The following is a 140,492-nucleotide window of genomic DNA, read 5'->3' as shown; positions in this document are numbered from 1 at the left end:
GGAGGCTCCACGCACACCGGGCTACCGTCTCAACCCCGTCCCCTCCCAACCGACCTCGAAAACAACTTTGACAGCAGCAATAAAAGAAATAATTACAGCCCCCCCGACCCCCCACCCCACCCCCCGGTTCCTACCTGCCGAAGACGCCCCCGCCGCCCAGAAAGCCTCGGAAAGCCCGAAAGGGGCGGGGCGGGAGCGGGGAAAAAAAAAAAGAGCCGTTCCTATGGCAACCGGAGAAGCTGCACGACAGGAAGGAGTGGGGAGGGGGGAAAAAAAGAGACGCTCGCGCCGGAAGTGACGTCAAAAACGCTCGACCGCGCTTCGGAGCCATTTGGGAGGGGCGGGGCTGGGAGGGAGGAGGAGAAGGAAGTTTAGGAGGATAATTTGGAAATATTTTTATCATTCCCCCCCCTCTTTCCGTGAATTTGTTTTATATTAAAAAAAGGGGGGGGGGGTTGGTCAGAAGGCAATTTGGGAAGGGGGAAGATTAGCTGCCGTTATTGCTCCTGCTGGGTGTGGGCGCTGTTGTAGCCTTGCCGTACCCATCATCCCCAGCCAAGCATCAACCTGTCCTTTTCTTTCCTCTCCCAAATAATCCAGAATATAATAATGATAAGAATATTAATGTAATATATATTACAATAATATAATATACTAATATAATATAACAATATATTACAATAATATATAATCTATAACATAATATACTACTATACAATATACTACTATAATATATTACAATAATATACCACCTCCAGGGTGTGATTTGAAAGAAAGCAGTGGAATGAAATGGTAGGTTGATGGGGCTGGAACGAACCTTGGAGGTCATCTAGCCCCCCCCCCATTTTCCCTCTTCTCCCACCTCGTATCCTGGATAAATAATTGTCCAGTTTTTTTCTCTTGAAAACCTCCAGCGATGGAGCAACCACAACTCTGGGAGGCAAGCTGTTCCCTTGATGAATTGTTCTTGCTCTCAGGAAATCCCTGCTTAATTCCAGGTTGGCTTTCCCTTTGATTGGCTGCCACCTATTGCTTCTTGTGCAAAAGCAGCCTAGACTGGGACAGTTTACCTCCTTGGTTTCACTCCTGCACCATCCTTGGAGGTCGTCTCGGCAGAGAACCAGGATCTTTCTCTAATCCAGCAGGAGCCCTGAAGTGCTTCCTGCAAGTTTTGGGGCACGGCTCCCCAGTTTGCTTGCTGTGAGCCATACTGGCTGGCGCTGAGCGATGCTTGGTTGCTTCTCTGCTATAGAACAAAGTCTCTGGTGAATTTGGGAGCTTGCATCTCCTCATTTTATATTCCAAAAATGATCCAGCCGATTGCCTCAGGAGCAAGAGACTAAAGGAGCAGAATCCCCCGAAGTCTTCTACAACCCAAACTCTGGCTTTTGACAGTGACCGTTTTCCTCCATGCAGCATCAACAAGCACGTTTCCTCCTGGTTGGGGAAGGAAACTTTTCCTTCTCGGTCCATCTGTACAAAGAAAGAGGCTGTGACACTCATATTATTGCTACCTGCTACGATAGTGAAGAGTCTATATCTGAACAAGCTTTCACCAAATCCAATGTACAGTTTCTGAGAGACAAAGGTAAGTGAGGTGTGAGGGAAGTGGTATTGTTGTAGTTGCGTTTTTGTTGTCCTTATATTTTGTTTACCTGGGGGGGAAAATCAACTGTTAAACTGTGCATTGTTATTCTTTTAATAATCCAGGTGCTGAAGTCTACTTTTCTGTCAACTGCACAAAACTGAAGGAATACTTCTTGCCAACTATGAGGAATTTTGACCGTATTTATTTCAATTTCCCTCACTGTGGAAAAAAGGCTGGAATAAAAAAGAACAGGGAGCTTCTTGCCAAGTTTTTCTGCAGGTGAGACAAAGCAAGGCTGCGTACTGTTTCCAGACCATTATGTTTTGCATTACAAGCCTCAAAATATAAATGCCAAGAAGATAGAGCTACCTTTTGAACTTATCAATCGAGCAGGAATATCTTTGTTACTCTTAAGAGCTTTGGGCAAAGAGCTGCTGGATAGAACATGGTATGGGCAGAGGAAATATAATTGAGGATTTCTATGGCTTTGGTTCTTGGTCTTGCTATCCCTGTATGCTCCTCCAACAACAAAGATTTTTATGCAAAACAATGTTTCAGAAGTCTGCTGAAAAGACTCCTTTGGAGGTTGTCAGATCCATGTATCTGTCATTCTTCAATGGAAGAACAAGGGGAGGGAGGGTTGATACAAGTAGTTCTTTTTGATGTAATATGAATATCCTAACTCTTGTACTGAATCTGTATGACCTTTAGACAAGGTCAACCATTGCCTGGCGTCCCAGATGGCTGGAAACTTCTCACCCCTCAGAGAGATGGCAAGAGGAGAAGGGACCAGATAAATTCCAATTCCAAAAGAAACTTCCTAGGAATCTCTTCTTAGCTACGTTCTCAGAGGCGAGGGGAAAATAACGTGTTTGCTTCTGCGTATTGGCGAAATCCACATCGGACTAAGGGGAGGGGTTCTAACTCCCTTTGTCTGAGCTGCTTGCCCGGAAGGATATCAGACCCTGCTTTGAATGTCGACTTGCTTTCTTCCATCTTCAATAAAGAATTCCTTTTGAAATACCCAGTTTTCAAAAGTTCGTTCTTACCGTCTGAAGTGGGGGAGAGTCTGGACCTTACAGAGCTGTTTTTCCTTTTTCTTAAAACAAAGAAAAGAAAACTGAGAAAGACAGCTTGCTACATCGGCTGTGTGGCAAAATGGTACCCCTCTTTTTTCTTTGTTCCAGCTGTGCAGATGTTCTGGCAGAGAAAGGAGACGTCCACGTGGCACTTTGCAAAGGACAAGGGGGCACCCCTGCAGACCAGCCGGTGCGTGAGTGGCACAACAGCTGGCAAGTGGTGGAGATGGCCGCAGAAGCAGGATTTCTCTTGAGCGGCATCGAGCCATTTGATGTCAGAGACGTCGGTGGATATAAATGTACAGGCTACAGGTAAGCTGCGGCTGATCGTATGCCAGGTGCCATCTTGGATGTTGCCCCAAGAAAGGGCCTTCTTACCAAATGCTCCTGTCTCTTTTGGGAAACGTCATGCAAATTCTGTGGGTGAGAACTGCACATACACGATTTATTTCTTATAAAACTAATATGTCCCATATTGAAATTTCTATTACCTCTAGCAAAAAAAAAATTATGACTGTTGGTTCTCAGGCCTTTGTGAGGGCAAATTTATTGAAGGAACAGATTAAGTTTCTAATAAAACCCTGTATAAATTTTGGGAATAATCAGACCTATACAACCTTTGCTAACTGACTTCTTTCTGTTTATGTTGGACTACAGCTCCTTTGTCTCACAAAGATTGTTCTTCTGTTGACACCTTTCAACATGAATCTCGCCTGGTGTTTCAGTCAGCCTAATATTTACCTTCCGAATGTTGGATTCCATTGTTCTGCTTTCGGTTGGTTCAGCCAACTGTACAAATGAAAAGCCCTGATTCATTTGCTTTCTTGCTAGGAATCAGGATAAATCTTTCTGCATCGAAGGCGCGTTGAATCACATATTCACCAGGAGTGTGCCATTTCTGTATTCTCAACCTTTGATTTGCAAAGTGAAGTTGGAAGGCGAATTCGTGTCCTGCCAAATTCCACAGATGTTCCTAGATAAGATAAACAGGTATGCAGCAGAATTTCCAGATCCTTTGAGTCTGATCTCTGCATAATGTAATCAACTTGGCTGATGAGTGTGCTCTTAAATGGAACATTTAAGGGGGTCTACATTTCCTCTGGTATCCAGATGCCTTTTGGACTGAGAAACTCGAATCATGCTAAGTAATAGGCTAAAAAATCGTAACACCCTTTTACATTTACTGCTCCATCAATAATTTGCTGTTTTTGAAAGCACAACATCTTGAGATTAGTGGCTTGCCTTGTTTAACACTTCTTTTTTCCAAATATTTCCATGATCCGAACTAGGAACTTCTTAGGTATTAATTCGAAGCATCCTGTCAGAACCATAAATGAAAAACTAATCGATGGCCTCAGCAGATCATTCGCAGTTCAGAAGGCGAATTCTTCATTTCCCTTGGTGTTCAAAGACCCTTCTGCTTCTCCTTCCTCAGACGCCTTTTGGGTGATTCCTGTTGCCAAAAGTCACCCTGAAATTAAGTCTGCGGCTTCTAAAAATGACCCTGGAACTGATCAAGATTTGAGTTGGACCTTAGGACAATATTACCTTCGGCCTTCCCTGTTGGTTTTTCTTCATTCTATTGTAAAACAGAGGGACTTTTCTCCTCGGAGTCTGTTGGCCCTCAGCGGACTGGCTTTTAAAAAATGTAAAATTTCTGTTCAGGTGCCTCCTATTTTTCACGAGGCCCTCTTTATCTGTGCCCTTAAGGAAGGTGGAGAAGATGCGCAGCTCCTGATGGAGATCCTCGTGGGCACATTAAACTCTTTACTCCCGTCATCTGACGTTAAGTTGACCTTTCTGAACCAGGAGCCAGAAAGCAGTGAGCAGGAGGCCTTTCTATCTTCTCCAGAACTGTTTCTGCTCAACCCAAAACACGCCGTGACGGTGAGCTGCCAGGGCTTTGATTCTGGCCCCAAGGAATTTCGTGTCGGGACAATAAGCATCGTTCGCTGGCAACCTCCGAGCGTTCACCAAAACATGGCTTGCATCTCCTTGAACCTCGATCTTCTGGCCATGTGCGCGTGTGGCATTTCTGACTGGCGGATGCTCTGGACTCCGGACGAGCGTTTTGGCAGCCAGTTTTCAGGGGGCCGCTTAGGCCTTTTCCAGAGCTTTTCCCTCCATCCACCGACCTACGTCCACGACATCAGCTTCTGGCTCCCAGAGGCAGAAATGTTCTGTGAAGTCCAGTTTCACTCCATTGCCAGGCATGTGTCTTTGGACACGGTTGCGTCTGTCCGGCTGCTTGACCGTTTTCAGCGGCTGGGCACAGCGCCCGCCACCAGCCTGTGCTACAGGCTCACTTACCAGTCGTGTGACAAAGCGCTCGGTCGCCCCCAGGTGGCAGCCATGCAGAAGGAGCTCAGGGAAGAACTGCAGCGTTGCCTCCGGGTGATGGTTAGGTAGGGGGACCAGGAGGAGGACTTGGCGGGGCCGGTGGTGCGGGCAAAGTAGCAGCGGGAGGGAGGGAGGTGTGTGGAATATATAGAATAGTTTATTGGCCAAGTGTGGTTGGACACACAAGGAGTTTGTCTTGGTGCAAATGCTCTCAGTGTACATCAAAGAAAAGATATTTGCCACCTTGAGTTATTTACACAAAATAATAAAAGCTGGAATTTAAATAAAATAAAGGCATCAGTTTTCCCCCGACGGGCAGATTTATTTATTGACTTATTAAAATAAAGGCAATAACCTTTTTGCAGCCATAACAGCAGCAATAGCAATAACTTGCAGAAACAACATTATTGTTGTCCTTTGCCATTGCAACGGGGGGTGGGGTTGGGTGCCCATGCAGAAAACCAATCCCGGAGAAGGCAATTTAGGGACGGAGGGACATGCAAATGACATTGGAGCTCTTCCCACTAGGCCCTGCTGCCCGGCCTATGAGATTTGGTGCCTTTTACACGTCGCCCGTCGCTGCACCAAAGCGCAGCGCGAGCAAAAATATAGGAAGAGAGGGGGGGGAAAGCGATTGCGCCTGCGCCGTGCCCACACCGAGGATGGCGGCGGCCGGCGTCGCGTCCCCGCACTGAGCGCCACGAGCCCGGCCGCCTGCCCACACTCGGCATGGCAGCCAAGGGGGGCCGGCAGCGGCCTCGATGGGGCGGTGGGGATTCGGCGGCGCCTGCCCGGCAGCGAGACGAGGGTCCTGCGCCGCAGCCGGCCGCCGAGGAGAACAAAGCCGAGTAGGGGCCGAGAGCCGGGGAGGGACGGCCTGGTTTCTGCCCCAGCGGGCGCTCCGGGAGGGCTGGACTACAACTCCCATCACCCCTCAGTGTCTTCAGCCTTCCATTACAAGGGTGAAGGTACTGAGGGTTGATGGGAGTTGTAGTTTACTGCCCCCCCACCCGCTTCTGAGAACCCAGGCTATGAAAGGGGAGGGGGTTGTCTTTTCGTGTGCTGTTAATGGGGCGAGGGTATTATGGGCTGGCCGGGGGGTAAATGGGGAGGGGAGATACTGGCAGAAAGGAGGACCCCCATATTTGGGTGGGGGTGGGGAGAAGGAATGGGAATGAAATTAAAAGGAATTGCACCTCCTTTTAATTCAAATCTAATCCATTCAATGGCAAGCCTTAAGGTGCCCAGCCTCTGACATCAACAAGAGGAAAGGTACCTTAAAAATTCTCCCATCCATAAATCATACTTTTGATCTATCTATCTATCTATCTATCTATCTATCTATCTATCTATCTATCTATCTATCTATCTATCTATCTCACACACACACGCACATATACATACATACATATACACACACACACATATATACATACATACATATATACATACACACACATATACACACGTGTATATTTATATGTATGTGTATATATATGTATACATACATACACATATACATACACCCCCCCCCCCTTTAACCAGGTTCTCCTACACGGGGAGGGTTTGGTCTTTTTTAGAACAGGCCAGTTTTAAACCTTGATGCAGGTAGTATTGGATTGATTTGAAACAGGGGATCTCCAAACTCAGCACCTTTTAAGACTTTGTGGACTTCAACTCCCAGGATTCCCCAGCCAGAAATCCCAAGTTTCATAGACTACCTGACATGCTGGCTGGGGGATTCTGGGAGTTGAAGTCCACAAATTGCCAAGTTTGAAGAGCCGTGATTTAAAATAAGCTCTCAGTAGCATTGAAGCAAAGAATGAGTGAGGTTCGGGTCCAAGGGAGCATTTTCATCCCATGATTGGCCTTATACGCCTTTAATGCCCCAATTTGGCCCTCTAGATTCTCTCCCATCAGCCTTTCTGGATACTCCGTTGTGTCCGAAAGCCAGGATAGCTGTCCAAGCAGCACCGTTTTCTTCCTCTCCATCATTTCTCCCCTTGCTTTCCGTCTTCCTTAATTTACAGGGTTAATAACAGCCACTTTGCTTTTCTGTCAGGTCCTCAGGAACCAAAGCAGGCCACGTCTGGGCTCCTGAAGGATCAACGGCTTTCAAGTGTCTAATCTCAGCCAGGTTCTGTGCAGCTTTGCTGAGTAACATCTCTGACTGCGATGAAACCTTCAACTACTGGGAGCCTGTGAGTAAATCGTCCTTGCCTGCGGTAATAACACCTCTTATTAGCTTGCAGGAGAGCGAAGGTTTCATCAGCCTCTTTTAATCACTTGCTGGATTTAAAGGTCTTGACTCGCTCTCAGCCGAACCCTTTGAAACCAGGTCGCAGATCCTGTCGAGATTAGCTTCTTAGGGCAATCATCAGGGCACCAAATGCCTCCCATAAGTCAAGTTTTTTATTCATATACTAGCCGATAACCTGGCGTAGCCCCGGTATTTATTTAATCCTAATCCTGTATTAGACAGGAAAAGCCCTGATTTCGGCAACCCGGAACAAACGTAGTTTCTAATGTTGGATTTTCCTCTTTATCAGAGAGAGCCTCCTTGTGAAGCCATTACCATTATGACAACATCATGCTGTACATTAGAAGCCATTTGAAGGCAGTACAGTAGAAACCACCTGAAGACACAACAGAACACCCCCCCCCCCCCCAAGGGCTAGCATAGCTGACTGGAGAATTCTGGGAGTTGAAGTCAACAAGTCTTAAAGTTGCCAAGTTTGGGGATCCCTGACCGGGATGATTGAGACTCTCTATAGACATATTTTCCTTGTATGCCTATACATTGTAGAAAGCAAAACATTGGACATCTTTGTTGTTGTGAGTTGCTTTTATAGATGCACTACCTCGTTTATGGCAAAGGATTCCAGACGTGGGAATATTCTCCTGTTTATGCCATTCGCTCCTATGCGTACCTGTGGCTCCATGCTCTGCCGGCCCTCTTCCATGCTAGAGTTCTCCAAACAAACAAGGTAACACGAATTGGAGTCACGTGTCAGTTGCCCCAAATGCAGGTCATAAATCCCTTTTCAATGTCCATCGTAATTTTGAACGGTTGCTAAGTGACTGGTCGTAAGTCAAGCACTACCTCTGTGCCTTAATTTTTCTTTCTTAAGCCCGCTGTGTCTTCAGTCTCCTCTCTCTGAGATTGCTCCTTCCTTTCTTTTGTGTTCCTGGACAGCAGGTAGAGCTGTTGCCCCCTTTTTTTAACACTGTGTGTTGTCGTGCTGGGCTCTGTGCTTCTTGGGGGGAAGTTGTGGCTTTGTTGGCAACTCCCCCATGCTCAGGCTGGCGGGAGAGTTCTCATAATGGGAGGGAGGCAGCTCCCAAGGCCTGCAGTTCTGCACCCTGACCTACTCAACCCAGGTCTAATCAAAATATAATGTAGTCAATCTAACGGACATACCGAATGGCAAACTGGATCGCATTGAAAAACAACAACAACAACAACAACCTGGTAGCTTTATCATTCTGCACTTTCTGTGAACACAACCACTGTCTGTAGAAATTTTGTAACGGGAGCTGTTCTTCCTAGGTCCTCATCTTCTACTTCCTGCGCTGCCTTTTGGCCTTCCTGAGTTGCGTTTGCGAGCTTTATTTTTATAAGTGAGTATCAGCCAGGACCCTCTTGTTTGTTTGTTTATTTTGTTTATTTATTTAGTTTGTCAAGCATGTATGAGAAAACATGAACATAACATATAAACATGTAAGTATAAACAGAGATAAGTATAGCATCAGGGATTCTATTGGGAGTGGAGGAGTGGAGGACTCTTCTCGTGAAATACCTTTAGACTTGCTCAATTATCTTTGCGCACTGTATTGTCGAAGATCTCCATCTGCTGTGTAATGGTTACAGCAGCCAAAAAAATGTTGGTTCCTAATATTCCACAATCTTGAAGGGCTTCCTGCAGATGTTTCATTACCAGACTAGGTCACATCATCTGTGTCTGAAGGAGCAGAATTGGTGTGTTGGCAACCAACTCTATTTAAACAGCCAGCAAACATCACTCCCCCATACACTGATGATATGATCTGGCCTGATCATGAGTTGTCTGCTGGAAAAATAAATCCCAAGTTTCAAAGAATATCTGATAGTTAAACTTTAGCTATATATACTTTTGGTTGTGGTGGCAAAACTCTTTGGGGTGTTTCAGGATATTCACATTTTGTCAGCCACACCGAAGGCTTGAATCAGTTAAAAATCCTAAAAGCTGCTGTAGATTTCTGGATCGTTTTATCCAGGTTATTGAGCAAAAAAAAAGGATACCTTTTAAAAAAAGGCATTATAATATTAGATTAATTGTGCACAGCCATAACCGCTATCCCATAATACTGTGTCTATGCTGCTTTGAGGCTGATGAAGGGCTGATGCCCAGATGGAATCTTAGGAAAGGTGTGAAAGGCTCAAGATAGTAAGTTCTGGTTGAGGTTAGTTAGTTTTGAGTAGTTCTGAAATCCAGTAACTTCAGAAGCAGATTTCATTTAACAGAATAGCAGAGTTGGAAGGGACCTTGGAGGTCTTCTAGTCCAGCCCCCTGCTTAGGCAGGAAACCCTATATCATTTCAGACAAATCATTATCCAATCTCTTCTTAAAAACTTCCAGTGTTGGAGTATTCACCGCTTTTGGAGGCAAATCGTCCCATTGATGAATTGTTGTATGTCAAGAAATTTCTCCTTAGTTCTAGGTTGCTTCTCTCCTTGGTTAGTTTGCGCCCATTTCTTCTTGTCCTGCCTTCAGGTGCTTTGGAAAATAGATCGACCCCCCTCCTCTCTGTGGCAGCCCCTTAGTTTTAGCTTAGCATAGTTTTAGATCACTGGGGTACTTTGATCACTTCCACTCCGTTTTCACTTCCGCTCCGTTTTCACTTCCCCAAGCACCACACCTGTTGTTCTGTCCCTGAGCTACAACCGGAAGCTGCTGGTGCAGAATACCTGGCCTGCCTTTTCCAAGGCTGGGAGATCTCAGCTAGGTGAGCCATCCTGAAATGCTTGGCGCCCCCCGAAACAGGCTCCCTTTTCTCTCCTCTGTTTCCCAGGGCAGTGTGCAAGAAGTTTGGGCTTCATGTGAGCAGGCTTATGCTGGCTTTCTTGATTCTTAGCACCGGGATGTTCTGCTCGGCCTCAGGTAAGTTAAGAAAGGAGCCGGGCAGGGACCAATTTTGCGGTTCGATTAAGTACATCCGGTTTTCAACTGACAATCACCTAACTGGAAAAATTCATCGTTAGGCAGCGCCATTCTTAAGCAAGGCATCACAAGACCGCACCCAATTCTACAGCTTGTTTGCCACCGTCATTAAGTAAACCACTGTAGTCTCTAAGTGATTTAAGAGCTGACCGGCTGTTGTAAGGCTGATGCAATGAGGATCAATCATCATGGTTATTGCCGCTTTAAGACTGAGGATGGGTCCCACAAGGTTTTACCACTTTAAGAAGCTGTCTATAGATGTTAGGTCATGAGAGGGTGTATCTGTCTCCCCTTGTGTTCTGTCTCCATTGTGGTTCTTCATGCAGAGTAAAGAAGATTGATTGATTGCCAGGTATTTGCCTATCGTGTATATGAATATATATATATAGCTGTCTTGTATATAAACTACTGTTAAAAGGACAGAGCCTCTGTGTGAGCTGGGTTTTGCTCCTGGGTGGTCTCACAATAGTAGTCACGCTGCAGACACTCTTAACATCCTGCCTCTTCTTCTTTGCAGCCTTCCTTCCCAGCAGCTTCTGCATGTATTGTACCATTGTAGCCATGACAGGCTGGTACATGGACCGAACATCCTTGGCAGTCCTGGGTGTGGCCGCCGGAGCCATTGTGGGTTGGCCGTTCAGCGCAGCGTTGGGGTAAGAGGGAGTCAGAAAGAGGGATGTTCGGGAAGTGTTCAGGATGGTAGGATGTGAACAGTAGCATCCAGAGGCGTGTTTCTCAACTGTGGCGACTTTAAGGTGGGTGCACTTCAGCTGTGCTGGCGGGGGAATTCTGGGAAATGAAAGTCCACCCATCTGAAAGTTGCCAGGGTTGAAAAACTCGGCTCCAGAGGGTCATTCGGGAACTGGGATTGGAGGATGCTTCCCAAACGCCACCTTTCTAACTAGGTGATATCAGCAGTGCTAGAAAAGAAGAGGGTGTGCAGAGTGGAGGAGGAGGAGAAGAAAGAGTGGAGGAGGAGGAGGAGAATTGTGGGCTCCTTGGTGTTCTCTGAGTTTGGTTTTTTTGCAGACGTTTCATGACCCAACTAGATAACATCATCAGTGGTAGAAGGGAGGAGGCTTTGTGGAGAGGAGGAGAAAGAAGTTGGAGGATTGTGGAGTTCTTGGTGTTCTCTGAACTTGGTGGGTTTCTTGCAGACATTTCATGGCCCAACTAGGTAACTTCATCAGTACTAGAAGTGAGTGGGATTTGTGGAGAGGAGGAGGAGGAGGAGGAGGAGGAGGAGGAGGAGGAGAATAAGTTGGGGGATTGTGGAGTTCTTGCTGTTCTCTGAGCTTGGTTGTTTTCTTGCAGACGTTTCACGACCCAACTAGGTAACATCATCAGTGCTAGAAGGCAGTGGGGTTTGCTCTATTGATGTACTAGTAGCTGGCTCTGTCAGTGTTGGTGGGAATCACCTTGGTGCTTCCTTGATTAGGCTGTTGGTTACTATTTGACTGAGCTGGTAATTCCTTGATTGGAGTATTAGGTATTACGTTGAGCTAAAATACTTTCCCACACCTTCACTAATAACATCCCTCGGTCTTCCATTGGGCAGCCTCCCAATTGCCTTCGACTTGCTGGTCCTGAAGAGGCGGTGGAAGAGTTTCCTGCAGTGGTCCTTGGTGTCCCTACTGGTGTTTCTGGTGAGTCTTCCAAGGTCAGCGCGGCAACCCTTGCTTCTGGCGGGCTTCTACATCACCCTTCGCCCTTGAGGACGACAGCCCTTCCCCCACTAAGCAGAGTAGCCGTTCCATCCTGCATTTTCCAAACTGGGGAAATCCAAACGCTGGCATGATGTGGTCCAGAGTGCAGGACCAAGCTCTGAAGGGTGGCTTGTTTCTCCACGAAGGTGCCCATGGTGGCCATCGATAGCTACCACTATGGGAAGCTGGTGGTAGCCCCTCTGAACATCATCTTGTATAACGTCTTCACCCCACACGGGCCAGACCTTTACGGTGAGTCTACCTGCGGGCAGGAGGAAGCGTTTTGGGACGGTGGTGGGGTGGTCACACGGTCTTCCTTTCTCCCTCCCCGGATTTTATGTCCCCATAGAAATAAAACTTTGCATGTTGGAAGTCAGCTGTGGTTACAAAAGGCGATCATATCACACACATGCAGACTCCTGGCTGTTCTGACTCGGGCTTCCCCAAATCACAAAGCAGACTTATCATCCCGTCGAAATCCCTTTTATTTAGGCTAATGTGAATTCCTCTCATTCACATCCAGCAAAGTCCCGGCAAACAATCTTTCAAGGGTGATTGACAACCACAGACCTTATCAGGCTTGGAGAGCTGCCAGGCCGATAGCTTCCAAGCGCAACGCTGTACAAGAAGATACTTGGCAAGGAGTCTCTGAGGGGCACAAACAAATCTTCACACTAATTAAACGAACTAATTGTCTCCTGCAAACCCCATTCCCCTTTCGTTCCTCTTTATTCCCTATGGGAAGGGCCATTCACCGTCCACCTGTGCCTTTACTCCCAAGTCGACCCTTATTCCTTAAGCGTTCTCTTCTCCTGACAGCTCTGCGCATGTGCACATCAGGAATAGGCTCCAGCTGTTCTACTTCCCCACTGATCTCTGACTCTGAAGGCAGCTGATAACTGTCGGATGGTCCTGGTCCCATCTCTGCCTCTGACGAGCCCTCATCAGAGCCTTCCCCAGACTCCAGGACTGGCCTATGTTCCTCCTCATTGTCCGAATCTACCGCCAGCTCCACCGGCCACTGGCGGCCACAACACTGGCTGGGCTAGAGTCTCCAGGGAGCTCCTGACTTCTTTCTCCTTTCCTTCCTTGCAGGCACGGAGCCCTGGTCCTTCTACTTCATCAACGGCTTCCTGAACTTCAACGTGGCCTTCATCCTGGCCTTGCTGGCTTTGCCCTTGACCTGCCTGATGGAGACCCTCCTGCAGAAGTTTCGTGGTAAGCCCCTTAGACCTCAACACCTGGGTTATGGGGAAGAGTCCCTGGGCAGACTCGGCCAGCCCCTCTGCCCCTGCCTCCAAAGAGCGGAGCCTCCCAAGCGCAGAAGACCCTTCGCCAACGTCCTGGTTCAGGAAAAAGGCTGTCCCATCCACCCCAAGAACCCTCCTGCTCCATTTATTTCTTCTTCTTATTTATTTCGTCCAATTTTTATAAGGCAACCCCGGCCGGCTTACAGCTTATAAAAAGACAAATTAAAATAACAACCAAAGCGTTAAGACGACACACACTGACGTTTTACAACTCTGCCCAAAACAAGAACAACCACCCAGGTTTCTCTTTCCTTCCGCTACTGATCTGCCACTGTCCCTTCTTCCAGTCCAAAACCTGGGCCGCCCGTACTGGCTGACACTTTCTCCCATGTACATCTGGTTCCTGATCTTCTTCATCCAGCCGCACAAAGAGGAGAGGTTTCTGTACCCCATCTACCCCCTGATTTGTCTCTGCGGAGCAGTGGGGCTCTCGGCCCTCCAGGTGCGTTTTGGGGGGCAGGAGCAATGTGGGGCAGGGGGCAAGAGAGGAGGGATGGGCAAGGGGGGGTTTTTTCTCCCGGTGGACCTTACTCAGGGGTGGACTGCTATACCGGTTTGCACCGGTTCACGCGAACCGGTTGTTAATTTTATGGCCAGTTTGGCGAACAGGGTGATGCAGGAGGCCGACTAGGCCACGCCCGCTCAGCAATTGGGCAAAGAACCGGTTGTTAAATTATTTGAAGCCCAACCCCGGCCTTCCTTTTGAGCAAGGGTCTCCTAACTTGGCAGCTTTAAGACTTATGGACTTCAGCTCCCAGAATTCCCCAGCGCTCATGTTTTTCTCTTCCCCCCACCCCACTCCAGAAATGTTATCACTTTGTCTTCCAACGGTACCGTCTGGAGCATTACACCGTCTCTTCCAACTGGCTGGCGCTGGGCACCGTCCTGGTCTTCGGCCTGCTCTCCTTCTCCCGCTCGGTGGCTTTATTCAGAGGTGGGTCTGGGCAAGGCAAGGAGGCATCCTGGGGTCTACGACCATTTGCCACGGCCAGCTCGCCATGGGACAAGAGTTACACTAATATCAAAGAGATTGGCGGAATAGACTCATTAAAGAAAGGATGCAAAAGGAGGGGCAGAATGAAATGGGAACGGCAAAAAATTAAAATAATTTTTATTTATTGCAAATCATGAAATAGAATAGTTAAAATTGTCCTGCAGTGAGTTTTCCCATAGCGAGTTGCCTATGGTGAGTTGGCCATGGTGAGTTGGCCTTGTTGAGTTGGTCTTGTTGAGTTGGCCATGTCCATGCCGAGTTGGCCATGTTGAGTTGGCCATGTCGAGTTGGCCATGTTGAGTTGGCCATGGCGAGTTGGTCATGTTGAGTTGGCCATGGCGAGTTGGCCATGGCGAGTTGGCCATGGTGAATTATCCCCAGCAAGTTGGCTGAAGCAAGTTGTCCCATTCCTGGGTTTCCATTCTTTGACCATGCAGAGCAATTAACCAGTAGCTCTTCTGCAGGGGTCAGTTCCTCTTCCCCATCCCCCACCCTTACTCCTGCAGCGATCCACTAGGTTACAATCAAGCTTCTTGGGGGAGGGGTTAGGAATCATCATTCAGCAATGATGATTGACTAGGACTTTGTCTAAGATGGCTTTCTAAGTCTTGATTCCCTATAGGTTTTGGGGGGCAGGGAGAGAGGCCTATCCTGACTCCCTGAAAAGTTCTAAGCTACGTTGAGTCCATAATTTGGAGGGGTGTGTGTGTGTGTCTTATCATCGATAAGTGTCTTTCAGCCTTGGTCACCTGAAGTTTGTGGACTTCAACTCCCAGAATCCCCTAAGCAACAAGCTTGAGCAATGGCTTCAGCCTTCTGGCTGGGGAATTCTGGGAGTTGAAGTCTCGCCTGTCTTAAAAGGTGAAAAAAGAGTTTGGACACACAGCCTGATCTTCCCCAGATGTTGCGACGGTATCTTCCCTGGAGACCTCAGCCAACCTTGAGCCTTTGGGGAATTCTGGGACTTTTTGCCTCAACATATCTGGTTGGAGAAGCATTTGAAGGGGACACTGGCTAATTTTTAAGTGGGTTTTCAGTAGCTGTGGCCAACTTTTCTCCTCTTTTCCCCCCAAATGCTACTTTTGCTGGCCAGGTTACCACGGGCCTCTGGACCTGTACCCAGAGTTCCACAGAATTGCCACTGACCCCACAATCCACACCTTGCCCGAAGGCAGGACGGTCCACATCTGTGTCGGGAAGGAGTGGTATCGGTTTCCCAGCAGTTTCGTCCTCCCGGAGAAGTAAGTTCTCGGTCCAAAGTGAAGTTTGATGACTGCCTGGGGGGCACCCCTCATGCCAGCACAAAGGGGACCCTGCCTGGGCCACGAAGCCAAGGGAGGTAGGAAGCCGTAGACAGACAGAGCTGCATTTCTGAGAAAGAAGAAAAGGGCAGAGAATCCGGACTGGCATTTTACGCAGGGGTGCCCATCTTCGCTGCCTTCTCACAGCTTCATTGCCCGTTTGCCCCACATGGCAAATAGGGTCCCCCCTGCCACCAGCCAGCCGGCCCTTCCCCACCCTCCACCCCTCTGCCTGCCTCCATCTTGTGCTTGCCCACTTCAAAGCCCAGGAACACCCTTAATAAAACCGTCTATGCCCCCTTTTCTTCCCGCAGCTGGCAACTTGAGTTCATTGCCTCCGAATTCCGGGGCCAGTTGCCCAAACAGTTTGCCAAAGGTCCGGGGGCCACCCGCCTTGTGCCCACCAACATGAATGATCAGAACCAAGAAGAACCTTCCAGATATGTAAGTGGAGCCGTCTTCTATTCGTCTAGGCCGGTCTCTCGCGTAGCACATTGCCCACCCCTCTGCAAAAGTGGGCCCAAATCTTGCCAGTTTGACTGCTGGGCTCTGTCCCTCTCGGTAGGCTTAGGGCGGGGGTATCCAACTCAATTTCAATGAGGGCCGCATTGGCGTTGTGTTTGACCTCGGTGGGCCGGGATGGATGTGGCCCGGGTGGGCGTGGCTAGCTCGACGTCACTCATGTCGGGGGCGCTTTGTGATGGCTTGAGCGTCCTGCCAGCGAAAAGGGGCTCCCCCTTTTCTTTGGTCTTTTTAGTTGCCAGCAGAAAGGGAGTGGGGAAAGCAGTGCATTCCTTAAATGCTTCAGATAATTGCTAGGCAGCCGAAGCTGTTGGCACGCAAGATTATTACTGGGGAGCTATGGATGTGTCCCATTGGAGAATATACATCCAGGGGGTGGGGGAAAGACCAGGGTCAAGGGAGAAATGAAGGATGTGTCTTAGTGTCAGCTGCACCCAGGTAACGCTGACACGGTCACTCCTAATAAATCTTTTTTTTTTGTTACTCTGAGAAATGCAGCTAGAGACTTACGATTTGAATGGAGGTGGATTTGTCGGAGTCCTGACACAAGGAATTGGTCTTGGTGAGAGCATTTGCACCAAGACAAACTCCTTGTGTGTCCAGTCACACTTGGCCAATAAAGGATTTAGTTCAGTTCAGTCAGTTCAAGAAGCTTCTTCAGTTTAATTCATTCCAGCGCGGATGAAGTTACCTAGTTGGGTCATGAAACGTCTGCAAGAAAACCAGTCTTGCCGGAAGGAGTTCCTCTGGCAGGGCTGGGACCAGCTGCCCTCTTCCTGCTGCTCGGGCAGCTTTGCTCAGAGCAGCAGCCCCTCCCCCCCAGCAGCCTGCCTGAAGCCAGAGAGACCCCTCCCTCACCGAGGCTCTTTCCTCCCGCAGTTCGACCTCTCCAAATGCCACTACCTGGTGGATCTGGACAGCCCCGACGAAGCTCCCCGGGAGCCCAGGTACGCGGCTAACAAGGAGGAGTGGATCACGATCGCTTACAAGCCTTTCCTGGATAGCTTAAGGTGAGAGGGCACGAGGGCCAGGCTGGCCCGGGAAAACCCTCGGGCTCCTGGTGGGTGGAAACGCGCCTCGGACGCCAGCTTGGGCGATGGGGCGGGTGTCACGTCAGGCCAGCCGCCATCTTGCAGCCAAGAAGGGTTGGGTCTCCCAGCAAGAGATCCGGCCCTGTGGGTCATCAGCACGCCAGCCTTTCTCCGCACCCCACCCCCTTGCCAAATGAGATTCGGGGTGGGGGAGGGGGGTGCTGGAGTTCGCCCAGGGGTTGGGCTACAAAAATTTCAGCAACCGGTTCTCTGGTGGGCGTGGCCTAGTTGGCCTCCTGCACCACAGCCCTCCCCAGACTCCGGAGGCCTTTCTCGAGACTCCGAGAGGGGGAAAACAGCCTTCCCTGGGCTCCGGAGGCCTCACAACACGGCCTATTTCCTGCCTCCATGTGGGCGCTGCACTTACCTGGCATCTAAAATGGGGTGCGTGGGGACCTCAGGGAGGGGAGGGGTGGACAGGGCCAGCCAGGGGTGGGATTTACGGCAGAGGTCTCCAAACCCCGCAACTTTTAAGACCTGTGGACTTCAACTCCCAGAATTCCTCAGCCAGAATTCCAGATCAGTTTATATTTAGAGTTGGGTCTGCTGAAATCAATTGACCAAAGGGCTGTAAAAATTCCACTGAAATGGGGTTTTAAGGATGTTTACCTCGTATCCCGAAACCCAATTGCCCAACTTGCAATATTGGTCTCTTCAGAAACGAGACTTAAAACAGTAGAAACAATCTAAAATGGACAAAGTTCAGAATTTGATTGGGTGGATGAAATAATCCACGCAGTGGAATTTGACGCCACGGTGATGAACCTGGTTTAGATTGTGAAGGTCCACTAATGCAGAGGTCTCCAAACTTGGCCCCTTGGAAGACTTGTGGACTTCGGAGCTGGCTGGAGAATTCTGGGACTTGAAGTCCACACGTCTTAAGGTTGCCAAGTTTGGGGACCCCGGATTTACGGGTTCGCCGAACTGCACAGATTCTTAGCTGGAGAATCAAACCGAAACCCGTGTGAACCCGTAACCACCCAGTCACCCCTGAGTTCGCCCCATCCCATCCCTTCTCATCTAGGTCAGGGGTTGGACTAGAAGACCTCCAAGGTCCCTCCTAACCCAGTGAATCTATGGATTTACATCCATCTTTGGTCACCTTTTCCCCCTTGCTGGGGGTGGGTGGGGAGGGAATAGAGGGAGTGCTGTCACGGCTTCTCTCTAATTGCTGGATGAGGGGGTGGAGAAGGGAAGAGGCAGGGTGAGAATTCCCCTGGGGAGAGAGACCAGCGGGAGGGAGGTTGGGAACAGCCGGTCAAATATCTCCCACCCACCCCCCCCGCCTTCCCCAGGGAAATCCATCGTAAGGCAGTTGCCTCTTCTGTCCTTGGTTCACAGGGGCCGGTGGCATTTCTCAGCTGGTGCTTTGCAGCCCCGTTGAAAGGAAGGAAAGAAGGAAAAAGAGAGGGGAGGGAGGATGGGAAGAAAGGAGAGGAGAGGAGAAGGAATGGAGAAGGGAGGGAAGGAAAGGAGGAGGAGGGGGGAGGGGAGGAAGGAGGGACATGCAAGGAGGGAAGGAAGAAAGGAGGAGGAAAAAGGAAAGGAAAGGATGGGAGAGAGGAAGGAAGGAAGGAAAGGAAGAGGGAAGGAAGAAAGGAGAGAAGGAAATGAGGGGGAGAGGCAGGAAGAAGAGAAAAGAACGGAAGGAAGGAAGAAAGGAGGAGGAGGAAAAAGGAGGAAAGGAAAGGAGGGAGGAGAGGAAGGAAAAGGGAAGGAAGAAAGGAGAGAAGGAAAGGAGGGGAGAGGCAGGAAGAAGAGAAAAGAATGGAGGGAAGGAAGAAAGGAGGAGGAGGAAAAAGGAGGAAAGGAAAGGAGGGAGGAGAGGGAAGGAAGAAGGGGAAGAGGAAGGAAAGAAAGGAGGAGGAAGGAGAGGGAGGAAAGGAAGAGAGAAAGAGAGATGAGAGAAAGAAGGAAGAAGAATGAGATGAAGGAAGGGGAGGAGAGGAAAGGGAAAGAGAGAAATACACACGGAGGGAGGGAGGGAGGGGGTCGGAGGAGTATGCAGAAAGAGGGAATGCCCTCCCCCTCCCCTGCAGCTCCTCAGGGGGGGCCTTGATCCTCCTTGCAAGGGCTGCTCAGCTCCTGGGGGGGCGGGGGAGACCGGATCCCTCCACCTGTGCCAGATTCCTGCTTCTGGGACAGCCGAGAGTCTCCGGCTGGCGTCACAAAGAGAGCCACAAAGGCAGCTCTCGCTGGGCTCCGAGAAATGCAGCAGGAAGGCCTGGGAGGGGTCCAGCTGCCCTCCCCCACCCTCCACCCACGTCCAATTCCCCACTCCCCAGTGCTTCCAAGGCAGCAGGTCAGCAGCCCTCCTCCACCTCAAGCCCACGGCCAGCTTTCCCTCCATCCGCTTGGCAACCACCCCCCAAAAGCCCCCTTTCTCTCCCCTTCGGGCCAAAGTGGAGCCCCAGGCATGAGCAAGAATGGGGGGGGGCTTTGCCTTTGGGGGGGGGGGAGGACGGAGGAAGGCCTTCCCAAGCGAGGTGGGCATGGAGGGCAGAGCCAGACGCTTTGAGGGAGTGAAAGGTCGGTTCCGTTGAAATTCGGCTTCCTTGTCAACATTAAACTATCCTTGCATCAACTGTCCCTGTCCCTTTAAGGCTTGCGGGCTTCAACTCCCAGAATTCCCCAGGAGCGGGGAATTCTGGGAGTTGAAGTCCACAAGTCTTCAAGCTGCCAAAGATGGAGACCCTCCCGGCTGCCTGAAGGAAGGGACCCCCACCCCATCCAAACCTTCTCCTCCTCGTCTTCTTAGATCCTCAAGGTTGTTCCGGGCTTTCTACGTTCCTTTCCTCTCCGACCAACACACAAACTACATGAACTACACCATCTTGAAGCCTCGGCGGGCGAAACTCGGCCGGAAGAAATCGGGAGCCTAGAAAGGATTGAAGAAGAGACACTCCCAGCTTCCTCTTTGGATTTTGGGATCCTCTCCCCAATTTTGTGAGTTCCGGCCTAGGAGAGAAAGAAAAGAAAAGAAAAGAAAAGAAAAGAAAAGAAAAGAAAAGAAAAGAAAAGAAAAGAAAAGAAAAGAAAAGAAAAGAAAGAAAGAAAGAAAGAAAGAAAGAAAGAAAGAAAGAAAGAAAGAAAGAAAGAAGAAAAACTTGTTCTGTTGGTGACGGTTTCCCGTTTTGTCGGCAAGATCTAATGGTTCCTTTTCACACACAAACACACACACACACACACACACACACACAGGGGAAAACATTTTACCAGGTATTTTTAATGCTGGTTAAGGAAGCCAAAAGAGCAGAACTGATTCCTGGCTGCAGAGCAGAGCAGAGTGGGCTGGGCAGGGCTGCTGTGGGGCCTGGGGTCATTTCCAAACACCCCACAACCCTCCCCACCCCTGCCTATCTATTTGCCCCCCCGAGCAAACGCCTCCATCGGACGCCTCGCCAGGTCACCGCTAAATGTCTGCAAGAGAAAGAACAAAGCTCCGGATGCACCTTCCATTTTGTGTGTGTGTGTGAGAGAGAGACACACACGGTCTTCGGTCTCAGCCTAAGCCAAAATAATTTGCACTTTCCAAAAATTGTGCATTTTGGTTTTCAAAAGCACCGCCGTCTTTCTTCCCTGCTCTCCCCCCAAAAAACAACACCTTTTTAAAAAGGATTTTCCTTTGGACTCTTCGCCAGGTTGGTCAAGAAAACATCTGGCCGGATTGTGTCTGTGGATCTGGGGAGTGGGCATCCAATGCTGGTTGTTCCCCTTTCTTCACCACCACTGTTGGCTGTGAAATACCGTTTCATTCCATCCCACCCGCACGGGCTCTGTAAACTTCAGTGTTGATTAAAAAGAAAATTGGCTTTTCCGCCCCCTGTGTTGCCCTCCACCACCACTCCCTTCCCCCAGGAGGAGGAAAGCAAGACTGGAGTGCCTTTGTCCCTCCCCCCCCATTTAACACATCCATCCTGGTGGAGTTTTGTGCAGATCCTACAGCAGGCAAAAAAAAAAAAAGAACCAGTTGGCATTGTGCAAGAAATGGAACAGGTTGTGTCACCGTGGGAAAACAAAAGGGCTGTTTGCAGGATGGAAACTTGGAGGTCTAAGCAATAGAAATAAAAAGAAGTAGGAGTGAATGGCCCCCCTCCCCCCCCCAAGAACGGAGGGGAAAGAGTTACACATCTGCCAAAAAAGATTTAAGACTTGCAAATAAGTTCCTCTGGGTGCAGAGATAAGCAGCCTGAAGGGTCAGGATGCCATCCTCCCCCCAAGGAACACCTGGAGACCTGAGTCCTTGTTATCACATTGCAATTATGAACATGGCCAAGGATGAGATTATTCAGTGCAAGGGGACCTTGACGTTCTCTGAGCTTGGTGGTTTTCTTGCAGACGTTTCATGACCCAGCTAGGGAACGTGATCAGTGCTAGGAGAGGGGGGAGGGTTTGCAGAAGAGGAGAAGGGCCGTGGGGTGCTTGGGGCTCTCCTTCTGGTTTTCTTGCAGACTTTTCATGACCCAACTGAGGAATGTTATCAGTGCTGATCCGGCTGATCAACATGGATTCATTCAATGCACATTGGGAAAGAGCCATAAATATGGTCTCGTATCATACCGTATCAATTGAGCTTTTGTCTAACTCCGTTCTAATTCTGGCTTCAGAAAGGACATTGCTTTTGTGTGTGTGTGTGTGTGTGTGTGTGTGTGTGTGTGTTTTGGGGGTGTTAGGTACAACGACCACCTCACTGTTTTGTGGTCCCCTGAAATTCCTAAAGGCGACCTCTTCATCTCCCCTTGCAAGGATGTGACCATTTTGTAACCCTAAAGGCCTCTTTTCCAACTTCGCTCCCTGTGTTTGCAGGTCCAGCATAAAAAAAACACCTTAAAATGGCAGGACGTTTTTGTGTGTTTGGCCCTTCGGGGCGACCTCACCTGCTTGATCTCACCTGGCCTCAAAAGTGAATTTTGCTCAAGTCTGTCCGGGATAGAAAGACATTGTTCTGGGAAACCCAGCTGGGGCAAAGAGAGAATTTGCACGTATTTTTGTTGAGTGGAAAGTTAACAATTGCAGTCCGATGAGTTGTCTGTTTCGCCTGGATGGCAAGGAAGTTGGCTTCTCATTTTTGTCTGCTGCCAGTCACAAGGTCTCATTCTCACGTGCAGAAGACGAAGCCTTCTAACTGGCAAGGCTGGTTTTGCCAGCAAGAGGTTGGCACCTGCCAATGGACTTGCTCTTGGATCTAATGTGGTGCCAGGTGGCAGAAGACAAAAAACTACCTGGGCCGAGGTAGAACAGAGAGGATTTCAGGCAGAAAGCGGGGAAGAAAAGGTGGTGTAGCAAGAGAATTTGGCAGCTTCTTTGCCTTAGGTTTGGCTCCTAAACAGTCCTCAGAGGCAGAGATTCCCAACCGTGGCAACTTGAAGCTGTGTAGGCTTCAACTCCCAGAATTAGCTCGTTTATAGCTGGCTGGGGGATCCTGGGAGTTGAAGTCTGCATCTTTTCAAGTTGCTCATTTCCTCGCTGCTCTTCTGCTCTCTGCACCTTACCCCATTCTCTGGGCATGAAATATTTTCTCGCTGCAAAAAAAAAAAAAAAATTGTTTGCAACTTTTGTGGCTGCAAAAAAAAATTCTTTGCAACTTTTGTGGCTGCAAACAAAAATTCTCTGCAACTTTTCTGGCTGCAAACAAAAATTCTTTGCAACTTTTCTGGCTGCAAACAAAAATTCTTTGCAACTTTTCTGGGTGCAAACAAAAATTCTTTGCAACTTTTGTGGCTGCAAACAAAAATTCTCTGCAACTTTTCTGGCTGCAAACAAAAATTCTTTGCAACTTTTGTGGCTGCAAAAAAAAAAATTCTTTGCAACTTTTGTGGCTGCAAACAAATTCTTTGCAACTTTTGTGGCTGCAAACAAAAATTCTTTGCAACTTTTCTGGTTGCAGAAAAAAAACTCTTTGCAAGTCTTCTTGCTGTAAAAAATGCTTTGCCTAAGAGAGATTGGGCATCAGGTTCACCCCAAAAGCTTGGGCTAAATTCTGGGACCCCTTCCTCGCTTCTCCCCCCTCCCCCTCCCCCCAATGGCTTTTGGGACCTACCAGGCAATCAGTGGTGAGCAGAAGAGGGTGAGGAGGGGGCTGTGGGGAGAAGCTGAAAATCACCACAGCTCGGGGAGCCGATTTTCAAGTGACTTAAAGTGACCCAACTGGCTTATACAAGGGGTGTGTGTGTGTGTGTGTGTGAATCAACATCTTCCCGAAGCCCCAAACTATTATTAGATTAAGAAATTGCTGCTAAGATCCAGAATTCCCTCCCCCCGTTTCCTCCCTTTTTGGCTCTCGCTCTGGACTGCGAATGGTTGGGTCTCTGCATCTTCTGAAAATAGACAGATAATTGTCTGCCGCAGCTGCTCGAACGGTTCCGCCAATGCGCTTGGCACGCAGGCCCCCTCCGTCGCTGCCAAGATGGGCACCAGCTGATTTGGTGGGTTTCCCATTCGAAATGTGACCATGCGCTGGTCAAAAGCAGGCTTAACCGCTTGCCAAGACACCCCAGCTCCCCAACAGTTCCCGTCCAGGATCAAAGCACACACACACCCCTCCTCTTTGCCAGCAGCTTTTTCCAGGGGCTTTAAGGATGGCGCTGATTCCGTCAAGAAGACAAGCTCAAGATGCTTCGAAAAGCTTCATGGAGGATTTTGGCGAGAGGCGTCCAATTTAAACAGTGGGCAATATTTATGAAGTGTGGCAGGCCACAGCCAAGTGCGTTAACCACCTAGCAATCCACCACCGAGGAACTAAATATGAGGGGGGCAACGTCTTTCAGTGCTCCATTACTGGAAGTTTTTAAGAAGAGACTGGACAGCCATTTGCCAAGGAACAGTCTGCTTGAGCAGGCGGCTGGACTAGAAGACCTCTGTCATGTCCCTGTTCAAATCTGACTTTGAGGGAGAGGAGGAACAGCGGACAGAGTGGAGGTGTGGCTCCGGAGGTTGTGGAGGAAACTGGGGAAGGGCACAGGCCAGCTGGGCAGTCAGAGCAAGACCCAGGCCCATCCCCTCTGCATCCTAGGGCAGATAAGGGAGGAACATGAATGGCGTGGTCTTACGGGGGAGGAAAGGGTCCTGATCCCCTTCATGGGCTGCAGCTGTGAGGACTGTTTAAAAGGACAAACTGCGCATGGCCCAGTGCTGGAAGCAAAGTGTGAAATAATTCTAGTCTTTCCGTTCTTATCTGAGTTTTGGCATCCTTCCCAGTGTGTGTATTTTGATATCTGTGGACGTCTTCAAGCCCTTATCTTGCCTTGTCTCAATTGCTTCAGTGTGGTTTGTGTTGTTGTTTTCTATTTATAATTTATATGTATTTTGAGTTTGAACAGAAGTTCTTTCTTTTGCACAACTGTTTGTGGGGGGAGTTTTTCCTCCAGTCAATGATAATTGGACCTTTGAAGCCAAGTTGAAGGAATTAAAAGGACTTCATCTGTTTTTGTGACTTTGTTGCTTTTGTATCCCACCCTGGGTCATCACAACCTCCCAGGTCCCTTCCAACTCTGTTATTCGGTTATACTGCTTTCCTTCCTTCTCCATCACTGGAGGTTTTTAAGAAGAGACTGGACAGCCACTTGTCTGGAATGGTATAGGATCTCCTGCTCGAGCAGGGGGTGGAGACTAGAAGACCTCTAAGGTCCCTTCCAGCTCTGTTATTCTGAATCTGGAAGACACGTGACTTCTCGTCCGCCTCTAGCGCACAAGTGAATTTGTGCGTAGTGTCATTTCCTGCAAACAAGCAAAAAATCGTCCTTAGCCACCTGCAAGTGCATTTCTTCCTCACCTACCAACGTGGAGTTTTTCGCCAGCTTAAGAAAACCTTCTCTAAGCCCTCCGTAAACAAACTGCCAGATCTGGACTCCAGGCTTGAGTTCCAGCAGGCAGAACCACCATCCAAACAAGCTCCAGCAAAATAAAATTTAAAAAAATAAAGATTTAAGCCCTGCAGAAATGCTAACAGCTTGTTCAGAACAGCAAATATCGATGGATTCATCTCCAGTGTTTTTCCCCCATGTCCTCAGCTTTTGAAGGCGGGTTTCTGGGCGAGGTGACCGGAAGTCCTTTGTAAGGATGGACTGGAGAAAGTTTGAGGACAGAGACGGAGTCGCTTATTAGGCGAATGGAACCTCAAGTTAATAACGCTTGGTTATAAGTTATGGGTGTAGTTTAACCCAGGGGTCTCCAACCTTGGCCACTTTTAAGACTTGTGGACTTCAACTCCCAAGAGTTCCTCAACCAGCTTTGGCTGTTTTCCAGAGGTGGTCTTTCAGCCGGTTCTGACTGGTTCTGGAGAACCGGTAGCAGAAATTTTGAGTCGTTTGGAGAACCGGCCAATCCCACCTCTGACTTGGCCTCGCCAACCCCATCTCTTCTCTGCCTCCCATTGAGTCCCAGTTGATCAGCTGGGTCGCCTTTGGTTGCCCTACACAGGAGAACGGGGCTGGAAAGCAGGTTAGTGGGACGGGGAGGGGGATGTTGCAGTATCTTTCCCCTGCCACACCCACCAAGCCACGCCCACAGAACAAGTAGTAAAAAAAAAAAAATTTGAATCCCACCACTGCTGTTTTCCTCCACTGCAAGCCTGCTCGCCACCTCTTCGCTTCACTCTTTCCACCCCCGTGGAAAAGTCCACCCTTTCTGGAAAAGTCGTGGCTTAACGCCCCATCTCCGTGCTCCCCAAGCCAAATGAAATCTTGAGTAACACCGCCCCAGAAGGAAGATGGCTTAAAGCAGCCCAATCTCCCCCTTCCCCTCACACACAGAACTTGCCTTTTCCTGTATCTCATGCACAACTCTAAATGCATTTCATGTGGTGCCATTTCCCCCCACACACACACACAGACACAGACACACACACTCCACTTCTCCCCCATCCCGCCAGCCAGAAAAAAGCCAGCCAGCTCAGCCCTGCTGGACACTTACCAAAAATGTGCTTTGGGGTTTGTTTGTTTGTTTTTTTATGGTAAAAAAAAAAAAATGTGAACAGCCCCAGAATGGAAAGATTTGGACTTTGAATTTAGGACCAGGAGGAATAAATAGTGGATAATGGAACAGGAGGGGCAGCTGGAAGCTTTGAAAGGCTCCCCGGGTATCGCCAGAGAGAGGCGAGGCGAGGGAGGCTGTCAAAATATTTCGCCTGCACAATTGGAAGGCCATTTCCACCCCCACACACACACATAGACACACAAACACACTGGAAAATTGTCCTTGCTTCTTTTGCAGTGAGTTTTGGCCCCAGAAAAAGGATCCCGAGGAATTTAGGAAATATCGAGGCGCGTTATGGCTTCCCTCAAACAGCCTGAGCACGCGGCAACTGGACTCTTGGTATTTCTGAAGCTGAAGAAGCTTTAGAATAGAAATAGAATAGAGCTGGGAGGGACCTTGGAGGTCTTCTAGTCCAGCCCCTTGCTCAAGCAGGAGAACCCATACTATTTCAGATAAGTGGCTGTCCAGTCTCTTCTTAAAAACCTCCAGTGATGGATCGCCCACGATTTCTGCTGTTCCACTGGTTCATTGTTCTCCCTGTTAGGAAATATCTCCTTGGTTCTAGGTTGCTTCTCTCTTTGATTAGTTTCCATCCGTTGCTTCTTTTTCCTGCCTTCTGGTGCTTTGGAGAATAGCTTGACTCCCTCTTCTTTGGGGCAGCCCCTCAAATGCTGGAAGGCTGCTATCATGTCGCCCCTAGACTAGCCTTGGATGAGAAGCAAAACATCTTCAAAGAAATGCAAGAAGGCCCAGATGTCTTTTGAAAAAGCAACTTTGAGACAACTACCAACTTTAGACTCTCCATAGACCCCTGGTCAGGAAAAACCTGCCCAGCAGAGAGAAAAATTCTCCAAATCTTTTTGTCAGATGTCCCTTTCCCTCCAATCCAGAAGAGGTGTGATGACCCGGGACGTGACGCAAAAATAACCAAGTCACAAAAATGGAAGAAGGTCCCTTTAATGCCTCCAACTTGGCCCCAATGTCCAATTATCCTCGGCTGGAAATCAAACTCTTAAAGAAAACAGTTTACGGAGGGAGTAAATGCAGTCCGCGCCCAAAGTAAAGTTAATTTGAAATAAAAAAAACCCAACACAAACCACACTGAAGGAATTACTACGGCAGGCACGGATATTAATTGCAGACTTCTACCAGATAACGCAGCCATCCCAGTTGGGAGGAAGCCAAAACACAGATAAGCTCCGACCAAGAATAATACACGCTTTGCTTCCAGCACTGGGCCATGCGCAGTTTGTCCTTTTAATCTGTCCTCATAGCTGCAGCCCATGAAGGGGATCAGGGCCCCTTCCTCCCCCATAGACCACTCAATTCACATTTCTCCCTTCTCCGTTTCTCCATGCGTGCCCTAGGATGAAGAGGGGATGGGCCTGGGTCTTCTTCTGAATGCTCATCTGGCCTGTGCCCTTCCCCAGTTTCCTCCACAGCCACCAGAGCCACACTCCCACTCCCTGTCAGCTGTTCCACCTCTCCCTCATAGTCAGACTCCAACAGGGGCATAACAAGAGGATTCCTTTTGGGTCAGCATCCCGGCCTTTGGACTGGGGAAGAGCCAAAACCAGAAAGGCTTTATTTTTGGATTTATTTATATATATTTTTTTGAGGTGGGGTGGTGGTGGTCATCAGTAGAGAATTCAGCACCTGTTTCATCTCTCCTTCTGCTTGATAGCACTAACTTGGGCAGCCCTTTCAGGTCAAGGACCGGCTCCTCTCCAGCCAGCCAAGACCCCCTGCCCCTCCCCTGCCAATCTGCAGGAAATTCCCCCCTCCCAAAGGAGGACTGGAAGTGGACGATGGTTCCCTTCCAAGCCAGATTGGGAAAAGTAGGGTGTGGGGGGAGGAAGAAATGCATTTGCAGCACTGGTGTCTGATTTCCAAAGGCCCAGCCACAGGATTCCCATTGGAGGGGGTAGAACCTGGTTTCCATGGCTACTGCTAATGGTGTCATTCTTCCTCGGCAGCCGAGACCCTCCATGCTCCAGACCAGCTGAGGGGGTGGGGTTGCATGGGGTGGGGGTGGGGGAAAGCAATGGAAGCAGCACCTCCGCCCCCCCTCCCGGCCAGTCTGCTGAACTCTGCAGCTCGGGTCCTGCGGGGAGGAGGGGTTAGTTATGGGCTTTGTAATCCGAGGGCCATTTTGCAGAGGGGAGATTGAAGTTGCAAGAGACCCTGGCTGTTCCAGGGGGGATCCTCCCCCCAAAAAAATCTCAGGCCCCAATTTTCTTTTGCTATCCAGCTTGGTTGCCCCAGGCAAAGGGAAAGCCGCCTTTCTTTTCAACAGTTAGCAGGATTCATCCAGCCGGCATTGGGTGCAAATTCTGTCTTTGCTCTTCAGGATCCCCGGAGGCTGCGGATGGGTCGGGCTCTGCAGCTCGGGCAGAAGACCGCAGGCCGAGCTTGAACCCAGGACCTCGGGGGGTGTGTGTGTCTGGGATCCCTGCCCTGTGGTGATGGTATTGGAGCCCTCCCTTGGCATGCAGAGTTGGCATGCAGGGGGTGAGGTTCGTGAAGTATTCAGGCTGATCGATTTGTGGCTGCCTTTCCTGTGTGTGTAGGGGGGGGAAGGGGGGGAGAGGATGGCAGCCCCCACCCCCATTCCAGGTGATCACGGGCACGTACCTGCGGTCTCCTTGCAGCCGTTGCCATGCCGATGCATTTGCTCCACTGATTGTCACTTGGTGAAAGTTTGACTTTGCAGCAGCTGCTGGAGGAGCCCAAAAAAGGCTTTTGAGCTACCCGTGAGGGCCGTTTGGTGCCCATCATTGGCAGAGGGCACATCAGCCCACCCTGGCCTGACACACACACATGCACACACACTGTTGTGCCCCTATTGGAGTCCGAATCCGAGGAGGAAGACGAACAGCTGACAGGGAATGGGAATGTGGCTCCGTTGGCTGTGGAGGAAACGGGGGTAGGGCAAAGTCTAGCTGGGCAGAGCAGGGCAGAGGTAGAACAAGGGAGAGGGAATTCAGAGGAAGTCCCAGGCCCACCCCCTCTTCATCCTAGGGCACGCAGGGAGGAACGGAGAAGGGAGCAATGTGGGTTGCGTGGCTTATGGAGGAGGAAAGGGCCCTGATTCTCTACATTTCCCACACCTGGGAATGAAAGTTTATAAGAACTGAATGCTAACTGCGGCAGCTGTTGGGAGCAAAAGTGACTTTATCTTGTATCGTTGTGGCCTATCTGTGTTCCTGATGTCTTCCCAACCGTGTTGTGTTATTGCTGTGCCTTCACGTCTGGAATTCTTGCTCCTGCCGTGCCAAACTAATTACCTCAGTTTGGCTTGATTGGACTTAAGTTACAGTTTGTGTTGACCATGTTTTGGACTTGATTCTCTGCAGTCAAAGGCTGTTCCTGGGAGAGTTTTTCTCCAGTCATAAGGTAACCAGGACATTGGGGGCAAAGTTGGAGGTACTAAAGGGACTCGTACTGATTATCTGACTGTGTTGCCTTTGTGCCACGCCCCGGGTCATCTCTCTCTCTCTCTCTCTCACACACACACATCAAGGGGGCTTCTTGTGTTGGAACTTTTGGGTGCCCAGAAAGTGTGCCAACGAGAGAGTCACATCCAAACTCTTGTGACCAAAACCTCCAGAATTCCCACTCTTTGGCCATCAGTCCAAGTGGCGCATCTGAACTTTGCCAGCTGCCCAGCTGGATGAAGCTTCATGAAGGGATCTGCTTCAGTAGAGGGGGGTCTTTGTAATCCCCATGCGATAAAGGATCAGAGGCTTCTTCTGACCATTGGGCAGCTTGAGAAGGCCAGCCGGCTGTTGCGATGCTCAGCAGAAGGGCAGCTGCACCCAGACACAAAGGGAGAAGAGTCACCTCTGGCCAAATTCACACATTTGGCCAATTCACACGACCCTCCCCAGCTGCCCATAGCTTGCTGCTGAGATAACAGATAATCAAGAGTTGGAAGGGACCTTGTAGATCATCTAGCCCAACCCTCAGCTCAAGGATCTCTTTCCTGTTCAGGGATGATAATTCAGTTGCAGGTGTGTGTGTGTATGCACACACTGGTTTACCTATTGCACAAAGCCACAATCTAGAGCCTTCTCAAAATAGCTGACGCTTATTCTAGGCTTGGAGGAAGCCAGAAGCCATTCTTGGTACATTGTGCATTTTTCTTTTCTTTTTCTGCACTTCTGTTTCTATCTCTTTCCTCTTTTTTTAGTTTCGTTCTTACGGGTGGTGCTTTGCAAAAGTTAATAACACGATTCGGAAGAACAGGCAAAACTGACCCAGCCAGGCAATGACTTCACGCAGTGTGAGAACGCAGCTATTGGTTGTCGCTAAGCTTCCTTTCCAGACTCAGCCTATTTCTACACTTGTGTGTGTGTGTGTGTGTTTGTGTGTCTAAGAGCCAGTCTTGATAGCTGGCAACGACCTGAACAAGTTCCTGCATTTTTGTAAGTGTTTGGAAGTCTTTCAGAGAGAACGAGAGAGAAAGAAACAAACAGCTGGCTTGGTGCCTTAAGGGAGTATTAAAACTCACAAATCTGCTGATTTCCAGCCTAGAGACTTCACCCCTGTTGTGTTTCAACTGTGGCAACTTTTTAAAGATGGGTTCAGCTCTCAGAATCCCCCCTTTTAAATAACACTTTATCACAAAAGCCTGGGCAACCCACTGCTGTACGTTGTTCAAAATGGAGTGAAAAATCCTGCATCGATTATAAAACAGGTTGCTTTGCAGAACGGTGCTATCTAAGGCATTGCTTTTCAACTTTGGCAACTTTAAGAGGAGTGGACTTCAACTTCCAGAATTCTGGGAGTTGAAGTCCACCCCTCTTAAAGTTGAAAAACATTGCTTTAATCACTACATCCAATTGACTTTTGGTCATTTATTCTATTTCATAATACAGGAGAGATAGATGTTTTTGTAACTACACTTAAATGCCACTAAATACACCTTAAAATGCCTCTTCTGATGAAATCAGCTCAGCATCTTAACCTGTTGAGTCAATTTGCCACCTCAAGGCCACCCAACAGATGGAATTTCTACCTGCAAGAGAGAGAGAGCAAAAACCCCAGCGTTATTTTCCCATGGCACCGTGCAAAGTGACTTGTTTGCGCTCCGCATGACGTCCAATAATCCTCGAGATAGAAATTAAAACTGACATGGGATTAAGTTGCACCCGTGTTTGGGCTGGAGGAAGGCTGCAATCTGCTTATTGGCAGCCTGTAGTATCCAAGGGGAAGAATGAAGAAAAGGTGGAAACTGAACATTTGGGTTCTGATTAAAAAATAATAATGTGCTGTTATTATACCAGACATTTATAAGCTAAGAACAGGACAAGAAAAATCCTGCTGATGATGTTACCTAGTTTGGTAATGAAATGTTCAGAAACTAAATTGGAACAAGCTTGGAGAGCGAAGCCCTGGCAAAATAATGATATAATTCTCTGGTTCCTTCCTATTCTGCATAGGTCGAACTACACCAAAACCTCATCAAGCTTTGAAGTACTAGAAGCTGCCCTCAGGACATCAAACTAGGGAAGGAAAACTTCAGAGGAAGAATAGGAGGCGCTAACTGAGTGACCACGATTGGAACGGGCAACTTGGACGTGAAACGAAGTGGTTGCTAAGGGAACCTGGAATTTGCGCTGACCATATCCAGCTTTCCTTCGATTTGCAGGCCTGCAAAGATCATAAATGGGAACACTGGTTGCAGAGAACAGTCAAAAGAAAAGAAAAATCTTGGAAAAGAAATCCTGGAACACGTGCACTTGCTCGCGGGATCGCTTGAGCCGTGGTGGCTCAGTGGTTAGAACGGCTGTAAAAGCACCGTGAGACGGCGAAGTCCAAGTGCTATTGCTTCCCAAGTCAGAATCTCAACCCACTGCAGCGATGGGCCTTCCCAGCTCTCCTGGGAGGTACCTGGGATCAAGGTGGCGACCTGTTATTTCTGCTGCTGGACTTTTGATTTATAACTACACCTGCCTATGTGAGCAGCCTCCTGAAGATCCGTAAGAGAAAGGCTGCCGATGCCCCAAAACAGCTGTTGTGGTTCGCCGGCAGGCGGTGCAGATGGCAGTGGAATCGGATAGTGGGGAAGAACAGGGACCAGTCTGGGAGTCTGGAGAGGACTCAGATGAAGGTCCTGCATCCAATGCAGAGATGGGGCCAGGACCATCTGGGAGTGGGGTGCTGCCTCCAGAACCTTTGGAGTCTGGCAGCAGTGAGGCAGAGGACCCAGGGGAGCCTGTTCCCAGTGCGCACGTGCACAGAGCTGCTAGAAGGCAAAAGCAGCTGAGACAAAAGGGGCAACTTGGGATTGACGTTTGGAGGCGATTGGCTCTCCCATAAGATATAAATGACAGGCAAAGGTAGAGAAACCTTTGCAGGAAGCAAAGTCATTCGCTCTGTTTGGATTCAACCTTGAAGCTCTTTTGAGACTTTGTGCTTCGGTTGGTTTTTTATAATTCATTTGGCACTCTAGTTGTTGGCTGTAATTCAAAGGAGAGAAAGGTGGGTGCTTATCTCGAGGGACTGATTGGAACTCATTACTGCCTGGGAATGAACATAATTCCCAGCGTTGCAATAAAATAATAGTTGCTTTAAGTAAGCGTGTGCTTAATTAGTCTCAGGAAGCCTTGGTCAGAACAGCAGGAGCTGATGTCACGGAGCTCACCCCCAAAAAAGAGGAAGGTCCAAGTTCTTTATTCTGCATTAATACATTGCAATTGCTTTGACAGAGTCCGGCATGTAAATACTACAAAGGGAGCCCTCCCCACCAAAAGAGGCCTTTGCAACCTTGGTGCAGGTTTCCCCAAGCGAAGGCTAAATCCTTTTAACTCTTTCTTTTTAATCTTCGTTTCCTTAAAAAATACACTAAAGAACGTACCACACACATATTGCACTTTTCTCCAGAGAGTAAAAGATTGCGGGAAACACCCTCCATCACCCCCCACCCCGAAAAAAAGACGACATCTCACCAAAGTCTCTTCAAAGGGACCTGCGTTTTCAACGGATAAAGCTAGTTGTTTCCTAAAAATAAAAAACAAAAACAAAAAAAAACAGTAGCATTCACAAAGCCTCCCTCGAAAGGACCCACACAGTAGATTGGACGAAAGCGGCAGCGACATGGGAAGAGGAAGGAGAATAGCGGCGTCCTGCGGGCAGGGTGAGCCCGGTTGGGAAAACGCATGTTCCCCCGGATCACGGCCGGTCGGAGAGACACCAAAGGGCGAGAGAAACACAACAGACTGTGCAAGCGGAGGGAGAGATGGAGGGGATGTCTGAACTAGGTTTAGAGGCTCGGTCCCAACAACGGGGTCAGGGAGGGGGGAAGCAACCTCCTCCCAACAAGAGAATGAGGATGGGCCCCCCAATCTGCACCAAATGGCCACAAGATGGGCCCTGGGAAGCGGAGTTGGGAGCTCCAGACCAGCTCGGTGGCCTGGCCTTCAGTCCACGTGACAAGGAAACCCTGGTCCCCTCTGAGCCCACGTGGAATAGATCTCTTGCTACCTGTGCAGTCTAGAGCAGGGGTCTCCAACCTTGGCAACTTTTAAGACGTGTGGACTTCAACTCCCAAGAGTTCCTCAGCCAGCAAAGTCCACAGGCCTTAAGGTTGCCAAGGTTGGAGACCCCTGCTCTAAAGAGGGAGAGGGGAGCGTTGCACAAAATCAGCAGCCTCGTGCATCAGGGCAGCCCCTGCCTGCGTAACTGGGATGCTACAAAATACCACGTTAAGAAAGCCTCTTTAGAAGGTGGGTCGGCAACGGGGACGCCGGTAAGATGTGTCCGGCCCGGCCTGGTTCTTGCTAGCTCAATCCAGACGGCTGTGAGTGGATAGGGTGGGTGGAAAGGCATAGCAGGCCGAGGGTCTTCCTCCAGGGGTCAAAGAGAGAGATGGAAAGGCTGACCGGGGGCCCCATCCCACTCCACCCGAGGTCCCCACGATGGTCAGCTGGGAGAGGCAACGGATTTCCTCCCGCAGCTTGCAAGGAAGTCAGGCTGGAGCGATCTCTTCCCGCTTGTGAAAAATTGAACAAGGAATTCCCAAATGGAAGAACAGGGTTTTGTGCTCCATTGGGCCAGTGGTGTGTTTTGAAAACTGCTACCACTGGTTCGGTGGGCGCGGCTTGGTGCGGAGGCGTTTTGAGTCACCTCCTGCAATCCTGCACGCTCCGTCGCTTCAGCAGCTGCCACGTGGCCATTGCTGTGCCGCACAAAGCGGCTGCGCTTCAAAAGCAGGACATAAAGTTGAGTATAGGAGCCAGGCGGGCCCGACAGCCGAGTGTCGGAGAAAACCGGATCGGTCTCCACTGCTCATTGCTGCTACCGGCTCGGCAGAACCAGGCCAAACCGGTGGAATACCACCACTGTGTTGGGCGTAAAATGCATGGGGTGGGGGGTTCGGAAGCACCCTCCAAAGCCACTAGCCCAGCACTATGGGAACACAGATTCCTCCTCCCAGGGCTTGGAGCAGAGTATGAAGGGAAGCAACCTCTCACCGTTAGGATTGGGGGCCCCCTCCCCCTCCCGGGATGCCCCATTTCAAGTGGTTCCCCTGCCGCTTCCCGATGAGATCTGGTGGGCATTAATTTCATGGAACCGATTTCTTCTTGCAGATTCTGAAGAGCCGCTCCAGGGCCAATTGCAGCTGCTGGAGAGGACATCGTTACTGGGGCAACTTATTTCCACAAGCTGGGCCAAACTTTTCCAACGGAGCAGAAGAGATCTAGTCTGTTTGGGGCCGATGGCCTCTTCCCCAAATTTTATTGCAGTTACCCCTATGGCTGGGTTTTTAAACTTGGCCATTTAAAGATGGATGCACTTCAACTCCCAGAATTCCCCCTAGCCAGCTTTGGCCAGAGGGAATTCTGGGAATTGAAGTCCACCCAAGATTTGAGAAATGCTGCCCTACAGCATCAAATGGGCCAGCCGATCCCCGGAATGGATCCCCGGAACGAAACCAGAGGCCTCCCCTTGCTTTCTCCCAGGCTAATTTTGTGCTTTAAAAAAAAATTGGAGGTTGTGCTTCAATTTTTACCAAGTTCCAGTCGAAGGCTTCAAACCTGCCAGTCTGTCTCAAAATGTTAAGCCCCCCTCACTCCTCTTGAAATGAATTCGAAGTATATGTGTGTTTTTCCTAGAGAGGCCAATGATGCTTTTACAGAGCAGACGCCTGTTGAAGTGATGACCAAGTCAATGGTTACCGATCCTAAATATTGCTGTAATATTGCTTTTTTTTCCTTAAGTAAAATTAAAATCAGGTCTATAGATGAGTGAGTCAGAAAGAATTATTGGGGGGACGGGACACGAAACCCACATTCCACACGGTGGAACTCGGTCGCTGAAGGGACTTTGGTGTCAGCCTAGACAAGAGATGGGTGGGTGGGTGGGTTTTTTTAAAAAAATAATTCAGAATTTTTAAAAAAACAGAAAGGAAGGGTCTTCGAAAGAACCGAAAAAAAGGCACGGCACTATCACTTCACATGGGTTTTTTCTGATAAGCTTATTCCGCTTTGTCCTTAAAACACTACACCCCTAAATAGTTGCCCAAATATGCAAAGCCTAAGAACAACCATCAACGCACACGCTTGAAGTCCAAGTAGATTTGCTTCCTCTAAGAAAGAAAGAAAAAAAATAGCTACAAAGGGCAGCTTAGAACAATTTGTCCAGTGATCCAAGTTCTTCCCAAGGTTGCTTTGAGGCTGCTTCCGCTTCGGACTCCCGGATCTCCTTCCCTGCTGATCTCTGGAAGGCCTCCACAATCCTAGATGTTGACTCCAAGTTGAATTTCAGGATGGACCGAGGGACGCTTTCGTCCGTCATCCAGGGCGTTCAACGAGATGTGCAAAGGTTCGGAGTTCCCTGCAAGTCCTCTGCTCAACAAAAAAAGAAGTCCAAAGAGTTCCTGCAAGTCCTCTGAAGAACATCTACGTGGGGATGAGTAATGGTGGCCGTCTTAGGACTGGCGGACTTCCAACTCCCAGAATTCCCCAGCCAGCAGGAATGGCTGGCTCAGGAATTCTGGGAGTTGGAAGTCCGCCAGTCCTAAGACGGCCGCCATTTCCCCACCTCTGACCTACAGCCTAGCCTAGCTTAGCAGGCCAATTCTAAAGCCCAGGGGGACATCCTACATTCCTGACTGGCTTCCGTGTCGACGACATCTCGGCCAGGTTCCAATGGGGGGAAAAAAATAATAATAATAATAAGGTATTGCTTTTATTGCCAAGTGTGGTGTAGAGCATAATTCACTCCTCTTCCTGAATTCTCCCAGGTTTCCTCGGGCAGAGGTTGAGCGGTGAGTAGAACGCCCGAGACTTCTGGAAGGTCTCCTTCCTTCCTTCCTTCTCAGGAGTGGGCAGTCGTCCTTCTCTTCCGAGTAGTTCTTTGTTCTGGGGAAGGGGTAAGGCCTGCCTTCAGCCCTCCTGGAAAGGGGAAACGTGGCCCTTCTCCGCTAGTACCAGTTCAGTTGGGCTCTTCGGCCGTGAAAGCTTAAAGGTTTGGAGAAGCCGCCGTGGAGTCCCGGTGGGAATCCGCAGCCACGGCGTGGCTGGACTTCGACCCGCCGTCCTCTTCTCCAGGAAGCTGCTAGTTGACCAAGACGTAGCCTCCGTGTTGCGGGTCGACCGTCTCCATCATTTCACAATCCAAGAGCCCAGGCAACTGGGCAAGGTTTAAGGTGTCATAGCTGGACTGAGACCCAGGAAGTTCCGAGCCCCTCTGGACGTTGGTCATGGCTACGCCGCTCTGCTGGGTAGGATCCAGGGGATACGGAGGCTGGCTGGCATAATCTAGCTCTGGCGAGAGACCAAGGGGCCCCTCGCAAGTCTGGTAGGGTACGGCTGCTGGGCCGGGACCTGGGGGAGCCGTGGAGGGCGGGAGGAGGAGGTTGTGGGCCGAGCTGCAGCTTCTGATACTGGCTGAGGAAAGGGTCGTATTGCATGTCTTCGGCCGACGGCGGCTCCATGACAGGACTCAAGGGCTGCACCAGGCTGAACTGGGGAGGGGGAGGGGAGGAGGGGAGGGGAGGAGGAGGGGGCTCCTCGTGGCAAGGGAGGGGCAGCTGGCTGGATCGGGAGTAGGTGCTCTCGGCGATCTGCATCTGGTTGAAGTAGGTCTGCAGCTGGGACTGCTTCTGGAGGAAGAGGTGCTTCTGATACAACCTAAATCAAGAGGGGAGAAGGGCCGGTTAGCCTGCTTTCCCAGAAGCCGGGTGGGGTGTGTGTGTGTGTCTCTCCAACCGGGGCAACTTTGAAAGCTTGTGGACTTCAACTCCCAGAATTCTCCGGCCCAGATTGGCAAGAGAATTCTGTTACTTGATGATCGGGAGCTCTGTACGGAGTGGGAAGGGAACATGGGGGTTGTTTAGAGGCTGGGATGACGGTCAGGATTCCGACAGTCACCCCCATTTAAATCATGAGTCTCAAGCCAAATTTCCAAACTTTCAAAAGGATTTATTGGGAGTTAACATGTCCAGCGCTGCCTGGGTGTAGCCAACTCTGAGACACATTATTCATTGTCACCCTTGACCCTGGTTTCCCCCCACCCTCTAAGTGTACCATAATTCATATTCTCCAATGGGACACATCCATAGTCAAGAGTCATTAATCATGCTCTCCAGTTAGAATTTTGTATGGCAGAAACTTCAGTCACCTAGTTACTATCTTTGAAAACATTGATGGAATGCAGTTTCGGTTTTGCAAGCTGCCGCACTGCTCCCCCTTTCTCCCTTTCTGTTGGCCCCTCTAAAAAGACCCTATAAATATTTGATGAGTTGACAACTACTTTGTTTCCCAGCACCAAAGGGAGTCTTTTTTTTTGTGGGAGGGGAGATTCTATTTCCGGTGGAAGAACCCACTGTTAGGGTGGGCTGTATCCTCCCCAAGTTTCGCTGCTTCTCCAGTCTTTGCTAGTGGGGCTTTCTGGGATGCTGACCCTTCCCCGAACGTGGGGCTCACCTCTGCTCCTGCAGCTGCTGTTCCAGGCTCCGAGGTATCTCCTTGCAAAACATCTGGCACGCATGCTGGGCTTTCGAAAGCAGGCTGGGCTTCTGGAAGGAGACGGGGAAGAAGAAGAGAGAGCTTTGGGCCTCGTTGCAATGCACGGCATTTCGAAGCTGCCACCGGAAAGGCTCGACGAGTCAGGTGGGAGGCTGAACTTTGTGGGTTGGGTCTAAGACTCCCTCTCCCCGCCCCCCCAGCCTTCCTACAGCCCCTCCCCTCCTGCCCCCTCCCCACCTTAGAAGGATGGGCAGCCTCTTCCAATGAACAGCTCCTTCCCGTTGACTTCCAGGCTTTCCAGGAAGGGGACATACCTGAAGCCGGTGTTGCAAATACTGAGTTTCTAAGCTCTGGCGCCTGGATAGCAACGGGGGATGGAGGCTGCTGGGGAAGGTGGAAGCTGCCTCCTGTGACAAGGGTGCCTCTTCCTGGAGAGAGAAAGGGGGGGAGGAGAACACCTTATCAGCCAAATGATCTCCCCGGGGGTTTGGAGCAAGAGGTGGGCTCGGAAAGGTGCAGAAAAACAAAGGGCTACGACGCTGGACAACTGGCCAGACTCTTTGGGAATGGGGGAAAAAACATCTCATTCAAAGTAATTCCACCCTCCACCACCACCACCACCAAACATTCAGCCTGTATTATCTGTCATACAGAGAAGGGAACGGCGAAAAGTCCAAGCAGAGGTTTTGGCCACCCAGAAGATCTCCAGATCCTCTAGACTGGGAGGAATGGCACCAGATAGCAGTGTCATGGCCTCGTTAGAGTCAGACTCTGAGGGAGAGGAGGAACAGCCGACAGGGAGTGGAGGTGTGGCTCCGGAGGTTGTGGAGGAGGCTGGGGGAAGGGCAGAGGCTGGCTGGGCAGTCAGAGGAGGACCCAGGCCCATCCCCTCTCCATCCTAGGGCACACAGGGAGGAACAGAGAAGGAAGCAACTTGGCTTACGAGAGAGGAAGCGGCCATGATCCCCCTCATTGGTGGCAGCTGGGGAGAATAGTATGTAAGAGAGACGGTTAAAACTCAGCATTGCCAGAAGCAAAGCGTGTTTTATTTTGGGCTGAAGTTATCTTGGTTGGCGTCCTTCCAACAGACTCTGCCTTGTTATCTCCTTGAAGTTGGTAATTACTTCTCCTGGTCCGTTGTGGAATTTCCTTCATTGTAGTTTACTTTAGTTTTTTATTTCACCTCTATCTGCTCATTAAGTTTGGACTGTATTGCTTTCTTTTGAAGACTATTTTTGAATAAGTTTTATCTCCAACTGAGAATTATTGAGCAGTGGGGCCAAGTTAGAGGCATTAAAGGACATTTATTTACGTTTTGGATTTTGTTACATTTGTGTTACACTCCAGGTCATCACAGCAGACAGTGCCACATTTCATGCCCAGATGAATCAAAACCCTGTGCTTGATGTGCTGCAGTTTCCATCATCCCTTCTTATCTACACCTATCTAAGCTGCCTCCCCGATCCCAAATATTCAGACTTTCAGAAGCTGCTGGTGAGGTGAGGCCCTAAGATATCTTCACTCCTTCCAAGGTAGCTTCAGGAACAGGCTGGCTTATAATGTAGGAGCTCAGGGGCTCCAAGGGACTGTATATTTAATTTTGCATGTATTGACAGCTGCAAGGATTGTATTTGCACAACACTGGAAAAATGAGAACCACCCATCAGATGAGGATGTAATTCAGAAAACACTAGACTGCGCAGAGATGGATTGGTTGACATTAAAAATAAAAGCTAAAGAAGACATAGAATATTACTTAACATGGAATAGATTTTACGAGTGGCTAGAGATAACAGGTAGAAATTAGGTGAAGAAAGATTATTGTTATGTAAGAATTAAATACAAAGAGGGTTGACTATTAAAAACATGTTGATACAATTAACAGAACTATAAATAAGCTAATACAAAGAAACTTAGTTAAAATTATTCTGTTACACTATCTTTTTTGTTACTAGTATATATGTTGATATTTCTGTTTGTTTTTTCCTTTTGCTTTTTTGTAAATGATATGCCCTGGCAATACACTGTATTCAAAATGTTTATGAATAAAAATAAAACATATATTTAAACAAAAAAAAAGAGAGAGAGCTCAGGGGCTCCAGACAGTACCGACCCAGATGATGCAATTCCTCTCTAAGGACATACCTGATGGGAACCACCCTCAAGGTCATGCAAGTGAGGAGAAGCGGATTCCAGAGAAGGTTCGTCTTCTGACCTCATCTGGTCATACAACAACTGGACTTTGTTCAGCTCCAGGATGCCTTTGGTTCTGGCCAAGTTCTGAAGGTGTTGCCTGAACGCGACAATTCCTGTTGAAAAGTTAAAGAGCGGAGTGTCTGCGGAGATTGTCAATCATCCAAGTTGTCCCAAAGGTGCTTTTTTTTCAAGAGGCAACTGGACTTCCTTGTTTTTCTTTGAAGATTTGTTTCTCTTCTCATCCAAGAAGCTTCTTCAGCTCCGACTGGATGGTGGGGAAGGGAAGGTTTTATGCTCCCTGCAGACAGCTGGTCATTTGCATCCTTTTAGAGGGTCATTGAGAGGGGGAGGGATATGACAGTCCACAACACAGTTCTTTCTGCAATTCCAAGATGGCTCCACGCCCATTTGCCCCACTTAGCTGACCCCGTGGACATAGACAAACCTCCAAGTGGCCTCAACCACTCTTTAAAAGAATGCAAATGATCAGCTGGCCTGCAAGGGATGTAAGTCTTTCCCCACCATCCAGTCAGAGCTGAAGCAGCTTCTTGGATGAGAAACGAAACGTCTTCAAAAGAAAAACCAGAAAGCCCAGTTGCCTCTTGGGTAAAGAAGCAGAGCAATTCCAAGTGGTTTAAAGATTCTTTCGCAAGCAAGTCGCGGCGACCAACTTCTGAATTCTCTTTTGGTTCCAGCTGCAAGCTTGCAAGAGCCAATCCCAACCCCCCTTTGGCCAAGTCAACCCATTGCGCCCCCCCCCCCCAACTCCTGCAGCCAATGGCAACGAGGCTTTGGCCACCGAAGACCGCCTCTCCCTCCGACGCCCCTTAATCCAGAGCGGGTACCTTGCGTCAGGGACGTGTCCGATGCCCTGCGCCCCTCTCGAAAGCTGACTGGGGACCGATTGTGGGCTTCCCGCTTGTGGGCCACCAGTGCCTGCATGGCTGGGTTAGGCGGCCTCAGGCCAATGAAAGGGGGGGTCAACCTCGGAGCTGGCAGGTTGGCCAGAACCATTTCCTTCAAGGAGGAGGTGTCTTCCAGGAAGTTTAAATCCCTCTGGATCGATCCCATGTTGTATTCCGAGTCAACGCTGCTCAAGGATTGGTTCGCGTCCACGGAGAAGACTTTTCCTTCGGGACCCAAGAAGAACCACAAGGAAGAGAATGAGCCATGATCCCACCGGGAGCGTTGTTATCTAAAGTCCTAGAAGGGCCACAGGTCACTTGGTGGGGCCTACAAGAAGGGCCTTTCCTCAGTATTGGTTTCACTTGCAGGCGACTTTTGACTTTACAGACTGTGGACAAAGTTTCCCCCTCTAAGGTTTCCCCCTCTAATGCAGGGCTCTCCAACCTTGGTCTGAAGCTCTGATTCTCCAGCCCAAAACCCTCAGACCCCATTTCGTACCTGGGCCCGGCATGGCTAAGAGGGGGTTGGTCACTTCTGCCAAGGTATGTCGCCTCTTCCCACTGCGAGATCCTTGCAGCGCCGCAAAGGCCTGGGCAGGATCCGTTTCAGTTTCCCCTTCGGCTTCGATCCCTTCATCGATGGACGTTTCCATCATGCTGGTCGGGAGGGACTGGCACCCCTTCCTCACCATCATTGGGGGAACCGGATCCAGCAGGCATCCGTTCACCTAATCGGAAGGAGAAAAGAAACCAGGGTTTGAAGACAGCAGCCCACAGGCAAGCTACTCCCTTTAGTGACGAGATGATATCCCTAAAAGCCGGTCATTGAGTGAACGGCACTGAAAAATTGAACTTATGAGAAATCCTTGCACTTGTGACAAGCAAAGCACCTCCCAAAGTCATGTGAGGAAAAACAGGGTCAGAGGAAAAACAGAGCTGATTTAAAAGAGCCAGAATGGTGCAGTGGTGAGAACGCGGTATTGCAGGTGAGCTCTGTCCACTGCCAGCAGTTTGATTCTGACAGACTCGAAGTTGATTCAGGCTTCCATCCTTCTGAGGTTGGTAAAATGAGGGCCCAGATTGTTTGGGGGCCAGAGGCTGACTCTATAAACCGCTTAGAGAGGGCTGGAAAGCACTGTGAAGCGGTATATAACTCTAAAGTCTATTGCTATCTATCTTCCTCCCTTTCTTCCTTCCTTCCTTCCTTCCTTCCTTCCCTTCCCTTCCCTTCCCTTCCCTTCCCTTCCTTCTCAGTGGTTAGAATGCAGTATTGCAAGCTAACTCTGTCCACTGCCACCAGTTCGATCCTGACTGGCTCAAGGTTGACTCAGCCTCCCATTCCTTCTGAGGTGGGTAAAATGAGAACCCAGATTGTTTGGGGGCAAAAGGCTGTAAACCGCTTAGAGAGGATGATGATATAAAGCATTATGAAACAGTGTAGAAGTCTACTTGCTGTTGCTATTGCTAGATCAGCGTTTCTTCACCTTAGCAAGTTTAAGATGGATGGACTTTAACTCCCAGAATTCCCCAGCCAGCAAGGGGGTCACCCTGAAAGGAGGTTTCTCATATCCTGCGTGCTCTTTTCACAAGAGAGTCTTCCCTCTCTCTCCAGCTTGCTGGGGGTCTCTTCAGCCCCCCTCCTAAGCCCAAGCTCGCCGGAGCAGCCGTATCTTTGCATAACCATGGTGTCCTTGCCCCGAAGAGCCAGCCCCTTTCCTGGGGAGGGGGAGGGGCTGGAATGCAGCCACAAGAAGCCAAAGGGAACCCAAGCATCAGGCCCCACAGTCCCCCCTGCAGAGCGAAAAGGCAAGGTGCAGCCCTTACTTTGGGGGTGTCGATTCTCTCTTCCTCCATGAAAGCCGTTTCCGCCTGGCAGACGGACCTGGAAAAGGAGAAGGCCTCGGCGGTCGGTGGGAGGCCAGGAGACCTTCGGAGCCGAACGTTTGGACTGTGCAAGTTTACAGGAGCGACAGATGCCTGCGAAGGGCGAGAGAAAAGGACGGTGGTCAAAAGAGGATTCGAGCAGAAGCCAAAGGAAACCGGGAAGTTCAAGGATATTAGGACGAAAAGTGAATAGAATGGAGTTGAGTGAAAGAGAGGAGAGGAGAGAGGAGAGAGAGGAGAGGAGAGAGGAGGAGGAAAGGAGAGAGAGGAGAGAAGGAGGAGAGAAGAGAGGAGGAGAGGAGAGGAGAAAGAGAGGAGAAAGAGAGAGGAGAGGAGAGTTGGAAGGGATTTGTAGGTTATGTAGTCCAACCCCCACCCCCCCCAAGCAGGAGACCCTACACTATTTCTGACAGATGGCAGTCCAGTCTCTTCTTGAAAGCTTCCAGTGATGTCGCTCCCACAACTTCCAAGGGCAACTTCTGTTCCAGGGGTTGATTGTTTCTCACTGTCAGAAAGTTTCTCCTTATTTCCAGGTTGAATCTCTCCTTGTTCAGTTTCCACCCATTATTCCTTCTCTGGCCTTCAAGTGCTTTAGAAAATTGCTTGACCCCTTCCTCCTCCTCTCTGGGGCAGCCCCTCAAATACTGGAAGACTGCCATCCTGTCTCCCCTGGTCCTTCTCTTCCCTAGACTAGCCAGGCCCAGTTCCTGCAGCTGTTCATAGTATGTTTCAGCCTCCAGTCCCCTCATCATCCTGGTTGCTCTTCTCTGCACTCTTTCTAGAGTCTCAACTTGACTTAAACGGCAACAAGGAAGACAGAAGAGGTCAAAGTGCAGCAAGCAACTTCTCCCAATCTCACAACTTGAGACTTCCCTACTGACTCGAGGCAGAAGGAACCAGGAAGGCCACCCCAAGGGCTAACACCCATCAACATATAAGGAAGGGCAGTTATTTGTCCCCTGGAATGGAGTGGGGACAAAAAGGGGAAGCCAGGAGATATTCATCAGCCAGCTGTCAAAACGAGTTCAGGACAGATTGGGAGCTTCTGGGTGGTTTACATTTAATCAACATTATTCAGATTTGGTTGTTTCTGAAGTCAATGGGAAGAACCACTTAGGTCCGAGATCCGGGTGTTTTTTTTTTTTTTCAAACTTGGCAACATTAAGATGGGTGGGCTTCAAACTCCCAGAATTCCCCAGCCACCTTAAAGTTGTAGAGGTTGAGAAATACTTCCCGAGATGGTGCCCTTCTCTCTAAACAAGCTGCTGGCTTGACAATACAGGATTTCCTGTCCATTTCCAGAAACACATAGCAGTGGGTGACAAGGACTTTTGTGGCAGGTTTAGTTAAAATGGGACTACCAGGAGAGGTCTGAATAACCGGTGGTGGCACGGTGTACGGACTGGAGTTGACTGAGGAGAGCTTCCCAGGAAGAAAATCCTTCCGCGTTCTAGGTTGTCCAACCGCTCTTCCGTGTTCTAGGTCGTCCAACCGCTCTAGAACAGAGCCCGGGTGTTGTTGTTTGTTTTTTTACCTTAGCGACCGTTTGTTCGGCGATGGTGCTGGGTCGCCGCTGGCGAGAGTCTAACCGCTGATCGATGGGGAAGCTACTGCGGTGGGACTTCAGCCTCTCCACCAGCAGGTAGTAGATAGCAGCGAAGTGATTGTAGCTCTTATCCTGCAGGGACTGAGAAGGAAACAAGGACCCAAGCGTTACGTCAGGGCATCGGTTCATTCCCCTGCCCCAAGGCCTTGCCCCCCACCTCCCGGGGATGGTGCAGAGTTCCCCTGAATCAGGGTGCACTCCTCAAGTTACAACCATTCATTTAGTGAGCATTCGAAGTTACAGTGGCACTGGAAATAAGTGACTTGGGACTGGTTTCACCTTCTCATCCAAGAAGCTTCATCGGCAGCTCTGACTTGGATGGTGGGGAAATGGAAGGATTGATATTCCTTGCAACATAGCTGGTCATTTGCATCCTTTTAGAGGGTCGTGGAGGCCACTTGGAGGTTGATCTGTGTCCTCGGGGTCAAACTGAGTGGTGCTCCTGGTTCCTGGAGCCTGCAATCAATCCTTCCATTCCCCAATATCCTGTGAGAGATGAAAAAGCTTCTCGAATGAGAAGCGAAATGTCTTCAAAGAGAAAAAAACAAGGGAGTCCAGTTGCCTCCTGGAAAAAAAGCACCTTTGGGACAACCATGACCTGGAGGCAAGGAGAATCTCTACAAACTTTTAGCTATACAATTTGAACTCCTTTTGAATGGTGTGGGAGTAAGAGTGGATTTCCAGAGGAAAAAGAATTGCAGACTACAAGAACCATTTGCACCACTCAGGTGACCCTGAGGACACGGATAAACCTCCAAGCGGCCTCAGCCACCCTCCAAAAGGATGCAAATGACCAGCTGCCTGCAAGGAGTATAAATCCTTCCCTTCCCCGCCATCCTGTCGGAGGTGAAGAAGCTTCTTTGGGTGAGAAGCCAAACACCTTCAAAAGAAAAACAAAACAAAACAAGAAACTCCAGTTGCCTCCTGGCGGGGGAAAAAAAAGCACCTTTGGGACAACCAAATGGCCTGGAGGACAGGAGACTTTTACCTGCAGTGAACCCCAATCATATTTCAGCCTCATGGGGGACAATGGACTCTTGCACCCTGTGGCCATTTGAGGCTTTTAAGAGCAAAACAAGACACCCTTTTGCAAAGGGGGGAGCTCAACACCCCCTCCAGCCTCAGGCCTTTTGATCCCTGCAAAAGTGAAACCCAACTCCGGCTGGGTCTTTCCCAATTCCAAGGCCTGGAGGGAAGGCGAAGCTGCAAAGCTCAAAGTTTCATTGACGTACATCCTCCCCCTGCCCCCCCCCCCTCCCCAACCCCCTGCCGCAGTTGCTGGCAGGAAGCCTTAATATTGCAGGCTCCACACCAGCTAAAAATATCGGCCGCTCTCAGGAAGTGATCGCAGGGAGTCCGTGGGGAGCAGTCGGGAGCATTTATTTCTGGAAAGAAGCTTGGTTTGGAATCCTAGCCCAGAGACCGAAAATAAAAAGGAGACTCTGCACGTTTCTTAAGCAGACGGTCAGTTCTCGGGCCGGGCAAGAAGCTTCGATACGGAAACAAAAAATAAAATAAAAAAAAGGTGGGTTTGGATTTCCTGTGTTCCTTCCGACTTGTAATTTCCCCAAATTTCCTCGGACCAACCAACAACAACCGAATTTCCTTGTCCTCTGGAAGCTAAGCTCGGACATGGAAATTGGAGGACGTGGAAGTTTTAAGAAGCCTTTAAGCACGAGGGATGTAAACATTCCTGGAATAATGAGAACCGGCCCTTTTGAAAGGAAGAAAATACCGATTCGGGTTGCCCAGAGGGAATTTCCAAAAGTTGTGCTTAGGGGGGAAAAACAACAACAATCCACGAAACGAAAAGTACCTATTTTTTCCCCCTGTTCCAATATATAATTCCCCCTCACCAAGAATTGCACAATAAAATAGAAGCAACAATGGAAACAACCCCTCTTCCCTGATATTTTGGAGACCTAAGATATAGGTAAAGGTTCCCCTCCTTGCACATCCATGCTAGTCGTTTCCAGCTCTAGGGGGCGCTGCTCATCTCCGTTGCAAAGCCGAAGAAGAGCCGGCGCTGTCCGAAGACGTCTCCGTGGTCATGTGGCCGACAGGACTAAACGCCTTCGAAGGCACACGGAGGAACGCTCTTCCCTTCCCACCCAAGGTGATCCCTGTTTTTCTACTTGCATTTTTTACATGCTTTCGAACTGCTAGGTTGGCAGAAGCTGGAACAAATAACGGGAGCTCACTCTGTTAGGCGGCACTGGGGATTCGAACTGCCGAACTGCCGACCTTCCTGATCGACAAGCTCAGCGTCTTAGCCCCTGAGCCACCGCCTCCCTCTAAGATATAGATAACCTGGATTAAATCATCTCTCCGTGCTGGAGGCTGTTTTTACCTCGATGGTCTTTTGCTGGTCAATTCCCAGGCTGTGCATCAACCTCAGGACCTGCTCGTTGTATTCTCCGATGGGAGGCCCGTTCTCTTGCCCCTGGGCATAGAGAGTGGGCCTTTGGACTGGAACCTCTATCAGCATCCACTTGTGCTCCTTAATCTGAGCAATGCTGAGTCTCTTGGATGGATCCAGAACCAGCATCCTCCGGATGAGATGCTCGCACTCTGCGTGGGCCCCAAAAACGAAAAAGAAGAGTTGGATACAGGAAGGGGAGAAGTCTTGGTATAGAATAGAACAGTGATGGTGAACCTTTTCGGCACTAAGCGTGTACATGCGCACTATTGCGCCGGAAACCAAAAGACTAGCTGGCTGGCATGTGCATGCCTGATTTTTGTCCATTTTTGTCTGTTCTTTGGGCTGTTTTCAGGCCATTTTTCAAGTTTTTATCTATTCTATTCTATTAATTCTAGTTCTGTTCTGTTCTATTCCTATTCTACTTATTCTTCTATTTCTATATTTATTTTATTTTCTCTTTTCTTTCCTTTCCTTCTCTTCTCTTTTCTATTCTAGTTCCAGTTCTGTTCTGCTCTATTCTATTCCTACTCTACTCTATATTCTGTTCTGTTGTTCTATTCCTATTCTACTTATTCTTCTCTATTCTATTCTGTTCTAGTTCTGCTCTATTCTATTCCTACTCTACTCTACTCAACTCTATATTCTGTTCTCTTCTATCTATAATAGGCAATATATAGCTTAGATGCCAATTAAGTTATTGCTGAAGATAAAAATCAACACGAATGGAGTGGCTTTACTTTGCACAAAATACAAAATCTACTTCTCCCACAGGTGCACAATTAGGGGGGGGGGGAGCCAAAATAGAGCTTTGAATAATAATCGGGAGAAAATGGATGCCAACACAAGGTTTTCTACCTGGACTCAGCCATTCCTTCCCGGGGCAGTTCAGTATAACGCCCTGGCTGCTTTCGATGACATTTCCACCCCTGGACTTATAGCCACAGACAGGCCGACCATGAATCACACCTTGTTTATGTCAGAATGGAGTTACGGGAGACCTCACCCCCTCCCTGGCTTTGCGGATGAGCCCCCCTAAGGCTGGGCCTTGCTTGAAGGCCTGTCCTGTGCGAATAGGGACACAGAAGGAAGCTGTCAAGAGGTCAACGTCACCCTACAGCTGCCTTTTAAGCCACAGATTATGTCCATGTCCAATTTCAGGCCTTCTTGACAGCTCTGCCCTTTGTGAGGATGGACACAACTGGGGTCCCAGTGCAAATTCTGTCTGTTTTGGCCAAACATCCAAAGGCCAATGTCTGTCTGTCTCTGTCTCTCTGTGTGTCTCTCTCTGTGTATGTGTCTCTCTGCCTCCTTCTCTGTCTTTGCCTCCCTCCCTCTCTTTCTCTTTCTCCCTGTTTTGTCTCTCTCTGTGTGTGTGTGTCTGTCTGTCTCTCTTTCTGTGTGTGTGTGTGTCTCTCTCTCCCACCCTCCCTCTCCCTCCCTTCCTCCCTCCCTCTCTCTGGGACTTCTTGTCCCTTCCCATCTCCATCACCTACAGCAGATGGGGGTCTGCGGGGAACGGAGGCGGAAAGACCCCCGAAAGGAAAGGTGGCTGTACCTTCAGACATGAAATAGGGGATGCGGAACCTCCCTTCCAAAACTCTCTGCCGCAGGATGGGGAGGGTCGGTCCATCGAAGGGCAACGCTCCACAAACCAAGACGTAAAGGACCACGCCCAGGCTCTGCGAAAGAGGAGTGGGGGGGGGGGGATCTGAGATCTGGGGACACAAGAGGCCTTCACCACCGCCCTGCTCCAAAGATGGCAGTCATCGTTTCATGATTCCTTCCTTCGTGAAGCCTCCCTGCCTCCTTCCACCCTCCTTCCCATTCCCATCTCCTTCCTTTCTTCCCCTCTCCCACTCCTATCTCTTTTCTTTCCTTTACTCTTCCTTCCTTTCCTCCCTCCCATTTTTCCCTCCCTCCCTCTCCCTCCTATTCCCATCTCCTTCCTTCCTTCCCTCCTCCATCTTTTGCCTTTCCTTTACTCTTCCTTCCTTCCTTCCCTCACATTTTTCCTTCCCTTCCCTCCCTATTTCCATCTCCTTCCTTCCTTCCCTCCCTTCTCCTTCCTTTCCTCTCTCCTTCCTTCCTTCCCTCCCCCCCATCTTTTGCCTTTCCTTTACTCTTCCTCCCTTCCCTTCCCTTCCCCTCCTTTCTTCCTCTCCCTCCCATTCCCAATTCCTTCCTTCCCAACTTCTCTGACCTGCTCTGGTTCACATCAAAGCTTCCATTAGGGAGCGAACCTCGACCGGTTTTGTCAGCCAAGCCCGCCCCGCCCCGCCGATCTCCGTGCTCTCAGGCACATTCTTCCCTTCTGGGATCCACAGGCAGGATGTTTTCCTTAGCAGCCGGGCCAAGTCAACAGCTCCTGCCATCCATCCCCGTCGCTTTGGCACGTTTGTGCAGAGCGCGAGGGGCCGTCCTCAGCCCTTGGGGGCGTTTGGGGTGTGCCCGGGGTTCTTCGTTTGGGAGCGAGGGGCAGGGAATACGGGGCCAGGGGGCAGCTGCTCCTCCTCGTTGCAGAGCCTCCCGGATGAAATGGGCTCCCTTGTTAAGGGGAGGGAGGGGGGGGAGAGGATGGCGCTGAGGTTGGGAGCCTGCCACGCTTCTGAAGAAGGACCGACTTCAAAGGAGGCCTTTGGTCCTCAAGGGATCCTCCCTGCATCCGCAGTCCAGGCCTGCAACCGATCAACAGATAGGCCTGGCGCAGGCTCCAGACCGCTTCGTGCTCTTCTCCCCTCGCCTTGCCTGACCCAAAAGGGACGAAGGCTTCGCCCCCAAATCCACCAGAGCCTGCGAAAGCATCGGCAGAAGCCCTGCGGATCCCAGGAGGGGCTCAGAAGGCAGAGTCCCACCCTGACGGGCGTTTAAAAAAAAAAACAGCAACCGTAAGGCCCTGGGCTCTGCTAGGTGTCCTCTGGGGGGCCCTGGTGTCCCCTCTGTGTTTCCTTTTCCCCCCAAGAGCTGCATGAAGGAAGAAGGCACGGAGCCCAGCCCTGCAGCAAGACTGCCAAAGGCCAGGCCTTCTTCTCCCTAGAAGGCTAGCAGCCAAATCCCTCCAGGCTTCGAGAATCTGGTGGGATCTCCCAAGGGGGGAGAACTTAAATCTGCTCAGCCCAGCGTTGACACGCCAAGACATCTTGGTCCAAATTCAGGATGGGGGCAGAGAGGGGAGGGGGAGAGAGAGAGGGAGGAGTGGGGGGAGAGAGAGAGATGGAGGGAGAGGAGGAGAATTGGAGTCCGTTTTCTGCATCCGCTGAGCGGCTCCCTACCTTGCAGGTTTCAACGGGGAAGGTTTTCTGGACTCAAAGCTCTCTTCTTGCGACAAGAAGGAGGTATTTTAGCAAGTCAGAAAAAACAAAAATGTAAGTAGAAAAGGAAGAGGGTGTTGCAAAAAGAAAAAAAAAAGGGAAACCAAGAAAGGGCTTCGTTTAACATGAGGCAGATACCCAAATGTCCAGCTGCGGCCCCTCGTACTGCTGGCCTTCAAAGACCTCGGGAGCTGCGTAAGGAGGGCTTCCACACCAGGTGGTCAGTGGCTCGCCGCTTTTGTAGAAGTTCCCAAACCCAAAATCTGCAGAGGAAGGGGGAAAAAAAACACAAAACAAAAGCAAAACACAGATGGACCATAGACACTGGCTGTTCTACCTGGCAGGTATATCAAGAAAACACAAGCGGAAGATGCCTCTGGGTTGATGTCCAACTGAGGGATTTCTCGTGGGTGCCGGGTTAAGTGCTGGGAAAACCGGAAAGCTGGTTCAGAAGAACCTTTCATGGATCCAGCCCAACTCCTGGGTTCTGGATAATTTTGTGAAAAGAGCCTTCCTTCCTTCTTCTCCTATCTCTTCCTTCCCTTCTTTTCTTCCTTCCTCTGCTGCTTTCCTTCCTCCTTCCTTCCTTCCCATCTCCTTCCTTCCTCCCCTCCCGTTTTTTCTTCCCTTCCCTTCCTCCTCTCTCTCCTTCCTTCCTCTCTCCCTCCCATTCCCATCTCCTTCCTCCCTTCTTTTCCCCCTCCCCTTCCATTTCTTCCTTCCTTCCCTCTCTCTCCCCATCCCATCTTTTCCTCCTTTCCTTTACTCTTCCTTCCTCCCCTTCTCCCATTTTCCCCTTCCTTCCTTCCTTCCTTCCTTCCTTCCTTCCTTCCTTCCTTCCCAATTCCTGGGTTCCGGATAATTTTGTGAAAGGATCTTTTCCTTCCTAAACTTTGGCCCAGCCTGGGTTTCATCACTTCACAACCATGTAGTGTTTTCCAACTGCAGCCATTTTAAGAGGGATGGATCTCAACTCTTAGCATACCCCAGCTACGGGAAAGCGACCTCCTTTATCTGCCACGTTGCCTTCAGAAACATTCTGGAGATCCCACAGTGAGGTTCTGGGATCGAAGCAGCAGGGATCCTGGAGCCCGTAACCCCTTCCCTTCCCTACACAGAACCTTCCCCAGATGCTAAACCAAAGGAAAAGTTTCATTAATCTCACCCCTCGTGCCTGTGAAATGTTAAGCCTTTTCAGATCAGCGGGAGACGTCTCCCTTCCTGTCGTAAATCCATAGTCTAAGATATATTCTCCAACCATGGAAGCCGGCCAGAGCCTGGTTTGCTGGAATGCGCTTGGGGTCTCTCTATTATTTTTAAGAGGGAGGGTTGCATTTCACAACTCTCTCCCTTAAAGAACGACTTGAGTGCAACTATGGGCAACTTCACTAGGGTACAAGAACGAATGTTCTATCTGAATTGAATTGTGTGAATCATGAATCGGGAGGAGGGGGGCGGTTAATGGACCAAGAAGAAGAGCCCCAAACGCCTCTCCTGGGTGCATCTTGTGCCTTTCTTTCCCCATCTTGGTCCATTTTGAATCAATTCTACTGCTAATGTCTATGGTTCTGACGCTTTATTTTGCTGTTACTGATTGTAAGCCATTTAATGCCTCTCAAGGGAAGACGAGTGGCATCTAAGTTTAATAAATAAAACGATAAAAATTCTCTGGAGAATCTGGGCACGTGCCTAGATGCTGGTGGATTGATCAGTGGTAGATAATCCGATGTCCTTCTGAAGATTTGCAATTGTCTGCCAAGGTTTTTGACCCTTGGCCAGGAGGGCTGAGCTTATGGGAAACGGAGTCTAACATATGTAGAAGACATCAGCCTCTAACCTCAGGAGCCAAATCCAAAATCCCTTAAACATTTTGTTTAAGCTCTAGGAAAATGTAATGTTCTTGGAAGTCTCACATTGGAAACAGGAAGTGGCAACTGGACTTTCTTGGTCTTTTTCTTCGAAAACATTTCGCTTCTCACCCAAGAAGCTTCTTCAGTTCTTCTTGGATGATGTCTTAACAGAAGAACATGTCCAGTTGCCTTTTTTTGGTGGGGGGGGGGACCTTTGGGACAACCATGACCTGGATGATTGAGAATCTCCACAGTCATCTAACCATTGGTGACTTTCTTGATGCCTGCTGAGGATCCGAAATGATGTTTTAGCAGACCTGATCTGATCCCCCGTTCTGTTGTGGCCCAACAGCGGCCAACGGAGCTGGTGGCAGATTCGGACAGTGAGGAGGTTGGGGAGGAACATGGGCCAGTCCTGGAGTCTGGGGAAGGCTCTGAAAAGGGCTCTGTGTCGGAGGCAGAGATGGGGCCAGGGCCATCTGACAGTTATCAGCTGTCTTCGGAGTCGGAGTAAAGCAGAAGAACAGCTGGAGCCTGTTCCCAGTGTGCGCATGCACAGAGCTGCCAGATGAAGGGAACAGCTGAGGAACAAGGGTCGACTTGGGAGTAAAGCTACAGGTGGATGGTGAATGGCTTCCTTCCCTAGAGTATAAAAGAGGAGCGAAGGGAGAGTGGGGATTTGCAGGAGACAATTGGTCCATTCCAGCATGCTTGCCAAGTATCATGGCGTCTGAAAGATATAGGCCTGGCCCCTCTCTAAGCCTGATAAAGGTTTGTAATTGGGAACTATCATGAAAGGCTGTTGGCCGGGACTTTGTTGGGAAGGAAATTCATTGCAAATCAAATAAAAGGAGTTTATCGGGACGAGGACTCAGCTTTGTGCTGTCGGGGGAAGTTTAGCTCAGAACATGTTCACCATCTTACCCCCCCCCCTTTTTTTTTTGCTACTTGATTCAAAAAGCTAAGCCGAGCCCAGTTGGCACTTCGAAAGGAGGTGACCCGTGGCGGCCTAGATGGGGAAGTTGGAAAAAAAAAAACACCACCGTTGCTAAGAAACTGCGTGGGACACCTGAGGAAGTCACCTGGTCTCAGGCTGGGCTGGAGGCCAGACTCGATCTCCTCCCTCTGCTTCGCATTCTTCCCTGCCTTGCTCCGACCTCTCCAAATTTGAAAGGGCCAACATGGAAGCTGTTCATTGGCCAGCAGAGGGGAGCATTTTCTGGTCCCAAATATATGCTGTTGCTGCCAATCCATGGCCTCCCTCTCTCCAAGGAATACAACCATTCCCATAATAAACCAGAAGTCCCCACCTCCTGAAGGGCCTTGCAAATAAATATGTATGTATGTATGTATGTATGTATGAATGTATGTATATGTATATGTATGTGTATATGTGTGCATGTATGTATGTATGTATGTATGTATATGTGTATATGTGTGTATGTATGTATATGTGTATATGTGTGTGTGTATACGTATATGTATATGGTATTCAGCTTTGTTCGGGTATTTTCCCACGTCATTATAGTTGTGGTTTTAAAGTTGTAGCAACGTTTCGGCAGAATCTCATCTGCCATCATCAGGCTTCTGTATTGTGTTCGTCTGTATATATTCATCTGTGTGTGTGTGTGTGTGTGTGTGTGTGTGTGTATTGTTTTCTTAAGTTTTCACGGTACTTACATGTATGGTATTCAGTTTGTTGTATTTTCCCAGTCATTGTAGTTGTGCTTTTAGCACAACTACAATGACGGAAATCTGAACAAGCTGATATAATATATATATATATATATATATATATATATATATATATATATATATATATATATATATATATATATGTGTGTGTGTGTGTGTGTGTGTGTGTATATATATATATATGCCAATATATAAATTGGCAGCTCAAAAGGGCAGAACGTCTGAACAAAGAAGAAGCCAACTGTGAAGGGAAGAGGAGACAATGGAGGAACCAGAAAGGCCTGTTTGTCCACTTTTCACATGTTAACGTCACCTGCACAGTCAGCCTCCAGGAACAAGGCAGCCGGAGGGTGGAAGGGAGGGGTGTGGATTCGAACTAGCGCAAAGCCTCCAGGAGACGTGGAAGTGAAGCGTGCATTTCATTTGTCTCAGCAGTCTGTTCCTTCACACGCTGCTGTCAAAAAGAGTCACCACCCGCCTTGTTGGCAGGGCAAGAAGTTGGGCGGCCTTGAGTGGCGCTCAGCTTGGGAACCGAGGAGTCTTTCTTTCTCAAGAGCCTGCCCTGATTTCTGTGTCACGAAAGTACAGAGGAGGCACAAAGACATTCTCCACGGTGGCTTTTGCAAAGCAATCCCTCCTCGGGGCCGAATGCCTTTGGTGGGTGGGTGGCAGCTGGGTTAAACCTGGATGAATGGCTACCTGATCCCTGGTGAATTTCAGGAGAACCAGATGGGTAAATTTCACAGTGCTCTGAGATGTTTCACTACCTGATATGATAACAGAATCAGCACTAAAAGGCCCTTGTAATATAACCCCCTCCCCCCTTCTAGCACTGAAGATGTTCCCTAGATGGGTCATGAAATGTCTGCAAGAAAACCACCAAGCTCAGAGAGCACCAAGGGTCCCACAGTTCTCTCTTCTGTCTCCTTCTCCTCCTCCTCTCCTCCTCTGTCTCCCCCCTCCCTCCTAGCATTGAAGATGTTCCCTAGTTGGGTCATGAAATGTCTGCAAGAAAACCACCAAGCTCAGAGAGCACCAAGGGTCCCATAGTTCTCTCTTCTGTCTCCTTCTCCTTGTTCCTCCTCCTCCTCCTCCTCCTCTGTCTCCCCCCTCCCTCCTAGCCAGGGCCCCACAGTTCCACCCTGAGCTACAAATCTTCTTTTCTATGGGATTCACAGAGCTCCTTGCTTGGGTTTAAACTCAACAGTGCAAATGCCATGTGACGTTATCAGCAGACGCCGGGATGATAATTATACAGCCATTACAAGAAATCTTGCAGGCATCATCAAGACTTCACTTCGCATTAACGCTGGGTGGAAAAGGCAAGGAAGAATTTATCTCATTAAGACAGCAAAAATGCCCAATGGATTTTGTTGTCCTTGATACAAGGAAGTAGATTCTTTTTCCCCCCTTTGTTGGTATCTAAGACTAAACCACGTTTTAAGGCTGTAAGGAACCAGCTCCTGGGCGCCTTGATTTCAACCTCCACCTACAGCATATACTTTGCCTAGATCTTTGCCCTAAATTATCTTCAATCTCTACTAGGATCAGTAACAAGAAACCAGCTTCATAAATGATAGCCTGAAGTCCTGATCAGGAAGTTAAAACAAGCTGCGATCGATCCAAAAACAGAAGTACAATTTCTGGTCCTTTTTCTTCAAGCTATGCCAAAACAAGGATGTTACTAAAATCCAAGCCTTATCCGAAGCTATGACAATGGTTTCCTTGACTAGCTTTAAGAACAAAATACTGTCCAGGATGTACCTGCCATTCCTTATTTCTGTTTTGGAGTTGAATTAAGTGCCTGCCAAGAGTTGCAAAAACATCGACCCTTTTAACAGCATAAGACGGTCCTTTGCAAGCAAGTAGAAGTGACCATATTTTATCCAAACCCAACTGGGAACCAAGGCTGTTTCCCACATCCTGGTTATCTCTCCATTCAACCTACCCATGATGCAAAATTAAACTACAATAATATATGACCTCTGCTACTAAAGCCGTCTGCTTTTCAGTCGTTTTAGCATCCATTCCCGCTTCCCTACTGCTATCAATCCCTCTGGAACTCAATGCCCGCAGTTCTGGGTTCCGCCCTCTTGGATCCAAACACTCTCGGCCAAAGTGGCAAGACATGATTTCTTCCAAGAACTGGACAGCGTTACAAAACTCTCAAGAAGCTCAAACACATCTTCTCGTTCCTCTCATTTTAAAACAAATTCTAGTCGGGCAATCCAAGAATCCCTTGCATTATACAGAGGCGGAGGGAAATTATCCTACTGCGGCAAACATCTGCTGTATTTAAATTTGTAATTAAAACGGAATCAAGCGTACTAAAATAACCCGAGAATTTTCCATTTTGAGTCGTTTCTTTTTCTTCTTCTTCTTCTTCTAACCCCCAAATTAATTAATTTGATTGTAACCTGCACATCTGGCCAGGGGGTTAGGGGGTTGCCATGGCACTGCAAACAGGAGTAAAAACTTTACAGCATCCAAAATGACTCCGATTTGGACAAGCAGAGGGGGGAAAGTCAAGCAGGAGCAATTTTTGTAGCAAGACCTTAGGGCCAATTTTATCTAACCCTCATGAGTGCAAGAGGGATTTGGGGAGGAGTGTATTGTTTTTACTCTTTTTATATTGGTTTTTATTTTTTATTTTTTTGTAAGCTGCCTAGAGTCATCGAAAATTATGAATTTATTTATAGATAAATAAACCACCCGCCCAGCCCGTCACGTACGGAATACCTGCTATCTTAATATTCATGTTGTTATCGAGAAGGAGATTCTCCGCTTTGAGATCCCGGTGTACAATCTTCCGGCCGTGACAATATTCCACAGCCGAGAGGATCTGCCAGAATTTGCGCCTAGCATCCGTCTCGCTCAAACGTCCCCGATTGGCCAGGTAATCTGCGGAAAGAGGAAAGGCAAAAGGTGAATTGCACAGAAAAAGGTGTGTGTGTGTGTGTCTCTCTCTCTCTCTTTTTCTCTCTCCTCTTTCCCAAATTCGGAAATCAAGCGTGGCAGCCGCTTGTAACGGGCAAACAGGAGAGGATGCTTTGGCTGGGAGGTTTCATAGCTAGGTGAAAGTTCCTGCATTCGTATGCACGGCTCTGCCTGGCCTGATGGAAACCAGAAAGAAGACACGGCCAATTCTTCCCTGGAAGAGTGAACGTCCCAGCCTTTCTTCCTAGGACATTCTGTCCTGGCTCTTTGCAAAAACAAGGACTCTCAAAGTGTTGCTTGGAGGCCACCTGGAATTTCCTATGTGTGCATGGGAATGGGTGGGGTGGGGTGGGGAGGAGAGAGGGGGGGAGAGAAAGACAGAGAGAAGGGGAGGGAGAGAGAGAGGGAGGGAGAGAATGTGAAAGAGGGAGGGAGAGGGAGAAGGAGGAAGAGAATGAGAGAGAGAGAGAGAGAGAGGGAGAGAAAGAGAGAGGGAGGGAGAGAGACAGAGGGGGAAAGAGAGACACAGAGAGGGAGGGATAGAGGGGGGACAGAGAGAAGGAAAGAAAGGGGGAGAGAGGGGGGGAGGGAGGGAGGAAGACTCTTCAATGCTGTACAGGTTGGCAGGAAGTCAGGACCAAGCCAGCCACCTGGCACATTCTCTTAAGAGTTTCAGGATTGAAGATCTACTGAATGAAGAGGACTTCGCCTACAAGGGAAGCGAGGTCTTTTTCTTTGATTTTTTTTATTCTTATTCTTATTTTTGCAAGCTTGGGGCAGCAGTCAAGTAAGAAACCACCAGATGTCTTGGCCTTTCCCTGCTGGAACTTCCTCCTTTCATATTCTGAGAGGGCAACTATCACAAACAGGAAGACACACATCTGACGCTAGCATGAAGTTCTAAGGAACAGCTTTCGTTTGTGTTTTCACACCCAGTTATAAGACTATTATTATTATTTTTCTGAACCACACTCCCCCTCCAAAACTATGTTCCCTAAACTACACTCCCCCCACCTCCCAAAAAAGCCAAGTTTTAAGGTCTTTCTGGAACCCCGGGAGGGTTGGAGGCGTGTCAGAAGAATGCCAGTTTTCTAGATCTCTTTTAAGATGAGCCAGTAGTACAGCGGCCATATGGCCTTTATTAAAAAGGTCAGTCTTTTATTTTGGAAAGCTGTCCTTTAGATTGATTTATTTTTCAAAAAGCCCACTTCTGCCCTTTATTTGGGCCGTTTGCAAATGGTACCACTTAATGCACGCTCTTTCAAATTCATGCAAAACATGTGAAAAGGGAATTGCCCTTTTAAAAAAAAGCAAGTTTGCATCATATGCCGTTTGATTTTTTTCAATATTTTTTTATTATTAGAGGCTTGTAAAGTTTGCCCTTAAAAATTGTCTTGCAAAGCTAAGTTTTAAATGCAAACAACTAAACAACAACACAAAAATTATCCTCTTTCAGATTTTTTTTCCCAGGTTTGTCCTTTATTTCCCCCGACAAAATAAGGTCATATAACCGAGAACTGGAACCCATGCCTCCTGCCCAAACGGCCCAGAAACGACAGGAAAATAGTATCTTTCAGGAGACTCTCTTGTAAAACCAGGAGCACAATCACACGGGGCTTCTATTCATCCCACAGTTTCAGCAATGCAGGTAGACTTGTGTTTGAAGTTACAACAGCACGGAGAAACGTGACTTCAACTCCTTCCCTCAAAACGACGCTATAGAGCCCTGCACACCAGAACAACTACACACAAGGACAGTTTTCCCCCGAACGCCATCACTCTGCTAAACAAATAATTCCCTCAACACTGTCCAACTATTTACAAAGTCTGCACTACTATTATTATTAATCTTCTCATCACTCCTGATCACCCCTCCCCTCGCACTTGTGACTGTATGACTGTAACTTTGTCACTTGTATCCTTATGATTTTTATTGACTGTTTCCTAGTATGATTTGATTGCTTATTGTACCCTATGACTATCATTAAGTGTTGTACCTTATGATTCTTGACTCTTGACGAATGTCTCTTTTCTTTTAGGTACACTGAGAGCATTTGCACCAAGACAAATTCCTTGTGTGTCCAATCACACTTGGCCAATAAAGAATATTCTATTCTACTCTACTCTACTCTACTCTACTCTACTCTACTCTACTCTACTCTATTCCTTATTCTATTCTATTCTATTCTATTCTATTCTATTCTATTCTATTCTATTCTATTCTATTCTATTCTATTCTACTCTACTCTACTCTACTCTACTCTATTCTTGCAGTCCCCCCCATCACGGTGATCAAAAATTTGGGCACTTGGCAACCTGCCCCAACCAAGAAAAAAAAAATCCACCCTCAGAAGTTCGCATGACCTCCCCCCCATTCCCTTGCCAAGGACGCCTTAGTAATCCTTGCCAAGAACGTTTCAGTAAACGTGGGTTTACTAAAACCCACCTCGCCTGCTACCTCTTTAAGACGATTTATACAGATTTGGGGTGGACACACAACGGATGGGATGGGAGTGGAAAAAAGTCGTGACCTTCTGTGGTGGGTGAGGTGTGTGTTGTGTGTCTTTCTTCAGAAATGGACAATGAACACAGCCGCCTGGCAGCTACACAAGGAAGAAAAGGACGGGGGGGGCGGGCGGGGGGGGAAGGAATCCAGATTTGTATTGACGAAGAAGACCTGCGAGCGGAAGGAAGGAGAGGAGGCCGTTTCTAAGGCACCTGGAGAAAAACCCCACTGTCGATTATTTCAGAATTGATTTCGAAAGCAATTTGGAGAGAAAACAATTTTGCAAGGCGCCCTTACAAAATGAAAAAGGCCCTTTTAAAATGTACTTAATTAGCTAGACTGTTGGAGAGAGGGGGAGAGAAATTAAAATATATATAGATAATAAACCTTTATTGAAAAATTAAAACATTAAAATACAAAATACAACACAAATATTTAAAACAGGGTGTCCAACCTTGGTACGTTAAGCCTGGAGGACTTCAACTCCCAGAATTCCCAGCCAGCAAAGCTGGCTGGGGAATTCTGGGAGTTGAAGTCCTCCAGGCTTAATGTTACCAAGGTTGGGACCCTGATTTAAAATAAAAGTGTTATGTATATTACAATCCTTTTTGACAGTGCTTGCAGTTCAACTGTTATTCCAGTGCATATTTTATACTCCTATTTGTTCATATATACATATGAACAAATTCCTTATTTATTTCTTATTTCTTCATTCCTTATTTATTTATTTCTTTCATATATATCTTTATAGAAAACCGGGCTAGGAAACTGGACAGGCACTCAAATTATGTTTCCTTTGTGCACCAAACTGTAACTCTCCAGGAAGAGATGAAAGGGGCTAGATTTTCTCTCTCTCTCTCTCTCTCTCTTTTTTTTTTCCCCCTCTCTCTCTCCCTCCCCAGTATAAACAAAAGGAGGTGATGTAACCATGGGTGCCGGCCCCTTTTGCAATAATCTCACCGTCAGATCTGATTAGTGGTTTTACTGACAGATTTTCAGTCAAACGGGTTATACAATTGCCGTGCCACCAAACGAGGTTGGTCTAGAAACCTCTAGTGTCTCATTAAAAGATGGTTTTTTTGGGGGGTGGGAAATAACCCCCCCCCCACTCTAAATAAGCAATCCAATTGGAGTGGGGTAGAGCACCCCATTTTGTATGCTTTCCAACGCTCGCAATTTACACGATGACTTTGCAAAGTTAGGTGAGTTGTGTTCGGTGTTTGTACGGGATGCAAAGCATAACTGGGGGGGAGGAAAGGTTGTGTTGGGTTGTGTTCGTCTTTTGTACAGGGCGCAAAGGGTAAGGAAATCAGCTTCTGTGCCAATTCCCCCAGGAAGGGATCTTGAAGGGCGGCCTTCGGGGCCTTGGAGGGGAAGTGGTTTAACTCACTAGTGCCCCGTTTCTCAACCCTGGCAGTTTGGAAGAGGGATGGACTTCAATTCCCAGAATCTGCCAAGCTGCCATGGCTGAGAAACACTGAATTAGCATAGCTGGCTGGGGAATTCTGGGAATTGAAGTCCACCCGTCTTCAAGCTGCAAAGGTTGAGAAACGTTGAATTAGGTTATTATTCTTGCTGTCTCCCATCCTTCCGAGGTCGGTAAAATGAGACCCAGATTGTTGGGGGCCATAGGCTGACTGCAAACTTAGAGAGGGCTGTAAAGCACTGTGAAGCGGTATATAAGTCTAAGTGCTATGGCCCTCCCTCCCTCCCTCCCTTCCCTTCCCTTCCTTCCTTCCTTTTCCTTCCTTCCCTTCCCTTCCCTCCCCTCCGCCCTGCTTAGAGAGGGCTGTGAAATAAATATGTCTAAGTTCTATTGCAGGGGTGGGCAATTATGTCCTCTTTATTACCTGTGGACTTCAACTCCCAGAATTCCTGAGTCAGCATGGCTGGCTCAGAAATTCTGGGAATTGAAGTCCACAGGCCGCAAAGGGGTCATAGTTGCCCACTCCTGTTCTATTGCGTTCTTTCTTTCTTTCTTTCTTTCTTTCTTTCTTTCTTTCTTTCTTTCTTTCTTTCTTTCTTTCTTTCTTTCTTTCTTTCTTTCTTTCTTTCTTTTCTTTCTTTCTTTTCTTTCTTTTCTTCCTTTTCCTTTCCTTTCCTTTCCTTTCCTTCCTTCCTTCACCACCACTGGAGCTTTTTAAGAAGAGATTGGACAGCCATTTCTCTGGGATGGGATGGGGTCTTCTGCTTGACCAGGAGGTTGGACTAGAAGGCCAATTGCAACAACAGGTAGGATGCTACTGCATCCAACCTTCAGAGGGTTTTTCTCTTAGATCATCTCGGGCCTCTCTTTGAGAAGAAAAGCAGATTAGAAGAGCATCAGCCTGATTTTAATTCCTACAGGAAGCCTGAAAACAGTTGTATGCTTCTTCTAGAAGGCTTCTGAATTCAGGGGATGGGATAAAAATACCCAATAAAGTAATTACAACACTGTTGAAAGGACACATATTTGATCAACACCATGTTCCTAAATCAGAAACATTCGGCCCCGTATGTGAGGTTGCCTGCCTTAAAACCATTGTCAGCAAACATTTACTTAACCTCTAATGTACATACACAACCAACGGAAAGCAACTTCCCTATTGTTGCCAAGAAAAAGACACAAGAGTTGTCCATAAAATGAACTCAAAGGACAAAAGTTAGCAGAGATGGCTAAACTGACTGCTTCGGTTAACAAAAAAAAAACAAACCCACACAATTACTTTTGTTTCGACTTGGCAACCACTTTTGGACTTTGTGCTTGAGATGGGAACAAAAATAAAACTTTGATTTTGGGGTTTATCCACTGGGTAGGTTTGTTGTTATAGAAAAGGCTAGTTTATACTATTATATAAAAATAAAAAATTAAGGTTTGATGCCATTGTCTTATTCTACTACACCAGTCTGAAGTCAATACCTTATCTTTCTTTTTTTCCTTTTCCCTACACTTTCCCTTTCCCTTCCCCTATTGTTCTTATTTTTATTTTATTTTTTTGTTTGCATTTTTGCATTTTACATGATATACGAATAAAAAAAAATCTACGATTTTTATGCATTATGAAGCATGGCGAAGATGGAAGCAAACAGAGTTTGTGGAATAACAAGACAAATGTATTTGGCTTAGCAATATTAAAAAGTTTCTCTCTCTCTTTCTTTTTTTTTAAAGGAAGCCTCCGGTGGGATAGGATTCCTGGGTGTGAATTTGTACCGTGTTACAAAGCCAGCTACTTGCTACTGTTCACAAGAGGCAGCTGAAAACGCCAGCTGGGCTTTCCCTCTAAGAAGATTTGGGAAGACTGACCGGATAATAATGATTTTAAGAGGCAGCTTTTCCCCAGGGTGACGGCTCATTGATGAGAGATCCTATGAGATCCTGTCAAAGGACAAACGGGGACCGGATCAGTCCAGGAAGGATGGAGGGGGTGGGGGGAGAGGAAAGAAACAAGGCCCATCAACCCCCAAACTCCACAACAAGAGTTGCTGTCTTTGTCTGCGAGGAAAAAAAATATCTTAATCATTCTGCATTTCTGTTTTCTTTTTTCTTTTTTAAAAAACGGGGATCCGAATGATTTCCAGGATAGGTTCTTCTAACCAATGAGGGGGACAGGTGGTCCTTGACTTATGGCCACAATGGAGCTCCAAGTTTACGTTGCTAAGTGAGACATTTGTCAAGGGAGCTTTGCCCTGTCTTTCTTGCCCTGGTTGTTAAAGTGAATCATTGCAGCTGTGATTGTAAACAGCCCGATTATGGTCGCCTAAAAACAACTGTACCCAGGCAATGCACCGTTTGATTGAAATGGAGTTTTTATGTATTATACTGATAAAACAAATAAAACGTTAAAAAAAATCATTACAGCTGTTAAGTTAGTAACCTGGTTGTTAAGTGAATCTGGCTTCCTGGGTGATTTTACTTGCCATAAGGTTGGGGACACTGAAATTGTCGGAAACATGAACCCGTTGGCAAGAGTGTGGACTTCGATCACGCGGCCATGGGGATTGCGGTGAGGGATGTGTGAAAAATGGTCACAGCTCACTCTTTTCAATGCCGTTGTAACTTCCAACGGCCACTAAGTGAACTGTTGTAATTTGACGACTACTTGTGGTTTGCAAAGATCGGGTTAAAAAAAAAAGGCGAGCAACGGATAGTATGTGCAAAAAGGGGCCAAATTGTGGGAAGCACAACTCTCCTTACCTCATTTCGGGGCCTTGTAGGTTATCAGGATGAACTTCTGATAACTGCTGATGTGCAGTTAGTCCTCAACATACAACCATTTGATTAGTGACCATCAGGAGTTACAGCAACTCTGGGAAAAGAGACTTACACGCACCCAGACTTACAACTGTCGCAACATCCCTGCGATTGCGCAATGAAAAATTTGGGCACTGGGACCGGGTTGGATTGACACAGCGTCCTGGGGTCAGGCTATCGCCAACCTCCCCACAAGCCAATGAGAGAAGACAGGCTCGCTTAACGATCAATCGGATGCACTTAACAACGGTAATGGCAACAAGGTTACAATATTGGGGCATGGCTTGCTTAACGATGTACCAAATGGTTTTCACGCAAACACCTTTGGAACATGCTTTTCAAAGCAGCCACTGCAATCTCTACCTTTCTTTGCTAAAGGATTGTCCTGCAATAAATAAATAAATAAATATTTTTATTTATTTATGACAAACTATTCTAAAAATAAGAGTTCCAGGTATGCATATCCGGAACTAAAATGGTATTTATTATACTTACTAAGCCTCTGCTGACATCGCCGGAGTATTAAACTACCATTACAGAGATCTATGCCTTTATATATCATTAATCAATTTAGCAGTTGCACACGTAATAGGCCCTTCCAACCGCCTCCCACCTGTAATTAACTCTGTTGTTTTTGCTTTAGTCATGTTGGTTTCCAGCTTGGATTGCTTGTCTCTATGACGTGTTATAGGCTTTATCGGTTTTATATATATAGGCTTTCCTAGAAAACATGTAGCTTACACACACACACACACACACACCACATACAGAGGTCACTCTTAACCTCCAACCTCCTTAAGTCAATTTAATTGGGGTAATTCAGAAGAATTGGAAACCATCTCAATTTCAAACAGAACAATAGCTGGAATAAACAGATCTTTCACTTGGAAATGAGGCCGTTTCCTGTCCTGCTTAAGAGCAGCAACCCTCTCGGTTCTCATTTGCAAGAAATCCCAACGTGGAACAACAATTTGGAACAGGCTGATATCCCAGGGATGATGACTAAACAGGAGTCCAGGCCAATGAAGATACCAGCTGTATGAACTTTCCTTTCTCGAGAATTTCCAAATTCTCTCTCTCTCTCTCTCCTCCCCCACCTTATTACTATGTATTTGCCAGCTAGGAAATCCTGGGGAAAAGTTTGTTAAAAGGAAGCTGAGCAAAGGAAATTAAAAGGCATGCACTTGGCAGACAAGGATATCTTTATGTGCTGGGAAACTGGTTGGAAATGAGCATCAGGGAATCACTTCTTTTACAGGATCTTCTGACCATATTCCCTCCCCCCCCCTCCGCATCGCTGACCACAAGAGGTGCAAACCTTCAAAGGGAAAGGTGGATTGCCAAACTAGCCTGGGGCAAGTCGACGCTTTGTTCGGTGCCAGCTTGACTCGCAATTCAGGCTCCGGCAAGAAAGGAAAGCCACTGAATTTAGCGTCCTTGGTACAGATGAATTGGCAGGATTAACAATCAGGTTTTATGAAAGCAAGCAACTTTTTAAGAGACTCCCAAGTACGACTGGAGCTTGTGACCCAGCAACAGAGGCAGCAACGTGGCTTGCCAACTCTTTACCATTTAAGGAAGGAAAAAAACAACAGCCAGAATCTACAACTCTGGGTTCAATCAGACAACAAAGTTGGCTAATTTAAGAGGTGTGGACTTCGACGTCCAGAATTCCCCAGCCAGTGCTAACATTTGAAAAACATTGAATTAGATGAATGTGGGTTAACATATGGCCCTTAAGTCTGATTTAGCCAGGAGAGGATATGTCCTATGGTCTTCTATATTCTTTATAAAAATAAAAAAAAACTCTGAGGAATATCACAAACCCTTGGGGAGCAAGCAGGGCCACAGGCAAAGAAGAATTTCGATACAGATTAACAGAGTTGGAAGGGACCTTGTAGGTCATCTAGTCCAACCCCCTTGACCAAGCAGACCCTTCACCATTTTCGACAAATGGCAGTCCAGTCTCTTCTTGAAAGCCTCCAGGGATGAAGCTCCCACAACCTCTGAAGACAACTTCTGTTCCATTGCTTGATTGTTCTCACTGTCAGAAAGTTTTTCCTTATTTCCAGGTTGAATCTCTCCTTGTTCAGTTTCCATCCATTGTTCCTTGTCTGGCCTTCAAAGGTTCCTTGGAGAATAGCTTGACCCCCTTCCTCCTCTCTGTGGCAGCCCCTCAAATATTGGAAGGCTGCTCTCCTGTCTCCCCTGGTGCTTCTCTTCCCTAGACTAGCCAGGCCCAGTTCCTGCAACCGTTCATCATATGTTTTAGCCTCCAATCCCCTCATCATCCTGGTTGCTCTTCTCTGCCCTTTTTCTAGAGCCTCAACCTCTTTTTTATAGTGTGGTGACCAAATCTGAATGCAGTACTCTAGGTGTGGCCTTACTAAGGCTTTATAGAGTGGTATTAGTACTTCCCTTGATCTTGATTGTATCCCTCTGTTAATGCAGCTTAGGATTGCATTGGCTTTTTTGGCTGCCACTGCACACGGCTGGCTCCTATTTAACTGATTGTCCACTAAGACTCCAAGATCCCCCTCACAGTTACAGATATTGAGCCTGGTTTCACCCAGTTTGTATGTGTACTTGTGGTTTTTCTTGCCTAAGTTTAAAGGGGAGTAGACCCTTCAGCGGCTGTTGCTTACTTTCCAACAGAAGAAGTGGGAGAAATCCACAACCAGGAGCTCAAACATCTTACTTAAGTGCTTCCTATTTACATAGCCTCCTCCAACTATTTGCTTTCTGGATGTGGTTATCAGTATAGACGCCGTACCGTACCTCGCTTAGCAAAAGGGTACATTTGGCAAAACACGGCACGTATGCCCAGAGGTTCTTCTCTGATACCATGTTAGATAAACGAAATATTAACCCCAGTCCAGGTTTGGTTTTTCTTCTCCTTATCAGTTCTGAACATTTGCAGGGCTCCCGGGAGAAAGGCGATCGGGCAAGTAGCTGCTTCCAACCCTCCAGCTGGAACAGAAGGGGCTGATAAAAAGTGACCTTACTCACAACCAGGCCAAACACACACACACACACATGGTGCGTAAGTGTCCGAGGAAGCACCCTGGCCACAGCTTTGCTCAGGGTATTAAACATGTAAACATGAGTGATAAACATGCGACGAGATGCCAGGAGTCGGCATCATGTGCAGTTACAACAAGAAAAGTGGATTTAATATAAACCCAACTCGGCGTTGACGAGGGGGGGGGGGGGGGAAAGGAAACATTTCACCAACTATTATTTATTTCTGCTGACTTTTATTATCAACAGTGTCCCTATTCTGGGCTCTTATAAAATGTCTTTGTACACATGTAACCCTAATCTACCTCCAAGGCCATGGAAATTCTACTTTAGTGGTAAAGCTGCAGAGGAAAAAAAAGCAAATTTAGAATGACGGAATAACAGAGTCGGAAAGGAGCTTGTAGCCTCCTCCTTCCAAAGCCAAGGTACTAGGGCAAGTTTGGAGGCATCACCCAGGAATTTCCACCTCCTCGTTCTCCACTCTCACTGCCACAAGGCAAATGCATGGAGTTCCAGTTGCTCTTCTACCTTTCAGCACTACCTTATTGCCATTAAACGAGGACCTCCTCCAAGCCAAGAACTTGGGATTGCCAAGTGCCTCAATTAGAGATAGTCCCCAACTTACGATCATTCGTTTAACGAAAGTTTGAAGTTGCCATGGCTTTGGGAAAGGTGACTTAAAAAGACAACCATCCACATAGGCTATTGGTGATTTTAAGGCTCCCCCACACGCTCTTCAGTTCTTCTGTGTTATTCTTTTTAAAAAAAAAAATTCATTCGCAAAGAAAGAAAATGCCAATTTTTCTAAAACTTTTTAGAAAGCTTCAGCAGCCCTTTTTCTAAAGCTTTTTTCTACTTTTAGAGTTGAAACCATTTCTAAAAGATCTAAATAAGGTTACGAGTGATATTTTATGCAACATGGTGACATAATACATTCCGAGCATGGCTCTGCATAATTTTTTTTTAATACCAGGGAAGACTTCTGATTCACATACATTATGTATGTAATTAAAAAGAGATGCAAATTCTACTGCACCAGACAAAATGGATCGTGGCCCTTTCAGTTTAAGCATTACTTGCCTGGTGGGCAATTTTTAACGTTCTTTAAAAAGGCCACATTTCAGAAAGCAGGTGGATTTCACAGAATAGCAGCACCAAGAGATATATAGGTAGCCTCAACTTTCAAGCATTCATTTAGACAGAGGTCTCCAAACTTGGCAACTTTAAGACTTGCGGACTTTGCCACATGTAAATCACAGGACTGTGGGGAGGCTGCAGTGGTCATACGTGTGAAAATTGATCATAAGCCACCCTTTTGAGTGCCGTTGTAGCTTCGGTCACTAAACGAACTGTTGTAAGTCAAGGACTACCTGTATTCGAGAGGTCACGCTATCTTTTCCCCCCCATCAAATAGAGTTTAAGTCCTCAAAACTGATCTGGATGTTTATGTCCAAGTACGGATGTCAAATCTACTTGCTGGTGTGCAATGCACAACAACGAGACTTAGTTATCTTCTGTTCAGCAGCACATCAAAGTTCAGAACAGTCGATAACATTACTGATCCTTAATCTCAGTAAAACTGCCAATGTAGAACAGGATATTGTATGTTATACCAGAGGAACAAAATCCAAAAATGTTCCTGCAGAAAGAGAGAAACTGACCGTAAATCATAAAAAAAAAAAAACAAAAAAACCACTGATTCTGTTCTTGCACGCAAGCTGGTGCCCCAATGAGGAATTTCCTCTTAAAGAGATTTCTCTCTGAGCCCTGGAAATACTGTACAATCATGCTACACACACACACACACACACACACACACACACACACACCCCCTCCCGAAACGAATGCTAGGCTCTTCGGGAAGCTGAAAAGCTGTGAAAGCACCATGGGCCTTCTTTTTTTCTAAATGGCAAAAAGACAGAAATACTTTTAAAAAGGAGAACAACAATAATATTTATCCACCAAGGATGATTAAACAGGGCGAAACCAAAGTGTTCTGACCCAGCTCCCCAAACACGACAAACCCTCTCGATGTGAATTCAAAAGATTCCTTTATTAGGAGTGCCGGCAGCCCGGCAAAAATGTCTCTCTCGCTGGTTAACGAGTCCGTCCGTCGGCCCGGAAGATGAATAGTTGTCTACCACACCTTTTCATCTCCACCCCCTGCCTTTTATTCCCCAGAACTAGGGTGGGGCCTCACTAGCAGTGGTGGCTCTTCCGTCCCAAGGACCGGCCCATAGATTTCCACTGCTCTCCTCTCCTCTGCCTTCTGTGCAGCTGCGCATCAGGCACTTGACTTAGTTGTTCCTCCTCTTCTTCATCAGCCACTTCCAGACCTGGGGGCTGTTGACTCTCCCATCTGAGTGCTGACGGATGGCCTAGCCTCCATCTCTCTCTCTCCCTCCCTCCCTCCCCCGCCCTCTCTCTCTCTGCCAGATCCATTCTCTTTTCCCCCTCAGGTTGCCCTGATGCTGGCCCTGACTCCCACACTTCCACCTCCTCCTCTGATTCAGCTGCTGGAGGGGCTGGTGGCCGACAGACCGCAACACACGGGGCCACCATGCCTTCCAGGAAATCGGCATCTGCAGAGCAGGACACGGCCTCCATCGAAGAGGAAGTGAAGCATGACAAAAATAATCCAAGCTAGCGTTTCTCAACCATGACCATTTTCAGATGTGCAAGGCTGGCTGGGGGAATTCTGGGAGTTGAAATCCACGCGCATCTGAAAGTGACCAAGGTTGAGAAACACAAGTCTAACCTCTCCCCCTTTTATGCTACACAGAAAATGGGCTGAATTGAGCCCAGGAGAACATTCTCCAATCCACTTAATAATGGTGACAACGCAGATACCTCCAAGAATTCTCATCGGTGTCTCTCTTCTTAGAAGGGTTTGGAGTCATATAATGTTCATCCCACTGTCTGAATTTTATTGAAACATTCTGCACGAGCTGGGCCAAGGGAAGGATTAGGCCCAAGGACATGGAATATAACTCACCCTACTAGGAGACCAAACTCTTGTGCTTGTCCTTGGTGTTCTCTGAGTTTGGTGGTTATCAGTAGGTTATCAACCTAGATAACACAATCATTAGCTCTGATGGTGTTACCCAGTTTGGTCATGAAACGTCTGCAAGAAAACCACCAAGCTCAGAAACCACAATTCAACCCTGAGCAACGAATACTCTCTTCTGTTGGGACCAGACTCTTGCTTGCTGCTTGTCTATCAGGGACCCTACGCAAATTCCTTCTGTGGTTAATCTAGCAAACCCTGTCAAAGCTATTCTGAAATAGAAACCAAGATTGCAGCCTGACTATTAGTCATCCTCTGGATTTTGTGTTCTGAAACATCCCAACACAAAGGGGTATCCAAGAAATGTGACATTGGAGGAAGTCGCCCTTAGCCATATAATTGTTCACGTGCCACCGTTTTTTGCACAATCCAACCCAAGAACCGGCAATCTTATCCAACGACAACTCAAGATAAAGCTAAGTAATTAAAGGCAGCCTTTACATTTCAGCTCTTAAAAAGGCTTCCAGGGTTCGCTTCTTACTCCCTTGTATACCTTATCTGGTTAAACACTTCCAGGACATTCTGATTATTTTGATTACACAGTGGGAACCTTCACATGATCTTTCTCTAATGTGCTATCGTCAGACTGTAATCATCAGCCAGCAGTGCCCTTTGGCAGTGTTTTTTCAACCTTGGCAGCTTTAAGATGTACGGACTTCAATTCCCAGAATTCATAGCTGGCTGGGGAATTCTGGGAGTTGAAGTCCACACATCTTAAAAGCTGTCAAGGTGGAGAAACATGGCCCTTCAGGATTCCGCGCAGAACAAACGAAGGCAAACTTTGCCCAAAAGAATGGACGCGACACAAGTTTGACCACGAGGCTTCCAAATAAGGACAAAAATAATATTCAAAGTACTTTGGTTTTCAAAGGAATTCCATGACAGATCTCAGAGTAGCCATTTTGGGGGTGGGGGGAAACGAATAACAGCACCATTGAGTAAGAGATTGCTGAACACACATACATCAAAATGTTTTAGGCTATCTCAAAAGGTCTCAACAAGCCCAATGGGTTTTTAATTTGTTACAATTATTAATTGACAAAATAATCTCTTACAAATAGCCTGTAATTGCAAAATTATTCCAGTTCCGCACCTTTTCCAACTTTAAATCCTACGTCAGTTTGGAATGAATTATGCCTCACAAAAGCTTCTACCTTTTAATAAAAGGCGTTAATCCGAAAATATGCGACCTCTTCCTGATTTGGATAACACAAACAGGAAGAATCTGGTACTATCTTTCCAGAATTTTTATTAAAAGGCACAAGCTTGTGAGATACAGTTCATTTCTCTCTTAAAATGACGACCGTGCCCAACAGCACGATGGGATGGTGCTAGTGAGATTACACATTACCCCTTTGCAGGTGTGTAATCTCAAACTTCCCTTGTGCATCCTGAGTTAAGGAATGGAATAAACATTTCAAAGCTATGCAAGACTCAAAAAAGTTGAACTTAAGATTGGAGAACATTTGCAGAATGGATTTTTGCAGGACAATGTGGTCTCCTGATAAATTATTCTGGAGTCCCAATCAATGGTTATGAATAATAAAAAATGATTTTGTTTTAACTGTTGACACCAGACAGCCAAAGCAAATTGTGTTCACAGTGAAATGTTTGCCATTTGCCCTAAAACAGAGTTGGAATGTAGGAATCTGTGTTGTTATGTTCTCGTTGTCATCATCTTAGCCAACATTGCCAATAATCTAAGGGAAGGGAAATTGAAATTTATGAAGCCTGCACTTCCCCTTCTCAAACAGAGAAACATTTGCAAGGTACAGCATGCCAATGGAAAGAGGAACCATCTTAATTTTGGAACTGAAGATCCCTCAAGAGGACATACTGGAGTGAATAATCTACCGTCCAAAATTCCCTGCCTTTGTTTCTGGACGACTGAGCAGAGGAAAACTTCTGTTTTTAAGAGCAAAGATAATTTCCAAATATATTACGGTCTGCAACTGTTGGAAGAAACCAACGAGCTATTTTTATAGTCGGAAAGCTTACCAAATATTTCACCATTTTTGGCATATTCTGTCACAAGGTACAGCATGCTTTTGGTCTCCATCACCTGTGAATGAAAGGAATAAACATCATTTTAACTGGCAAAAAGAAGGGTGGGGGGGGGAAATCCCAGGAAATCTTGAAAATAACTTTTTCAGTATTTTTCCTGAGGTAAATGAAACACCAGAGAGGTATCGTTACATGTATAACCATTCCAAATTACTTCAAGAATTTGAAGGTGAAGGCAGGATGGAGATAAGGTTTCTCTAAATCGTTGATTGAAAGGAATGCCTCGTTACTGGAACACAAACAACTTTAAGATATATGGAGGTTTCTCAGAATAAATTGCAAGACATAGGCTGAAAGTTGTGGGATTTGAGCCAACGTACTGGAGCAATAACTTCTAGGAGGAGCAGGGGAACAAATGAAATCCATAGTCCTGAATTCTGCATCGCTCCTCGACACATCTAGCATTTATTGTGGGATGCCAAATATAAGAAAACAATGCCAAATACTTTTAATCTTGAAGACAGAGACAAGATAAATCACTTGGCGCTGAAATGTTTAGATCTGTTTTTTTTTTCCTGGGAAGATCTGTCTCATTAAACAATTCTCCAACGGCTTTTGCACAGAATAGGAAGGCAAATAAGAACGGCAGTGCAATTTTTGAAATCTTGCAAGAACAGAATATTCCTGTTGAGAGTTCCTGCCTGTCAACTGTATTCTTATCCGGGATAATTTGGGGGTGAAGAGAAGACAGCATTGGTCAACTGGGGTATTTTTAGATGATCCAACTAGATCAGTAACAATTTCTGTCTCCCAAGTGTTTAAATATGAAAACGAGAGAATTGGATGGAATCCACAAAAGTTTATGCCAGAATACGTTCATTTGCTTTCATGCTATCACAAGACACTTCCAAGAACTTCAAATATTTTTCTCCAAATCGAACACAGACTGCAAACCCTCATGTTGGGCAGAGAGAGCGGCTGGTGTGTTAGTGAATAATCATCTCACTTAGAATGTTAAAACAGCCGGGCCGCTTCTTAGGCCAGAGGAGACACTGAAAGGCTTTTAATAAAGGCAGAAAGTTGGGAGAACTGCAAAGCTTGCAGGATTTTTCCTGGGCCTTGAGAAAGTTTGACGTCATGCCCGAAGTAATCTCTTGATCAAAGGTAGGCATCGACGTTCTTGTTCACCGAAGGAACAAGTTGTGGCCACGGGGAGGAAACTCTGCAGCTACAAGATGTGCAAGGATGGTGAGCGAGGGCTCTAGCAGTTCAGGCCAGGCCTCCTGACGCACACAATTCAGCAAACTCTCCAACGCAGTTTCTCTGGTTGAGATAAAAGATGCCAGCTCTTCACCATAGTTGGTTAGAAGAGAACGGGTCTGCCTGGCTGTTTGTCTGTCTATGTATCTATCTATGTATCTATGTATGTATGTGTCTGCCTGCCCATGTATCTATCTACCTACCTACCTACCTACCCATCCGTCCAATCAATTTTATACACTGTTTACAAACACTATAACACTATAAAATATAAAAACGTGACAAATAGCACAGTTAAAAGGAGAAATTAAAAAGTTAAATTAAGAAGTTAAAAGGAGAATTTAAAAAAAGATTAAAATTAACAAATAAAAAATAAAAAAGCAGAGTTAAGAAATCAAACCAAGGCTGAAAAGATTTACATGAACTACCACCCAGCCCCTAAGCTGTGAGGCTTCTGATGAAAATGTATTTATTAGTAAAATCACAGGAAGGATTAATTGGTTAATTGGAAATCGAAGAAAGTCTCAACTGCTCCATAACAAAAGCAAAGACTTTTTAAAGCTGACTAAAAGAATAATGTTGACAGCTGGGCTGCTTTTTCCAGAAGATCTTAAGAGCATGAAATAGTATTATGTTGATTATTTTTTTTAATGATCTGGATCGTTCTCTCATTTCAAAATTCAAGTTAAGCAAGTAAGCTGTTCGTTTTATAATATCGCCATTAACTGCTTGATTTATAGCGAACTGTCAATACTGAGACATGATTTAATAAAAGCACAAGCCAAACATTGTTAAACCAAATGTTTCTTCTTTAAATGGCAGGGAAGAGGTCTTTCCTTCTTGAGCTTCAACATTTAATACGAGTAATTTGTTAATGACATTGGGTAAGCTAATAAAAAGAGTCCTAAGCAAGAACTTTACGTCGAGATTTACTATGACAATCCGGTGGCATCTGGTGGCTCACAGGGCTGCTTCTGAAAAACTTTGTTCATTTGGCTGATTCATGTCTGGGATTTGCTCCTGGATTACTTGTCTTCCTTGTCAGCGCTTAAAACTTCTATTCTTGAATTTTGGCTCACTCCATGGTGAAGTCTCAACTACTACCTACTTCGGTTCTACAACTGGCTGTCATCGTTTTGAACATCTGGTTGTCTGATGAGAAAAAACATCTTTTGTTAAGCAAGTGGTGCTTAACTGTTAAAGGGACATAATGGAGCTTTCCATATCAATGTTACATAAATTCCTGATTGCTTAATACTATGTGTGTGCATATGACCCACGTAGGATAAAAGATAATCAATGCTAATGGAGATTTGGTGCCCTGAACAAGTCCTCAAGGAGATTTCTAAGATATTTACTTGACTGGTGCTAAGATGAAATTCTTTTTGGTAGGACAGCATGGAGGAATATAATGAGGAAAGCCATGTTAAAGACAAATATTACACGATCTATTTAAACTTTCAAACGTATTTAAGAGCTATGCTTGTCTGAATGAATGAGATCAGTCTTCAGAGCTTTAACATCTCACCGATAAATTGGGAGAATCGATAAACAGGTTCCACACAAATTCATATTTGTGGAATAGATGTGGTTTAGCATTAAGTGTAAGCAATCCAAATATTTCATGGGGAGAAACAACACAATCACTTCTTGGAAACCTAAGGAAACTTTACCTTCCTACTCTTCAAATCAAAGGCAACTATGGTCCTTTTATGAACTGTTGGACTTCATCTCCCAGAATTCCTGAGTCAGCCATACATGGCTAGCTCAGGAATTCTGGGAGTTGAAGTCCACAGCTTTAAAGGGGGCCAGAGTTGCTCACCCCTGCTTTAGACCAAGAGTACTACAATGATGAAAGGGGAAGAACCGGTTTTTGAAATCCTGCCGTTCACTGTTCCACCTTAGGAAATTGTGGAGTCGAGAATCGCTCTACTTGAACACGCAGATGCAAAGCTATTCAGGTCAAACTGCAGATTACATAAACAGGATTCTGCAAAAAAAAGTCCCACTGATCCATATGACCTTATGTTTTAGCAAGAGCCAATAGCCTCAGGTGACTCACTGCATTCCTAAAAGACTCTAAGCCAGGATTCTTCCCCAACGTGTCTTGTTCGTAAGAAAGTGGACCAATGAATGTTGCTCCCACTTCACTCTTTCTTCAAGCAGAGGCAGATAAACTAACCAGCAACCAGGATGGAAAAGTTGCCAAGCATCTGAATTTCGATCATACGATCATGGGGAACACGCTGCAACAGTCGTTAAGTGTGAAAAATAGTCATCGGTCACTTTTTCCAGTGCCATTGTAACTTTGTAGCGTCACTAAATGGACAGTTGTAAGTCCATGTTCTGAACTAGACCTTCCCAAAATCATGAAGCCAACTCCTTGTCCCAATAAAACCCCTTTTATTTAGTTTAAAGTGAATTCCTCTCTAGCAAAGTCCTGGCCAACAGTCTTTCAAGAGATTTCACAACTACAGACCTTTATCAGGCTTGGAGAATTGCCAGCCGATACGCCACACTGTAGCAGCAATTACTTGGCAAGAACTCAGGAACAGATCTTCATCCTAATGTATTGAACGAATTGTCTCCTGCAAACCCCACTCCTCTTTCGCTCTTTATTCCCTATGGGAGGGGCCATTCACTGTCCACCTGAGCCTTTACTCCCGAGTCGACCCTTGTTCCTTAACTGTTCCCTTCTCCTGGCAGCTCTGCACATTCGCCCACTGGGAACAGGCTCCAGCTGTTCTTCTGCCCCACTGATCTCCGACTCCAAAGGCAGCTGATAATTGTCAGACAGCCCTGGCCCCATTTCTGCCTCCGACGCAGAGCCCTCATCAGAGCCTTCCCCAGACTCCAGGACTGGCCCCTCACTGTCCGAGTCTGCCGCCAGCTTTGCTGGCTGCTGGCGGCCACAACAATCCATCTGTACTTGCTAACAATCGTAAGTCAAGAGTCTGGCATTCTGAAGAACTGCTGCTGCGACCGATTTTCCAAACCGAACAGAATCCCTGCAGTCTAGCCTAAATCGATTAAAAACTCTGTGCCTTTCAACAATAACTGAGCCAACAATTTTAAGGCCAGCTCCCCTTGGCATTTTGTTACTGAAGTCAAGGGAAGTTCAGGCTTGTGAATTCATGAATTATTCAAAGCCAGGCAGTTGTTAACATTCAAAAAAGGATGAAGTAAAAAACTAACCTTGAAGGATCTGAAGTATCAAATTGTTCCCAGATTTGTACACAGGGATGAATTAATTACTACTTAATAATTCCACCAACGGCAACCAAGCATGGATAAATTTATGACTGGTAAAAAGGTTGCGTTCCCATCACATTTTAATCTTCAGATTCTACAGGCAAGAGGGTTACATACCTGATAAAGCTTGATAATATGTGGATGGTCCAGCATTTTCATGATCTGTACCTCCCGGTATATTTTCTCCAGGTTGACAGAATCGAGCTGAGATTTGTCGATGATTTTTATCGCCACCTAGAAAGACACAAAAACCAAGGGATGATGTCAACCCTGCCTTCGCAAGCCACTTCACCAAAGTGCAAAGAAACTGCTACCATCCAGTTTCGACTTGAGGGGTGCATTGACTGTGCCCTAATATTAAAACATTGCATGAAGAAACATCAAGGGTTTTGGAAGGGGTGTGTATGTATTGAGTGGGAGCAAATATTATATTGTATAAAACCCAATGCTCGAGTTGATAGATGTTGGTTCAAGAAAGAATGGAATCCACACTCACTGGCCAACGCATTTCTCCATAGCAACCTGTTTCAAAGACTTCTCCCAACTCCCTTAAAGCAGATTTTGAGAATATATGGGGAAAAGGAGGAGTTACACAAGCAGACTTCTTCCATTCCCATGACACTGGATTCCCCCAATTTATCTCATTTTATTTATTCTTACAGCTATCCCGCTGTGGGAGAATGAGTGGCAGAAGCTAGGGGAAGAGTGAAGAGAGGGACCAGCCTAGAGTCCCTACATAGTTACAAGCAAGATCTATCCAACCTTCGAGTGCTGTTGGCCCTTAAACCAAGCGTGGTGGCGCAGTGGCTAGAGTGCAGCACTGCAGGTTATTTCTGCTGACTGCCGGTGCCTGCAATTTGGCAGTTCGAATCTCACCAGGCTCAAGGTTGACTCAGCCGTCCGTCCTTCCAAGGTTGGTAAAATGAGGACCCAGATTGTTGGGGGAAATATGCTGACTTTTGTAAACTGTTTAGAGAGGGCTCTGAAGCAGGGTGAAGTATTATATAAGTCTAAGTGCTATTGCTATTTTCCTTCCTTCCCTTTAGAATGCAGTATTGCAGGATAATTCTGCCAACTGCTAGGAGTTCGATCCTGACCAGCTCAAGATTGATTCAGCCTTCCATCCTCCAAGGTTGGTAAAATGAGGATCCAGATTGTTGGGAGCAATGGGCTGACTCTGCAAACTGCTCAGAGAGGGCTGTAAAGCACTGTAAAGCAGTATATAAGTCTAAATGCTATTGTTATTCGTCTAGATTAGAAGATTCTTGTGCAAAGACTACAGCAATAAATTGACTACAGCAATAAATTAATGGAAACTAATCGGGAGCATCAACTCTTATTCTATTTGTGCTAAAATGGAAAAGAATGCTTTAAAGTGAGATTTAAGTATTATCAAAGTAGAGCCAGCTTTCTGAGGTTTATCATGGAAGCAAAGGATACGTGAACAAAGGACTGTGGCCGAGATAGGAGTCAGAAAACAAATAAATAAACCAGACATTGCTTCACACCAAACGTGCCTCAAAGGTTGCTCCTATTAAAAGGACATGACTAATATGTTGTGCATTAGTCATACGTTTTAACTCACATTCTCTGGGCTTGCAGAAGGAATCCCCCCACCTACTAATCCTCAGAGACGGGGAAAAAAGTTCTTTAACATATAAAACTGTCCTTTTAAGAAAGTGCAATTAGAAAGCAAAATCAATGGGGTTGATTTATTGCATGTTTTCCATTTTAACTATGATTAATGTTTTGGATACTTAAAAAACCATACAGGTAGTCCTTGACTTATAATTGAGCCCAACATTTACGTTGTTAAGTCAGACATTTGTTAAGTGAGTTTTCCCCCATCTTACGACTTTTCTCCCCATGTTTGTTAAGTGAATCAATGCAATTCTTGAATGAGTTAAGACAGATGTTAAGTGAATATGTTGACTTTGGTTGTCAGAAGGTTGCAAAAGGGGATCACATGACCCCAGGACATGGCAACCGTCATAATAAGAGTCAGTTGTCAAGCATCAGAATGTAAATCACATGACCATGGAGATGCTGCAACGGTCATAAGTGTGAAAAATGGTCCTTCCTTCCTTCCTTTCTTTCTTTCCTTCTTCTTTTCGATCCTTCCTTCTTTCCTTCATCTTTTCTTTCCTTTTTTCTTCCTCTTTTCGATCCTTCCTTCCTCTTTCTTTCCTTCCTTCCTCTTTCCTTTCCTTTCCTTCCCTATGATTAGAATGCAGTATTGCAGGCTAATTCTGCCAATTGCCAGGAGTTCGATTCTGACCAGCTCAAGATTGACTCAGCCTTCCATCCTTCTGAGGTTGGTAAAATGAGGACCCAGATTGGGTCACTTTTTTCAATGCCATTGTAACTTTGAATGGCCACTAAGCAAAATGTTGTAAGTGGAGGATTCCTGTATATTGTTGTACAACAGCTTAGGGAAAGCTAAGCCATTTAGCTTAGCACAATTCAAACAATCTACAAATCTGGGTATTTTTAAACAAACAACAACCAAAGAGACATATCCATTTAAAAATTAAAATACATCCATGTTAAAATTAAAAATTAGAATGTAGGAGTGACCGACTGGAAATCACAGTGCGTTGTCAGAGAAGAATCAGGCAAGAGCAGAGTGACCTCTAAAAAAACAATATCAATTGTTTTTTCTCTCTCTCTCATACATACATTGGCAGACAGGCTTGGCTCATAATTACACAATGTGGTTTATTTGGTTCCCCACCCTCATCAATCTTCTGAGTTTTTATTAAGTTGCCTTTTATCCAGACAGCGTTATTCCGAACTGTTACGGTGCCCCCTTTTTTTGTACACCGTACATCATAGGGCCCAATATTGAATTAAAAAAACAAAACAAAATGGCTCTAGCAGGCATTTTTTTCCAGAATATTAAAAGCTGCAATCGTTCGAGAAAGACGGAATGGCGAACATTTCCAGGCGAGTAAAGGAACATCTTTCTTTGTGGTGCACATATTTAATTGGTGTAATTTGCTGCTTGCAAAGGCAATGTAAAAACTGTATACCATCTCTAGAATCTCTCAAGATTGATAAAACAACCATTCTCATCCTCTTGGTTGGTGGGCTTCCAATAGCATCCAATGGGAGAGTAAAAAAATATTTAAAACTTCTTTTACAATGTGAATAAATATAAATAAGACGTTCACGGCAGTGTTTCCCAAGCTTGTCACCTTGGAAGATGGGTGGACTTCAACTCCCAGAATCCCCCGGGGGGAATTCTGGGAGTTGAAGTCCACCCATTGCAAACCTTGAGAAGTTCTGGTTGATTCACCTCGCTTCCTCCTTCCACGCACTTATTTTAGGCAAACCTGGATGGTGCGCAGGGCTTGGGCTCAAAAAAGGGGACTGTTAAGGGACAGGTAGTTCAACATTTCTGTGGTTAAGGGAGAATTTGTTAAGTGAGTTTCGATCGTTTTTACGACCTTTTCTTGCCACAGGGAATCCCTGCGGTTGTTAAGTAAGTCACCCTGTTGCTAAGTGAACCTGGCTTCCCCAAGGATTTTAGAAGGTGGCAAAGGGGGATCTTAGAATGCTGCAATGGTCATAAGTATGAACTGATGGCCAAGGGTCTGAATTTCGATCACGGCTTCACGGGTGATGCTGCCAAGGTTGCCCACTGTGAAAAAAACGGTGGTAAGTCACTTTTTTCAGTGCCGTTGTAACTTGGAACTAAACGAATTGCTGAGGACTACCTGTATTTCAAGGCCCAAAATATCCTCAGGCTGTTTTTCCCTGACAACAGGGTCTATTTAGGAGAGATTAGTTTCCAAGTAGCTGTCATCAGCAACCATCCTGGACAGCAAAATTCCACCGCAACCATATCTGTATCTGTGGAAACAAAGGGGTGGTTTGATGCAATAGGAAATTCCATTATTTTATTTTTATTTTTCGCCTTATCGGGAAAGTACTTCTATCTCGGATCTCATCTGAGCCTAGCCATCGAGGGCTGAAAGCATTGTGCCGAGAACCCAGGCCTGGAAACTGAAAGTCAATTTCTCTGGGAGAAGTATAAAACGCACACTTCCCTTGTTTACCCAACAGATAACCAGCTTATGAAAATGTCACAACATATAATTAAGATGAGCAGGGTTTCCGAGAGAGACAGAAAGATGAATCACAGAAAGAGCTTTTATTAGAAATAAAGAGTAGAAACTCTTATTCATCCCCGAAAATCTTGCATGCATCAAGCGAAAGAGGGAAGGGGTGGGAGAGGAGAAGGCCCACGAAGCAGCTTGCGCCATTCAAACAAAACAAATCCACAAAGACGCAGAGAGATGTTTGCGGAAAAGACATGAAACAGATGGACCCGGCTTGTATTTTGGCAGCAGGACGTTATTCTCCCTGCGCTATCAAATTATTTCCAAATAAAAGAGAATAAGGATCTCTGTTCATTTTGTGAACTAGGATATGGCACCTTAAGAGAGGGTTTTTCAATTTTGCCCACTATGGACTTCAACTCCCAGAATTCCCCAGCCAGCCATGCTAGGGAATTCTGGGAGCTGAAGTCCACAAGCCTTGGCTGGCTGGGGAATTCTGGGAGTTGAAGTCCACAAGCCTTAAATTTGCCAATGAATGAAGGCAAATTATATATGTCCCAGGATAATGTTGCAGGATCCAAAGTGGGTCGGTCACCAAAGTCCCCAAGGCTGGGAGACCCTGCCTTAAGTGGTCAAAGATGCTATCCGGCCCTGATCCCAGGATGCTGGCTACTCTGGGTTCTGCTCAAATGTGGTTTCTGGGTGGCAATTTTACGAGACTACTTGTGGTTCATAAACATCACAGCTAAGCCTCTGCAAGTTTATGTTGTCAGGATTATAAGCATCAGCCTCTCAGCTACGAGCCGTGGGCCAACTGGGACGGCAAACCCAGCCTCTGGCTTGTGTTATTTGGGGGAAAAGAGGAAGAAAGAAAGAAACTGACATTCAGTTCTGAATTGACTGCATAGTGCACACTCCAGTCCAAACAGTTCAAAAGGGTTTATCTATTTATGACTTTCAAGATATGCCTCAAACCTTCTTGGTATTTCCAAGCCATTCAGATATTTGGCAAAGAGGGGGGGGGTTTTCCCCCCCCCATTTGGCCTGAAGAAATACGAAATAATGGAAGCAGAGAATGACCACAAGGTTAGGTCATGGTCAGGAAGAATGAGGAAGAGCAAGAAACGCCTCCAGGTGGGTCCTGAACTGGCCATACAGGAAGTCCTCGAGTTATGATGGCATTTCGGACCAGGATTGCTGTCGCTAAGCAAGTGTTATGCTATTTCTAGCATTTTGTATGGCTGCAGCCAAAAGTAAAAACTTCAGAACCTAAGAGACAGGTGATATTTTGAAAATGGGGAGAAAGGCAAATATTGCAAGTTTGGAAATTGGGTTTCAGGATTTGAGGTAAATATCATTAAAACCCCGTTTCAATGGATTTTTATAGCACTTGGTCATTGATTTCGCCAGACCAACTTTAAATATAAACTGATCTGGAACTGATTCACTGATTGGGATTAAGCCCTGGCTGACAGAATATGCTAGAAAGGCTTCACACATCGTGCTAAGCCATAAATCATGGTTCAATCATCAGGGCTGAGCTTACATATTATGCTAAACCAAAACTACACATGTCTTTTTATGGCTGGCCAGAAACTTGGTCACTAGGTCTCCTGCAACAAAGCATCCTCTAAGGAGTTTTGCATGTAATTATATGCAGCAAATAAAATGGATTCTTTCCTCTTGATACCTATTCGGAAGATGAGTTTTGAGAGTGTAAGATTTTAGTCTGGAAGAAAATTGTTTTAAGTTTCCTAACAAAACAGCACAAATTAACTGCACTGTAAACATCTGTTCAAAGGCCTATGCCACCCTTGGCCACATTGACTGAATGGGACCTCCAATGGGGAAAATCTGCATCAATAAAGGAGAATATTTGTAGCTCAGGGTTGAAGCGAGGGGCCCTTGGTGCTCTCTTTAGTATTAAAACTGGATTTTTAAACACAACCATAGTTAAGGTTAAGACAGCATTCCAAACTCCCAAATGCGGGAGCTTCTGGATTTTGTTTCTTGACCACACAGGTTAAGTGTGGGCCAGAACATTTATGAAAATTCATTTCTGTAAACCTCATCCCAGGCTAATATTTAAGATGACATAGCCACATTCTTCTTGTATACAAGGCGATGCTAAATGAGGCAGTGCATAGCTTTAAACACACGCAATCGCTGTCCTGGGCAGAGCAATTAAAAAGTGTTGTGCGATTTCAATGCTCAAAATTCTACTCCAGTGGGAATTCAACATTTGAAACCAAGCAAACCAATACAAAGAAAGAAAAGAAAACACCCTATTTATGAATCCCTTATATGTCTAAAAAACCAATGGCCCTGGAAGGAACATCGTGATGGGCAGAAAGCGAACTAGCGTGGTCTTTTCTTATGACCACAGAACCAGTTGGAAAACTTTCTCTGCCCAGTCTCCTCTTCCAAAATAGTCACCTCTGATGCTCTCAGCTTTAGGGACCTGCAATGGAGCAACAGGCTGTAAACCAATTTATTCATTAGACTTTATGCCTTGGCTACAAATTGCTATTTAAATGCCAGTGCTCTTAAAAAGAAAGATCAGCCCCGATTAAATGCCAGAGAACTGTTCTTTTTGGCCACAAAAAAACGGATCTCTCCTCCAAAGCCAGATCCAACTCAATGCGGATCTGCTTTCTTGACGTGATTTTCTGAATGAATGGAGCAGAGAGATCTCTAAAGCTCCCGTGAATGTAGTGACGCTGTCAGATTTTTTTTTCAACATAATTATGTATTTATGACACCTGTATACCATCACTTTCAACAAACTGACCAGAAATCTACTCCATCTTTGTTGAGGTGTTCACATAGGAGGCATTAATTGGTCTCCACCAAGAACTTTTAAAAAGCCACTGGATGTCTCAATTTAATACATCTGCTTTAACTGTTCTTTCAATGTTTAGCACAGCCACCTATTTATCCAGCAAATGACAGGTAACCCTCAACAAATCAATTGCCAAGCGTGTGAATTTTGATCACATGACCATGGGGATTGCTGTAAGGGTCGTGTGAAAAATGGCCGTTAACTTCGGTCACTAAATGAACCATTGTAAATGGAGTACTCTCTGTATGCCCCCCAAAGCCCTCACACTGAACATAACAATACCGCTTGCCTTTCCCAAACAGCGTCCTTAAAGCAGGACAGACAAAATTACTCTACCGATGCCGGATGCCGGATTTCGGAGAAAGGAGTTTGCATTCTGCGGGAAACCACACCATTAACATGATCAAGGTGTGATTTTTTTTTTTTTTTAATGATAGTTAACAAGTGGAACCACAAAGCTACTTCCGCAGCTGTTACCACACTTGTCCAAACAGTCACACTTCAAATGCGTGCCTCCAGATTAGGCCTCCCAGGTCCATGCCTCCTGAGAATTTTATTATATATGTGGAAGTTTGTCAAAAGCTGCCAACTGGCTTTGCACTTTGGAAGCAGGCAAAGAAAAGGAATCGGTCCTCTTTCCTTTAACTTCCTTTCCAAACAAGCAAACAGTGTTACTAGCGAAAGAAAGACGGATGGGGTGCAAGATTAGGACAGGCCTAGACGAGCTGTTCTCCTTTTCTGATGCTGGGATCGCAAAAGAGAGAGAGAGAAAGAGAAAAAAATTATGCATCCCATTGTATTCTCAGCTACTGGAGAGAGGGGAAATAAGGCTGCAAGGACAAAGGCCTAGCAGTAAAAAGGCGGATTTGTGCCATCTAAGAGTCGGCAGAAATCAGAAACTGCTAGGGAAATGGACGAACGCTTCTAGCTAGTTGTTTATAAAGCGGCATCGTTCTGGTTATCTGCTTGTATCTCCGAAAGCTCGAGTAGCTGGTAAAAATTATTTTTATTGTGAGATTGATTTATCCACTTATTTTCCAAAGCTCCAGAAGGCAAGAGAAGGAACGATGGATGGAAACTATAATCAAGAGAGAGAAGCAACCTGGAATTAAGGAGAAACTTCGTAACAGGTTAATGGTGAGGACAATTAAGCAGTGGGACAGAAGTTGCCTTCAGAAGTTCAGAAGTTGTGGGTGCTCCATCACTGGAAGTTTTTAAGAAGAGACCGGACAGTCGCTTGTCTGAAATGGTATAGGGTGTCCTGCTTGAGCAGGGGGCTGGACTAGAAGACCTCCAAGGTCCCTTCCAGCTATATTCCGATTGAATCCTTGGAAAATTACAGCACTTTCCTACCCTCTGCCCCCCCTCCCCCAGTCATCTCATTTCTCCAGTGGATTTCTTGAATTTCTTGCCCAAAAAGAATCATAAATCCCCAACCCTTTAGTCCTACAAGGAAATAATTCCTCACCCTTCTACCTTCAGCAGGTTCATCTCAAGATCACCAATCCTTCCCCCCCAGTGAAGGGACTCCCTTTTCAGAAACATCAACCTGTCTTCAAGATGCTTTCTCATCCATCTCGACCCATGACTTGCTTCCCACAACCATTGCTCTCCGGTGCTTCCTTCCTCTGCCTTTTTGGCAGTTTGATTCTAAAATACCACAACCTCAAGATTTCTGACTCCCCCAAAAGGTTCCTTACTTCTGTCCTTTTTGGAGGAAGTTGTGAATTTTAGAAAATAGTTTCAATGTATAATCTTCTGAAAAACATCTTGGATTACCTCCTTTTTAAGGCTTCTCTGGATATTTTTTCCTTCTTCTTTCTGATAAGGCTCTTTTCCTAGATATAGTACTCAACTTCTGAAGGATCTGGCCTAGCAAATTTCACCAGAAATCATCCCTGGATGGTGTATCTACACATTGACAGGAAGCTATTTTCACTGTCTGTGGAGGTTTTTTTTTCCTGAATAGATCACCTCAGAAAAGAGAGGCAAAGAAATCAAGCCAACAGGAGGCCCTGTGATCTTTGAAGGATGTCTTCCTGAAGACTTTCCTTTTGGTCATGTTCCTGCACAAAGTCTCAGAAATACAGGCAGCTGCCATGAGGGAGCATTGTTCCCACTCATCTATATATACCCTGTGGGAGCATCCTAATTATTTGGAGGTGTGGAAAAGAGGGCAGGGGCTCTCCAATTTGATGAAGACCACCCTCTCTTGAGGTGCAACCTAGGAGGAACCACTTATCGAGGTGGACCTCACATCATCTCTGGTAGCCTTCCATGTTTTTCCTTGGAGCACCCACTCCAATTTCTCAGGATCAGGAGTGGTAGTAGAACCCTGTATTTTATTATTTATCTTTTAAGTAAGAAACACAGAAGGCACCATTCCCCCTCCCACAAAAATTAGCTTTCCAGAGCGCCTTGCAACTGCAGCACCCACAGATTCAAAGGTCATTCTAGGTTTTACATCATCAAGCACCGAAAAGCCACAAACAACCAGTTTTAAAGTAGTAGTAACAATAGTAAGAAAGCAAAGGCAAGTTTCACCCGAGAGTGACAGGTGCCTTGGCTGCAATCCCAAAACAAACAGAGCGACCCTTGGATACCTTCGGCATTGACGAAAATCGCCACCAATCAATTGCAAAAGGCAGTTTGGATCAGCTGATATTCTGGGATCCCCTTTAATACTCTTAAACCACATTTGCCATCCTTGGGAAGGAATCAATAGGTGGGCAGAAATGCCAAATCCAGTCTGAACATCTGGCTGACTGTCTGACAAGCCATAATAATACCTAAACTGCGTACGCTCCCCGATTCTCAAAACTCCCCGGTGGCTCACAACAACCCAGCCAAGAAATTACAATCAAACGTGAAGAAGAAAGAAAGAAAAAGAATAAATAAACTTTCTCAGCTCTACTTAAGGTTTGCAATAGGGCTCCGTGTGCCTAGGAAAGAATGCTAGGTAGAAAAAGTCAACATCTGAACCCGCCACTAATCCATCTACCTTTGAATCTACTGTGCAGGGAGAGGAATCTTCCCTGGAATGATCTTATCATCCGGCTGGATCCACGGGGGATCTCTGAAAAGATCTGAAGCAGCGCAAGGAGACCAACACACCTTTGGATGGGGGGCACCTCTGCACCAGACAATCTGCATTGAGGGGGTCCCCCTTTTTAGAGTCTGCACCCCCCCTTGCTCTCCCAAAGCTGTTTCCCCTCCCCCCCAAAAAAGACAACTGGATTTCCTTGGCTTTTGACCTTCGGGACAACCTGAATGACTGAGAGTCCCCATAGACTTGCTCTTTTCTCTCGCACCCTGACTCCGAGACCTCCCACCCCACCTCACCCCCACACATTCGGGGGGGTAGTTTCCCTCTGCCCTTCCACCTCCACCCCCCCTGCCCAGGTGGGCAGCAGAGCCAGCCGGTCTGCAGCATCACTGCAGTCCCAACTTGGGAGGGTGTGTGTGTGTGTCACAGCATCGCAGGGGAGGGGGCACTCTCCCCCACACACACAAAGCCATGGGGTGCCCTGCCTGACTCCCTCCTTTCTCCCAGCCCCCCCCCAATTTAGGGTCCCAAATGTGAGGCTGGGTTGGAGGGAGTCAGATTGAAGAGCAGGATCCCCCCCACAAGCCAAGGGGATCCCCTTACTGACTCCCTGCTTCCCCCAGCCCCAATTTCAGATCCCAAATGATGGGAGGGCCGGGATATTGCAAAGCAAGATCACCCCCAAAACCCTGGGGATCCCCTGATTCTCTGCTTCCCCCAGCCCCTCCCTAATTTAAGGTCCCAAACAGGATCCCCCGAAAGCCCTGGGGATCCCCTTACTGGATCCCTACCCCCCCATTTAGGGTCCCAAAACATGAGGCAGGGTCGGGGGGAGGCAGATTTAAGAGAGGGATCTCCCCAAAAGCCATGGGGAGGGGGAATCCTGACTCCTACTTTCCCCCTAGCCCCAATTTAGGGTCCCAAATGTGGGGCAGGGTCGTGGGGAGGCAGAGCAGGATGTCCTCCTCGCGCAGAGGGAATCCCCTGAAGTGCCCCCTTCCCACGTTCTGCCCCCTTCGGGGACGCGCCCTCCCTTCCCCCTCCCCCCACAGACACGTGTCTCCGGCGCTCCGTTCCCACGACCCTTCTCCCCACCCCCGCTCCCCGTCTCACCTCGCTGCGCGTGATGCGGTGCCGGCCCAGCTTGACCACGGCGAAGTTGCCCTTGCCCAGCGTGCCCTCGATCTCGTAGAAGCCGACGCGCACCGGCACCGAAGCGCCGCGGGGCGGTTGAGGCTGAGCCGGCGGCGGCGGCGGCGGCAGCGGGGGCTGCAGGAGCAGCGCGGCGGCGGCCGGAGGAAGCCGCCGGGGCTCGGCCATCACCATGCTGCCCGGGTCGGCTCCCGCGCCTCACCCGCCGCCGCCACCGCCGCCGCCGCCAAGGACGGAGAGCCGCTGAGGGAGCCGCGGAGGGGGACACGGGGACGCGCACGCGCGCTCCCTCCCTCCCTCCCTCTCTCTGCCGGACGCCCCGCCTCTTGCGCGTCACGGCGGGGCGGAGCGCGTCGCCCCGGCAACCGCAGCCCGCCGCCAATCTGGCCGTTCGACTCGAGGGGGCGGGATCGCTCCCGCCAAATAAAAGAAAGGGGAAAAAAAACAACACCCAGCGGGAGAGATTCCCATCATGCTCCGCGCGAGGCAGTCCTCGCTCGGGGCTCGGGTTGTGGGGGGGGCGGGCGCTTTCCTTTTTCTGTTTTCTTTTTCCCTTTCTTTGCCCTCCCCCCTTCACAGAGGGGTCCCGATGGGTCGTCTGAAAAAGCCTTCGATCCCGAGAATGTGGAGAGAAGAGAATTGGAACAGAACAAAATGGAATAGAATAGGGAGTGTGGAGAATAGAATTAGAATTTAGAATAGAATAGGGATAGAATAGAATTAGGAGTAGAATTAGAATAGGAGTAGAATAGTATTAGAATAGAATAGAAATAGAATAGGAATAGAATTAGAATTAGAATGTAGAATAGAATAGGAGTAGAATAGAATTAGTAGAATTAGGAGTAGAATAGTATTAGAATAGAACAGAAATTGAATTGAAATGGAATAGGAACAGAATTAGAATTTAGAATAGAATAGGAATAGAATAGAATTAGGAGTAGAATTAGAATAGAAGTAGAATAGAATAGGAATAAAATAGGAATAGAATTAGAATGTAGAATGGAATAAAATAGAATTAGTAGAATTAGAATAGGAGTAGAATAGTATTAGAATAGAATAGAAATTGAATTGAAATAGAATAGGAACAGAATTAGAATTTAGAATTGAAGAGGAATAGAATAAATTCGAATAGAAATTGAATTGAATTGAATTAGAATAGGAATAGAATGGAATTAAAATAGAATTAGAATAGAATAGGGAATATGGAGAACAGAACAGAGCTTGAAGGGACCCTGGAGGTCTTCTAGTCCAGCCCCCTGCTTCAGTATCTGTCCAGTCAGGGTTCATTTCCTTCAGGGTTCACGCTCCCAGTTTTCTCCAACCCCACAATTCGACAGCATCAATTCCCCGGTGTGTTTAGTGACAGACAATACCCCGATGCCTCCCCATATTCCAAAGCCAAAGAGTAGCTAAGACTTCATACCATGTAACTTCTATGCTCCTCCATCCTGTCTTGATTTAATGGGAGAGAAGCAGACATCCGCCCGGGGGATGGTTGCCTCCCAGAGCAAGCCCATCCCTGAGGTGCCACTGCTCCTTTTTTGATCTCCCACGTGATCCTATAATTCACAAAACCAATTAATGGCTCTCAGCCTTTGTGTCTTTCATTTGGGTGATTGCAAAACACTTCCCAATTATATAGTATTGCCAAGGCAGTGGTGACTTGGGACTTGGCTTGTAACTAAAGACCAGTTGGGGATTCTTCAGTTTAAGGGAAGTAAAATCCAACAGAATGGGAGACATACTAAGCATACAGTAGATTGGGCTCCATATTTATATACTGGGCACTGCTTATGTCCAGTCGTGACATCAGGGTTGCCTTGGGTCCAGCATTTTAATAAAGATGAAGCACTCACTGTAATTGTGAACTGAACAATTCTGTTTTTAAATATAGTTTTATTAAAACAAAAAAATAAAAAGATTAAAAACTAATACAAATATAAAGTAAGAAACAGGAAAAGAAAAATCAAAGAAGAGCTAAAAATGCAAGAAAGGAAAAAAATAGAAAAAAGATACAAAGAGGCAGTTTCCGATCTTTACAACAATAAGTATAGTTGTTTATCTCTTATTCTATGGTTATAACCTAACTCTTTTCTTTCTATAATTATCTAATCCAAACAAAAAAAACAAGGTCCATTTTTTTCATTTTAAGCAAAAAAAAAAAAATCCACGAGGTGTTTCCAGTCAGCAATAAATGGAGATAAAACTGTTGTACACAACCCAGAGAACTATCCAGTAATGGCCAAATAAATTTGATTAATAAATGAGTATTGTATTTGCTCTGATCAAACAAGTCAATTTTGCCACCTCAGCAAGATTTCCCATCTTCAACGTCCATTCTTCCATTGTAGGGAGCACCAAATCTTTCCATCTTTGTGCATCGTTGTTCCCATCATCATATACAAAAACAAAATTCCATGATTTTTTTTTCAACTTTGTCCATCTGTCCCAAAAGAAAGATTGTCCATTTATACAATATCTCCTTTTTGTAATTTCCGTATCATTTTCTTTTCATAATTCATATGCTAGGCCCCTTTCCCTGATTTATCTGCAATTGTTTTAGCTTTATATAACTGATATTTTATAAGCTGAACAATTCCAAAATATCAAGTTATTTACATGTTTGTGATCCAGCCACTGACCTCTCCCCCTCCACACCCCACAAACCAACTGGGTCAATTTCTTGTATTTTTTCATGCCATGCTTAAGTTTTCTATAATTACATCTGACAGGAAGCCAAATCAATTCTTGGCAACAGCTGTTTTTGCCTTGCATGTATCTTAAAAGGGATAATTTAGGCTGGGGTGGGGGGGCAGGCAGTAACATTTATACTGGATTTTCACATGGAAGAAGCTTCACCCCATAGTTTCTGTCTTACTCGTTCGTTTTATCCGAAGAAGAGTCAATTCTGGGATGGCGATATTCCTAGGACTTTTAGAGGCGATTTTCAAAAGCATCATGAAGCTGAGTGCTTAGAACCCGGATGTCCAAGCTTGGTAAGTTTTAGGACTTGTGGACTTCAACTCCCAGAATTCATAGCTGGCTGGGTAATTCTGGGCGTTGAAGTCAAACAGGTCTTAAAAGCTACCAGGGTTAAAGGTAAAAGTAAAGGTTCCCCTTGCATATCCGTGCTAGTTGTTTCCGGTTCTAGGGGGTGGTGCTCATCTCCGTTACAAAGCCGAAGAGCCAGCGCTGTCCGAAGACGTCTCCGTGGTCATGTGGCCGGCAGGACTAAACGGCTTTAAAGGCACACAGAACGCTGTTCCCTTCCCACCAAGGGGGTCCCTATTTTTCTACTTGCATTTTTTTTACATGCTTTTGAACTGCTAGGTTGGCAGAAGCTGGGACACGTAATGGGAGTTCACTCCGTCACGCGGCGCTGGGGATTCGAACCGCCGAACTGCCGACCTTCCTGATCGACAAGCTCAGTGTCTTAGCCACTGAGCCACCAGGGTTAGACACCACTAAATTCAGAAGCTTTTGCAAACTCGTCTGCAACATGCAAGTTCAACATAATCTTCCGTGCACCTTGGGTGTTCCTTCCCATCCTCTTTGCCAGAAGATCTGTCTCCTTTGAAGAGCGGATTAGCTGCTTGTCTCCAGACAGAAGAACAGAGGTGCGGTCCACGCTGTTGGAAGGAAAATCCACCTGGTTCAGTTCCAAGCTGGGAGAAAGACGCTGAAAACAACATGGAGGCTGATTGGAAAGGAAATTTAATGATGAACAGAGCCTACAGCAGTCCTGGGACAGCTGACCAAATGGTTGAAGGAGTGGATGGATCTTTATAGGTTTGTGACTTTGAACTGTTCTGGGGATTGTGCAATAAAGGGGCTTTTGTGTCTAAATGGTGATGGGTTAATCCTATTATGTCCCGACCTTAAAGATCATGTCCTGTCCTTCTTAATCCCGTCATCCTGGAACTGAAGATGTTTCATTTATGAATAGATTGGCTGAGATTTCTTTTACTATGCAGGAAACTGGGGCTGGAGCATGTTTCTCCATTTCTCCTTTGGGGAAATATAACACTCTACCTCTTTTAATATTCCTCAAAATATTTCATTCTTCGGGGGCGGTCTTCCCACAATGCGATCAAAATTGAGATGCTTGGAAACCGGTTCATACTTACGACCGTTGCTGTTTCCCAAAGTCACATGATCCCCTTTTGCGACCTTCTGACAAGCAAAGTCAATGGGGAAACCAGGTTCACTTAACAAACTGGGTTACTAACTTATCCACTCCAGCGATTCACTTAACAACTGAGGCAAGTTAGGTCATAAAATGGGACAAAACTCAAATCTTTCACTGACGAGCAGAAATTTGGGGCTGAATTGTTGTCATAAGTCAAGGCCAACCTATACCTACTTCGGAGCAAAAGCAAAATAGCTCCCTTTCGACCTTCCCTTTCCTAATTTTATACCTGGTTGCATGTACCTGGGTTTCCATGTCCAGAATCCCCACGTTACAATGAAAATACGTTTTGGATCCTTCTCTACCTACAGTTCTCCAGACCATGCAGAGCCGGTGAGATGCTGTTTGCATTTCTGCCAGTGATGACTTATTCCGTTATGCTTACCGGTTGTTTTATTGCCTTCCTGATTTAGCTATTTTAGAAAGTTCCGGTGAATGAGCAACTGCAGGGTTAGGATTAGTCAGCATTCTCCCCCAGAGATGCTGGATGCAACCAAGAAGCAGCTAAGAATAGTTCTGCCAGACAATGATACCCTACCAGTCTATTCATAAACCCATTCATTATTCCTTCTCCTGGAAAAAAGAAAAGGCCAGAGTAGTTCGCTCATTCAAGGCCCTGATCTGAGCTGTATAATTAGCATGAATGTACATATAGATACAGATTAACAGAGTTGGAAGGGACCTTGTAGGTCATCTAGTCCAACCCTCCGCTCAAGCAAGAGATCCTTACACCATTTCTGACAGATGGCAGTCCAGTCTCTTCTTGAAAGCTTCCAGGGATGAAGCTCCCACAACTTCTGAAGGCAACTTCTGTTCCCTGGGTTGGTTGTTCTCACTCTCTCCTTGTTTCCAGGTTGAATCTCTCCATCAGTTTCCATCCATTATTCCTTGTGTGGCCTTTGGGTGCTTTAGAAAATAGCTTGACCCCCTTCCTCCTCTCTGTGGCAGCCCCTCAAATATTGGAAGACTGCTATCATGTCTCCCCTGATCCTTCTCTTCCCTAGACTAGCCATGCCCAGTGCCTGCAACCATTAATCGTATGTTTTAGCCTCCCCTAATAATCTTTGTTGCTCTTCTCTGTTCTTCTCAACATCCTTTTTATAGTGTGGTGACCAAAATGGGATAATCTGTAATTATTCTTTCATGCTACCAAACTCTTCTGAAAAATTCCAAACTGAAGTTTGTTCTGGAGCTATAACACACACATACCTTTTAAAAGAAGCATCTCATTTAAGTCAATGCCTTTAAAAAAAAATTAACTATTGATTAAAATCAGGGATCAAAACATCACACCTATCATCAAGTGTCTTAGACACCATAGTTGCTGCCTTCCTTGGGAAGACAGGGCAGTCCACCAAATCAACAGTCTTTAATTATGTCCAGGGTACCTTTGAAAGGAAAGAAAGTATATATAAAAGGCCACAGCTGCTTTTCCAATTGGGCTTTAATGAAAACTTTTTCCAGTCGAGAGTCTGCCATCTATTTAGGAAATGCAGGTTGCAGCTATATTAAGTACAAAATAAAAGGCGCCCTCTAGTGCTACATGTTTCTTTTCCAGGACATTTTAGGATGTTGTTAAAAAAACCCAACCTCTCAAAAATGTCCTATTTTTAACCTCCATTAAATTCTTTACTCTTCAACAGTTCAGAGATCTCGACAAAGGGAAAGTTTTGGAGACTGGCATGAACCTTCTTATTTTCTGAGAAATTTCACCCAAATTGTACTCCTATCCAACTCCAAAAATCAAACACCGACCTTTTACCAGATGAACCAAGGGCTTTGGTATCACCCCCACAACTGCCTTGCAAAGAACAAATATAAACCACAGATAAAATTAACGCCGAATTGGCAAGCATGCGCTGATCTTGGCTCATGCACATCCGTTCTTTTGTCTTGTTCCAAACTTGGAAACCCTCTTCATGTCCAGCTGACACCGTCACCCTGCTTCAGTGTTTAAAACAAAACACCAGTTTCATGCCCTCGTTTTGCTGCTTCTTGCACCTGATTGCAACTTAAAAATGTCTGTGTGAAAGCTGACTTGATCTTTGCATGGGCCACCCCGTCAAACAGCATCATCCAAAAATGTGGTCATCCCATTGTCGTGACAGTGATTGGTAAGATGTGAAAAGGTTGGAGCCAGGGCTTTCCCCCCCCCCCCCAAGCACAGCTCATTTCCTCTTTCTCCTAAATCAACAACAGATGATTCTGGACTAGCTTAGAAAAGGGAAGCAACTGAGAATGAGCAGCTGTGAAAAACTCCAGCAACTCCTCCAACAGCTTTGCAGAAAATATAACCGATAAAGATGGGAAAACTGAGGCTGGCTACCATGGCTCAATCCACTGAAATTGGGCACCCAGAGTCTAGCTTGCTTTGCAAACATTTCTCCATCTCCTAATCCCGTCTCCCTCACATATTGTCACCACTTTCCAGAAAACTTAGCACTTAGGGGATCAATACGCATTTCCCAAGGTAAGTTACTTCCTAGGAGAACCTGTCATAGATGATGTGAAAAGATGCATTAAAAAGTGGCATTTGATAAAGAGCACATCAGCTGTAATCAGTGTAGAAAATTGACCAGGTTAATTATGTTGGCAAAGCAACATCATCATCAGTGGCCTGCATTTTTACAGTTCACACCCATAACATATGATTGTTTCTTGGGTTATGCAAAAATTCCAGACAGAGGCATGATTTATCTGAGTCTTTGCACTGAATTGACTTCCAAATGGGATTGATCGATGTCAAATATTGAATGGTTGAACCCGATGATTTGAAACTTAAAGTGAATTTTGGAAATCCATCCATATATTTCCCTTTCTTCCACACGTTTTGGTGTACAGTTACTGGTGTACTAGTAACTCATATTGGTGTTGTGAGTTACTATCATTTATGGCTTTCAGGTGTTTAGGATACAATATTTTACTTTGATCCTGTGGTTTAGCTCTTTTTCTCACAAAATGAAAGTAAGATCTGGGGTTATGAAACCTGCCAATAAATCTGTATATTACCACAATTCGCTGCTGTACATTTTCCATAGTCTCTCTAGCTGCCTAGCTCTCACTGACTGATGTAGGAACTTCTTATAATAATACAGGAAACTTTTTTCAGGCCCAAATTCCACAAATAAGGAAATTACTTCCTCTTGAGCAAATATTGGTGAACATGAATTGCTTTACATAAAACACCTAGCAAGAAAAGAATTGCACTTAACTGCTGAATGAAGGACGTATCATAATAAGATAGTAGGCAGACTGATAACACCAAGAAGCAGCTCTTGATTAGTTACTATTTCTCTACTACTATCTATTGTTCATTATCACTCCAGGTACTGCTAATGGGAATCCTTAATACCTTTGCTTTTGACTAACCTAGGATTAACATGCACACTGCTGATTCCAACATTAGGTTATGAGTTACTACCATTTATGATCCTCAGTGTAGGAAGCTGATAAATTCTGCTGAAGATACTCCGAAAGGCAAGATCGAGAGAGACCACTGAGAAAGACCCAGTGCAAAAAAAAAGAGAAGCCTATAATTTTAATGTTGTTGCTCTGCAACCAAACACGTTTATTTCTTTGCTCAAGAGAGTCCAACATTTCATTCAGACATGCATAAGAGAAACATGGCAGTAAAGCAATACCGAAGTGCAGGAAAAACACCCGGATTGAAATGAAAACAGTGCAAATTACCTGTGGCTTTTTCTACCCACAGATGCTTGGATGTCTGTCAGTCATGGCATGGGACTGTGAGTAAGGCTCCTCAGGCTCATCCCGACATGCCCCAGGCATTAAGCAACCACAAGCTGTGTGCCTCACCTCATTTGGCCTGATGTAGTCATTCTTTGGCAGTTCTCATGACTGAGAGTCATAACATGGGACACCTCTTTGCTTGTTTAGTAGAGGAAGCCAAGAGGAGCAATTACACACTGGCCAGTCATGCGGTATCAGAAGATCATGTCCAACCATGAGTCTTCAAAATCAACTTTCTCATTTTTTCCCTTGGGGTGACTTTTTCATGCCACAATGTTGCGTAATCCTTGAGTGATCTGAATCTCACTGAGCATCAAGGTCCCATCAGGAGTTTCCCCTGGCCATTGCTGTTTCTTGGAGTTTTCTCCTCTCCTCTCCAACCTTTGGGACTTTCTCCCAAAAGTTTAGCTTTGCTGTTTCCACTTAGAAGGGAAAAGACAAGGAAAAGTTCCAATCAAGCTAGACGTTTTGGTCCTTCAGTGGTTCTCACAAACATTCCACAACATCACAGCAACTCAACTGCCATGGCAACAGGCTTCATGCATTCAACACCAGAATGAAACCTCTCAGTCCATGACAATGTAAGATGACATCCATGACAATGTAAGATGACATCACATGCACGTATCAAAAGCTTTCGAAATGTTGTAGAGTAACACATGCACAGAACATCACACTGGCTTGTTAAAAAAAAATGTTAAAAGTCCCCCGCCCCACTTCCATCTGTCACACATCAAATAACAAAGGAAGGCACCATAAAATATTTCTATGTCTTATCTTGCTGCTTCTCTGCAGGGAGAGCCACAGAAGGAGTTGATATCTTGAGATGAATAGCACAAACGTAAGGATATCAAAATTTGCGTATGATCTCAAATAATGCATTGCTTGTTTGCTTTTATTTTTTTCTAAGAACAGTAGGTTGTCTTTTAACAAGGTAAATCTGGACATAATTTCAGAATTAGAAACTGTGTGTTAGAACCACAAGCACATTACTTCTTCCTCAAATTTGCCAGTCTCATCCGAGACAGAAAGCATCTGATATATGAAGGAAACTTATCTTTGGCATCTTTATTTTTAAAACTAGCGCCAACTTTACCCCATTTGTATTCTGCTTCCAAGAAACAGATCTGTCCACAACTGCAGAGGAGTTTCTTATCACTTGCACCCTCTCTGAATCAAAACAGAAATGTCTATAATCAATATGGAAGATACTGTAGTTAGACCATGTCCTTTCCTTTGTCCTCAGATCATTCTACAAAAATACCATGTGGAAGAATAGAAGAGCGGAAAGAAATTCCCCTCCTTTCTGGAAATTTTTTTAGGATTGCCAAACAGGTAAAGATGGAATCTCGGCAGCTGATCAAAACCAGGTGGCAATAAACAAAACCTGCGTTATATTTAGCCGTATCTCACAAATTCCATCTGGATGTCAGCAATTAGTTGATGTGCTTATAATAATGCAAAAAATGTTGTCAGGTTCTAGATGATCAGGAGGCTGTAACAAGGAAAGGAAACAAGTTCTCCCAAGACCATTTCCTGGTCAATAAGATCTCTGCCTTCCTCTTTAAAGATGATGATGAAGATGACCAGGACAACCTGGACAGACTCAGTGACAGAGATGATGGGTTCATCAGTGGAAGATCTGAATGTCTAGCCTAGGGACAGATCTTCATGGAGAAAACGTAGATGCTAAGAATTAAAAACAACTTGATGACATCTAATCAATCAATCAACTTGTTTAGATCCATGTGCCCCTTTCAAGGAGGGGAAGGAAACCCCTCTGCGATACCACAGCCATGTCTTTGTGTGCTACAGTTTGTGTCAATGGGAACATTCCCCACCTTAATCCATCTCTCACCCAGCAGCTCTTTTAATATCCATAAATTTCATTTTCTACCCAGGCTGACTCTTTGCTTTGCCCTACTTGGTCGTGGCACAGTTCGTATATGTCATTTGTGACAAATCCGCTTTCGGTGCTTGCCAAGGTCACAAAGCCACTCTCTGAGTTGTTCACCACCATATTGTCATAGTCTCCACAGAGCTCTTCTCCTCCATGACCGACACGGAAAGAGGAGTTTTGGGTTTGTGGTCTCGTTCCCGCAAGATCGGCCTCCCCTTGTGTTTTAATCACATTATATATATCTAAACTGGGGCTGTTTTGCGTTTTGGTAGACGACCAAGTGTCTTTCTCCTTCGTGTTCTCTTCTCTCTGCTCCCGTCTCCTTGGCAGGGAAAGAAAGAAAGAAAAGAAAAGAAAAGAAAAGAAAAGAAAAGAAGAAAAAAAGAAAAGAAAAGAAAAGAAAAAAAAGAAAAGAAAAGAAAAGAAAAGAAAAGAAAAGAAAAGAAAAGAAAAGAAAAGAAAAGAAAAGAAAAGAAAAGAAAGAAAGATACATTAAGTTCCTTCTGATTTTCCTACGAGTTTTCTTCTACTTTCTAAACCTGGGTTAGTCATGGATGAACTTCATGGTTTTGCTGGATGTTTGGGTGATCCAGACAGATAAGAAGGGGGCAGCCTTCCTTTCCGATAGTTTTTTTAATGATTTTTTTTTTTTTAAGAAGGGGCAGTCTTAGGGAGAACTTGGCTGGCAGACCACCAGGAAAAATTGGCAGGGGCAAAGGATAGATCGGAAAAGGTGAAAAAAAACCCCAAGAATAAGGCAATTGCAACTCACTTATTTAACCTTCCTTTTTTCTTCCCTAACACATCAATAAAATGCTTTTCAAAACACCCTCTTAAAAAATAGGTTGGTGATCCACAGAGGTAGAATACGCTTCAGCCATAAGGTCAATCTAATGTATTTGTCAACTCATAAAATATTTTTATGGTCTTTTTAGAGTTGCCAACAGAAAGGGAGGGGGGAAAGGGGTTTGAAAGAGCAGTGCAGCAGCTTGGAAAGTGAAAGTGCATTCCATAAATAGTTTTTCAAAGATAGTAACTAGGTGACTGAAGTTTCTGCCACACAAAATTCTAACTGGAGAGCCCAATTGATGACTCTGGGCTATGGATGTGTCCCATTGGAGAATATGAATGATGATACACCCAGGGGGTGGGGTGGGAAACCAGGGTCAAGGGTGACAATGAATTATGTGTCTCAGAGTCGGCTGCACTCAGGCAGTGCCGGACATGTTAACTCCCAATAAATCCTTTGGAAGTTTTGGAAGTTTGGCTCGAGACTCATGATTTAAATGGGGGGAACTGCCAGAATCCTGACAATATTACTGTGAGATCAAATTGCACCCAAAATTTAATAGCAGAGATGCTGGGAGACAAAGAGTTTTAGTTTAAGAATAACTCAGATGTCGCAACCAAAGATGACCGGTCACAAGAAAGGCTTAAGTTTCTCCTTTTTTGACTCCTGCTCACAGTGTCTCCTTCCTGCAGATCACTCTGATACAATCCTTCCCCTCCTCAACTCATGGAGTAAACAGTGATTCTGGGGTAGGGAAAGACTTTACTTTCAACTGGGTGTAAACTGACAAACTCTCTTGGGTTCAAAGAAAGTGTGTGTTAGCCCTGCAAGGTACCTTGCAAGCCCAAACACGCGTTCCCTCTTCTTCACTTTAAGTTTGTGTGAATTGGGGCAGAAAACCTTGCGTTCTCCTGTTCTTTTCTTGGCCTGGGCTCAAACCCCCCCCCCGCTTCTCTAATGGTTGCCATGGTAGCAACTTTTCTTCCGGTCTTTTAAGGCCTTTCCCCATGTCTGCTGAAGCAGAGGACTCCAACCTGGGCAACTTTACAAACTTGTGGTAGTATTGTAGTATTCCTCACTGAGGAATTCTGGGAGCTGAAATCCACCAGTCATAAAGATAGCAGGTTGGAGACCCCTGCCCTAAAGCATAGGGATTGTAGGGATCTGAATTCAAGGGATGAAATTCCTTGAGCAAAATGCCTTGTCTCATGGGGTGGTCTTCCCAATGCTTCATTTGTGGGCTCCTATTATTTCCTGAAAGACCTCAAAAATATGTTTTTCTCTCTCAGGACAGGATGCTTTTCTTAGCTAACATTCGGAAAACGTCTCAGCTGGGCACAGACCACTGTATCGTCTCTATGGCATTTCTTCTCCTCTCTCTTTCTTGTCCCTCTTTGCTTGTAACCTGCTCAATCCACCTGGATGCCTTCAAAAAATGTTCTCAACTTATACAATAATGCCACTTGCCTCTTTGCGTAAACCCAAAAGATAAAAAAAGCAATGGTGATCAACAGAAGCAAAGCAGGAATGCTTGAAATCAAGATGTATGGAAGGCTCCAAGTAGGCTCTGGAGAGAAAAGAAACCAAGAGTTTTAATCTGTTATTCAGAATAAAGTTTTATCAGAGTAGAATTGTGACTCCCCGCACCCATTTATTTATGTGTTGTGGGGAGATACTCTCTGTAGGGTATAAAGCAAAAAAGAACAATGTATATTAATTCTCTTTAGGTGTGGCAAAGACATTCGTTCTCCGAGAGATTCAGAGTATTGTTAAAACAGCTTTGGAGAAAGGAAATTGCAACTGCATTTTTAAAGTATTTTTTTCATTAGGTTTCACAAAAGGTAAACATGACATAATACAGAGTAAAATTAAATCAAAGGAAAAGTGTGAATTCAGAAATCAAGAAACGTGATTAAGAAATAGGAAGAAGAAAAGATACATAAAGAAATGACTTCCAACTTTCTTTGCAGCAATTATTACAAACTTATCCTTTCTCCGTTTTCATTAAAATTATGAGAAATTGCAATGGGCTTTCTTTACCTTTGGCCTCTGGGAGGGTTTTGTTAGCTACAGCCTCCTCCATGGGGGTTTCTGGGGACGTGAACGCCAAAGACTCTGTTATGTACCCTAGGGAAAAAACCTGAATGTTACGACTTAAGGATATTGTCTTAATCATGTAAATAGTTGGTCTGGATAATTCAAGATTAAGGAGGCCCTAAGATTGATAGAAGAGGATTCAGGACTAGGATAAGACACAAATTTGGCTGAAGGGTCCATATTTTGGGATCAACCGGTTCAAAAAGGATCAGTGAGGATCAAACATTCCAAAAAAGCAATTGAGAGTCATGGGTCAAAAGAGCACGCTTTACTTATTTATTATTTAACACAACATTTCTCAACCTTGCAAACTTTTAAGATGTATGGACTTCAACTCCCAGAATTCCCCCAGCCAGCATGCATGCTATCTGGGGGAATTCTGGGAGTTGAAGTCCACACATCTTAAAGTTGACACGGTTGGGAAACACCGATTTAATGGCTAACCATGTCTTTCCTTTGGGAGTGGAGGACACTCCAGAGACGGGATGAATCTCTCCTTCTTTCCCCATAAAGAATAACAACAACCCTGTGAGGAAGGCTGGCTGGAATGCAGAGGTCTTCTGAGGTCACCAGCAGGCTCCTAGGCTCTATGGTTAAATGTGGGCCCAAATCTAGGTCTCCCTAATATACCTGTTGCGGAGCTGGCAACAGATTCGGCCAGTGGGGAGGTTGGGGAGGAACATGGGCCAGTCCTGGAGTCTGGGGAAGGCTCTGGCGAGGGCTCTGCGTCAGAGGCAGAGATGGGGCCAGGGCCGTCCAACAGTTATCAGCTGCCTTCGGAGTCGGATATCAGTGGGGCAGAAGAACAGCTGGAGCCTGTTCCCAGTGGGTGCATGCGCAGAGCTGCCAGAAGAAGGGAACAGCTAAGGAACAAGGATTGACTCAGGAGTAAAGGCACAGGTGGATGGTGAATGGCCCCTCCCACGGGGAATAAAGAGGAGCAAAAGGGGAGTGGCGTTTGCAGGAGACAATTAGTTTAATTCATTAAGGGGAAGATCTGTTCCTGGCTTCTTTCCAAGTATTGTCTGCTACAGTGTGGCATTTGGGAGATATCGGCCTGGCAACTCTGCACGCCTGATAAAGTTGTCTGTAGTTGTGAAATTTCATGAAAGACTGTTGGCCAGGACTTTGCTGGAGATGAATTCACTAAATAAAAGGGGTTTTATCAGGCCTTGTGCTTTTGGGAAGCTTAGGTCAGAACAATACCTCATTGTCTCTCTCACTCCTCTAACCATTTCTTTGGGGATTTTTTGTTTTTTGTGCATGGTTTTGTTATTTGTGCTAGATTTGGCGGTTTTCCCAGCAAAAGTCTCAACCTCCCCCTCCTTTCCCTAACACCAAATGTTACCTGTCTGAGAAGCAGCCAATTCAGAGGCAACTGTCGGCTTTTCTGCAAAGGGAAGAAAGACAATTATAAGAGGGAGCATATGCCGAAAACCAAGTCCCAAATCCTACATTTGATTTGTTGTTGTTGTTAGTTGTGAAGTCGTGTTTGACCCATTGCAACCCCATGGGCAATGTTCCTCCAGGCCTTCCTGTCCTCTACCATCTTCTGGAGTCCATTTAAGTTCATGCCAATTGCTTCAGTGACTCCATCCAGCCATGAGGTGGCCAAAGTCTTTTGAGTTTCACCTTCAGGATCTGGCCTTCTAAAGAGCAGTCAGGGTGGATCTCCTCTGGGACTGACCAGTTGGATGGCCTTGCCGTCCAAGGGACTCGCAGGAATCTTCTCCTCCAGCACCAGAGTTCGAAGGCCTCCATTCTTTGGTGCTCAGCTTTCCTTATGGTCCAACTTTCACAGCCACACATTGCAACTGGGAAAACCATCACCTTGACTGTACGCACTTTTGTTGGCAGGGTAAGTCTCTGCTTTTTAGTAGGCTGTCTGGATTTGTCATAGCTTTCCTTACATTTGATTACATGTCAACTAAAAAGATACCCCTTTGGTCTTTTTAGCTGCCAGCAGAAAGGGAGTGGGGGAAAACAGTGCATTCCTTAAGTGACTAGATAATCGCCCTGGCAGCCCAAAGTTGTCGGAGCACAAGAATGTTACTGGAGAGCATGATTCTTGGCTATGGATGTGTCCCATTGGAGAATATACATCCAGGAAGGTGGGGGAAAGACCAGGGTCAAGGGGGAAATGAATGATGTATTTTAGTATTGGCTGCACCCAGCTAACGCCAACATGGCCAGTTCTAATAAATCAATTTTCTTTTCTCTGAGAAATGCAGCTAGAGACTTATGATTTGAACGGGGGTGGATTTGTTGGAGTCCTGACACTTTAAAGCCAACGTGCGAGAAGCAAACATCTCAAAAACGACCGCAAAAACAGAAAACAACCTGCTTTTCACAGTTCAGGTGTGAACGTAAATGTCTGGCCTCAAACCGAATTTTTCCCAACTGGAATTTTCAGTTGCAAACCAAGACCGTGGTTAACTAAGTTCCGCCTAATTTTGTGACCTTTTTTTTTTTTTTTTTGCCAATAAAGAATTCTATTCTATTCTGTCTGAATTTTGATCGTGTGACTATAGGGATGGTGCAACGATTATAAGCGTGAGGAGTAGCTGTCACTTTTTTCAGTGCCATTGTAACATGGAACAAGGCACTAAAAGAATGATTGTAGGTACACCTGTACATCTTCAGGTAAGCAAGCAATATTACATCGATTTGCCAGGTTTGTGGTCATGAGATCAATTTATATGTCCAAATTATGAGCCCCGAGTACTCTGTCGCTAATCACAAATGGGGATTGTTTTCTTCGACCTCAACTAATTAAATTTTTTTTTTGGGGGGGGGGGTAATCCATAACTTGCTATCAAAATGACTAGGGGACTGGAGACTAAAACATATAAAGAACAATTGCTGGAATTGTGTATGTCTAGTTTAATGAAGGTGTGATATGATTGCAGTGTTCCAATGTCTCAGGGGCTGCCCCAAAGAAGAGGGAGTCAAGCTATTCTCCAAAGCACCTGAAGGCAGGACAAGAAGCAACGGGTGGAAACTAATCAAGGAGAGAAGCAATTTAGAACTAAGGAGAAATTTCCTGACAGTGAGAACAATTAATCAGTGGAACAACTTGCCTCCAGAAGGTGTGGATGCTCCAACACTGGAAGTTCTTAAGAAGAGATTGGACAACCATTTGTCTGAAGTGGTGTAGGATTTCCTGCCTAGGTGGGGGGGTTGGACTAGAAGACCTCCAAGGTCCCTTCCAACTCTGCTATTCCATTCCATTCCATTCCATTCCATTCTTTCATTCTTTATTCTATTCTACTTATTATTCTATTCCCATGATGGCGAACCTATGGTACATGTGAAGTGCTGAAACGGGCCCATTTTTCGGCCTCCCAAGGCTGCAGAGGCTTCCCTCAAGCCTCCAGGAAGGCAAAATGGCCTCAAACGGGCTGAAAATCAGCTGGGAGGTGTGTGCATGTGCAGTGCATGCGCAGTACAGATAAGGGGGTAGGGCAGGGGTGTTGCATGCACATGCACAGGGGTCGGGGCGCATTGCATTGTGGGTCCTGGCATGTGCATGTGCTATCGCATGCACTTGTGCTTTTGGCACACCACAACAAAAAGGTTCGCCATATTCTATTCTATTCTATTCTATTCTATTCTATTCTATTCTATTCTATTCTATTCTATTCCATTCCATTCCATTCCATTCCATTCCATTCCATTCCATTCTGTTCTATTTCCTATCCTATCCTATCCTATCCTATCCTATCCTATCCTATCTTATCCTATCCTATCCTATTCTAAAATGATTTTAATTATGTTGTGATTTTTGTCCCTTCAAGCTTTTCCTTCAGATCAGTCCGGTGTGTCTTCCTTGAGTTTAAATTTTCAAAACTTTGACATGAGCAAACTCTGCACGCCAACAACAGGACTTTATTGATTATTATTATTATTATTATATATCTTAGCTTACAATCTACACCTTCTAAATTGTGGCACCGCTTATGATGCGCTTCTCAAGTTGGGAAAAACTATTCAGCTCAGATTGAGCAGAGATGGGAAAACTAAGCATGGAGGAGAAGTATGCTGGTTTCACAGGATATGGTGAGATGTTCTCATTCGTAACTATTGGGAGAAGAACACTTAGTATTAGATCCCACTAGTAGTTGGAATGCTTTCAGTGAAGGCTAAACAAGAAAAACTCTAACAGGTACTCCTTGACTTACCACCACAACTGAGCCCAAAATTTCTTTTGCTAAGTGAGACATTTATCAATTGAGCTTTGCCCCGTTTTACGACCATTCTTGCCATCGTTATTAAGCGAGCCACTGCAGTTGTTAAGTTAATAACCCAGTTGTTAAGTGAATCAGGATTCCGGCAGTTACTCCAATTACATCATGAGCCTTGAGCCACACTCCCAAAACTAAAAAATATTTATTTGAAGGTAACATTCTCCGTCCGGCATTTACCTGGGCGTAGCCAACTCTGAGATACGTAATTCACTGTCACCCTTGATCCTGCTTCCCCCCCCCACCCCTCCGGGTGTATCATCCAATGAAACACGTCCATAGCCAAGAGTCATCAATCATGCTCTCCAATTAGATTTTTGCTTTCAGCCATCTAATCAGTCTTTGAAGAAAATATGAATGGAATGTACTTTCAGTTCCACACTGCCGCCTACTCTTTCAAACTCCCCACCTTCTTTCTGTTGTCAACTATAAAACGTGTACACAAAATGTTTTATGAGTTGACACCGGCTTCCCTATTGACTTTAGAATAGAATAACGGAAGGGACACTGGTCTTCTAGTTCAACCTTCCAACTTTGCTCATTTGGAAGGTCACAAAATGGGATCACGTGTCCCTGGGACACCGCGACCGTCATACATATGAGCCAGTTGCCAAGCATTTGATTTTTGATCATGAGGATACGACATAATGGTCGTAAGTGTGAAAAACGGCTGTAAGTGTCACTTTTTTGAGTGCCATTGTCACGTCTAACAGATGGTTGTAACTCAAAGACTACCAATATTTGTGCCAGCAAGAAAAAAAAACACCATTGTGGGCATCCCCAAATACAAAGGATATCGGGTTACCTTGTGAATATTTACAAATAAAGTTGTTTTTGATGTTGCATCGATCATCGTTCCACTGGAACAGGTAGCGTCCTCCGTCGCCGGCAGGTGCTGATGGCTGGTGATACATCACCACGCACCACTCACTCCCACAGGAGGGCTCGTCCATGTACCAGTTTCTGTAGGAAGGACAAGAACATTGCCATGTGCCAATACGACATCTCTAATAAAATGGATCTTTGAGAAGATGACAGTCTCGGAGTCTTTTAATTTGGATGTTGTTACTTGGAAGGCTGACATTAACCCGAATCCCTAAATCCAGGGGTGGGATTCTACCACAGTGGTCGCCAACCAGTGGGCCGGGGACCACTGGTGGTGTGCAAGAAAATTTTGGTGTCCGCAGAGAAATGCCATCCCCAAAGCAATTAATCCAGGCTGCATGGGAACGCAAGGCTGCGCTGCCCACATGGTCTACGGGAACACAAGGTTTGCGTCACTTGCATTGTGCACATGAGGTAGTGAGGGGAGGGGGGGAGAGGGGGAGGGGGGAGCTTGCCTGGCCACCGGGATGCTTCTTTCCGCTTCTTTCTTCTTCTGCTTTTGGCTGCACACAAGGAAAGCAGCCAAAGTCTTTCTTTCTCTCTTCCAAGCTCTGCCAGAAATGAGTTTTTGGGATCCTAGAAGGCCTCCTGCTCCAAGAGGCTGCTCTGGCAAAGACTCATTTCTGGCAGAGTTTGGGGGAAAGAAAGAAAGACTTCTGCGGCTTCTGCTGCTTTCCTTGCATGAAGCCAAAAGTCTCTCCCCCTGAGAATGGAGCTGGAGACGGTATCCTGTGATCCCAAATAAAGAACGATCAATCGGTAGGAAAATGGGGTGGGGAATTTTCCTTCAGACTTTTTTTGGGGGGATTTTCCCAGGGTCTCTGCTGCTTTCTGAAAACGTCAGCAAGCCACCATCGGTCAAAATGTATATTAGTAATCCATGGGATTTAAAATTATGAGTTTGGTGGTCTCTGAAGTCCGAACGGTTGCCGACCCTTGTTCTACCAGTTTGGCCGAACTGGTAGCTCTGAAGATCAGCTGCTGGGCCCACCCTGGCTCCATACTGACCTTTATTTCCTGCTTTTGACACTCAGCTGCATCGCGCGGCACAGCGGATTGCCGCGCGTCAGCTGTTGAAGACACAGGGAGAGTGCAGGAGTAGGTCAGTCGGAAAGTCTCTGCGTGTGCGCAAAGCATGCATGCACATGCAAAGCACGCCAACCAAGCCACCCACCGAACCAGTGGTAAAAACAATTTGAATCCCACCACTGCCTACATCTTCAACCAGCTCTCCGGTTAAATTTGTTGCTTGATGATGAAATTAACCAATTTCTTCTTGTTCCAGGATGTGATTTTCTCCTGGGCGGGGAAGCCTGTTAGCCTTGGAAGCCATTTTTTACTTGGGAGCTTCGAGGCTGCCATATTCAGTGCCTGGGAATTTGGGACGGTGGATTTCATAGTGAGGTAGAAGATTAGACTCAACAACAATCTTTTCTCAGAGAGTCAAGGACAAGTTGCCCTGCACCTGGAGAGGAGTGACTGGAGGGATGTCTGCAGTTGGGATGAAGATTTGATTGGGCCATGTGATGGTGGGTGCAGGGGGTAGATCTTTGATTTCTCTTTCGGGAAGGGAAAACCCAGAACTCTCAGATTTGGGTTTTCCCAGATGTGCCAATATGACAACACTAATAAAAAGGAACTTTGAGGAAATGTCTGTCTTGGAGTCGATTGGTTTGAAGTTGGTCAGTTGGAAGTGTTGTGGTTCGCTGGCAGCCTGTGCAGGTGGCAGCGGGATCGGACAGTGGGGAAGAACCAGTCCAGGATTCTGGAGAGGACTTGGATGAGGGTGCTGTGTCCGATGCACAGATGTGGCCGGGACCATCTGGGAGTGGAATGCTGCCTTCGGAGCCTCGAGGCAGAGGAACAAGGGGAGCCTGTTCCCAGTGTGCGTGTGCACAGAGCTGCTAGAAGGAGAGAGCAGCTGAAACAAAAGGGGCGACTCGGGAGTAAGGCTGGGAGGTGATTGCACCCCACCATAAGGGATAAAAGTCAGACCTAAATTACATAACCTTTGCAGGAAGCAATGTTGTTCGTTTGGGTCAGATTCATTCTTGAAGCTCTTTGTACTTTGGTTGGTTTTTTTTCTAGTTCATTGGACACTTCTATTATTGGCAGCACTTCACAGGAAAGAAAGGTGGGTGCTTATCTCGAGGGACTGTTTGAGATTCATTACAGCTGGGAATGAAAATAATTCTCAGCATTGCAATAAAACAAGACTTGTTTGTAAAATAAGTGTGTGCGTAATTACAGTCTAGGAAGCCTTGGTCAGAACAGGAACGCTGACATGAGCCTGGCCTGCTAAATTCTTGAGGGAAACTTCATCCTGGCTTACCGAAAGGTGGACAAACTCCCATCAGTCCAGGTGTATAAAGATGGACATTGGGTGCTATTCCCGGGGTCTTCTTTTCTCTGGAGACCAATCCAGAAATCGCCATCGGAGGGTGAATAACTCTGGATCATCTTCTCAACCAACTCCTGTTCTGACTGGGATTCGATGCTGACCAGGTCTGCACCGTCCCTTCTGCAGGTTTGAAGGGCTTCCTCGAAGCCAACCCTGCGCGCAACTTCGTGAAAGTAAACAATTTTGTAGCAGGGGCGTTGCGTGCCTCTTAGGCAGACGGTGTTTCCTGTGGAAGAGAAACAACCTCAAGAACAGTCATGAGCAGGGGTGGGATTCTACCAGTTCGCACCTATTCACTAGAACCAGTTGTTAACATTCTAAGCAGTTTGGAGAACCAGTTGTTAGAAGAAATTACTGGTCTAATCCTGTAAGGAAGGCAGGAAGGAAATATTCTGGTGTTGCTTACAGAAACTGCCTCTCCGTTAACCTTTATTACATTCTTGGCAGGACTAGACTTCCTGTCTCTGGAACTTCTCTCGAGTTTTTCCCCCCTCCTTTGCTGGTACTTTGCTTGTGTGGAGTGACCATTCAAAGTTACAATGGCACTGAAAAAAGTGACTTATGACCATTTTCCACACTTACGACTGTTGCAGCATCCCCACAGTCATGAGAGGCCAGGCAAGGAGATGCGTGCCTCGATGTGAGTGATATTGAATTGGCCACACCCAGCCAATCACATGATCACCAAGCCATGTCCACCCAGTCGCAGGACCACCAAGCCACACCTACCATCTACGTCACGCCCACAGAACCGGTTGTTAAAAAATTTGAATCCCACCCCTGGGGGAGGAGACTTGGGGTGTCCAATCTTGGCAACTTTAGGACTTGTGGACTTCAACTCCCAGAATTCCCCAGCCAGCAAGGCTGGCTGGGGAATTCTGGGAATTGAAGTCCACACATTTTAAAGTTGCCCAATTGGACATCCCTGGAGTAGACAGGGAAAGAATTCTTGACATCCACAACTGCACGATGTAGAATTTTTCCCAGCGTCACAAAAGGAACAGCAATACTCTTAACTCTGCTCTCTTCTCTTGTGGCTGAATCTTATAGGAAGAAACCGGTGGCTCATGTTATGCTTTATTCTTTTGGCAGTGGGATAAAAATGTTTATTTCAAACATCTAGGGAGATTCTCCGTCCTCCAGGTCCTGCTTGTCCCAAACGTCCTTTCTCAAGAGACAACTGGGCTTCCTGGTTTTCCTTTGAAGACCGTTTCACTTCTCAAGGCTCCCATTTGCGCTACTCAGGTGGCCTCAATGACCCTCTTGAAGGATGCAAATGACCAACTCTCTGCAAGGAGCATAAATCCTTCCGTTCCTCACCATTCAGTTCAGAGCTGAAGAAGCTTCTTGGATGAGAAGTGAAACGTCTTCAAAGGAAAACAAGGAAGTGCAGTTACCACCTGAAAAAAGCACCTTTGGGTTTATTTCAAATTTGAACTGAGACCCAAGAGAGGATCTTCAGATTTACTCTCCTGCTTGAGAGGCGGCTGGACTAGAAGTCCTCCAAGGTCCCTTCCAGCTTCTATTCTATTCTATTCTATTCTATTCTATTCTATTCTATTCTATTCTATTCTATTCTATTCTATTCTATTCTATTATATTCTATCCTATCCTATCCTATCCTATCCTATCCTATCCTATCCTATTTATTCTTCTATTCTATTCTATTCTATTCTATCCTATCCTATCCTATCCTATCCTATTTATTCTTCTATTCTATTCTATTCTATTCTATTCTATTCTATTCTATCCTATCCTATCCTATCCTATCCTATTTATTCTTCTATTCTATTCTATTCTATTCTATTCTATTCTATTCTATTCTATTCTATTCTATTCTATTCTATCCTATTCTATCCTATCCTATCCTATTTATTCTTCTATTCTATTCTATTCTATTCTATTCTATTCTATTCTATTCTATTCTATTCCTATTCCTATTTCTATTTCTATTCCTATTCCTATTCCTATTCCATCCCATCCCATCCCATTCTATTCTTTGCAGCAATCCTCCATTTATTTCAATGCTTGATTTATTCCCGTGGTTTATACGGCCGCCCACTATTATGGCAGTGACTGGGCAGCCTGCAAAGCGAAACCCAACAAATTAGAACAATCCAAAATAATAAACAAAGCCTGATGCCAGGAAGAACTGATTCGAATCTTAAAATAAGAACATAAATCATCAAGTTTGCTTTAATGAGATGTCCCTACGTGGCTGGATCTTCTCAGTGACCTTTGCATAATTGCCAAGACGCTGCCTGCTCCATTGTTTAGTCTCCTTTGGACAGACATTGCTAAAACAGACATAAATGGATTATTCCAGCTTTGGGAATCTATTCACCCACGGTGGGTAGGTGGATGTACTTTGAGCATTTTAGGCAGAAGATTGCAAACAGGAGTAAAGTATTGTTAAGTTAAGTTAACTTCAGCAACATCTGCTAAAGGAGTTGGTTTATCCTCTTTTGGAGTTGGTTTATTCCTTGCCAAACCATTTGAGTTTCATCAGCAAAATGTAAAGTTACTTTTTAGGCAGGACAGAAAGAGAAATTTGCATCCATTTGGTCATCACATTTTGCACATTGCATCCATTTCATCATTTTAAGAAGTAAGAATCTGAAATGGATCAGATGAGGAGAAGATGCCAAGCCCCCAAGCCCCCTTTCCCCTTAGAATGCCCCAAAGATCATGGGTTGCCCTCTCCCCTCTTTGGAAGAGCTTTATAGCTCCCGCTGCCTTAAGAAAGCTCAAAACATCCTCAAAGATCCATCTCATCCTGGGCACCCCCTTTTTTTGAACTATTACCATCTTGCAGCTGGTACAGGATAATAATAAAAACAAGGACAAGTAGGCTGAAAAACAGCTTCTATCCCAGGACAGTAACTCTATTGAATTCTACTGTGCAGCATTATTGCGAAGTTGGGGGTTTTCAGTTCAATGTGTGGAGGGTGAAGGATGTGTGTTTGTGTTGATTTTCATGGTCATGATGTGCTCTGAAGATGGTGCTTGATTTTGTTGTGTGAGGTGCAGTGACAATAAAGTAAACTAAACTAAACTAAAGACCAACTAGAACAACTACAGCTCTGAAGCAGGGAGGGAGAGTAAAGCAAGGGTTGGATAGTGAGATAGGTGGCATATTAATTAGTTAATTAAATCTTTGTTCCTATAAAAGAGGAAACTGATCGCCTACAAGTTCCCTAACGGGAGCCCAGCTTTTCAGCCAAAAGACTAGTTTTGCTCCAGTTTAAAACAGCTTTTAAACAACGCCTAAGTTATGGGACTGAGAATTTCCAGGGCTGGTCCTGAAGCCCCAAAGCTATCTCATAAAAGTGCTCCAAGCGCCTCTCCCCCTTACTGAGAATTGGATTCTGGCAGCTTCAGAGAAGGCCAACAGAAGGAATGTAATCTTAATCAAATCATCCTCAGCCACGTCACTTAAAGAGAGAGCTTCTTTGGAGTTGGCTCAGCCAGGTTCTTGCAACCTCTTGCCAAATCATTTGTGTTTTATCAGCAAAATGTAAAGTTATCTTTTAGGCAAGACAGAAAGCGAGGCAGCGAAGGCAGCAATGGTCCCTGCTACGCACCCGCTGTCCACTCTGGGATCTCACTAGATCACTTTCTGGAGATCATTCTGGGAAAGTACACCGATTTCCCCAGCAAGCTCATTTATGGTGTCGTAGACCCCTAAACGCCCCCAGGCCCCTTCAGATATGTTGGGCTACATTTCCCCTCATTTCCAGCCTGGGGATTGTGGGAGCTGCAATCCAAGCCATCCAGAGTCCACTGTATTAGAGAAGAAGGCTGAGCTTCGAGGAAGGGAAGGGCAAAAGAATGCTAAATGTAATAAGTCATCACAGCAGAATCATTGGCTCGCTAAACTCCCCCGACTGCCCCTCCCCCCATTTTTTGATGGAGACCCACAGCTGTTGAGAAAGTGGGGGCAAAGTCTGTCCCGATAAACACAACGGCATGAAGCTTTTCCCAGACCAAGTTTGTTGGTCTTTTTGTTTGTTGATTGTATTTATATTTTACTGCAGTCCTTTGAGTTTCTTGCTGGTTTACAGGAATACAACAGTCATTAAAACATATCTCTGGTTGAAGTTAAAACAATTTTTGAATATATATATATATATAATGCATACACACATATATTTATCATATGCCTGCCTGCCTGCCTATCTATATCTTTCATCTATCTATCATCTATTATATATCATCTATCTATCATCTATCTATCTATCTATCTATCTATCTATCTATCTATCTATCTATCTATCTATCTATCTATCTATCTATCTATCTATCTATCTATCTATCTATCTATCTATCTATCTATCTATCTATCTATCTATCTATCTATCATCATCTATCTATCTATCTATCATCTATCATCATCTATCTATCATCTATCATCTATCTATCTATCTATCTATCATCTATCATCTATCTATCATCTATCATCTATCTATCATCTATCATCTATCTATCATCTATCTATCATCTATCATCTATCATCTATCTATCTATCTATCTCATCTATCTATCTATCTATCTATCTATCTATCTATCTATCTATCTATCATCTATCTATCATCTATCTATCTATCATCTATCATCTATCTATCTATCTATCTATCTATCATCTATCTATCTATCTATCTATCATCTATCTATCTATCTATCTATCTATCTATCTATCTATCTATCTATCTATCTATCTATCTATCATCATCTAGCTATCTAGTACACACACACAACACACACACAAAACACACATCCAAACACCAAGTTCCAAATGCCATTGGGAAGAGCTTTGTTTTCAGTCATTTCTGAAAGGCATACAATAAAATAAAATTAAAATAAGCTATTCCAGAGGGTTGGTGCTGCTATTTTTACCTTGATTGCATTATATCTTGATAGGAATTGCTTGTTTGCCAGTGAAAGGTTTGTGGTCCAACCCCGAGCAGCAAACTTCAGAAAGGCCCAATGCTGGAACCCCTATCCGGATGGACCTCGTTGGCTGAAGGGCCTTTCTGGGTGCCCTAATCAAAACAGCTGCCCTGGGTGCAAATTCTTGGCTGATAGGCAGAAAACTCCCTCCACCTCCCAACCAAGCTTAGCCTCTATCAGCCTCCTTCTTGAAGGCTCTCGGCCAGTCAACTCAGCTGTGGTCCTTTTTCCAGGGCGGTGGGCATTCTTCCAAAGCTCTGGCTGCAGCCCTCCACCCTCTTTATTGTCCACAAATGTTTTTTTTGGGGGGCTCTACCTGCTGTCCAAAAGTGCCATTTGCTACCTGCCAGCCTTCTGTTTGTTCTGTGTTTGTTGCAAGCCTTAAAAGCCAGGAGGTGCCAACTTCAGTGCTGTGGACAACTGGTGCCTCCTGGGGCTTTGCTGCCCCAGCCGGCTATGCTCCAACTGGATTGCACCCTCTCAAGAGGCTTAGGGGGCCGCGGGGAATCCCAGCTACGATGCCCTGCTGAATCCGGCTTAGTCCTTTGGCTGATTGATACCCCAAATGGACCCCTGCCCGAATCCAGGGATGCCCAGGAGATCCCCTGCGCGGTGGGATTCCACAGGCCATGGGGGGGCTTCAATTTGGCCACCTCCCCAACATCTGGGCGGCCCGACGGGAGGCTAGAGCCCCCCCTGTTGGCTCGGGGCCGATTCCGGCAACTGAGACCCCCTCACCCCAGATTTGGAAAGGCGCCCATCACCCAACAACCGAGACCACCACTCCCCTTGCCTTTAAAGAGGCTGCGGGGGGGAGTCCGGCCCGGACGCAGCTTTGGCAGGTAAAGCAGGGGAGTCCTTTCTCCCCCCCACACACCCCTTCTGGCTGTTCGCCCTCCCCAGCCCCACTCGGGACTGCCCTCCCCTCCTTGCCCGGCCGTCTTTACCCGGGGGAGTGCATGGAGCCTCCACTCGCGAGCCACGAATCGTGGTTGGGATGGCCACGATTGCCCGGTTGGTGCGGGGGAGGGAGAGACTACGGCTGCACCCCGATACCCGCAGCCTCCCCCTCCCAGCACCTTGGAGAGCAGCCGAAGCCCTTTTCCACCCCCTCTGGCCCCCTTTTCCCCGCTGGACGGAGGGGGCTCCCGTTTAGCATCCGACCCCCCTGCCCGTCCCCGCGCGCGGCCCTAAGTGGAAACGCGATCCTAGACTTCTTTGGGCGTTTTTTTCCCGGGACTTTTTTTTTTTGCAAGTTTCCTCTTTGAACGGAGTCCCAGAGTTGGAAGGGGCCTTGGAGGTCTTCTAATCGGACCCTCTCCTCAAGGCAGGAAACCCTTTTTCCTCCGCGCAGCCGGTCCCCGCTTCCAGCCCGGCCAGGACCGCCGCCTGCCCATCCCCGGTCTCTCTGCGCTTCGCTCTGCCCTGCCCCGGCCAGCCTCTGCCCGCCCGCCCGCCGCCCGCCCGCCGGAGGGCCGGACTCACCGCTGGGCAGCCGCGCCTCCCGGCCGTCCGCCGGCTCGCAGAAGGCGCCCAGCCGCAGCAGCAGCAGCGGAAGGTGCCAGAGCCCGCCGGCCGCTGCCCCGTCGCAGCCCGGGAACCACATGGCCGCAGCCGCCGAAGCCACTTGCAGCCGCCGGGAGCGGCCGAGCGTCTGGTCCGGGCGAGGCGAAGCGGCTCCGCCTCCGGGCCGGGGGCCAGCCGGGAGGGGAGGGGAGGGGAGGGAGGGAGGCCGCTGGAGGGGATCCGGGAGGGGCGGAGGGCGGCCTTGGCTGGCAGCCGGCGAGGCTGGGGGACGGGGGGTGGGGGAGCGCCGGAGCAGCGTCGACGCGTGTCCACTGGACCCCCGCAGCGCCGAGGAGTGAAACTAGGGTGGGTTCAGACGACTCGTCCCTCGCAAGTGCTGGGAGGGACCTTGGGAGGTCTTCTAGTCCAACCCCCCTGCTCAGGCAGAATTATTCTATCCTGAAGACTTCGGAGGAGCAGAGGGTGAGAGAGCAAGAGAAGAGGAGCTCAAAACAGGAGCAGAAATGGCAAAGGAAATGGAGAAGGGACAAAGGGAAGAAAGGAGACAGGAGGAGGGAGCAGTAGGTGGTCGATTGGTAATTAAAGAACCAAGAGAACAAAGATCAACAAGAGCAATAAATCCTACCTATAAAGTATAAATAATGGAAGAGGAAAAGAAACTGATTTCTATACACATAAATGGACTAAATTCGGCTATTAAAAAGAGGAAGTTTCACCTTAGTTCTAAGTTGCTTCTCTCCTTGGTTAGTTTCCACCCGTTGCTTCTTGTCCTGCTTTCAGGTGCTTTGGAGAATAGATCGACCCACTCTTCTTGGTGGCAGCCTCCCAAATATTGAAAGATGCTAACATATCACCCCAAGTCCTTTTTTCATTAATAGATATATCCAATTCCAGCAACAGTTCTTTATATGTTGTTGATGATCCAAACTCTGTCAAGGATCTTGAAGTACTCATCTCTAATGAACTAAGTGCTAGAGCCCAAAAAGCCAAAAAGGCGTTAAGAGTTGTTAACCTAATCCTACGTAGCTTCTTCTCTGGTAATATTACACTACTAACTAGAGCATACAAAACATTTGCTAGACCAATACTTGAATACAGCTCATCAGTCTGGAACCCACATTATGTATCTGATATTAACACAGTTGAGAAAGTCCAGAAATATTTCACAAGAAGAGTTCTCCACTTCTCTACTCGTTGTAGAATACCTTATGCCACCAGATTCGAAATTCTAGACCTAGGAAACCTTGAATTACGCCATCTTCGGTCCGATCTAAGTATGGTATATAAAATTATATATTGCAATGTCCTACCTGTCAATGAATGCTTCAGCTTCAACCATAACAACACAAGAGCAAACAATAGATACAAACTCAAGGTTAATCGCACCAAACTTGATTGCAGGAAATACGACTTCAGCAACAGAGTGGTCAATGTCTGGAATACTCTACCTGTCTCTGTGGTTTCTTCCCCAAACCCCCAAAACTTTAACCTCAGACTGTCTACTATTGACCTCATCCCTTTCCTAAGAGGTCTGTAGGGGGCGTGCATAAGGTCCTACCTTCCCTGTCCTATTGTTTCTTTTTATTTTTCTTATATGTATCCATGTATTCATAACTATGTTTATACTTATACCTATTATCTTGTAAGCAATTGACAAATCAAATTAAAAAAAATGTTTTAGCCTCCAGTCCCCTAATCCTCTTTGTTGCTCTTCTCTCCACATCTTTTTTTACATCGTGGCAACCAAAACTGCAGTATTCCAAGTGTGTCCTTACCAAGGCCTTACAAAGTGGTATTAATAATACTTCACGTGATCTTGATTCTATCCCTCTCTTAATGCAGCCTAGAAGGGCGTTGACTTTTTTTGGCAGTTGGTGCACAGTGCTGCACACTCCTATTTAAATGATCGTCCACTAGGACTCCAAAATCCCTCTCACGGTTACTACTATTGAGCCAGGCACCATCTATGCCACACCTGGGCATTTTGTTTTTGTTGCCCAAATATAGAACCTTCCTTTTTTGACCATTAAATTTCATTTTGTTAGATAGTGCCCAACGTTATCTTCTGGAGTGTTGGCTATTTCTGCCAGCTTGGTGTCATCTGCAAATTATTTGATGAGTTTTATTTATTTGTTTTATTTACTTATTTGTCAATCACTTACAAGATAATAGGTATAAGTATAAACATGAGTAAGAATACAGGAAATGGGTATGAATAAATGGGGACAATAGGATAGGGATGGTAGGCACGATGGTGCACTTATGCACGTCCCTATTATATGAGGTGATATTATGTGTGGGGATAGATCCAAATCATTGATGAAGATGTTGAAGAATCCTGGGCCTAAAACAGAGCCCTGGGGTACGCCACTGCATACTTCCCCTCCATGTAGATGCAGTTCCATTAAGGGCTACACGTTGAGTGCGTTTGGTCAGCCAGTGACGAATCCATGTGCTGGATGTGTGAAGGAACCCAGCAAGTCTCACCCAGTTTCTGTTACCCTGGTTCACTTCATTGAACTCACATAGAACCCTGGATTGCCAACCAGGTTCAACCATACTCTGCAAATCACATTTGCCAAAATAAAACTCAGCCAAGGTTAACCCTAGTTGTGCAAATTCTTCAGCTGAGAAAGCCAGGTGTGTGAACTGCAATGGGATAAATGGGGAGTCAAAAGCAACCTGCAAAAGATCTGGGCACCGTCATATTTTGGTTCCAAAGTTAATGGGACCCAGTTGGGACCCAGGGCTGAACTAACCTGGGTCAAACAGGGGCTGGGAACTGAGACCATTTCTTCAAATAGGTGATTGGTGCAAAGAACTGAATCCCAAAGTGCGTTATGGAGAGGTGTGAACTGGCTCTCTTCCTCTCCCACTGAGCAGAGATCTGTGTGTTTTTGTCTTTGTTTGTGTGTGTATGTGTGTGTGCGTGTATGTCCAACAAAGCCATGTACAGTCCTTTTTAGTGGTGCCAGCACAATCGAATCACATTTTTGCTTTGCTCTGAAAATAACTGATCTGCTTAAACCGCGGTTCATCATCTTGTCCGAATCCAGAAAACTTGGTTGAGGAAAAAAAACAAAAACCCACCCCAGCAGCCATAAATCTGCATCTTTTCAAGAGCTCCTGGAACAGGCAGGGGCCCTTGGCCAGATTTGACTTGGGGGAAAGAGAGGGAAATGCATATGGAAAGCTCCCTTCGCAGGATCGGCTCCTGCCCAGATGCTGACGGGACGGTTTTTCTCTCCTGGTTTCCTGAGCGCTGGGAAGCTGGAACCGGTCGAGCTTCCCGGATTCTGAGCCAACTTTCCACTCATGTTGGCTTGGAAACAGCTTCCCAGATGCCCAGCTGGGGTGAGGAAGGAAAGGAGTCCAGCTGCAAACGTGCCATTGTGGCCTTGGGGGTTGGGACGGAGCAGCCCAACGGATGGAGGTTTCCCTTCCCATGGCCCCCCTTTGTGTGTGTCTGTGCATATATATATATATACAGATATAGCAACAGCACTTAGACTTATACAGGGCTTTACAGCCCCCTTGCAGCGGTTTACAGAGTCAGCCTGTTGCCCCCCAACAATCTGGGTTCTCATTTTACCCACCTCAGAAGGAGGGAAGGCTGAGTCAACCGTGAGTCGGTCAGGATCGAACTCCTGGCAATGGGCAGAATTAGCCTGCAATACTGCATTCTAAAATGAAGGGAGGAAGAAGGGAAGGAAGGAAGGAATAGACTTATATACCGCTTCACAGCCCTCTCTAAGCAGGCAGGCAGGCAGAATTAGCAACAGCCCTTAGACTTATATACTGCCTCACAGTGCTTGACAGCCCTCTCTAAGAGGTTGACAGAGTCAGCGTCTTGGCCCCAACAATCTGGGTCCTCGTTTTACCCACCTCGGAAAGATGGAAGGCTAAGTGAATCTTTAGGAGGAAGGAAGGAAGGAAGGAAGGAATAGAAATCCAACAAGAAGGGAGGAAAGAAAGAGAGAGGGGAGGGAGGAAGGGAAAGAGAGAAAAAAGAGAAGAGAAGAGAAGAGAAGAGAAGAGAAGAGAAGAGAAGAGAAGAGAAGAGAAAGAAAGAAAGAAAGAAAGAAAGAAAGAAAGAAAGAAAGAAAGAAAGAAAGAAAGAAAGAAAGAAAGGCTGGGAGGTGATTGCCCCTCCCATAAGGGATAAAAATCAGACCTCGGTGACAAAGAGCTTTGCAGGGAGCAAAGCCGTTCAGTAATTCTCCGAGTCCATCTTGAAACTCTGTACTGTGGTCAGTTTCCTCTAGGTTGATGTTAGCTTTAATTGGACTTCTGTTTCTTGGCAGCATTTAACAGCACTGGAAAGTGTGCTCTTCTTATCTGGAGGAACTGTGTCTAGTGAGTTTTGGCTGGGAATGCAAGTAATTCCCAGCATCACATTAAAAAATGTTTGACTTTTAAATTCACTTGGTGTTTTATTAAGTTTGATGAAGCCTGGGTCAGAACACAAAAGAGCCATTTGAACCCCACAGAAAACACCGGGAGCCACAAAAGCCCTTCCCTTGCCTGACTATTTCCTGAACCGCCACAAATTTAGCCTATGTCGTTGGAATTAAACGTTCTGTTTTCTTCTGAAACTTTCCTTGTCTTGGATTGACCTATGGTTGGCCTACCCGGAGCTTGAAAAGCTCAATCAATGGTGTGCATCGGGATGAAACTGCTCTCCTGTACTGTCAAAACTCTGGTTGCGGTGTTGTGATCTTGTGACGCTGCGGAGGAAGCCGTGATGAATATGTGCTTCGTCTCGTCTCCCTGTGAACGGTGGAGGGATTTCTTGGAAGGCTGGACTCGAACGATTCCAACTCCTCTTCCAACCTGGCCTGCCGTTCCCTGGAAGCCGCATCAGCAATTTCCTAAATGGCTTTCTGATTTATGAAGCTGGGGGGGGGGGCGTTATCTGTGAGTGCATGTGCACACTGACGCCTGCACACTCATTCCTTCCCAAGCAACACAGCAAAATCTGACTCCAGTTCATGCTGACTGACAGAAACGGGGCCTCCAAGTTACGCCCGCTGTCAGGAAAAGAGGAGCTGGCCACTGTGGCAGATCAAACAATTAAATAGGAGCCAGCCGTGTGCAGTGGCAGCCAAAAAAGCCAACACAATCCTGAGCTGCATTAACAGAGGGATACGATCAAGGGAGGTACTAATACCACTCTATAAAGCCTTAGTAAGGCCACATCTAGAGTCCTGCACCCAGTATTGGTCACCAGACTATAAAAAAGAGGTTGAGACTCTAGAAAAAGTGCAGAGAAGAGCAACCAGGATGGTTAGGGGACTGGAGACTAAAACATACGATGAACGGTTGCAGGAACTGGGCCTGGCTAGTCTAGGGAAGAGAAGGACCAGGGGAGGCAGGAGAGCATCTTCCAATATTTGAGGGGCTGCCACAGAGAGGAGGAGGGGGTCAAGCTATTCTCCAAAACACCTGAAGGACAAGGAATGATGGATACTCAACAAGGAGAGATTTAACCTGAAAATAAGAAGAAATTTCCTGACAGTGAGAACCATCAACCAATGGAACAAAGTTGCCTTCAGAAGTTGTGGGAGCTTCATCCCTGGAAGCTTTCAAGAAGAGACTGGACTGCCATCTGTCAGATATTATGTAGGGTCTCCTGCTTGGGCAGAGGGTTGGACTAGATGACCTACAAGGGATAAAAGCCAGCCTTTGGGGTTGGTTTCTTTGCAGGAAGCAAAGAAGTTCTTTCTACTCAGAGTCCTCGTTGAAGCTCTGCTTACTCCAGTTTTTTGTTTTTTTTTGAGACTTCTGGCTTGGGATATTTATCTGCAATTAGTCTTTTGTTCTTGGCAACCTTGCACAACCTTGAAAGGACTTGCTCTTATCTGGGACAATTAGTTTTGAATGACTCTTGGCTGTGAATGCACAGAATTCACAGCGCCACATTTAAAAAGTTTGCTTTTATACATACTTTGTGTTTGTCTGATTTGAACAAGGCTTGGGTCAGAACAATTCCATTCAGTCGTGTCTGATCTTCAGCCACACTATGGATCACCACTCTCCATGCTTCTCAGATCTGATTTCCTCCTTCAGATCTGCCATGGTCATCCTGGTGGCATCCTTTATAGTGCCCAACCCATGGGTGCCAGGGCAGCCTCTTCTCCTTTTTCTGTTGATCACTCCTGGCATGACTTGAATTTTCGAGTGAGTCAGCTCTCAGGACATGGCCAAAGTATGACAGCTTCTGTGGCAATCTTGGCTTCGAGGTGATACTTGTGGTGAGGTCCGGTCTAGGACTTCTTCTGTTTGTTATTTCTGGGATTATTGTGGGATGCATAATAGTTGCCTCCAGCACCATAGTTCAAAGGCCCTTTTTCCTACCTGCCTTTTCCTGGGTCTAGGTTTTGCAGCCATAAGTAGGGATCCGGGATGAATTGTGGGCCTTTAGCCTGTTGGAATGAGCTTCTCAGCCATCCTTCAGATACTTGCCCAGTGGCACTGTGATGACCCAAAGGGGCACAGCGCAAAGGCCACACAGTCAGATAATCAGTACGAGTCCCTTTATTAGCTCCAACTCTGCCCCCAATGTCCTGGTTACCTTCTGGGCTGGAGAAAAAGTCTCCCAGGAACAGCCTTGGGCTGCAGAGAATCAAGTCCAAAATGTGGCCAACAAAACTGTAACTGTAAGTCCAATCAAGGCAAAATAAGGTCATTAGTCCAGCAGGGCAGGAGCAATAATTCCAGATGTGAAGGAACGACCATAATTCAACACAGTTGGGAGGATGCCAGGAACACAGATAAGCAAAGTCAACACAAGATAAATTCATGTTTGTTCCCAGCAGACACCACACTCAGCATGCATCTCTTGTACACTCTCTTTCCCAGGTGTGCCTTGTGAAGGGAATCAGGGCCCTTTCCTCCCCCATAAGGCACGCAACCCACATTGCTCTCTTCTCCATTCCTCCCTGCGTGCCTTAGGATGAAGAGGGGGTGGGCCTGGGTCTTCCTTTGAACTCCCTCTCCCTTGTTCTACCTCTCCCCTGCTCTGCCCAGCTGGACCTTGCCCTTCCCCAGTTTCCTCCACAGCCAAGGAGCCACACTCCCACTCCCTGTCAGCTGTTCATCATGACAGGCATCTACTGGCCATCCCAGGACAACCCATCACCAGCCAGAAAACTCCTGGCTTACGGGCAAGACATTTTGGTTAACCGAGAGCTCTGAATTTGGGTTGAAGACCCCAGTTAAAACAAGCTAAATTACAGGAGCAATTCCTTTTATTGACACAGGGAGGGCTTAGTGGCATCTTCCGGCCCCGGTTGTTTTTCCCTCCACACAACTCAATGTGCAAAAAAACAAAAAACAAAAACTCTTTTAAGGCCAATTTTTGAAAGTTGGAAGAGAAGGACAGAAAACAACAACAACAACCACCGCCAATACAGCAAGCCTTTTCTGGCAACGGGTGGCACCATTTCCTGCATGCCGCGGAAACAAGGGAAGGGATTCAGCTCCGGCGAACTCATCTCAGCACATTGATGTCAAAAGGCCAGACGGGAACTGGGAGGCAGAAAAGCAGAAATTCACCGGGGTAGTCTCGGGCACGTTGCAAAAGAGCCAGCTGTTTTTAGCACGCTATTTCATTTTACTCAGAATCGAGCGCAACTTTGAGGCTGCTTCTGCAAAACGTGACATGCTGTACTAAGATGGGAGCCAGCTTTTCCTCCCCCCTTCCCCCCCGCCTGGTGCCTGCCAGGGGTTTGGGAGCTCTTGAATTCCTCCTGCTGGCTGAGTATCCTGGAAATTCAAGTCCCCAGATGGGGCTCCAAAAAAAAAAAAAAAAAGACAAAATGAATAAATCACATAAAACGAAACACAAGTGCTGGAAACGGTGATAGAAACGGTGATAGAAACGTCGCCGTGAAGAGCAAACAAGACATTCCCACCTCGGCAGGCTGATGTTGAATTAACGCATGGAATATTTCTTCAGAGATTTCTTGCGCAGGAGTAAAAATCTCACAGGGCAATGGTTGCCGAAAAGGCCACCCAGCCCTGCAGAGAGCTAGTCTGTCAAACATGCGGAGAAGTCCAAGGGGAGGGGAGGGGGCGGACTACATCAACAATGAGCCACAGCCGCTGTCCAAGACCAAGGACAGGCTGGCTGAAAGCACAAACAAGCTTTCTACGTTTGGTGTCCCTGATCAGAATCCTCAAGGGAGTGCCTTTACACTCTCTTCATCCTCAGACTGTTCTTCCTTCTCCCTTTTGGAACAACAACAACAACAAAAAAAAAAGGAATTAAGAACACACTGAAGTCATTAGGAAGCCTTCCCACCTCCTTCTCCCCCAGGCCAGCAGGAAAATCTCCAACCTCAAAGCATCCTGCAGCTTGGAAAATTGGAGTCGAGTCCCCTGGCGTTTCCTGAGCTTGGTTGTTTTCCCCCCGAAGACATTTCATGACCCAGCTAGGTAACATCATCAGTGCTAGGTGGGTGTTGGAGTTTGCTCTGATTTTTATACACGGGTGGCTTTGCCCTGTCGGTATGGCTGGAAATATTCTTGGTGGTTCCTTGATTAGACTGCTGTTTACTGTTTGATTTGTTTGTCCGGGTTGGTAATTTCTTGATTGGGTTATTGTTTGTTGCTTGATTGTTGGTGCAGTTAATCCTGGTATAATCTCTGCTTATTTGAATGCTTGAACACTCCCAGCAACACTGTCAGGCAAGCTACTGTCTATAAATAGAAAGTAAACTTCACTCTCTTTTAGCACTGATGATGTTACCCAGTTGGGTCATGCAAGAAAACGACCAAGCTCAGAGAGCAACAGTCCTCCTCCTCCTTTCTACAAACCCCACTCCCTTCTTGCACTGATAATGTTACTCAGTTGGGTAATGAAACGTCTCCAAGAAAACCACCAAGCTCAGAGAGCACCAAGAACTTTATAATCCCCCAAGTTTTCTTCCTCCTCTCCTCTTCCTCCTCCTCCTCCTTTCCAAACTCCACTCCTTTCTAGCATTGATGATGCTACCCAGTTGAGTAATGAAATGTCTCCAAGAAAACCACCAAGCTTATACAGCACCAAGAACTCCATAGTCCCTCAACTTCTCTTCTCTTCCTCCTCCTCTTCCTGCTCAACTTTACAAACACCTACTCCCTTCTAGCACTGATGATGTTATGCAGTTGGGTCATGAGACATCTGCAAAACGACCAAGCTCAGGCAGCACCAAGGACCCCACAGTTCAACCCCAAACTACAAATATTCTCTCAGTAGCTTGGAAAGGCTCAAAACCTGGCCTATAAGATGAACTGATTAGACTCTAATTGTGTTAGGGGCACAGCCCTCCCGTCTCTTGGTTAGGGGACCAGCCCCATCTCAAATGCAGCTACGGTAGTTTTAAGACACGGAAGCGCAGCATTTGTTCTACTAGTTCAAAATTAAGAAAGACCAGGAAAAAGGGGGTCATTACAGAGTGAGATTCTCCCTGTAGCTGGGCTACTTTTTCACTCTGTAAAATACTCTGGCATTTTTCAAAAAAAAAAAAAAGAGGATTTCTCCGTTAACAGGAATCGATTGGAAAAACCCTGCAGGCTGATGGGGAGAACTGGCAGGCTCTTGAGAACCTGTCGGATGACAAATCATACCTAAGCAAGTAATTTCCACAAGGCTCACTTGCTCATTTCTGAGTCTAACTGTGGATAGATCAGGGTTGTCACCAGTAACTCAGGGAAATAACTGGAGTCAAGAGAAACGCCCAAGATTTGAATAAGCACCTTACCTACTGTAAAAAATGGGTTTCAAATGGCATTTCCCCATGGGCTGGAGGTTGTCATACTTGAGAAAAATGCTAGCCATTAACACATTAAAGGCAGAAACTGCAGAGAGGAGAAGTGGAAGGGGCCAAAGGAGCTTTTTCAGAGGGGTAATTTTAAAAGTGAAAAGGCAACATCTCCTCTGAATATAGGGAGAGCCCAGGTCGATTTCTTGGCCAAAAAACCTGGACAATTTGGCCCCTCTTTAATTCCAGGAATTCTTTAGCATGCGGTTCTTTCTCTGGTTTGCATGAAATAATTCTAAGCCGGACAGGAGATTTACCTCTTATCTTCCTGGTCCCTGAAATTAAAAAAAGGCGGAAAGAAAAGGGGAAAAAAAATCACACCTTTTCAAAATGATATAAGCGTTTATTTACAATCAGGATCACCCCAAACTAAAAGAAATAGGAATGGAGAAACTTTTCTTCCTGATATTACCTTTGTGGCCCTTTGCCCTTTGGCTTGTGTGCACGAGATAAGGATTCTTTCTGAGAAAGGGGGGAAAAAATGCTGTTAAAAACTTCGCCATTTTAAACTGTCCTTTTGCAGGGTGGGAAAGAATAGTGCAAAATTTATGGGCGTCCTGTGGGGTCCTGGATACAAACCCCACTCCTTCTAGCACTGCTTTTGTTCCCCAGTTGGGTAATGAAACATCTGCAAGAAAACCGCCCAGTTCAGAGAGCATCAAGGACCCCACAGTCCTCCTCCTTCTCCTCTTTGCAAAGCCCCTTCCCTTCTAGCACTGATGATGTTACCTAGCTGGGCATTGAAACATCTGCAAGACACCCACCAAGCTCAGAGAACATCAAGCACCCCACAGTTCAGCCCTGAGCTACAAATATTCTCTCGTGGGTAATTCCCATGGATTTGAATTTTGCAGTTGGATTAACCGCCTTAAATACACAACACCATTAACAGGTTAGAAAAGAAGAACACACAAAGCAGAACATTCCCCAAAATGCTGAGGAACTGTCCTGTGAGCTATAATATATATATATGAAAAATCAGAAATAGAGGAAGAACCCTGGTGAAACAGATTCAAAATGGGAAGAATGAGAAATGGGATGAAACGGTCCTTGACAGATTCAAGTCAATTGAGCTAAATATGTACCAAATATCTTCTTTCCTGCTCCATATAATTAAGGCGGTTTCTCCCCACCAATCATCCCCTTGAAACAACTCTGTCCAATCCCCTCTTTCCACAAAGCTCTCTGCGGAGCAGAACCATCTAAACTCATGCCAGGCTTCTGGCATCCTTTCCAGCTTTTTATGGAGGTCCGGATTACAGCCTGGCTCCTCAACCAGCCAAATTTCAATAGCATTCCTGGCTTTATTCCTCCTTTTGTGTTACATGCTGAAGCTGGCAGTAGGGAAGAAATGAGAGAGGAAAGTTAAGCAAGGAAGCAACGCTTGGTTCTCGGGAGAGGGAGGTTTGGACAATTTAAAAACCCATCTTACCGATATCCGCTCTTCTCTTTGTTTTTTCAGTAATGCAATGATGTCTTCTCTCGTTTTAGCCTGTAAAGAAAGACATTTGCCGTGGTGAGGAGGAGGTGGGTGGATTGGCTAATTCCTGAGAGTCAAGTCTTTCTCCATCTTGGTTCCTTGGAGAAGTGCGGACATGCAGGCTAGGAGTTGAAATCCACACATTTTCAAGTGAGCAGGGTTGAGAAATGCTGTGTCACACCTGCCCTGACTTGGGTTCTCGATTCCATGTATGCGAAAGGTATACTTTTACTGAGGAGGCAAATGGTGACAGTACAGCAAAGCCAGAATTAGAAGTTTGCGCGCAAAGTTTCCCCAGTTAACTTGTCCTTTCTGTTTCTGCTCCCTGTTATCTCCCTATTGTCTAGTTGCACTCAAAGGAATTGTTTTGGTAAGGTTCCTTGCATCGGCAGGCTAGATGGCAAACCGTTGCATTCCCCTGCCAGGTCTCTGGCCTTGGGACGATGAGGCAACGTCTCAGGAAGTCACTATTAGTAGTTTCAGTTTCCCCTTTCCCAGCAACCCCCCCCATTCCCGTCTACGGCAGGCTGGCATCTAGCAAAGCAAGGCTGAAGCTCAGGATGACAGTTCTGACATACTGATCTAGAGCCCCAAGAGAGTGGCTGGCTGGGGAATTCTGGGAATTGAAGCCCACACATCTTCAGGTGGCCAAGGCTGAGAAGCATAGCTGAGATTTGTGCAACCAACAACTGAGTATAGCCACGTTTTGTACCCCAGTATATAACCAACACGTGGGGTTTACCCCATCAGACTCCAAAGACCATCTACGCCCTTCAAAGGTGAACCCTAACCTTCTATAGATTCTGAATTTATCAGCTGGTTATAAAGTCTCCAGGATAATAATCTGGATCCATATTAAACTCCATTTAGATGAGGTGAGATCCGTGCAAGCTGATTAGGGCTTTAGTCCTAGGAAAGACGGATGAATTTAGGAATTAAGCGGGGTGCCCAGGCCAAACGTACAGGACTGCAAGCTAGCAATCTTTACTTTTAAACTGGTTGATGAAGTGAACAACCTTGCCCTCGTTTCTTTGAGAATTATTTAAGAGAAATTGTGGCAGAGTTTGAAGAGTAGACTCCCTTCTCCAGATAATCCCATTTCTCTGAGCCAGGTCTAATGGACGGCCCTGGAATCAAATCCATTAGGGGGTTATTAATCGCCACGAATATGAATGCCGGTTTGCTGGCAGCCAGTGCAAAGCTCAGCACATTTCGGCTTTTCCTAGGGCCTGGCTGCTTCTGGCTCCGTTCCCATGCTTACTCGGCAAAGCTTTTCCTCTTTTAACAAGACATCATGATGGGGGGAGAAAAAAGAGGAAGATAAATCCTTTAAGACTGTATTAATGTAGCTCTTAACTTTCACAGACTGTGGTAACACGATGTGAATTAGCCGGAGAGCCACGCTATTTATTCCTATCGATCGACGTAATGATTTATTTATATGGCGGTGAGCCCAAAGGCCAAAGATGTTTTGGTTCCCACACTGGACCCCAGGAGTTAATTAAACAAGAGCTAATGGGTTTGTCCGTGAGGGTTCGTAGACCAGGGTTGCTTTCCCGTCATGTCTGCAGCATCTTTTATCAAGAACAAGAGTCCAACAAAACTAGAAATGGCACATGTTTCCGGAAGAGATGTTCAATTTGTCATTTTTCCATTCCTTGGAGGCCTATTGTGATGACCCAAAGGGGCATGGCACAAAGGCCACACAGTCAGATAATAAGTAGGAGTCCCTTTATTAGTTCCAACTTTGCCTCCATGTCCTGGTTACCTTCTGGGCTGGAAAAAAACTCTCCCAAGAACAGCCTTTGGCTGCAGAGAATCAAGTCCAAAACATGGTCAACAAAAACTGTAAGTCCAATCAAGACAAGATGAAGTAATTAGTCTGGCAGGGCAAAAGAAGGAGTTCCAGATGGGAAGGCACAGCAATAACTCAACACAGTTGGGAAGACGCCAGGAACACAGATAATCAAAGTCAACACAAGATAAGCTCACATTTGTTCCCAGCAGAAGCCGCATTCAGCATGCATCTCTTTTAAACTCTCTTCCCAGCTGTGGCTAATGAAGGGAATCAGGGCCCTTTCCTCCCCTGTAAGCCACACCACCCACGTTGCTCCCTTCTCCGTTCCTCCCTGCTGAAGGATGAAGGCGGGATGGACCTGGGTCTTCCTCTGAACTTCCTCACAACTACAACAGTGGTGGGATTCAAATTTTGTTACTATTGGTTCTGTGGGTGTGGCTTGGTGGGCATGGCTTGGTAGGCGTGGCAGGGAAAGAATACTGCAAAATCCCCATTCCCTCCCCACCCCACTGACCTGCTTTCCAGCTCCGTTCTCCTGTGCAGGGCAACCAAAGGAGACCCAGCCAATCAGCTGGGACTCAATGGGAGGCAGAGAATAGATGGGGTTGGCGGGGCCAGTCAGAGAAGGGATTTGCCAGTTCTCCGAACTACTCAAAACTTCCGCTACTGGTTCTCCAGAACTGGTCAGAACTGGCTGAATACCCACCTCTGAACCAAGCAGGTCTAAAATGGGGGCAAAACTCACTTAGCAACAGAAATGTTCAGTTCAATGGTGGTTGTAGGACTATATCTCTACCAGTCTATGATCCTGCATTATAAAAACAATTCCCCCCCCTGCCTACTTTTTCTTGCAGGGCCGTTGCTGGCACCAGCCCCATGGAAGCCATGTCGATTCTCCTGCCCTTTTTATATTTCTGGTCTGAATGGCTGACAAATCTCCCTTTCTCTCGGATTTACAATGCAATCTAATCATCTCAGCTCCTTTCTTGAAGGAGATAATCAGCCCGAGTGCTCGGTGCCCCAAAGAATGGAAAACCTTGTGCTGATTTTCAGAGCACGGAAGAGCCCTGGCAGCATTCTCCCCTCTTTAGAAATATCGACTTGCATACGAGGCTCTGAAATTCTAACCCTCTTCCCGAAAAGCTCCAAGGAACACGACCAAAACGGAGCCCAAAATGTCCGTTGCTGAGCGAAACCGTTACTAAGTGAATTTTGCCTTCTTTTATGACCTTCCCTACCACTGCTGTCAAGTGAACCTCTGCAGTTCTTGAGTTCGTAACCCCGTTGTTAAGTGAATTTGGCTCCCTTGTTGATTTTTTGCTTGTCAAAAGGTCCCAAAAAGTGGACAGGACACGACCCTATAGGGGTTGGACCAGATGACCTACAAGGTCCCTTCCAACTCTTGATTATTTGTTATTTGTCACTTTTTCCAGCGCCGTTGTAACTTCGAGTGGTCATGAAACAAATGGTTTTTAAGTCATGGATGGTCTAGAATTCCCAAAAAGCAAAATTTAGAATTGGAGCTAGTTCTGAAAAGCAGCTAAATCCGCTCACCTTCTCTAGGCAGCGTTCTTTCCACACATCTTTCTCTGTTTCCGAGTGCCTCTCTTCTTCTCTTTCTAAACAATCGTTTTCAAAGAAATCTTTTAAAATTCAGTTTCATAAATCAATCATTTTTCATCATTTTTCAAGCTGAACTCTGGAGGTGGGATTTGTAACGACAAATCTACGATAACCCCAAATCAGAAGCCCTTTAGAAAAAAGGCACTGGTTTTTGTGACTTGCTGGTTAGTAGTCTGAAAAGGTGCTGCCAGAATCCTGGTTTTCTGGACTAACAACTATTTTTATTTTAATTATAGTAACAAAGACATTGAGGGACATTGGATGCACAAGTTAGCCCAAAGGAAGAACAAGAAGGACAGCTAAAAGGAAGAACAGGGTTTCTTCGACTCCTGACGAATGTCTCTTTTCTTTTATGTATACTGAGAGTATTTACACCAAGACAAATTCCTTGTGTGGCCAATCAACACTTGGCCAATAAAATATTCTATTGCTAAAAAGTCTTGCAGAAAGTTAAGTTTTCCATTTTTGTTCCCAATGATCTCATCCTTTTTAAAATAAAAATAAAAATAAAAAAGCAAGAGAAAAATATATTTTAAGTCAACAAAGTGAACTGCAACGATTAGCTTAAACAACAGACAATTCACAAACTTGGAAAGTTTCCTGACCAGATTTACACATCATATAAATCCTGGCTTATGTACAGCTGGTTGAATAAGGTGTGGTTTTCCGGTTGTACATATCCAGCTTAGTCAAAAACAACAAATTGTATTTTGGGTTAGAGCCGAGGTGAGTAACTCTGGCGCCTTTAAGGAGCTGTGGACTTCAACTCCCAGAATTCCTGAGCCAGCCATGCTAGCTCGGGAATTATGGGAGTTGAAACCAAAAGTCCTTAAAGGGGCCAAGTTACAGCAATATAGGAATCTCAGCTGCAGGAAGATACCCGAGAGGTGTATTTCCTCTGCTCTGTGTTCTTGCAATAAAAATACGTTTATTTGTTGTTGATTTTTAATAATGCCAATTAGAAATGCTATCCTTTCCATTTGCTGCTTGGGGCAAGATCACCTACCAGGTCACGTATAGGACTGAATCAATTGATTGGCACCAGATGTGATTGGCATCCCTTGGTTGGCGTTCAGGGCATGCCTCTTACGAGGATTTTTAGGCGTTAAGTGGTTTGGCTTCAGATTCTATTATGATAAATATCAGGGCACCTTCCAAAATGTCCATTTTGGTAAAAACTGCATACTTACTGTCACTCACTGAGGATGAAACAGACAAATGGCTGGTTTTCGCTAAAAAAAAAAGAAACAAAATAAAAATATTGCAATGGATTGAAATCACCGATTGAGATTCTCCTTTGTGAGGTGGCTTTTCCACAGTAGCAGAAGAAGATCCACATTAATGGACAACCTCCATAGACATTTCGATCCCAGGTGCTAACCCCCCCCCCTTGCAATGCAGGCCAATTCCTAGGGGGAAATTCCGGTGTGTGTGTGTGTGTGTGTGTGTGTGTGTGTGTGTGTGGCGGCAGCATTGAAGGGGTGACCGAGGAAAAGGAACTCCTCCAAACGAGAAGGGGCAATTCAGTGCAAAGAGAACGGAGGCCAAGCAGAAGAAGCACCACAATGCCAGGCAAAAGAAGATTGGACAGCCACTTGTCTGGAATGGCATAAGATTTCCTAAGTTGAGCAGAGGGTTGGACTAGAAGACCTCCAAGGTCCCTTCCAACTCTGTTATTCTGTTATTCTGTTATTCTGCTTGCCTTCCTTCCTTCCTTCCTTCCTTCCTTCCTTCCTTCCTTCCTTCCTTCCCCTTCTCTCTCCTCCCTCCTTTTTCTTTAACCTTCCTTCCTTCTTTCCTTCTCCTTCCTTCCTTCCTTCCCCCTCCCTCCCTCCCTCTTCCTTTTCCTTCCTTCTCCATCACCGGAGAAGAGATGGGCCAACCCTTTGCCTGCAAGGGCGTAGGGTTTCCTGCACGAGCAGGGGTCGGACTAGAAGATCTCCAAGCCCCCCCCTCCAACGCCGTCCTTCGGTTAGCCCGTTGAGCCGACCAGCGTGGCGGCTGCCGTTAGCGGCTCCGGGGAGCGGGGCATCTCTTCGGCGCCTCCTCCCCGGCGGGGCTCCCCGGGGCCGGAGGGTCCCTCCCCGCCCGTCCCGCCGCCCAGGCTACCGGCCGAGCTCCGTCGCGGGCAGGAGGCGTCGTTGCACAGCGAGCCGCCCCGCGCGCCCAGCCGGGACTCGAGCGGCGGCTGGAGGGTGACCGAGTTCCAGAAGGACTTGGCCAGCGCCACGTCCTGCTCGTTGGAGCCCGCGAAGGCCAGCGGGGCGGCGGCGGCGGCGGCGGCCGAGGGCGAGGGCGAGGTCGCGGGCGCGGGCGGCAAGCTACTGGCCATGGCCGACGGGGTGGGCGAGCGCGGCCGCTGGGTCTCCATGGCTCCGCACGCCGCGCCCGCTGGCCCGCCCTGCCGTTGGCCCCGGACGGGGGGGGGGCGGCATTCCTGGAGCCCCCGACGGGGAGGGGCTGGAGGGGGCTGCTGGGAGAGGCAGACTCACAGACCCCGGCTGGAATGGCAGGGGCTCTCCTGCTTGAGCAGAGGGGTGGACTAGAAGACCTCCAAGGTCCCTTCCCTTTCTCTCATTGTTCTTCTGCTATCCTTTCTTCCTTCTTCCCTTCCATCCTCCCTCCCTTCCTTTTTAGCAACACTGGACGTTTTTAAGAGGAGATTGGACAACTCTTTGTCTGAAATAGCAGAGGGTCTCCTGCTTGAATAGGGAGATGGACTAGAAGACCTCCAAGGTCCCTTCCAACTCTGTTATTCTGTTATTCTGCTTTCCTTCCTTCCTTCCTTCTCTCCCCCCTTCCTTTTACCAACACTGGACATTTTTAAGAGGAGATTGGACAACTCTTTGTCTAAAATAGTAGAGGGTCTCCTGCTTAAGTAGGGGGATGGACTAGAAGACCTCCAAGGTCCCTTCCAACTCTGTTATTCTATACCAAGGACTAGAAGGTCTTGGAAGTCTTCTAGTCCAATGTCCTGCTCAAATAGGAAACCCTCTACCATTTCAGACACACGGCTGTCCAGTGATCTCTTCCAATGGTAGAGCACCCACAACCTCTGGTGGCAAGCAGTTCCACTGGTTAATTGTTCTCACTGTCCGGGAAATTCCTCCTTAGTTCCAAGTTGCTTCTCTCCTGGATTAGTTCCCATCCATTGTTTCTTGTCCTGCCCTCAGGTGCTTTGGAGAATAGCGTGACCCCTTCCTCTCTGGGGCAGCTCCTCAAATATTGGAAGACGGCTCTCATGTCACCCCTAGTCCTTCTTTTCATCAAGCCAGATATACCCAATTCCTGCAACCGTTCTTCGTATGTTTTAGCCTCGAGTCCCCTAATCCTCTTTGTTGCTCTTCTCTGTACTTTTTCTAGAGTCTCAACATCCTTTTTTAAAAAAAAGATCGTTGGCTTTTGCTTGGCGGGATTCATCCACGATCTCTTGCACCCCATGGCCCAGGTTGGCAACCTTCTCTCACCTGTCAAGTAAGCTGCAAAGGTGGAGGAACACTGCCAGCTGAGGAATTCAGGGCAACAAAGTCCACCGGTGTCTTCAAATTGCTAAGGCTGACAACCATCAGTTTTGACCAAACACATCATAAATTGCAGTCACACGGCTTTGAGATGCTTCAAGCGGCCGTAAATACGTAAATACTGTCAGCCTTCAAGATCTTCTACTATTGCTTTGCATCTTTTGGCTGCCATAAGTAACGGGAGGGGGGAGGAGGGGTTAAGGTCTGGGAAGCGAGCTGGAGGTGTTACATTCTAGTGTTGTAAAAATGAGGAGGGGGGAGTATAAATTCCTGTTTAGGTTTCTATTTCTCGCTTAGCTTTCTTTTCTCTCGCAGCTGCAAACCTTTATCAAAATATGCCAAGGTCAACGGACAGAGGCCTCATCACCACCTGAAGATGTCCACATGATCATATTCACAACTTTTAATTGGAAGAATCATTTGAACTATTGGGGGTGGGAACATTTCCATCACTTTGTATATGTGATCTGCGCGCCTAATTTCTCAGATTCAGAATTCTACGGTTGCTACCACTTCATTTTCAGTAAAAGATACCTTTTCTCTAATCTATGGAATCTTAAGTATTTCTTTCTCGAATTTTGAATGGAGCACCACCTGACAGGCTGGTTGCTGATAACCCAAAATGGAACCGTGCAACTGTGGGTTGGGGGGAGGGGTGGCCTTCAGAATCTCAAACACGGGTCGCAGGTTCCTTTTTTTGGGGGGGGTCCCTCTTATCTTCAAACGGTCGCTAAGGGAGCAGTCATAATTTGAGGAGTCTGAAAAACATTGTTCCCCTTTTACCTATCCTCACAATGTCAACTAAAACAGGGGTCTCCAAACTTGGCAACTTTAAGCCTGGCGGACATCAACTCCCAGAATTCCCCAGCCAGCTTTGCTGTGTTGAAGTCCACCAGGCTTAAAGTTGCCAAGGTTGGAGACCCCTGAACTAAAAAGATACTCCTCCTTTGGTCTTTTTAGCTGCCAGAAAAAGGGAGTGGGGGAAAAACAGTGCATTCTTTAAGTGCCTAGATAATCGCCCTGGCAGCCCAAAGTTGTCGGAGCACAAGAATATTACTGGAGAACATGATTGATGACTCTTGCCTATGGATGTGTCCCATTGGACAATATACATCCAGGGGGTGGGGGAAAGACCAGGGTCAAGGGGGAAATGAATGATGTATTTTAGGGTCTGCTGCACCCAGCTAATGCCAACATGGCCACTCCTAATAAATCGATTTTTTTTTTTTAACTCTGAGAGATGCGGCTAGAGACTTACGATTTGAATGGAGTGGATTTGTTGGAGTGTTGACACACAAGTTCTGGGAAACAAGATGACAAGGGTTTCTTAGAAAGGAAGTCACGAAATACTTTTAATGTTGGCCTTTATTAGGAAGATATCTCAAATGAACAATAGACGGAGATGTTGAAGGGAACATCCCAAAACTTTTCAACAAAACCCCTTTTTCCAAAACATTTTTTTTAAAAAAATCCTTTGTTCTTCCCATTCGCCTAGCCTTAATTTTTGCTGCTTTGTAGGCTGACTGCGAAAGAAAGCAGAATTTGCCTTTTTTTTTCCCATTAGTCTCCTGTCTTTTAGGTTCTTATCAAGCTCCTCTAGGAACTGACCTTCAGCTAAATATTATGGGCTGTCAGCACTCTTGTCAAGCCACAGCATTGCTGGTAAACGACCCACATTGATCAACAAGAAATTTAATTACCCCCCCCCCCCTAATCTGGCAGTTCTCAATGAATGAAAAGTTAATAAATCAGAAAGTGGGTTCCTATGAAATTGAGGACTGAGATGAAACTTACTCTTAGGAATGTATCCTCAAACCTTTCCTCTCCAGCTTTCCCTAACCCGAGGCCCTCCAGTAGTTACATTGGTTAGGCAGTGTTGAGAAGAGCAGCCTCAAAAGCTTTGGAACAGGGGTCTCCAATCTTGGTAACTTTAAGTCTTGTGGACTTCAACTCCCAGAGTTTCTCAGCCAGCTTTGCTGGCTGAGGAACTCTGGGAGTTGGAGTCCACAAGGAACTCTGGGAGACAACAAGGAATTCTGGGAGTTGAAGTCCACAAGGAACTCTTGGAATTGAAGTCCACAGGGCTTAAAGTTGCCAAGGTTGGAGGAGGCCCTTGCTTTGGATAACATCAAGATGGGATGAGCTGATCTTCATTTGTACAATGTTTCTCAAATTTAGAGACTTGAAGGTGGGTGGACTTCAATTCCCAGAATTCTCCAGCCAGCTACGCTGAAGTCCACCCCTCATAAAGCCGCTGTGGTTGAAGAACCCTCCTTTACGGTGGTCTCTCCTACACAGGGTGTCTTCTAACTCTTCAACCTGTAGACGTTGACTAGTCCATCGAGCAACTTGCAAAACTGCAGGGTGGGGCCACCTCTTCACTTGGCTGTGTTGTTAGCGACTGTTACCTTGGTCAATCAGCTAACTACACTGCCTGGCGACAAGGCTGATATTGAGGCTTGGGCCTAACTTCTCTCCCCCTTCTTTGTCTTTAAGAGATCATGCAGTGGTTTCCAAACGGATTAGATCTGGATTTTTTTTTTGTCTTAAAGATACCCATTTCATGCTACCGGGACAAAATTGCAGTCCAATGCCTAAAGGAGAAGAGACTAAGCCAAGCTCTTCTAGATCTTGTTTTCTGAACTTCACCATCTGGTACCATTAGCAGGTACCAATTCCCCATCAGGGAAGAAGACCCACCCATGGGCTTTTGGAAGATCTCGTTGGCTTGGGACCTGTTCTTCATTTCCGGTAGTATCTTGGAAGGCAACAGCTGATCTCCATGCCAGCTTTCCTTCATAGGTCTTGAATGCCAACTAGAACAGGTGTCAACTGGCAACTTTAAGACTTGTGGACTTCAACTCCCAGAATTCCTCAGCCAGCAGCTGGCTGAGGAATTCTGGGAGTTGAAGTCCACAAGTCTTAAAGCTGCCAAGGTTGGACACCCCTGAACTAGAACATCCCACCAACCCTACCAGAAAATCTGCCACAAGAGAACCCTGAAATTTGCCCAACCGTCCTCACGGCATGATCACCACAAAGCTATGCAGAAGTTGGGCATGTCTCCACTACTTCTACGCCCCATCATTTCCTCATGACTGGTTGTATTTCTCGCTGTTGAATCGGTAAATCTCCAACATGGACCAGGAGATCTGAATGAAAAGCTCAATTCCTTGGGTTCCGGCTGGCAACTGGCTCCTGGGAAGCTTCTTGGAGACTGACGAATTCTGCAGATTGTTTTGTTGACAGTGAAGCTAGTGATTGTTGGGGAGATCACAATCAGCTAACTACACTGCCTACAAACCAAACGTCATGATCTGGAGGAGCCAACCTGTAAAAAAAACAAAACACACAGACACACATACCAGGGGTTCAGCAGTGGTTCCTTTGCAATTCATGATTGTAAAAATGTCCCGTTCCTGGACCATGGCATCTTGCAACAAGAACCTGGCCCCCTGAAACTCTTTGTTCTTCCTATTTTGAAGTTTCCAGACCTCATGATTGCCCAAAATAGACCTGAAAGTCTGCAGACCCTGCCTCATGAGTCTAAGAAGTGGGAGATGCCTGAATACCCCAACTCTTTACTCAATTCTGCAATAGTCATTATAAATATGTAGGTTTAATATGAAATACCCACTACTCATGCATGCTAGTTTTGCTAAGCATGATACATAAAACCACTCTCTAAGGCTCTACCATTCCTGAGACCCCTCGAAACCAAAGTCCAGTTTAACCCCAGTCTGGTGGGGTCCTTGAATTAATCTGCTTCTTCTTATATTTTGTCCTCTGTAAATGAACAGTGCCAGGGACTAAGTATAGACTTAAGGAAGGAGGAAGCAGCTCCACCTGTAAAAATTACAGTATTTTTCTACAGAGAGTTAAACAATCTGTTGCAGCATCCCAAATCTGCAGTTAGCACAACCTCCATGTTGGCAGTTACTGATTAGATTAGAATAGAATAGAATAAGGTTGGAAGGGACCTTGGAGGTCTTCTAGTCCAACCCCTTGCTTAGACAGGAAACCCTATACCATTTTGGACAAATGATTGTCCAATATCTTCTTTAAAACCTCCAGTGTTGGAGCATTCACAAATTTTGGAGGCAAGTTGTTCCACTGATTAATTGTTCTCACTGTCAAGAAAATTCCTCGTTAGTTCTAAGAAGAATTTCTAACAAGAATTTCTAATTGCTTCTCTCCTAGATCAGTTTCCACCCGTTGCTTCTTTCCCTGCCTTCACGTGCTTTGAAGAATAGCTTGACTCCCTCTACTTTGGGGCAACTCCTGAGATATAGGAACGCTGCTATCATGTCTTCCCTAGTCCTTCTTTTCATCAAACTAGACAATGAGATTAAACTAATCTGCAATTGCTCCATCACTCAGCCATTTTCATCCAGCTAAACTTCATCCCAAAATTTAAACTTGGTTTATCTTCCAAGCAGGACCGGGAAGGGCTCAGGGACAGGGGTTGTGCCTCTCATCCTGGGGAATTCAGGATTCCAAGTCCTTCACCATCTCCCAGGCTTGGTCTCCTGTGCCAGCCCCGCTTCGTTTCAATCCTTAGTCAAATGTTTCTGAAGCCACAGAAAACAGCACTGGCATTTTAGAACAGAGCTCAAAAAAACCAAAACTGTGCATTCCTCGTACACTTCTGGTTTACAGATTGAGGCGACTCCTTCAAAGCTTCTGGAACAAGACCATAAAAGGAAGTTTGAGAATTTGCCCATAAGCAGCTTACCTTCATGTAATGCTGGTGGTAACAGCCACCTGGGTAATTAAATGTGACAGATGGGCTCGGTTTCAAAACCTGAGCAGGGAAGGAATAAAATAAAAATAAATCAGGGGTGCCTTTCCATTTTCTTCCCAAATGGATAATCTTTGCCTCCTCTTGGCTTCTGAAAGCAGCAGAGATATTCCAGAACTTTTCAGAAGGACTTCTAGGATGGATCTCTAAACCAGCATTCTTGATCACTTCAGCCATGGATTCTAAACCTGGTTAAGAGAAAGACTCGAGATTACTGGCAGATCCAACCGAACTCAACGGTTGCATCTCTGGTCTTTGAGCTGGGCCCCAAAGCCCCAATCCTAGGATTTGTGTGCACTCTGTAACCATGGATGGTCAGGTGTGGCTTACAAACCAAGCCCAGTTCAGCCCTCATGAAAAGGGGGCAGGTTGATTTCTCCCTGCGGCAGCTGAATGATGCAACGTTTCCATGGACTTCTCAAACACACCAGGAGCAGGAAGAAGACTTGAAATCAACCTGTCGCTATTACAGGTAGCTTTTTATTTTACCACCATTCGTTTACTGACGGGTTGAGAAACAGCCCTCAGCAAAGTGACTCCTGGCCAGTCCTCTCACTTACAACGGTTGCAGAATCCCTATGGCCACGTGAACACAATACAAGCCCTTGGCAACCAGCATGCGTTCACCACGGTTGGAGCATCCCAGGGTTATGTGAATCACCACTTGCGACTTTCCCAGCTGGCTTTCAACCAGTAGCCCATGGCAGGGTGGGGGGAATGCTGGATTCACTTAATGACCATGTGATTCACTTAACAAGTATGATTTGGTTAACAGCTCTGGCAAAAAAAAGGTTGCAAAATTGGGTGTGGCTCGCTTAAGAATAAAAAGTCTGATCCCCAACTGTGTTTGTAAGTCAAGGACTAGTATTAGCAGAGTAAAGATATGATGCCAGGGGAGGTTGACCATATCTCTCCACTTAGGCTACTGTCTAGAATATCATTAAATGAGGAATGATGGTTTGGCAGTGCTGAAAGCCAAGGGTTTAACATTGAACCTGGGGAATTCAGAATGATGGATGGAATTGCATTTATAATCTTATCTCCCCCCCCCCCCCCTGAAGGCACCAAATGCAAGTCTCCCTTCATTCCTAGAGTCTTGTTCATGTATATTTCACACTGTGTGAGGCGAAGTGCCAGGGAGAGATTTTGCGAAAGGAGATGAGGTTAGAATAGCATTTCTCAGCCTCCGCCATTTTAAGATGTGTGGACTTCAACTCCCAAAATTCCTCATTAACTGGCTGTGGGATTCTGGGAACTGAAAGTCCCTCTGCCTTAAAGCATGCTGCCTGGGGGGATTCTGGGAGTCAAAGTCCACACATCTTAAAGTGGCAGAGGTTGAGAAACACTGAGGTAGAATGAATTAGGTTGACCCAAGGGTCTTCAAGCTTGACAGCTTTAAGACTTGTGGACTACAACTCCCAGAGTTCCTGAGCTAACATGACTAGAGGAGGAATTCTGGGAGTTGAAGTCCACCAGTCTTAAAGCTGTCAAGTTTGAAGACCTCTGGGTTGACCAATTCGGTGCAGTTTTATAGAATATCCAAGTGCAAACACATCACATCCAGGTAAGCCTTGTCACACAAGGGAGATGGCCGGCTCCATAAATGTAAACAAACAAACATAAGTATCCACCTGGATGTATAATCCATCCAATCAGAGTGTAAATATATTCCGAATAGTAGCATTGCTAATACTGAAATGTTGCATACATTCCTTGGAAGGTTAAATAAAATGTTTCTAAGGTAGGAAAACGGTGAGGACGAAATTGGGACAGATCCAGCATTTGTCAGGAATAAGTGTCTTAAAATTTGACACACAACGGAGTGTTTAAATACAGAAACTATTTCTAAATGCAGGTTACATTAGGGTTGACCATTGAAAAAAAAGCAAGTTTTGAACACCAGGCAATTGCTATTTTAAGAGCCAACAATTGATCACTCGGGAAAGGAGACTAGCAAAGATATAAAACATTGATCAAGTGATGGACATAGTCTATCATTAATGCTCCAATGCTACCATCAAAAGTTGTCCCTTTTGAAAGAATAATTTATCTATTTATCAAATTCAGGAACTTCCCACCTCCCTCACAGAGGGACTTTGGGCAGTGTACAAAACCCAAAATATTTAGAAGTTGCCTATTTATGAACTGCGCAGAAGATGAAAAAGCCACTTACTTACCTATTAAGTCTCCGAGATGCCACCTGAACCATGTTAAAGATTTCAGCTGTGCCAGGCCCCTCCCAAGGACCTCTTCTCCTGCTGCCCAACTTACCTGCCCAAAAGGTCCATCTGCTCTTCTCTCATCTTCCTTCACAACCCCAAGAAGGTTTTCTCCTGGGCCATCCCACTCTTCCATCTCTGGAGACCTTCATGCCACGTTGCTGAAGGTGAACACGATAGAAAGGAGAGTCCCAGGTAGGACCTTAGCTTAGACATTCTCCTGGTGCAGGAAAGTCCAAAGAAAGTCCCATCCACCATCTTCTAGTGTTCAGGAGGACAATGTTTGCTCCAAGCCAAGCCTGCTGTTGCTAGAGAACAGATGCGTGGCTTTGCTTACAGTCCTGTCTGGACTTGCCCTGCAAAAGAGGGAGACCCAGAATTTAATCCACTAAGGAATGCTTGGACTGAGATTGGTACTCCATCCAAAATCTGGTAAAGGTGGAGTTCCTTCCTTCCTTCCTTCCTTCCTTATCTTTCCTTCCTTCCTTCCTTCCTTCCTTCCTTCCTTCCTTCCTTCCTTCCTTCCTTCCTTCCTTCCTTCCTTCCTTCCTTCCTTCCTTCCTTCCTTCCTTCCTTCCTTCCTTCCTTATCTTTCCTTCCTTATCTTTCCTTCCTATCTCTCCTTCCTTCCTTCATCTATGGAGATTCTCAGTAATCCAGCTCATAGTTGAAAAAACACCTTTGGGACTTCCTTCCTTCCTTCCTTCCTTCCTTCCTTCCTTCCTTCCTTCCTTCCTTCCTTCCTTCCTTCCTTCCTTCCTTCCTTCCTTCCTTCCTTCCTTCCTTCCAGAGATTCATGATAGAGTCATCAAGATCATGGTTGAAAAACACCTTTGGGACTTCTTTCCTTCCTCTTATCTCTCCTTCCTTCCTTCCTTCCTTCCTTCCTTCCTTCCTTCCTTCCTTCCTTCCTTCCTTCCTTCCTTCCTTCCTTCCTTCCTTTCCTTCCTTCCTTCCTTCCTTCCTTCCATACCTCCTTCCTTCCTCTTATCTCTCCTTCTTCTTATCTCTCCTTCTTCCATCTCCCCTTCCTTTCTCTTATATTTCCTTCCTTCCTTCCTTCCTTCCTTCCTTCCTTCCTTCCTTCCTTCCTTCCTTCCTTCCTTCCTTCCTTCCCTCCCCTCCCTCCCTCCCTCCCTCCCTCCCTCCCTTGATTTTCATTCCTGAATTTGGGCTGTCTGGC

General features: G+C 46.3%; 6 protein-coding genes and 1 long non-coding RNA gene across 14 annotated transcripts in view; 3 read left to right on the top strand and 4 right to left on the bottom strand.

Moving 5' to 3' along the window:
- Positions 1 to 261, bottom strand: part of CFAP68 (cilia and flagella associated protein 68) — a 7,372-nt gene extending 7,111 nt beyond the window's left edge. The window contains exon 1 of one of the 2 annotated variants that reach the window (XM_087970199.1): positions 135 to 261. The gene's annotated coding sequence lies outside the window, so the exon portion shown is untranslated. The remainder of the gene's footprint in view (positions 1 to 134) is intronic. The other variant, XM_087970200.1, reaches the window with a different exon arrangement.
- Positions 262 to 349: 88 nt separating this feature from the next.
- FDXACB1 (ferredoxin-fold anticodon binding domain containing 1) lies at positions 350 to 5,076 on the top strand. Its single transcript, XM_087970195.1, has 5 exons — positions 350 to 1,588; positions 1,711 to 1,867; positions 2,776 to 2,979; positions 3,499 to 3,657; positions 3,957 to 5,076. The coding sequence occupies exons 1-5, from the start codon at positions 1,411 to 1,413 to the stop codon at positions 5,074 to 5,076; spliced, it is 1,818 nt and encodes a 605-aa protein (XP_087826321.1). The 5' UTR covers positions 350 to 1,410.
- ALG9 (ALG9 alpha-1,2-mannosyltransferase) lies at positions 5,017 to 20,944 on the top strand. Of its 3 annotated transcripts, none has more exons than XM_087970194.1 (15): positions 5,017 to 5,072; positions 7,070 to 7,208; positions 7,848 to 7,994; positions 8,558 to 8,628; positions 10,060 to 10,148; positions 10,726 to 10,861; positions 11,767 to 11,854; positions 12,061 to 12,166; positions 13,010 to 13,132; positions 13,512 to 13,666; positions 14,029 to 14,158; positions 15,312 to 15,459; positions 15,834 to 15,963; positions 16,921 to 17,051; positions 19,891 to 20,944. In XM_087970194.1, exons 3-15 carry the CDS (start codon positions 7,860 to 7,862, stop codon positions 20,012 to 20,014), a joined length of 1,566 nt encoding a protein of 521 aa, XP_087826320.1. In that variant the 5' UTR covers positions 5,017 to 5,072; positions 7,070 to 7,208; positions 7,848 to 7,859; the 3' UTR covers positions 20,015 to 20,944. The 3 variants fall into 3 exon arrangements, with proteins under 3 accessions (XP_087826320.1, XP_087826318.1, XP_087826319.1); XM_087970192.1 differs by lacking the exon at positions 5,017 to 5,072 and adding an exon at positions 5,635 to 5,855 and having other exon boundaries at positions 7,860 to 7,994; XM_087970193.1 differs by lacking the exon at positions 5,017 to 5,072 and adding an exon at positions 5,652 to 5,855.
- Positions 20,945 to 32,767: 11,823 nt separating this feature from the next.
- On the bottom strand, positions 32,768 to 87,636 carry SIK2 (salt inducible kinase 2). Its single transcript, XM_087970190.1, is given in 16 exon segments — positions 32,768 to 36,936; positions 36,938 to 37,243; positions 38,039 to 38,130; positions 38,395 to 38,508; positions 40,226 to 40,389; positions 41,122 to 41,406; positions 41,681 to 41,909; positions 43,006 to 43,158; positions 44,600 to 44,752; positions 47,022 to 47,242; positions 48,649 to 48,772; positions 50,540 to 50,664; positions 56,686 to 56,847; positions 71,707 to 71,770; positions 76,342 to 76,458; positions 87,290 to 87,636. Coding segments are annotated over 16 exon segments (2,790 nt in total). The 5' UTR covers positions 87,503 to 87,636; the 3' UTR covers positions 32,768 to 36,668.
- LOC148130066 (uncharacterized) lies at positions 60,432 to 62,803 on the top strand. The gene is made up of 2 exons (XR_015750384.1): positions 60,432 to 60,591; positions 62,538 to 62,803. It is a non-coding gene; the product is annotated as an uncharacterized LOC148130066 (long non-coding RNA).
- Positions 87,637 to 95,955: 8,319 nt separating the features above from the next.
- Positions 95,956 to 114,215, bottom strand: LAYN (layilin). Its single transcript, XM_026680954.2, has 7 exons — positions 114,020 to 114,215; positions 107,516 to 107,810; positions 105,104 to 105,261; positions 101,403 to 101,444; positions 99,998 to 100,084; positions 99,425 to 99,524; positions 95,956 to 97,489 (listed from the first exon to the last, which is right to left on the bottom strand). Exons 1-7 carry the CDS (start codon positions 114,138 to 114,140, stop codon positions 97,138 to 97,140), a joined length of 1,155 nt encoding a protein of 384 aa, XP_026536739.2. The 5' UTR covers positions 114,141 to 114,215; the 3' UTR covers positions 95,956 to 97,137.
- A 6,092-nt stretch (positions 114,216 to 120,307) lies between these two features.
- On the bottom strand, positions 120,308 to 131,151 carry HOATZ (HOATZ cilia and flagella associated protein). 5 transcript variants are annotated; one of them, XM_087970186.1, is made up of 7 exons: positions 130,878 to 131,151; positions 129,959 to 130,000; positions 128,700 to 128,764; positions 125,300 to 125,359; positions 124,280 to 124,329; positions 124,125 to 124,142; positions 120,308 to 121,591 (listed from the first exon to the last, which is right to left on the bottom strand). In XM_087970186.1, exons 1-7 carry the CDS (start codon positions 131,137 to 131,139, stop codon positions 121,573 to 121,575), a joined length of 516 nt encoding a protein of 171 aa, XP_087826312.1. In that variant the 5' UTR covers positions 131,140 to 131,151; the 3' UTR covers positions 120,308 to 121,572. The 5 variants fall into 5 exon arrangements, with proteins under 5 accessions (XP_087826312.1, XP_087826313.1, XP_087826315.1 ...); XM_087970185.1 differs by having other exon boundaries at positions 121,145 to 122,293; XM_087970187.1 differs by lacking the exon at positions 124,125 to 124,142 and having other exon boundaries at positions 121,137 to 122,293; positions 124,262 to 124,329.
- Positions 131,152 to 140,492: the final 9,341 nt, after the last annotated feature.

The sequence above is a fragment of the Notechis scutatus genome, chromosome 7 (genome assembly GCF_049901735.1).
Source record: "Notechis scutatus isolate UNSWTSFEM ecotype Mainland chromosome 7, rNotScu1.2, whole genome shotgun sequence".
NCBI lineage: Eukaryota > Metazoa > Chordata > Lepidosauria > Squamata > Elapidae > Notechis > Notechis scutatus.
Note: the sequence above shows the minus strand (reverse complement) of the source record. Positions and strands in the feature narration are given on the sequence as shown.

Bases quoted from the DNA above. Each gene is read 5' to 3' on its own strand.
- HOATZ (XM_087970185.1), bottom strand. From the start codon at position 131,139: ATGGAGACCCAGCGGCCGCGCTCGCCCACCCCGTCGGCCATGGCCAGT. The intron at 130,001-130,877 runs GTAGCCTGGGCG...TTTTTTTTTTAG, and splicing joins CCCGCGACGGAGCTCGGCCG to CGAAAACCAGCCATTTGTCT. The intron at 128,765-129,958 runs GTAAGTATGCAG...ACGATTGTTTAG, and splicing joins TTCATCCTCAGTGAGTGACA to AAAGAGAAGAAGAGAGGCAC.
- FDXACB1 (XM_087970195.1), top strand. From the start codon at position 1,411: ATGCAGCATCAACAAGCACGTTTCCTCCTGGTTGGGGAAGGAAACTTT. The intron at 1,589-1,710 runs GTAAGTGAGGTG...TTAATAATCCAG, and splicing joins ACAGTTTCTGAGAGACAAAG to GTGCTGAAGTCTACTTTTCT. The intron at 1,868-2,775 runs GTGAGACAAAGC...TCTTTGTTCCAG, and splicing joins CTTGCCAAGTTTTTCTGCAG to CTGTGCAGATGTTCTGGCAG.
- LAYN (XM_026680954.2), bottom strand. From the start codon at position 114,140: ATGTGGTTCCCGGGCTGCGACGGGGCAGCGGCCGGCGGGCTCTGGCAC. The intron at 107,811-114,019 runs GTGAGTCCGGCC...TCTCTTCCACAG, and splicing joins GGAGGCGCGGCTGCCCAGCG to GAAACACCGTCTGCCTAAGA. The intron at 99,525-99,997 runs GTAAAGAAAGCC...TTTTCTCTCCAG, and splicing joins AACCCTCCCAGAGGCCAAAG to AGCCTACTTGGAGCCTTCCA.
- ALG9 (XM_087970192.1), top strand. From the start codon at position 5,737: ATGGCAGCCAAGGGGGGCCGGCAGCGGCCTCGATGGGGCGGTGGGGAT. The intron at 8,629-10,059 runs GTGAGTATCAGC...TCTGTTTCCCAG, and splicing joins TGCGAGCTTTATTTTTATAA to GGCAGTGTGCAAGAAGTTTG. The intron at 15,460-15,833 runs GTAAGTTCTCGG...TTCTTCCCGCAG, and splicing joins AGTTTCGTCCTCCCGGAGAA to CTGGCAACTTGAGTTCATTG.